This window comes from Salvelinus alpinus, chromosome 2 (genome assembly GCF_045679555.1).
Source record: "Salvelinus alpinus chromosome 2, SLU_Salpinus.1, whole genome shotgun sequence".
Classification (NCBI taxonomy): domain Eukaryota; kingdom Metazoa; phylum Chordata; class Actinopteri; order Salmoniformes; family Salmonidae; genus Salvelinus; species Salvelinus alpinus.
In genome coordinates this window covers 12,969,481-13,101,395 of record NC_092087.1, presented here as the reverse complement: position 1 = coordinate 13,101,395, position 131,915 = coordinate 12,969,481, and the positions used below count along the sequence as shown (strand labels likewise).

Sequence of the window (131,915 nt, the reverse complement as noted above, 5' to 3'; positions counted from 1 at the left end):
TTTGTGGTTACTACATGATTCCACTTGTGTTATTTCATAGTTTTGATGTCTTCACTATTATTCTACAATGTAGAAAATAGTAAAAAATTAAGAAAAACCCTTGAATGAGTATGTGTGTCCAAACTTTTGACCGGTACAGGAAGAGTGTCAATACAGGACTAATTTTGAATCCTACTACTCTAGATCACCTGTACTCCACACACAGAGACGCGTACAAAGCTCTCCCTCGCCCTGCATTTGGTAAATCCGACCACAACTCTATCCTCCTGATTCCTGCTTACAAGCAAAAAGTAAAGCAGGAAGCACCAGTGACTCGGTCTATAAATAAAGTGGTCAGATGAAGCAGATGCCAAACTACAGGACTGTTTTGCTATCACAGACTGGAACATGCTCTGGGATTCTTCCGATGGCATTGAGGAGTACACCACATCAGTCACTGGCTTTATCAATAAGTGCATCGAGGACGTCGGCCCTACAGTGACTGTACGTACATACCCCAACCAGAAGCCATGGATTACAGGCAACTTCCGCACTGAGTTAAAGGGTAGAGCTGCCGCTTTCAAGGTGTGGGATTCTAACCCGGAAGCTTATAAGAAATCCTGCTATGCCCTCCGACGAACCATCAAACAAGCAAAGCACCAATACAGGGCTAAGATTGAATCGTACTACACCGGCTCCGACGCTCGTCTTATGTGGCAGGACTTGCAAACTATTAGACTACAAAGGGAAGCACAGTCGCGAGCTGCCCAGTGACACGAGCCTACCAGACGAGCTAAACCACTTCTATGCTCGCTTCAAGGCAAGCAACACTGAGGCATGCATGAGAGCATCAGCTGTTTCGGACGACTGTGTGATCACGCTCTCCGTAGCCTACGTGAGTAAGACCTTTAAACAGGTCAACATACACAAGGCTGTGGGGCCAGACGGATTACCAGGACGTGTGCTCCAGACATGTGCTGACCAACTGGCAGGTGTCTTCACTGACATTTTCAACATGTCCCTGATTGAGTCTGTAATACCAAACATGTTTCAAGCAGACCACCATAGTCCCTGTGCACAAGAACACAAAGGCAACCTGCCTAAATGACTACAGACCCGCAGCACTCACATCCGTAGCCATGAAGTGCTTTGAAAGGTTGGTAATGGCTCACATCAACACCATTATCCCAGAAACCCTAGACCCACTGCAATTTGCATACCGCCTAAACAGATTCACAGATGATGCAATCTCTACTGCACTCCACACTGCCCTTTCCCACCATGAACAAAAGGAACACTTATGTGAGAACGCTATTCATTGACTAGGGTAGGGAGGGTAGGGTGAGGGTAGGGAACAAGACATCCGCCATGATGGAAGTGGGCCGGATCACCAACGACGATGAGACCGCCTATAGGGAGGAGGTCAGACACCTGGCAGTGTGGTGCCAGGACAACAACCTCTCCCTCAATGTCAGCAAGACAATGGAGCTTATCGTTGAACTACAGGAAACGGCGGGCCGAACATGCCGCCATTCACGTCGACTGGGCTGTTAGTGGAGTGGGTCGAGAGTATCCAGTTCCTTGGTGTCCACATCGCTAAAGACCTATCATGGTCCAAACACACCAACAGAGTCGTGAAGAGGCCATGACAACGCCTATTCCCCCTCAGGAGGCTGAAAAGATTTGGCATTGGCCCTCAGACCCTCAAAAAGTTCTACAGCTGCACAATTGAGAGCAACTTGACTGGCTGCATCACCGCTTGGTATGGCAACTGCTTGGTATCCGACCGCAAGGCAATACAGAGGGTAGTGCGTACGGCCCAGTACATCACTGGGGCCGAACTCCCTGCCATCCAGGACCTCTATACCTGGCAGTGTCAGACGAAGGCCCTAAAAACTGTCAGACTCCGGCCACCCAAGTCATACACTGTTATCTTTGCTACAGCACGGCAAGCGATACCAGAGCACTAAGTCTGGGACCAAAAGGCTCCTGAACAGCTTCTACCCCCAAGCCATAAGACTGTTAAATAGTTAACCAAATAGCTATCAGGACTATCTGCATTCACCATTTTTGCACTAACTCTTTTTGACTGTATGCACACACACTGGACTCTACCCACACACACATACTTACACCGACACTCCAACACGTACACACAGGCACACTGTCACCACACACACACTTACACACTCACACACTCACCACATATGCTGCTGCTACTGTCTATTTATTCTGTACGTACTCACTACTGTAAGTCGCTCTGGATCAGAGCATCTGCTAAATGACAAAAAAAGCTACAAAATATGTAAATCCTGTTGCCTTGTCACTTTACCCCTACCTATACTTTCATAGCTACCTCAGTTTTCCTCGTAGCGCTGCACATTGACTTGGTACTGGTACCTGATGTATATAGCCAAGTTATCACTGACTTGGTACTGGTACCCCATGTATATAGCCAAGCTATCATTGACTTGGTACTGGTACCTCATGTATATAGCCAAGCTATCATTGACTTGGTACTGGTACACCATGTATATAGCCAAGCTATCACTGACTTGGTACTGGTATCCCATGTATATAGCCAAGCTATCATTGACTTGGTACTGGTACCCCATGTATATAGCCAAGCTATCATTGACTTGGTACTGGTACCCCATGTATATAGCCAAGCTATCATTGACTTGGTACTGGTACCCCATGTATATAGCCAAGCTATCATTGACTTGGTACTGGTACCTCATGTATATAGCCAAGCTATCATTGACTTGGTACTGGTACCTCATGTATATAGCCAAGCTATCATTGACTTGGTACTGGTACCCCATGTATATAGCCAAGCTATCACTGACTTGGTACTGGTATCCCATGTATATAGCCAAGCTATCATTGACTTGGTACTGGTACCCCATGTATATAGCCAAGCTATCATTGACTTGGTACTGGTACCCCATGTATATAGCCAAGCTATCATTGACTTGGTACTGGTACCTCATGTATATAGCCAAGCTATCATTGACTTGGTACTGGTACCTCATGTATATAGCCAAGCTATCATTGACTTGGTACTGGTACCCCATGTATATAGCCAAGCTATCATTGACTTGGTACTGGTACCCCATGTATATAGCCAAGCTATCATTGACTTGGTACTGGTACCCCATGTATATAGCCAAGCTATCATTGACTTGGTACTGGTACCGCATGTATATAGCCAAGCTATCATTGACTTGGTACTGGTACCTCATGTATATAGCCAAGCTATCATTGACTTGGTACTGGTACCCCATGTATATAGCCAAGCTATCATTGACTTGGTACTGGTACCCCATGTATATAGCCAAGCTATCATTGACTTGGTACTGGTACCCCATGTATATAGCCAAGCTATCATTGCTTATTGTGTATTTATTCCTCGTGTTACTATTTTTGTTTCTAATAATATTATTTAATTTGTTATTGTATTTTGTGCAGAAGGGCCCGTATGTAAACATTTCACTTTTAGTGTACACCTGTTTTTTATTACAATTAAAATGTGATTTGATTTTGTTCCACCCCCACAAAAAAACCTAAAGAAACAAACCCCTGCTGACCTGCTGGATGCTGGTAGAGCTAAATCAAGCACACTTCAGTATTCAACATGTACTTTGGTCCAGTTTTGGTTCCACCTGCACAATCACCCAAACATTTTGTGTCAAGTGTAGTTAATTGCTATTGTCTCCAAGTGCTACCTGTTAGTGGCACGGCTTTCCTTTTTATTTATCCAGTGTTTCTCTGTGTCTAGCATATCTAATGTTTATGTGTAATGGTTGGTGTGCACTGGGAGGATGAGAGTGGCGACAGTGTGGCCTAGTCCAAATTCAGTGGAACAAGTTTGTGCCTGCCAATTTCCCTATAGATCCACTCTCCTTCTCGCTGGGTACGCTGTCGTCAATTTTTATTTTTTTATTTTTTTATTTTTTTATTTTACCGTTATTTTACCAGGTAAGTTGACTGAGAACACGTTCTCATTTGCAGCAACGACCTGGGGAATAGTTACAGGGGAGAGGAGGGGGATGAATGAGCCAATTGTACACAATTGTTTGTAATCCTTGATATTTATTGTAAAACTAACATTGAATATTATTATTGGATAGCTTATTGTATGAGCGACAGCACTGAAGATGATGTTTGATATGTGTTAAGGAATTTCTGTTTATGAATTTCTGACATTAATATAGGCAACCTTTTGCTAACTCACTACACTACTGACATGGTATGGCTGCAGTTTCACTGCCTATACACAGGAGGGAGCAAAAGCATGCCAATCAGTTCTCTCTCTCTCTCTTTCTCCCTCTCTCTCTCTAAAGTGAAATAAATCATCTCTCTCTCTTTCTCCCTCTCTCTCTCTCTCTCTCTCTCTCTTTCTAAAGTGAAATAGATCATCTCTCTCTCTCTCTCTCTCTCTCTCTCTCTCTCTCTCTCTCTAAAGTGAAATAAATCATCTCTCTCTCTCTCTCTCTCTTTCAATTTAATTGAAGGGCTTTATCTCTTTCTCTCTCAATTCAATTCAAGGGGCTTTATTGGCATGGGAAACATATGTAGCAAGTGAAATAGATAGTAAACCAAAGTGAAATAAACAATAAAGAAGGAACAGAAAACATTACACTCACAAAAGTTCAGAAAGAATAAAGACATTTCAAATGTCATATTATGTCTATATACAGTGTTGTAACGATTTTCAAATAGTTAAAGTACAAAAGTAAAAATAAATAAACATAAATATAGGTTGTATTTACATTGGTGTTTGTTCTTCACTCGTTGCCCTTTTCTTGTGGCATCAGGTCACAAGTCTTGCTGCTGTAGTTGCACACTGTAGTGTTTCACCCAATAGACATGGGAGTTGATCAAAATTGGATTTGTTTTCTAATTCCTTGTGGGTCTGTGTAATCTGCGGGAAATATGTGTCTCTAATATGTTCATTCATCTGGCAGGAGGTTAGGAAGTGCAGCTCAGTTTCCACCTCCTTTTGTGGGCAGTGTGCACATAGCCTGTCTTCTCTTGAGAGCCCGGTCTGCCTACGGCGACCTTTCTCAATAGCAAGGCTATGCTCACTGAGTCTGTACATAGTCAAAGCTTTCCTTAAGTTTGGGTCAGTCACAGTGGTCAGGTATTCTGCTACTGTGTACTCTCTGTTTATGGCCAAAAAGCAGTCTAGTTTGCTTAGTTTTTTTGTTAATTCTTTCCAATGTGCCAAGTAATAATCTTTATTTTCTCATGATTTGGTTGGGTCTAATTGTGTTGCTGTCCTGGGGATCTGTGTGGTCTGTTTGTGTTTGTGAACAGAGCCCCAGGACCAGCTTGCTCAGGGGACTTTCCTCCAGGTTCATCTCTCTGTAGGTGATGGCTTTGTTATGGAAGGTTTGGGAATCTCCTCCTTTTAGGTGGTTGTAGAATTTAATGGCTCTTTTCTGGATTTTGATCATTAGCGGGTAGCAGCCTAATTCTGCTCTGCATGCATTATTTGGTGTTTTACGTTGTACACGGAGGATATTTATGCAGAATTCTTCATGCAGAGTCTCAATTTGGTGTTTGTTCTATTTTGTGAATTCTTGGTTGATGAGCAGACCCCAGACCTCACAACCACAAAGGGTAATGGGTTCTATAACTGATTCAATTACTTTTAGCCAGATCCTAATGGGTATGTTGAAATTTATGTTCCTTTTGATGGCATAGAAGGCCCTTCTTGCCTTGTCTCTCAGATCGTTCACAGCTTTGTGAAAGTAACTTGTGATGCTGATGTTTAGGCCGAGGAATGTATCGTTTTTTGTGTGCTCTAGGGCAACGGTGTCTAGGTGGAATTTGTATCAATTCAATTACTATTTAAGGGCTTTATTGGCATGGGGAAACATATGTTTACCATGCCAAATAAAGTGAAATAGATCATATCTCTCTCTCTGTCTCTCTTTCTCCCTCTCTCTCTCTAAAGTGAAATAGATAATATCTCTCTCTCTCTCAATTCAATTCAATTCAATTCAAAGGGGCTCTCATTTCTACCCTTCACAATCTCTCTCTCTCTGTCTGTCACCTCTACCCTTCACACTCTCTCTCTGACTTCTACCCTTCACACACAGTCCAGTCTTTATCCTCCCAACTTGAAGGTTCCATAGGTATCCTCCTCCTATTCATTACAAAAAACAAAAAATAGCTTTTTGGTTTGAATTTAAGGTTAGAGTTAGGCATAAGGTTAGCAGTGGGGTTAGGTTTAAAATCAGATTTTAAGAAGCTAAATTGTAGAAATAGGTGGGATTTATGTATTTGTGGCTGTGTTAACTAGTGACAACCCAACTTGAACTCACCATCTGTATGCTACATTGATAAATTTAGATATTTTTTGCCACAAAGATTGCGAATTGATTTTGCCCACATGCAGGCTACTGGGCGGTTAGTGTGTGAAGTGTGCAAAAATGCTCAGCTTTCATGATGCAACAAAGAGGATTTTTTTTCATGATGACTTCAATGGAGACACCAGATCACCTGAAAGGGGAGATGGGTGTAACTGCACAGATACTGTCCCAAATGCATCACTTTCCCATAAGGTTCTGAGTCAATTCCCACTTTGATCTCCACATCATATTTCTATAGAAATCTGAGAAACTTGGTCAGTAGGAGAGCCACTTGTTTCTATGTTTTCTGTGTAACCTTAATTATGAAAAGAAAATACACATACTGGTATCCTACTTGAAAATGATGGATACTTAAACATTTTAGGTTTTAAACCATAGGAGTCAACATTTTGCCAGTGTTTGATACCCTTGCTTAAGAGCCTAGGGGCCCTCCAATACATATCATTACAGGATGAAAGGGGCAAATTCCTTGAGCTTATAAGCAGGTAACTTCACAGAAACTTTCTTGGAGATTTCTGAGAGTCCTGTGTGAAAGGGCTTATTCAGATGGACACACTTCATTTTAAACAATTCCAGAGTCAAAGAACAAGATCACATTTTGAGGTGGGTGGCAACAAAGTGACCAAATAGCAGGGCCGCTCCAGCCTTTTGGGGTCCCTAAGCGATATTTGGTTAGGGGGCCCCCCACCAAGAGGGCATTTTTTGTTGTTGTTATATCGAAGTCAACTTGGAGTCACACTATGATATGGTGTGTGGTCCTCCCACTACGACTCAGGAAACCATGCAGCTTATTAGGCTAAAGATGAAATTAGTTATGATGAACTTTACAGGGTGGTGAAAGTGTAACCGGTGTGAAATGGCTAGCTAGTTAGCGGGCTGCGCGCTAATAGCGTTTCAATCGGGGACGTCACTCACCCTGAGACCTTGAGGTAGTTGTTCCCCTTGCTCTGCAAGGGCTGCGGATTTTGTGGTGCGATGGGTAACGATGCTTCGTGGGAGGCAGTTGTTGATGTGTGCAGAGGGTCCCTGGTTCGGGGCGAGGAGAGGGACAGAAGCAAAAGTGCACAGTGATTTTGATGCTCCTTTCCAATAAATATCTAGGGTCTTATTCTAGTGGCATGATGATCGATGCTTGACTGCCGTTTGACAAATACAGATATTCTTGCTCTTAGGCTATCCATAATAATGTCATCATGTAGACTATCCTACCTGCACTGTATCTGTGAGCTATTGGCTAGAGCACACGTGCCAAGACCATAGCAGGCCATAACAGTTTTTGTGAAAAAAACGATCGGTATAGTTGAAAATGGGATGGAAACACATTGAACTTCCGATTTTTATGCGGTAGAAGAAAACTTAAGAGAAAAAATAAAAGTGTACACTACGATTTTTATCCAGAAGTCAGTTAGGTGGAAACACACCACTGGTGGGAAAATGCGCATATTTTCTTTCTGTGTTTTTTTAATGTTCCCATGAAAATCTGTCACCAATGGAAACCTAGCTAGTGACTGACAAAACAAAATAAAAACTGCTGATGCATAACCAAATTTGAACTTACAACTTGTGTATTCTACTATTCGAGCTCGGCAGTAAATTGAGTCCCCGTAAAAACTAATTCAGGGGGCCCTAAGCAACTGCTTATGTCACTTATGCATGTAGCCAGTGTTGTGTCGAAAATCTCCCCCCTGTCAGAATTCCCCCCCCCCCCCCTTCGCGTTCTTCATTGCTGCGACTTGCTTGCTAGTTGAGATTTCTGCTCTTCACTCTGTTGTCAGTTTAGCCTACATTTCACTGATCTTAGTAGCAGAAAACATTTTTGTCTGCAGTTTTCGGTTTGGCTATTTGTTTCAAGTGTATGTGGCGGTTCTAGCTTGCATGGCGCCCTGGGCGAGCCCCCTCTTCAGCCCTCGCGCACGCCCCAGCCCGCACCAGGTGGCGCCCGGTTCCGCCCCCGGCCCATGTCGCCTGTACCTACAGTTGAAGTCTGAAGTTTACATACACTTAGTTTGGAGACATTAAAACTCGTTTTTCAAACACTCCACAAATTTCTTGTTAACAAACTATAGTTTTGGCAAGTCGGTTAGGACATCTACTTTGTTCATGACACAAGTAATTTTTCCAACAATTGTTTACAGATAGATTATTTCACTTATAATTCACTGTATCACAATTCCAGTGGGTCAAAAGTTTACATACACTAAGTTGACTGTGCCTTTAAACAGCTTGAAAAATTCCAGAAAATTATGTAATGACTTTAGAAGCTTCTGATAGCCTAATTGACATAATTTGAGTCAATTGGAGGTGTACCTGTGGATGTATTTCAAGGCCTACCTTCAAACTCAGTGCCTCTTTGCTTGACATCATGGGAAAATCAGAATAAATCAGCCAAGACCTTAGAAAATAAATTGTAGACTTCCACAAGTCTGGTTCAAGCCTGAAGGTACCACGTTCATCTGTAAAAACAATAGTATGCAAGTATAAACACCATGGAACCACGCAGCCGTCATACCGCTCAGGAAGAAGACACGTTCTGTCTCCTAGAGATGAACATACTTTGGTGGGAAAAGTGCAAATCAATCCCAGAACAACAGCAAAGGACCTTGTGAAGATGCTGGAGGAAACAGGTACAAAAGTATCTATATCCACAATAAAACGAGTCCTATATCGACATAATCTGAAAGGCCGCTCAGCAAGGAAGAAGCCACTGCTCCAAAACTGCCATAAAAAAGCCAGACTACGGTTTGCAACTGCACATGGGGAAACAGATCATACTTGTTGTTCTTATGAAACAAAATTAGAACTGTTTGGCCATAATGACCATCGTTATGTTTGGAGGAAAAAGGGGGAGGCTTGAAAGCCGAAGAACACCATCCCAGCCGTGAAGCATGGGGGTGGCAGCATCATGTTGTGGTGGTGCTTTGCTGCAGGAGGAACTGGTGCTCTTCACAAAATAGATGGCATCATGAGGAGCGAAAATTATGTGGATATATTGAAGCAACATCTCAAGACATCAGTCAGGAAGTTAAAGCTTGGTCACAAATTGGTCTTCCAAATGGACAATGACAACAAGCATACTTCCAAAGTTGGGGCAAAATGGCTTAAGGACAACAAAGTCAAGGTATTGGAGTGGCCATCACAAAGCCCTGACCTCAATCCTATAGAAAATGTGTGGGCAGAACTGAAAAAGCGTGTGCGAGCAAGGAGGCCTACAAACCTGACTCAGTTACAACAGCTCTGTCAGCAGGAATGGGCCAATATTCACTATATTCAATATTGTGGGAAGCTTGTGGAAGGCTACCTGAAACGTTTGACCCAAGTTAAACAATTTAAAGGAAATGCTACCAAATATTAATTGAGTGTATGTAAACTTCTGACCCACTGGGAATGTGATGAAAGAAATAAAAGCTGAAATAAATCAGTCTCTCTACTATTATTCTGACATTTCACATTCTTAAAATAAAGTGGTGATCCTAACTGACCTAAAACCGAGAATGTTTACTAGGATTAAATGTCAGGAATTGTGAAACTGAGATTAAATGTATTTGGCTAAAGTGTATGTAAACTTCCAACTTCAACTGTAAATCCGCTACTGAATTTTTGTATTCGTCCATAAATAAATCTATTCATCATCTCGTCATCTCTCCCATCTCTTATTCGACTAGTATTTTTGTAAGGATAAAAATTCAGCCATAGTTGATCTGAAATGTTTATTGCTTGCCAACATTTTACTCCCTCTATGTTTAATAACACACATACATGAATTATTCATTTCGGTTGCCTATCCTGACGTGACGTTTGTTCTATAGAAAATATTTGACTCTCATGTGTGTCACAGAAAGTATTTGACTCTAGCCACAAAATTAAGGAAATTAGAAGGGGGGATAATTCTGGCAGAGGGAAAATTTTCGGCACAACACCGGACCTACCAAATAGCCTACTAACTTTTTGCCATCCAACTTCAGCAGTGGTCTCTCAATAGCTGTAGGTAGGCTGCTACGAGCCACAGCCCCACCTTGCAGGGAACACTACTCCGTCTCGGACTTCACAGATAACAACATTCTGAGACAGACGGCTCAACCTCCACAGTCTGAACAGATAGTCTTCATGGACTAGAGGGGATGGCTGCGCGACCGAGACTATTTTACCTACTCACAACTTTATTCCTGTTTTTGAACTACTACTCTGCATTACCGGCGACTGGCACCAAGAAAGGAAACTCTGATAAATGCAACTATAAGGTAAAAATCATCAAACGTAGCCTATCGTCGTGTCTTAGAAGTTATGTAAGTGCGTGTCAAGTCTTGTTCAACAGACTTGAGTTATTCTGACATACATTTTTGACGTTTTGTTTAACCTAGCTGTGGAAATGATAGCTATTTAGATATTTTTTTCTAAATAATTTGGGCGAATAAAAAAACGTAACAAGAAGATACTTCAAGAAGTCAGATATGTTTTTGGTTTAAATATGCAGTATTATTGTAGATTTGTGATATTTTATAATAAAGCCCATGACGGATCTACACACAACCATGTTACATTAATATGGAACGAATAGAACAAAATGTAGCCAGTACTAGACAGTTTGTACCACAACCGGAAACTGTTTTAGGTGAAACTTGTTGCAAGTGAGAAGTGGTGTGACAGGGTTTCCCAAACTCGGTCCGGTCCTGGGCGCGCGTTTTGGGTTTTGCCCTAACACTGCACAGCTAATTACAATAACCAAAGTACCATCAAGATTTGATTATTTGAATCAGCTGTGTAGTGCTAGGGCAAAAACCTAAACGCACACGGGGGCAGAACCGAGTTTGGGAAACCGTGGTCTTTCAGATACCCAGCAATGTGTTTGACCTGAGCACAGTCCCATTTCACTCGCCAATTGTCATTATAATGTTGTGAGAGTAGACATGGAATCAGTAGAGGAAGCTGATAAGAATTTAAAATGGATGAGTAAAATGACCCAATTGTATTATTTATCAAATGGGCTGAGTATCATCCCTTGCTTTTGTTTGTTATCTTTTCCTCAGCAGTGGCTGCTTCTTTGTTGTGTGATTGACTGATGTGCTATTGAGTGAGAGATTGACCCGTAATGCATTGTCTGTCTTGGGGGCCGGGTGGCCTTTGAAGTGATTTCCTATAGGAAGTCAGGTCACTGTTTGCTCAATTAAAATTTCTTGGCATTTCCTCTTTGCAAGCACAGGCCATCTCCCCTCAACAGCCGCTTCAAACAGCTCTTAGGATGCAAGTCCTCAATCAACAGTTGCTAAAAGAAACACTTGAAGTTTTAAATACACAAACCTACAGGTGTCAGGTAGTTTATACGAAGAGACTGTAAAAGTCTACATGTTTTATGCCAACATGATATAACACTCCTCCACTTGTAGTCTATTTTTGAGGAACCCACACTGGCTTTAGTTTTCATTATAATATGCATTTGAACTTTTCTTCCATTGATACAACATAAACCTCCACATGATTGTCTACTTAAAAGCTCAAACATTTGACATAATATTGGCAACAAAGTGTTTGGACATAGGAGCGTGTATAGCCTACACACAATATGAATTTTCAACACTGTTCCCTGTGATCCAGTCTGTATCACAACCGGCTGTGATTGGGAGTCCCATAGGACGGCGCACAATTGGCCCAGCGTCGTCCAGGATTGGCTGGTGAAGGCCGTCATTGTAAATAAGAATTTGTTCTTAACTGACTTGCCTAGTTAAATAAATAAATAAAATGAGGATCAGGCAGGATACTGTTATGTGGATGTTGAGGTTGGCGTAGTGTTTTAATTCAGTGGAGCTTGTCTCCCATTGAGAGGGCAGCAGAAGTCTGCTGGAGGTCCCATGGGACAGAGGTTGGCTCGGGATTAAAGTGCTTATCCTCCGGAACTCCGCTCCTTCCTTACCTCCCTCCATCCCTCACTCCCTGCCTCTCAGTGCTATTCTGTCACAGCCTCACCAAGGGGCTCGCTAAGAATGAAGATTACTCATTTATATTTTTTCAAAATGAGCCAAAATTTCCATACATCCCATTTCTCTCTGGAGGAGATTTGCTTGGATGTTTTTGTAATACACACTGCACTTCATTCATATTCCATATTTCTGTAATAACAAGAGAGAGGAAAAAGAGAACATCGACTCAAGCCAGGTTTCCTTATTGGATGGATATTACCAGCTGTGTAATCCTTTTAATCAAATGCCATTCGCCTACATCTGGTAAAGTTATGATTATAGTTTGTGGAGTTGTAGCCACTGTGATATCAGCCAAACTATGAAACATATTAGTTTGAAGGAGTGGTTGGAGATTGTAACTTCTTCTTAACAGATATATCTGGGAATTGCATCCTAGGTTTCAGAGGAAGTCTGGAGGACCAATGCAATCAATAAAGTTTATAACAGGTCTCTTGGACAAATTCTGAGACTGGTGTTGTGTGCCAAATAGCACCCTATTCCCTATATAGTGCACTACTTTTGACCAGATAAAGTAGTGCACTATAAACGGATTAGTGTTCCATTTGGGACGCACTCAGGTGAAATCACCCGTATTGGTTTCCCCTGGTGCTTACAACCACATAAAATTCCCTCCACCACCTGGGACAATGAGCTAGTTGTTTGCCTTGCCTCTATGGGCCGGTTAAAACGCTTCAAAATACAGCATAGAACATACACTTTACATGAACGTTTCTCAGAACTAAATGAAATAAGGAAAATAGGTTAGTCTATTTGAAGAGTAAGCGGTCTGCTCATGATAGATATGTTTAATTCTTTGGAATAACAAATAATAGTGTTCTGCTTGTGATTTGGTAGACTTTTATTATTGGTTTCAATGGTCTGCTGTATTTCCTAAAATGTGGATACTCATGCGATCAGAGGAAACAATAACATTGATAGCAGCACCCCTAATCACAGTACTACTCTGTTTTAAACCTCAGACATACCGGTAGGATTGTCAAACGTTTCCTTTCCGACGGTACTTAGCACCTCAATCTCTTTTGTGTTCACACAGCAAAGACCTTGGAAATTGTCAGCCACCCAGCCTTGTTAAAATACTCCAAACCAGAGGGTGGCAGTAGCATTGTTTGACACTGCATGTTTGTGTGTGTTGATTAGTTTATGGTCTAGATTCCAATGTAAGCTAGGTAGCTATCTGCGCTAATGTTGCTATTTTGTAGAAAGCCCTTGTTGATACTAGCCAGATGGCCACAGCTAGATAACTACCTAACAAGATGACGAAGAAACAATTTAATTCACTCTCCATAATACCATAGTGCCAGCCCATAGCCACATTTTTTGCTAGCTAGCGCAACATAGCTAACTAGCTAAGGACACTGCACTAACTTGGCAGCTAACACAGGCAGCTAACACAGGCAGCTGTTTCATGGAAATGAGCTAATCCATTGTGAGTTAATTGTAATGTTAATACTAGTGGTTAGCTTTCCAGGGGGAATTATTTAGTGTTGTGTGCATTGCGTCTGTGAACTTAGCTAGCTACCATCACATAGCTTACATTGCATATGAAGTGTGACTGCTTCATCCGTGGATGTGCGGAGAAAATGCCCTATTTTTTTTGGTGTTGGCTCCCCCACGAGGTGGTTCGTGCTCTCTGATTGGCTCAAAATCAAGTAAAATCAGTAGGTTTGTCACTACCGGGTCGGCACGCAGCAGGTACCGCTTTTGTTCTAGCAAGATTAGGAACGGCCTCCCACGGTGGTGGAACGCTACACGAGTGTGTTTTGCACCAACTGTCATTGTCCCAATGATTCCCAGTCATGCCTTGATATACATTGTCAAATGGATGGAAAGAAAAAAAAGAATGGACAGTGTTTTACAATGTCTCTAGACATACACAAACAGTGGCCTGGCCAAGTCTTTTATAGTGGTGGCCCTGGGATCCCTTACCAGCCCTGGCTTGACTGCACGTGTGGGACACCTTTTCCTTTCATCCACTTTGGCTTTAAGGTTACTCAAACTCAAAGGAAAGAAGCACCCTCTTGTTCACTCTTTCTTGTGGCTGTAACATCTGGCTGCAGATGAATGATATCAGGGATGGAGGTGCGCTTGTTTCGTAGTGTTGACAGTCTGTGAAGAGAGGGAGAAAGAAGAAAGAGAGAGTGTGTGTGTTCATTCTGTGAGTTTGTCTCTCTGTGTGTGTGTGTGTGTGTGTGTGTGTGTGTGTGTGTGTGTGTGTGCGCGCATGTGCACCATTCACGTGTGTGTGTGTGTGGGGGGGTGTGTAACAAGGTTTAGAGTTATTCCTGTCCACCTCTTTGAGGGAGCATTGAAAACCATCCAACCAGCTCGTAACCTTGTAGGCAGTTTTGTCTCTGTTCTGTGGGAAAGTCCCTGGTTGGCTAGCTTTGAATCGGGACAGAGCCGTCGCCCTGGAGCTTTTCTCAATGAGGCCGGGGTCTTTCAGATGCACGGCTGCCTGCCTTTGATTGTCAGGGAGGGAGGGAGTCCTGCTGCTAGGGAAGAATGGCTGTTTGGCCCTGATAAGCGGGAGGTATGTTAAAAGTGAATTAGAAGTCCAGAATGTCTGTTCACCTCCCCAGGGTACTGCACTGCAGTGTTGATCGGCCGGTCAGAGTCTAGCTGTTGTTGTGCTTGGTCTGGTCTTACGCAAGACATTTATAAATGAATTCTTATTCAATAAATAAATGAATGATTAAACGGTCAGACTTAGAAATACTGTAAGTTAGCTTCCGTGTGGAATTGTTTGGACACACATGCGCCGTCGCACACATATACAAACAAATACACACAGAACACACACACACACACACACAATTGTAAGGACTGTGTCTGACCGACAGACTGAAGTGATTACCATCAATTATCTACTCTTTTCTCTTTACCTCATCAGTGATCTGATGAGGGGAAAGTTCCTACTTCCTGCCAAAGACTCAGACCCCAGCGTGAGATTACACAGTGGTCTCTTCAAAGGCTCAAGAGTCAGATAGATGGTTACTAGAAGGTAGTCCCCTTCCTGTGTTTCAATGTGACCCGACTGACCAGTCATTTTATTATGACTACTACGACACCAAGGCTCAGAGCCCAGAGTGAGATTACACCAAGGTAGTTTGCTTTTTTGTGCTCATTGTCACTGTGTTCACTAAGCAGTTGGTGGCTCGATGGAGTTAGTGGCTCGATGTCTATTCTTATTTGGTTGAGTTAAACATTTAGGGTTACATATCGTTAGTTGATTGTAAGTAGGGAAGAGTTAAGATGTTTGTGTATTTGCATGCACATTAGTTACAATGTCAGCCCTGCCTTAGTCATTACAGCATCAATGCTAGGGTTTCCATGAAGAGAGGAGCAGCCGATGTCCCAGTCATTGTCCTGGATGCTGGATCCTGGTTTGGATAGAGGTCCCAGTCATTGTCCTGGATGCTGGATCCTGGTTTGGATAGAGGTCCCAGTCATTGTCCTGGATGCTGGATCCTGGTTTGGATAGAGGTCCCAGTCATTGTCCTGGATGCTGGATCCTGGTTTGGATAGAGGTCCCAGTCATTGTCCTGGATGCTGGATCCTGGTTTGGATAGAGGTCCCAGTCATTGTCCTGGATGCTGGATCCTGGTTTGGATAGAGGTCCCAGTCATTGTCCTGGATGCTGGATCCTGGTTTGGATAGAGGTCCCAGGGTAGTGCAGAGCATTCTTACAGCGTGAAACACAACACTGCATATCCCAACAAGCACTGTCCCTTACCATACAGACATTTACTTGCTCTGTCTCTGTCGGTGCGTGCGTGCGAGCGAGCGTGTGTCTGTAATGTGATCAGCTCTTTCTCAGCTAAACCTGGCTGGTCAGGACTAGAACAGACTGGAAGCCTTCAGCTCCTCAAATGGCTTCAGTTGGATCAGGATCATTTGGATGACTCAGTTGTCCCGCCTTTAGAAAAACACCTTCGGATGTATTTCTTACTACTGTTGTTCATTGTCTTAGGATCGGATATCTTTTAGCCCACCTTAAGGCTATATCTTCCAAGAGTCATTGAGTCCAAGAGTATAGTCTTCCAATAGTCTTCCATATAGTCCTGAAATTCCAAGACTTCACATATGATAAGGAAATGTGTCCTTCTTTTTCATCTATAAAAGGAAATTAATGTAGTTTTATTGTTGTGTAAAGTTGCCCTTTCTTTATGGCTTCCTCCCTTTGAAAGGCCTGTTTGAACTTGACACAGGTTCAAACTCTTTTATTGAATGGCAAATGCAAGTTGGTCAAAGCAATGTAAGAGTAGGAAATACATTATCATATTCATCAAATTCTTGGATGGAACATTGATGTTTTATTAAGGAAATAGCTGTAGTTTAGTGACGTAAAGCTGTTAAATCATTTGTAAATCCATTGTTAAATCATTTGTAAATCCATTGTTAAATCATTTGTAAATCCATGGTTAAATCATTTGTAAATCCATGGTTAAATCATTTGTAAATCCATGGTTAAATCCATTTGTAAATCCATTGGTAAATTTATTGTTAAATCATTTGTTAAATCCATTGCATTAATGGCTTTCTAATGGCTTTCTAACAGTGGATCAATGAGAGCCAGGTAATAAATTGTCCAGAATTTATACCATAGCAATTGATCTATACAGCAGCTGTATCCTTTTTATAAGTGAATTCTTACTCTGTCAGTCAAATCGAAACCATTATATGTCTATACAGCAGCTACAGTCATACATTTTTCTTCTCTCTCAACCTCAATCAAATATAAATCAACATTCTTAAATAGAGCAGAATACCGTAGTAAGTGAATGTCTTCCAGACATGAGGTTTCTCCCTCTCTGCTCCTTCTTGCCATGGCCAACAGCATAGATATCCCCCTGGGAGGATGTGTTCATTTGTCTCAGCCTCTGCCCTCTGCCCCTGTCTGCTGTGTATTCTAGAGGGTCAGCCCTGCTCTGCCCCTGTCTGCTGTGTATTCTAGAGGGTCAGCCCTGCTCTGCCCCTGTCTGCTGTGTATTCTAGAGGGTCAGCCCTGCTCTGCCCCTGTCTGCTGTGTATTCTAGAGGGTCAGCCCTGCTCTGCCCCTGTCTGCTGTGTATTCTAGAGGGTCAGCCCTGCTCTGCCCCTGTCTGCTGTGTATTCTAGAGGGTCAGCCCTGCTCTGCCCCTGTCTGCTGTGTATTCTAGAGGGTCAGCCCTGCTCTGCCCCTGTCTGCTGTGTATTCTAGAGGGTCAGCCCTGCTCTGCCCCTGTCTGCTGTGTATTCTAGAGGGTCAGCCCTGCTCTGCCCCTGTCTGCTGTGTATTCTAGAGGGTCAGCCCTGTCTGCCCCTGTCTGCTGTGTATTCTAGAGGGTCAGCCCTGCTCTGCCCCTGTCTGCTGTGTATTCTAGAGGGTCAGCCCTGCTCTGCCCCTGTCTGCTGTGTATTCTAGAGGGTCAGCCCTGTCTGCCCCTGTCTGCTGTGTATTCTAGAGGGTCAGCCCTGTCTGCCCCTGTCTGCTGTGTATTCTAGAGGGCCAGCCCTGCTCTGCCCCTGTCTGCTGTGTATTCTAGAGGGTCAGCCACCCTCTGTCCCCATCTGTGTATCTACCAGGGGGGTCAGCCACCCTCTGTCCCCGTCTGTGTATCTACCAGGGGGGTCAGCCACACCTCTGTCCCCGTCTGTGTATCTACCAGGGGGGTCAGCCACACCTCTGTCTCCGTCTGTGTATCTACAAGGGGGGTCAGACACCCTCTGTCCCTGTCTGTGTTTCTACTGGGGGGTCAGCCACACCTCTGTCCCTGTCTGTGTATCTACCAGGGGGGTCAGCCACACCTCTGTCCCCGTCTGTGTATCTACCAGGGGGGTCAGCCACACCTCTGTCCCCGTCTGTGTATCTACCAGGGGGGTCAGCCACACCTCTGTCCCTGTCTGTGTATCTACCAGGGGGGTCAGCCACACCTCTGTCCCTGTCTGTGTATCTACAAGGGGGGTCAGACACCCTCTGTCCCTGTCTGTGTTTCTACTGGGGGGTCAGACACCCTCTGTCCCTGTCTGTGTTTCTACTGGGGGGTCAGCCACCCTCTGTCCCTGTCTGTGTATCTACAAGGGGGGGTCAGCCACCCTCTGTCCCTGTCTGTGTATCTACAAGGGGGGTCAGCCACCCTCTGTCCCTGTCTGTGTATCTACTGGGGGGTCAGACACCCTCTGTCCCTGTCTGTGTGATGGACCAGGGGGTCCGGCAGCCATGCTCTGTCAGTGTGATGGACCAGGGTGTCCGGCAGCCATGCTCTGTCAGTGTGATGGACCAGGGGGTCCGGCAGCCATGCTCTGTCAGTGTGATGGACCAGGGGTCCGGCAGCCATGCTCTGTCAGTCTGCTCGGTAGGACTTTGGGTCAGCGACCGTCTGCCACGTGTGCTGTACTGTGACTGTGAAGGTCAACTGTGCAGGAGCTCCCTAAATCCATTTAACATGGAGGTGTGTGCTGTACTGTGACTGTGAAGGTCAACTGTGCAGGAGCTCCCTAAATCCATTTAACATGGAGGTGTGTGCTGTACTGTGACTGTGAAGGTCAACTGTGCAGGAGCTCTCTAAATCCATTTAACATGGAGGTGTGTGCTCTACTGTGACTGTGAAGGTCAACTGTGCAGGAGCTCCCTAAATCCATTCAACGTGTGTGTGTGTGAGGGAGAGAGAGCGGGGGGGGGGAGTGTGTGAGCGAGACAGTGTGTGAGGTTTACGTGAGGGAGAGGAGGGGAAGGTTTCAAAGCTGGAAAAGCCATCAGCTTTGCAGAGAAGCTCCAGCTTTCATGGAAAGATAGGACTGTGCCTTGTAAAGGCATGAGTGTTAAACGCATGTGTTCACTTGGCATCCCTCCTCCTGAGGGTAGGTAGGGAATTATTCACTGCCGCGGGGATTTGTCTTTCACTGACACCAAGGAGGCCCACATGTTGTGGGTGTACAGTGTGTCTGTGTTCTGTTCAGTGTGTGTGCTCATTCCTCCGTGTCTAAGCGCATGTTTTCTCCTGTGTGTTTGTGTGAGAAACCTGGCCTCCCCTCGGGTAAAAAACAGGCCCTCTGTTTACGAAAAAGATCCAATGAGTTTTTGCTCAGTAATGTCATAGCATATGGTAGTATTTCAGACTGAGAGGCAGGCAGGCAGGCCTGCGACAAATGGTGTGTGTCCCAAATGGCACCCTATTCCCAATATAGTGCACTACTTTTGACCAGGGCCTATAGTGCTCTGGTTAAAAGTAGTGCACTATGTAGGGAAAAGGGTGTCATTTGGGATAAAGGCATTGTGATGGGAGTGAAACGGGAAAGGCATTAAGGAAAACAAAGCTAGGGAAGGAGGAACGTCAAGCCGTACTTAGGCTACGTTCCAAATGGCACACTATTCTCTACATAGTGCACTACTTATAACCAGAGCACCATAGGCCCTGGTCAAAAGTAGTGCACTATATAGGGAATAGGGTGCCATTTGGGACTCAACCAGACTGCCTGGCCTGCAGCATTTGATCAATGGCTGTGGAGCAGAGGCCCCTCATCAGACTAGAGCTCTCTGTGTCCCCCACATACCTCCCATCATACCCCTCTGGGGTTTCTCTGTGTTCACACCGGTCACAGACTGGGGCACAAGTCACAAGAAAGTCCATGATCAGATAGATTTTACTCCTATATTCAAATAACTGAAATGAGAGTTGTGCAACGTTTACATAGTTTGGAGTGTATTACAGTTACTGAATGTTTATAGTTTAATTTAATACAGTATATTTGCCAAACATACAAGCCTCCTGTGATTTTTATGTTTTGCTTGTTTTTCTCTAATTACCGAAAACCGTCAGGAGTCATAGCTTGGTACTCAGTTTTTGTGTGTGTGTGTGTGTGCGCGCCCGCCCACCCGCCTACGCGTGTACATGACTTACGTGTGTGACAGAACTCCTCCACAAAGCGACCTTTTATAGTCCCAAACATGCATTAAACATCAACACTTCCTCTGTTTCCTCATCAGGCTGACTCAGAGGCTTTTTGATCTCTCTCTCTCATGTTTGAAAGGACGTCCACATTTTCAGGATGTTTCTAATTGCCTCCCTTCGCATTAAAACACTCGCTCCGGGAGAAGTATAATTGCACAAATTTGGGAAACTGATACCTGGATCATTGATTCCATGTGGGCACCTTAGGCTAGATGGGGCTGACTGGGGGACGAAACAGCAAATGAACAACTACATGACCAATCTATTGGAATATTACTTTTTTTATCTTCTATTATGAATATTAATGCTGGGCTCCAATGGAAATAGAACATACTGTAACTTTAAGGCAACTGTTCACTTATTCAACCTCCTCTTCTTCCTGAAAACCAGAGAGAAGTTAGTCTGGATTTCATGTGATAAATGCCTATTCATGTTCTTACACCATGTTGTGTGGATGAAATGAACAAAAAAGTAGAAAATTGGAATGTATCCTCTCAGAACATGAATGTGACGTTTAAGACCTCCATTAACTTGCCATTAAGGCTGGTCTGTCAGTGAGGGGAATGTATGGAGGTTTGACAGGGGTCTACGGAGCGGTTTCTTAAACCAGAGAAGCAAACTGGGCCTCCAGTGAAGCATATTCCGGGAGCGCACACGCATACAGTTGAAGTTGGAAGTTTACATACAATTTAGCCAAATACATTTAAAATCAGTTTCACAATTCTTGGACATTTAATCCTAGTAAAAATTCACTGTTTTAGGTAATTTAGGATCACCACTTGATTTTAAGAATGTGAAATGTCATAATAATAGTAGAGAGAATTATTTCATCACATTCCCAATGGGTCAGAAGTTTACAATTAGTATTTAGTAGCATTGCCTTTAAATTGTTTAACTTGGGTCAAACATTTTGGGAAGCCTTCCACAAGCTTCCCACAATAAGTTGGGTGAATATTGGCCCATTCCTCCTGACAGAGTTGGTGTAACTGCGTCAGGTTTGTTAGCCTCCTTGCTCGCACACACTTTTTCAGTTCTGCCCACACATTTTCTATAGGATTGAGGTCAGGGCTTTGTGATGGCCACTCCAATACCTTGACTTTGTTGTCCTTAAGCCATTTTGCCCCAACTTTGGAAGTATGCTTGGGGTCATTGTCCATTTGGAAGACCCATTTGCGACCAAGCTTTAACTTCCTGACTGATGTCTTGAGATGTTAATTTAATGTATATCCACATAATTTTCGCTCCTCATGATGCCATCTATTTTGTGAAGTGCACCAGTCCCTCCTGCAGCAAAGCACCCCCACACCATGATGCTGCCACCCCCATGCTTCACGGTTGGGATGGTGTTCTTCGGCTTGCAAGCCTCCCCCTTTTTCCTCCAAACATAACGATGGTCATTATGGCCAAACAGTTCTATTTTTGTTTCATCAGACCAGAGGACATTTCTCCAAAAAGTACGATCTTCGTCCCAATGTGCAGTTGCAAACCGTAGTCTGGCTTTTTTTCTGGCAGTTTTGGAGCTGTCGCTTCTTCCTTGCTGAGCGGCCTTTCAGGTTATGTCGACAGAGGACTCGTTGTACTGTGGATATACATGTAGATAGTTTTGTACCTGTTTCCTCCAGCATCTTCACAAGGTCCTTTGCTGTTGTTCTGGGATTGATTTGCACTTTTTGCACCAAAGTACGTTCATCTCTAGGAGACAGAATGCGTCTCCTTCCTGAGCGGAATTTTCTGGAATTTTCCAAGTTGTTTAAATGCACAGTCAACTTAATGTATGTAAACTTCTGACCTACTGGAATTGTGACACAGTGATTTATAAGTGAAATAGTTTGTAAACAATTGTTGGGAAAATGACTTGTTTCATGCACAAAGTAGATGTCCTAACCGACTTGCCAAAACTATAGTTTGTTAACAAGAAATTTGTGGAGTGGTTGAAAAACGAGTTTTAATGACTCCAACCTAAGTGTATGTAAACTTCCGACTTCAACTGTACGTATACATAAACACAATCACGCACGCATACACACACATACACAGCCTTGATTTGGTGGGACCAGAGAGAGAGAGAGAGAGAGAGAGAGAGAAGAGTGAGTTATGATGAATTAGCATTAATAGACCTTGATAAAGGACACAACGGCAATTGTCCCAGAACAAAAGGTTGGGAATGTGAAATGGGAGCCACATGTTGGGGTAATGAGAACCGCATGGTGGGTAGGTACTGGAGAGGAGAGCAGGGTACTGATTAGTACAGCCCTGCCCTGTTGGAGGAGATGACCTCATTTCCTTCTGCCCACAGCCTGGGCTGGGGCTGGGGTTAGAGAAAGAACCATGATGGTAGGATAGGGCTGGGGTTAGGGGAAGAACCATGATGGTAGGATAGGGCTGGGGTTAGGGGAAGAACCATGATGGTAGGATAGGGGTCGGACTGGGGTTAGGCGAAGAACCATGATGATAGGGTATGGGTCTGGGGTTAGAGGAAGAACAATGGCGAATAACAGACCACTAGGGTAGGGGTTGGTATGGGGCTAAAATATAGTCAAGGGAGGGTTAGGGGGAGCGCTGAAACCAGCATGTTCATCTATGGTAGGGGCTGGGTTAGGGGTTGTATGGGTAGAGTTAGTGGTGGAATCATCATACCAAGACATCTATGGTAGGGGCTGGGTTAGGGGTTGTATGGGTAGAGTTAGTGGTGGAATCATCATACCAAGACAGCCTGGGTAAATATCTGTTTGAAAGACTCTCAGTACCATAAGTATCTACAATGTGTGAACTGTCCACTATTCAGCTTTCAAGCCACATAATCCCAACTGCTCCTCTGGAACTCTTGTTAAGCATCCCATAAGAAGGACCCTTCATCCCCACCTACCCTCGGGCATAATCTTCTATGATTATGTATACTAAATAAACACACCGTTTAACCTTCCATTATTTAATCAAACAATCCAAGTGTGAGAGTAATCAAATGTTGCATGCTCTCGTTCTTTCTCCGTTTGTTGTTTTGATGTTCCCGGTGATTTGTTGGACAAACAGAGAGAAGTGGTGTGGGTTTGTTTGTTTTTCTATGACCAGTTCATTTCAGCCTCTCCCTCTGGGATAACAGTACCACAGTAACTGAGACTCTGATTTTTCACTTAAAATGTGTGCCAAACAAAAAACATTGATTTAAAAGTTTAACAAACCATACAACTCAGGGACTACTTTTAATAATTTACACTGACATTTTTACAAAAACAAATTTACTGGAAGAACTGTGCAGATGCGAAGTTTGGTAACAGAAGTTTGGTAAAATCTCCTAGAGTTTTTTTTTTTTGTGTCCACGTTTTCTTAAAACTGTTGCTGTAGATATCTGCTTGATTCAAAGGTTTCTGCAGAAAGAATGGGGTGTCAGCTATGACATCACAGTATAAATGCAATGTGTATAGTGTTGGTCCCACGTTTAATGAGCTGAAGTAAATGATCCCAGGAATGTTCCATATGCACAAAAAGCTTATTTCTCTCAAATATTTTGCGCAAATTAATATTTCTCCTTTGCCAAGATAATCCATCCACCTGATAGGTGTGGCATATCAAGAAGCTGATTTAAACAGCATGCTCATTACACAGGTGAACCTTGTGCTGGGGACAATAAAAGGCCACTCTAAAATGTGCAGTTTTGTCACACAACACAATGCCACAGACGAGGGAGCGTGCAATTGGCATGTTGACTGCAGGAATGTCCACCAGAGCTGTTGCCAGAGAACTGCATGTTTATTTCTATACCATAAGCCACCTCCAATGTCGTTTTAGAGAATTTGGCAGTACGTCCAACTTGGCCTTGGCAACCGCAGACCACATGTATGGCATCGTGTGGGCGAGCAGTTTGCTGATGTCAACGTTGTGAAAAGAGTGGTGGCGTTGTGGCATGGGCAGGAATAAGCTACAGACAACAAATACCATTTTATCGATGGCTGTTTGAATGCACAGAGATACCGTGACGAGATCCTCAGGCCCATTGTCGTGCCATTCATCCGCCACCATCATCTCATGTTGCAGCATGATAATGCACGGCCCCACGCCGCAAGGACCTGTACACAATTCCTGGAAGCTGTAAATGTCCCAGTTCTTCCATGGCCTGCATACTTACCAGACATGTCACACATTGAGCATGTTTGGGATGCTCTGGATGGATGTGTATGACAGCGTGTTCCAGTTCCAACCAATATACAGCAACTTCACACAGGTATTGAAGAGGAGTGGGACAACATTCCACAGGCCACAAGCAACAGCCTGATCAACTATATGTGAAGGAGATGTGTCACGCTGCATGAGGCAAACGGTGGTCACACCAGATAGTGACTGGTTTTCTGATCTACAGCCCTACCTTTTTTTAAGGTATGTGTGACCAACAGATGCATATCTGTATTCCCAGTCATGTGAAATCCATAGATCCGTGCCTAATGAATGTAATTTAGTAAAATCTTTGAAATTGTTGCATTTATTTTTGTTCACAATATTTTGGTTATTGAACTACAGTAAGTGAAGTGGGTTTACACCCGGTAACGGAATTGCACTAACATAATTTCATCATGGGTTTGTACTATACATAAATGCATAATTATGGATATGAATGGCATTCTCTTCATGGTGATGTTTCCTAAATAAGTACACAAAGATATAGATATGCAATATCCTCTTTTGCATATTTGGGTATTATTCTACACACTGGCTATTACAGTTCAGAAAGTATTCACTCCCTTTTACTTCTTCCACATTTTGTTATGCTACAGTCTGAATTTAAAATGGATTACATTGAGATTTGTGTCACTGATCTGCACACAATAACCCATCATGTCAAAGAGGAATTTTGTTTGTAGAACATTTTTGAAAGTAATAAATTGATAAATAAATAATACAAATTACACAACTGAATGCATTCAACCAAAATATGTCTTCCACATTTAACCCAACCCCTCTAAATCTGAGAGGAGCCTTAATTGACAGCAGTTGTTGTTGCTTAATTAACTTTCTTGCTCATGAGTAGAACAGCGGATTTTTACATTTTGCCAGCTTTGGGATTTGAACCAGTGACCTTTTGGTTACGGGCCCAACGCGCTTAACCGCTAGGCTACCTGCCTCCGAAAACTTGAAATGTCTTGAGTCAATAAGTATTCAACCCCTTCGTTATGGCAAGACTAAAGAAGTTCAGGAGTAAGAATGTGCTTAACAAATCACATAAATTGCATGGACTCACTCTGTGTTCAATAATAGTGGTTAACAGTTGTTATGACTACCCTGTCTCTGTACTGCACACATACAATTATCTGTAAGGTCCCTCAATCGAGCAGTGAACAAGGCATTACAACAAGTAACGCTCTTGAAAAAGAGATTTTAAATCTCAATGAGCCCTTCCTGGTTAAATAAAGGTTAAATAAAAAAGTAATATTGTGGCACAGAAATGAACTTTTTGTTCAGAATACAAAGGGCAAATCCAACACAACACATCACTGAGTTCCACTCTTCATGGTGGCTGCATCATTATATGGGTATGCTTGTCATCGACAAGGACTAGGGAGTTCTTTAGGATAAAAATAAACGGAATACAGCTAAGCACAGGCAAAATCTTAGAGGAAAACCTGGTTCAGTCTGCTTTCCAACAGACACTGGGATACAAATTCACCTTTCAGCTGGACAATAACCCAAAACACAAGGCCAAAATGGAGTTGCTTACCACGGCGAGTTTTCCTGAGTGACGTAGTTACAGTTTTGACTCAAATCGGTTTGAAAATCTATGGCAAAACATGAAAATGGCTTTCTAGCAATGATCAACAGCCAACTTGACAAAGCTTGAATAATTTCTTAAAGAATAATGAGCAAATATTGTACAACCCAGGTGTGCAAAACTCTTAGAGACTTACCCAAAAAGACTCACAGCTATAATCGTTGCCAAATGTGTTTCTAACATGTACTGTCCTTTGGGTGGTGAACAATTCTTGATACACACGGAAACTGCAGCGCTGCAGTTCTTGACACAAATCGGTGCACCTGGCACCGGCTACCATACCCCGTTCAAAGGCACTTACATTTTTTGTCTTGCCCATTTACCCTCTGAATGGCACACATACACAATCCATGTCTCAATTGTCTCAAGGCTTAAAAATCCTTCTTTAACCTGTCTCCTCCCCTTCATCTACACTGATTGAAGTGGATTTAACAAGTGACATCAATAAGGGATCACCTGGTCAGTCTATTTCATGGAAAGAGCAAGTGTTCTTAATGTTTTAAATACTCAGCGTATATAAGCCTTAATAAATATAATAAAAACTGTCTTTTAATTTGACACCCAATTTGACCTATGAACTATACACGTTGGTGCTCATGGGTCCTTTTGAATGGAAATGACATCTCTCTCAGCAGACGAATCAGATGATAACACTGAGCATCACAGCCAGGGTTACAGCCTCAGCTGGGCTGTCATTGCTTATGTTTTTTACCTCTAGTTCTTTTTAGAGTGACACAATTTATCATTTGAGAAACATAAATCTTTATTTTGTTTGTACCTACCAAATCTCTTTCGATATCCACAACTGTCTAATGCCATGTATAGAGATGTTGCTTTGACTGCATTCAAATATATGTTTGATAAGCGGTGTAATTGATATTTCACAGATGCTAAAAATGGAATTTTATTCACGTTCTTTAAAAATATTTTAAATCTCTTTTGATATGTGTGTTGTCTGTTTTTGTTTATGATAAACAACCATATGGCTCCCATCTGGAATGGGTCCACGAACAAGGTCTGTCCTGTCCCTTTTCAAAGGTGGGGGGATTCGTAGCTAAAGGTCGAAGGGGATTAGTTGAGCCTTACAACACATACTGTATGTCCAAAATGTTAGTGGTTAATTAAGAACAAGCCCCCCCCCCCCCCCCAACTACCTTTCCTATCTCCCTCCCTACCTCCTTTCTTCCTTCCCTCTCTCTCCTACCTACCCCCTCTCCTACTACCCTCCGTCATTCTCCTCCCTCTCCACACATCCCTCCCTAGGGGTAAGTTGTAATTAATCAGTGTTTGGGAAGTCTCAACGAGGTCTGCATTCTATTCACCAAATGACAGATGATGGTGTACATGTATTTCCCCCCCCCCCCCCCGAAAATGAAAAGGGTGGAAAATTCAGGAGAAGAGAGGGGTGGGGGTAAGGATGGGGGCCAAGGGGGTGTAGAGATGGGGGGGGCAGAGCAGAGGCGGAGGGGATCAAACAAATAGTTGCCTTTTTACAGATTTCTTTTAACATTTTTAGCTGGTTTGTGTGGAGTTGTCTCCATATGTTGGGCGGTTAATAGTCTATTTAAAGAGCACTACTTGTAACTCTGCTGGATCTGCTCTGTTCCTCTTCAACTAATTACACATGTTGTGAGGTTATAGGATGCCAGAAAGAAAAACAAGTCTTCTTTAATCATCCTGGCTCCTTTGAACACTTTGAGCAACTGTGACCAACCAACAAACAATGTATCTCTTGGCCATTAACTACACTATAATTTTGGCCAAATAAACTTCAGTCCTAGAGAGTGTATTTAGCATAGGGGCCTGTGTTTAATGAAATTCTATGAGGGTGAGAGACACACATGTTCCCCAAACCGAACAAGCAACTTGAAAGGTCTTTCTGTGCGGATGGGTTCGGGAAGAAGTCTGGTGTGTGTGTGAAGGGCTTCTCTTGCAGATTATATAATTATTGTTATTATTGAGAGAAGAGCAGGAAGGAACACCTGGTTCAGATATGTCTGGTTCAGGCAGTTGGGGAGGAGGACGCCCATAGCAGACCTGGGTTCAAATTGTATTTGAAATCATTTAAAATAGTTCAGCTGTGCTTGATTGAGCTTGCCTGTCGCAGTGGAACAAATAGAAACGTCTCAAAGCTGCAAACCCTGCCCACCTGCACACTCCAGGCAGGCTAAAGCAAATAGTATTTGAACCCAGGTCTGCCCCATAGATTGCAGGTCCTGCTCTCTGTCTATCTGCTGCTGAGACGCTGCACACTCCTTATCATTACGCCCTGTCCTGGACAAAGGCATACAAAGCTCTACTGCAGCCCAAATGTTGTCTGCATGGTGGTGCAGGTTGTGTGTAGCATATGTCAAATCAAGCTTTAATGGTCACGTACACAGGTTTACAGATGTTATCGCAGGTGCAGCTCAATGATTGTGTTTCCAGCTCCAACATTGCAGTAATACCTGGCAATAAGGGAGACACTAAAGTGTTTTAGTACTATATCTCTTGACACATTGATGAAAATAATCATGACCTCTAAACCTTCAAGCTGCATACTGGACCCTATTCCAACTAAATTACTGAAAGAGCTGCTTCCTGTGCTTGGCCCTCCTATGTTGAACATAATAGACGGCTCTCTATCCACCGGATGTGTACCAAACTCACTAAAAGTGGCAGTAATAAAGCCTCTCTTAAAAAAGCCAAACCTTGACCCAGAAAATATAAAAACTAGCGGCCTATATCGAATCTCCCATTCCTCTCAACAACAAAAAAAGCTGTTGCACAGCAACTCACTGCCTTCCTGAAGACAAACAATGTATACGAAACGCTTCAGTCTGGTTTTAGACCCCATCATAGCACCGAGACTGCACTTATGAAGTGGTAAATTAACTTTTAATGATTTCAGACCGAGGCTCTGCATCTGTCCTCGTGCTCCTAGACCTTAGTGCTGTTTTTGATACCATCGATCACCACATTCTTTTGGAGAGATTGGAAACCCAAATTGGTCTACACGGACAAGTTCTGGCCTGGTTTAGATCTTATCTGTCGGAAAGATATTAGTTTGTCTCTGTGGATGGCTTGGTCCTCTGACAAATCAACTGTAAATTTCGGTGTTTCTCAAGGCTCCGTTTTAGGACCACTATTGTTTTCACTATATATTTTACCTCTTGGTGATGTCATTCGGAAACATAATGTTAACTTTCACTGCTATGCAGACGACACACAGCTGTACATTTCGATGAAAAAATTGCCCTCCATGGAGCCTGTGTTTCAGACATAAGGAAGTGGATGGCGGCAAATGTTCTACTTTTAAACATCCTCTATGCACTTCCTGATGAACCAAGTCATAGAGTCACGTATACGTCGATACTATTCTCAGAGGTGACTCGAGAAATGTCCCAGTCCGCGTGATCAATACCATCTTGAAGCAAAGATTCTGATTGGTCAGACCAAAGTTGAACAGTCCTTACCACAGGAGCTTCCTGTTTTAAGTTTCTGCCTATACGTGGGGAGGAGCAGAATGGAGGTGGGATCTGATTTGCCGAAGGGAGGGCCTTACAGCTGTCCCGGAAGAGAGAGTAGCAATGATCCAGGGTCCGTGTTGCGCATGTAGCACAGAACATTTGTTTAGATTTCCTTTATTAAAGTCCCCAGCTACAATAAATGCTTCTTCAGGATATGTGGTTTCCAGTTTGCACATAGTCCAGTGAAGTTCCTTGAGCCATTGTGGTGTTGGCTTGGGGGAGAATATACACAGCAGTGACGATGACTGAAGAAAATGATCTCGGGAGATAATGCGGTTGGCATTTGATGGTAAGGTATTTCAGATCAGGAGAACAAAAGTACTCGAGTTACGTAAAACAGAGTATGTTACAGGCCCCGATGTCTCTCTGGAAGGAGATCCTTGCCCTGAGCTTGTCTACTTTATTGTTAGTTACTGAACGTTAGTGAGTAATACACTCAGAAAGAGTGGATGGGATGCACGCCGCCTGAGTCTGACTAGGCCCCAGTCCTTCTACCTCTTCTCCGGCATCAGCGTTTTGGTGCAGCCCCCGGGATGAATAGCGCTGCCTCGGGTAGTTCAAACAAAGGATCCAGGTCAGGGAAGTTGAATTTCTGCTCAAATTTCTGGTGATTTCTTCCTGGCTATAGGTAATAATACACTAAACATTCTGAGCGGATAATGTAAATACTGAAAAGCTGTCTTGGAGCTAGAAACATGGCTTTATTTGTTATTGGTGCAATAACATCACCTGCCTGTTTTCTCTCTTTTAACTCATCCAGTAGTATTTAGGAGTCCTCTTTAAGTGGATGACATGGGTCCCTCCCCTACACCATGTAAAGTAGTGGGTCCCTCCCCTACACCATGTAAAGTAGTGGGTCCCTCCCCTACACCATGTAAAGTAGTGGGTCCCTCCCCTACACCGTGTAAAGTAGTGGGTCCCTCCCCTACACCGTGTAAAGTAGTGGGTCCCTCCCCTACACCGTGTAAAGTAGTGGGTCCCTCCCCTACACCGTGTAAAGTAGTGGGTCCCTCCCCTACACCGTGTAAAGTAGTGGGTCCCTCCCCTACACCGTGTAAAGTAGTGGGTCCCTCCCCTACACCGTGTAAAGTAGTGGGTCCCTCCCCTACACCGTGTAAAGTAGTGGGTCCCTCCCCTACACCGTGTAAAGTAGTGGGTCCCTCCCCTACACCGTGTAAAGCATTTTAAGATTTGACACAAACTGGTGAATCCAGGTGAAAGCTATGATCCCTTATTGATGCTGCTTGTTAAATCCACTTCAGCCAGTGTAGATGAAGGGGAGGAGACAGGTTAAAGAAAGATTTTTAAGCCTTGAGAGAATTGAGACATGGATTGTGTATTTGTGCCATTCCAAGAAGCATTGGAGTTAACATAGACCAGCATCCCTGTGGAACATTTTCAACACCATGCCCCAACAAATTGAGGATGCTCTGAGGGCAAAAGGAAGGTGTTCCTAATGTTTTGTACACTCAGTGTATGAACATATTAATAATAATTTTTATTATGATCAGAACTATTTCAGTAGGAAGTGTAGGTAAACTTTACCAGTTGATCCAAGACGACCAAATAACCCCCTTTCCTTTCCTCTCCTCTCCATTCCTCTCCCTTTCTCTCCTTTCCTTCTTGTCCTCCTCCCCCTCCCAGCTCCAGAGAGTATGGTTAATAGGTTATTAGTCCTGTCCGGCCGAGCCCCCTGTGTCCTCTATAGCCCTATAATATTCAGGGAGCATTGTGACCGAGGCCTGACCCTCCGTCTACCTCATGCTCAGCCAACAACTCGACCCCCCGTTCATCTGCCACGTGGGATGCAGACAGTTATTGGCACCACACCACCACCACGCCAGCCCCTCTCAACCGAAACTGCATTTGAAGTTTTAAAGATGCCAGTTGACTCTTGAGGCCATTTGACACACGGGGAGAAGAGGGGGAGAGGAGAGGAGAGGGGGAGGACATCAGAAGGAAGGGAAGGAGTGCTGGAGTCTTCCCTCTCCCTGGCAGCCAGGCAGGCAGCACCAAACCAGCATCCTGTAGCAACAGGAACAAAGGCCTGGCCTGTATATGGGGGCTGTAAAAGGCCATTGTGTTGGGAGGGTGGGTGTCGTAGAACTTGTAGCAGGCTTATTAGGAGGTGTTATGTCAACCCCCCCTAAACACACACACACACACACACACACACACACACACACACACACACACACACACACACACACACACACACACACACCCCCCATGGCCTGTTCCAAAGGTGTGATACTGTGGTCAGGGGGCTTACAGCCTGCTGATTGGATACAGGTGTGGCGGGTGGTGAGGCCCTGTTGCAGGCATCTGTGTGTGTGTGTGTGTGTGTGACCAGCCTCCTGCTGAGAGCAGGGTGTTAACTCCAGGACGGCAGGCCCAGCAGCCCATTAGCTCAAGGCACCGCTCCGACACTTCATTCCCCTGCTAAATGAGAGATTGGGGAGATACCGCCTTCCTCTCTGTAGCAGTAAACATTTAGTTTAGTTCGTAGCCAGCTAGGTAGCTTCCTCAGAAAATGTGCCCTTTAACACTTTGAAAATGCCTTGAGCAACGTTCGTTTGACCCCAAATAATGTCAGGTTTTTGCTCCCTGTAAGAGTAAGACTGAGGGTGTGTCTTTAGCCCAAAGTGTTAGACAGAGACACGGAAAGGAATAGAGTGTGTTGAAATATGGGAGAACCTGTTTAAGAGAGGAAGACCGTGTTGTATGACCTTTAGGATATCGTGTGATGAATAGGTAATGTTTGGGTTGAAAGCACAGGGAAGTGAGTGATGAGGACGGTGGACACCTCTGCTGATGGCTCCTCCTGTTCAGCCATGGTGGTCTAGTCTCTAGCCGCTCTCCCTCTTTCTGCTTCACTTCAAGCACAAACATCTGGAGGTGCAGGTCGGCGACTCGGGCAGGGAGAGGTGGGAGTTTGTGTGTGTGTGTGTTGATGGGAGTGTGTTGGGGGGAGTGGGGTTTGAACTGGTTGGGGGCCTCATCAATACACATCCTGAGAGGGGGAGAGAAACAGGAATATTTCACATAAATCACATCCTGTGAGGGGGAGAGAAACAGGCAGATTTCAAGACTTTCACATAAATCATGCTTTGAAGTCAATGGAAGATTTGAGCAAAAATTCAAGTTGCACATGTTGATATCCAGTTAGGACTCAGGTCTTTGTCAATTTGATAGGTGAATAAATAAACCAATGCAAATTCTGCACCATTAAATGTAGTGACACACGCACGGCAAGTGGTACCGGAGCGCCAAGTCGAGGTCCAAAAGGCTTCTTAACAGCTTCTACCCCAAAGCCATAAGACTCCTGAACAGCTTATCAGAGGGCTACCCAGACAATTTGCATTGCCCCCCCCCCCCCCCCCGCCCCCTTCTTTTACGCTGCTGCTTCTCTCTATTTATTATCTATGCATAGGCGCTTTACCTTCATGTACATATTACCTCAATTACCCTGACTAACCGGTACATTGACTCTGTACCGGTACCCCCTGTATATAGCCTCGCTATTGTTATTTACTGCTGCTCTTTAATTATTTCTTACTTTTATTTCTTATTTTTTACCTAACACGTTGGTTATGGGCTTGTAAGTAAGCATTTCACTGTAAGTTCTACACCTGTTGTATTCGGCGCATGTGACTAAAACCATTTGATTTGAACTCACTCACACACATATACGCATCTAGCACTGCGATGCGGTCTAAGCCACTGCACCGCAGTGCTAGAGGCGTCACTACAGTCCCGGGTTCGATCCCGCGCTGTACAGTATCACAACCGGCCGTGATCGGGAGTCACATTTGGCCCTGCATCGTCCGGGCTAGGGGAGAGTTTGGCATTTACAAGTAGGCCGTCATTGTAAATAAGATTTTCTTCTTAACTGACTTGCCTAGTTAAATATAGGTGAAATAAATCAAATAAAAATTCAATTGAACTACCATAGGCCTCACAGTAACAGGGCTTAATGGTCTGTGTTATAGTTTCCCAGACTTTGTCTGAGTCATTTTCCCTAGTTGGGGTTCATTTTGTGGCATCTTGTCTCAGAGATGAGGGCTTTTCTTACATAGCATGATGGAAATAAGAAGATATCTGATATGCAAGGCTGCCAGTGCCAGCCAGCTATACAGTCAGCCAGCTAATCAGTCAGCCAGCTATACAGTCAGCCAGCTATACAGTCAGCCAGCTATACAGTCAGCCAGCTATACAGTCAGCCAGCTACACAGCCAGCCAGCTAATCAGTCAGCCAGCCAGCTATACAGCCAGTCAGCCAGCTATACAGCCAGTCAGCCAGCTATACAGCCAGTCAGCCAGCTATACAGCCAGTCAGCCAGCTATACAGCCAGCCAGCCAGCTATCCAGTCAGCCAGCTATCCAGTCAGCCAGCTATACAGTCAGCCAGCTATACAGTCAGCCAGCTACACAGCCAGCCAGCTAATCAGTCAGCCAGCCAGCTATACAGCCAGTCAGCCAGCTATACAGCCAGCCAGCCAGCTATCTAGTCAGCCAGCTATCTAGTCAGCCAGCTATACAGCCAGCCAGCTATACACCCAGCCAGCTATCCAGTCACAGCTTTACAGCCAGCCAGCCAGCTTCCAGTCAGCCAGCTATACAGCCAGCCAGCCAGCTATCCAGTCAGCCAGCTATACGACCAACTATCCAGTCAGCCAGCTATACGACCAACTATCCAGCCAGTCAGCTTTACACCCAGTCAGTCAGCTTTACACCCAGTCAGTCAGCTATACACCCAGTCAGCCAGCTATACACCCAGTCAGCCAGCTATACACCCAGCCAGCCAGCCAGCTGTACACCCAGCCAGCCAGCTATCCAGTCAGCCAGCTATCCAGTCAGCCAGCTATCTAGTCAGCCAGCCAGCTATACAGTCAGCCAGCCAGTTGTACACCCAGCCAGCCAGTTGTACACCCAGCCAGCCAGCTATCCAGTCAGCCAGCTATCCAGCCGGCCAGCTATACACCCAGCCAGCCAGCTATACACCCAGTCAGCTATACAGTCAGCCAGCTATACACACAGCCAGCCAGCTATCCAGTCAGTCAGCCAGCTATACACCCAGCCAGCTATCCACCCAGCCAGCCAGCTATACACCCAGCCAGCCAGTCAGCCAGCCAGCTATACACACAGCCAGCCAGTCAGCCAGCCAGCCATACACACAGCCAGCCAGCTATCCAGCCAGCTATCCAGCCAGCTATCCAGCCAGCCAGCCAGCTATACACACAGCCAGCCAGCTATACAGCCAGCCAGCTATACACCCAGCCAGCCAGCTATACACCCAGCCAGCCAGCTATCCACACAGCCAGCCAGCTATACACCCAGCCAGCCAGCTATACACCCAGCCAGCCAGCTATCCAGTTAGCCAGCCCATCCCCCATCCCTCAACTGGAGCATCTACTGTCCTGCTCAACTTAGTGTAGTAGTGTCCCACAGCTGGGCTCATTTTAATTATTTATTTTATTTTTGCTGTTAAACAGTATTCCAACTAGTGGGTTATTTTATACATCCAATCATTCATATAAGCATGTAATTCTATAGGTTATTGTTCATTCAAGCTTGCTCTTCAGTAAGACAGCAGATTGTCTGAGTGTTGGCAACGTGGTTGTGATGTATTGATATGTGTCACTGTCTGCCAGTTGTTCTTGTGGTCTTACCATCCATCCATTCCCCTCTTTCTCTCTCTCTCTCTCTCTGCAGGGGCTCCAGGTTCAGTCAAGTTCTGACGAGAATGGTCGGAAGCTCGGGGTCACATTCCGAACAGACAGTGAGTCTTTCTCACAGTGAAGCCTTGTTTAAATGTTATCTCCACATTTATACAATTATAGAATTGTAACTGTTTACTATTTAACATGAAAACTGACTTCCATTCCATCCTAAAGTTGCCACTTCTCAGAGTCCCATTCCTGACCAAACTTCTCCCCCCCCCCCCCCCCCCCAAGTTAATTACTCCAGAAGTCAAAGTTTTCTCTCTTGTAGCAAATCCGGATTTTCTCAGCAGTCGGCTACTATTGTCCTTGACTGTCAGAGGGGAACAGCTTTTCTGAAAAGCGTCTCTGTGGTTTAGCATCACAATCGACTGCAGCTCAGAGCCAGGGGGCGTGTGTGACACAGCCCACTGCTCCTCTTCCTCTACCTGAGAGAGAAGAGAGGACATAGGGATCATTAACAAAAGAGATGGGAGCGGAGAGGAGGGGAGCAGAGAGGAGGAGGGGAGGGGATGGGAGCAGAGGGGACAGCTCCTTGCATGGCTGCACATTCTCTTCCCCAGGCTTGGCTCAGAGAGAATCTCACCCACCCACCTGTCCATCAGTCCCACCCAGCCGTTCCCGTCCATCAGTCCCGTCCATCAGCCTTCACCCAGGGAGCCCTGTTCTGTTCTGAACTCTCCATCTTAACCATACTCTCTGTTCTGAGCTCTCTGATCCATCCTCGTTCTTCTCTTCTCTCTCTGTTGTGTTGTGGTGTGAGGTGGGTTATCTGTGTGGTAGATGAGGTCGGGAGGGCTTCTGCTTCTGCTAGTAAAGGTTGTTTTGAAATTGAAAATAGTTTTTATCTGTGTTCATCAACCTTCTCTCCTCTCTGTCTTTTAACATAGTCTAATTGTGATACGTCCTCTTTCTTCTCTCCTCTCTGTCTTTTAACATAGTCTAATTGTGATACGTCCTCTTTCTTCTCTCCTCTCTGTCTTTTAACATAGTCTAATTGTGATACGTCCTCTTTCTTCTCTCCTCTCTGTCTTTTAACATAGTCTAATTGTGATACGTCCTCTTTCTTCTCTCCTCTCTGTCTTTTAACATAGTCTAATTGTGATACGTCCTCTTTCTTCCCCCCTCTGTTCTTCTCCGCCAGATTGCTCTGTGAACTGGAGCCCATTGGGGAAGCATGCCATCTATGAGGTGAACAATGTGACGTTCAGCCACCTCTCCTGTGACAGCCAGGCTGCTGTGGTGGTCCACTGGATGAGCAGCCCTCTGGGTATGTAACCAAGCCATCTACACCTGCACTGTCTATGGAATTAGAACGTTCACCATGATGAAATAAAGTAGATGCCCAGGACCTCTGGGTATGAGGTATGTACTAGAGGTCGACCGATTATGATTTTTCAACGCCGATACCGATTATTGGACGACCAAAAAAAGCCGCTACCGATTAATCGGCCGTTTTTTAATTAATTTATTTGTAATAATGACAATTACAACAATACTGAATGAACACTTATTTTAACTTAATATAATACATCAATAAAATCAATTGAGCCTCAAATAAATAATGAAACATGTTCAATTTGGTTTAAATAATGCAAAAATAAAGTGTTGGAGAAGAAAGTAAAAGTGCAATATGTGCCATGTAAGAAAGTTAATGTTTAAGTTCCTTGCTCAGAAAATGAGAACATATGAAAGCTGGTGGTTCCTTTTAACAGGAGTCTTCAATATTCCCAGGTAAGCAGTTTTAGGTTGTAGTTATTATAAATATTATAGGACTATTTCTCTCTATACGATTTCATATACCTTTGACTATTGGATGTTCTTATAGGCACTTTAGTATTGCCAGTGTAACAGTATAGCTTCCGTCCCTCTCCTCGCTCCTACCTGGGCTCAAACCAGGAACACATCGACAACAGCCACCCTCGAAGCAGCGTTACTCATGCAGAGCAAGGGGAACAACTACTCCAAGTCTCAGAGCGAGTGACGTTTGAAACGCTATTAGCGCGCACCCCGCTAACTAGCTAGCCATTTCACATCGGTTACACCAGCCTAATCTCAGGAGTTGATAGGCTTGAAGTCATAAACAGCGCAATGCTTGAAGCATTGCGAAGAGCTGCTGGCAAAACGCACGAAAGTGCTGTTTGAATGAATGCTTACGAGCCTGCTGGTGCCTACCATCGCTCAGTCAGACTGTTCTATCAAATCATAGACTTAATTATAACATAATAACACACAGAAATACGAGACTTAGGTCATTAATATGGTAGAATTCGGAAACTATCATCTCGAAAACAAAACGTTTATTCTTTCAGTGAAATACGGAACCATTCCGTATTTTATCTAACGGGTGGCATCCCGTCTAAATATTCCTGTTACATTGCACAACCTTCAATGTTATGTCATAATTACGTAAAATTCTGGCAAATAAGTTCGCAATGAGCCAGGCGGCCCAAACTGTTGCATATACTCTGACTCTGCGTGCAATGAACGCAAGAGAAGTGACACAATTTCACCTGGTTAATATTGCCTGCTAACCTGGATTTATTTTAGCTAAATATGCAGGTTTAAAAATATATACTTCTGTGTATTGATTTTAATAAAGGCATTGATGTTTATGGTTAGGTACACGTTGGAGCGAATGCGCACTGCATCGATTATATGCAACGCAGGACACGCTAGATAAACTATTAATATAATCAACCATGTGTAGTTATAACTAGTGATTTTGATTGATTGATTGATTGATTTTTTTTTAATAAGTTTAATGCTAGCTAGCAACTTACCTTGGCTTCTTACTGCATTCGCGTAACAGGCGTTGGACTAGTTAACCGTAAGGTTGCAAGATTGAATCCCTGAGCTGACAAGGTAAAAATCTGTTGTTCTGCCCCTGAACAAGGCAGTTAACCCACCATTCCTAGGCCGTCATTGAAAATAAGAATGTGTTCTTAACTGACTTGCCTAGTTAAATAAAGGTGTAAAAAAATATATATATGTAAAATTGTAAAAATCGGCAAAATCGGCGTCCAAAATTACCAATTTCCGATTGTTATGAAAACTTGAAATCGGCCCTAATTAATCGGCCATTCCGATTTAATCGGTCGACCTCTAGTATGTACAGCTATGCTCACTGGCGTACTACACACCGCAGCATCCCCCGGCATGAGATTAGCTATAAACCTGCACATTTTTCTCTTTGTTCTATGGGAAAATGTGTGGAATTGTATGAAGTTAGCTGTTTTCTAGAGTAGTTATGGACTGGAGATGAAAAAAGTTCCTCTGTGATTAGATATGAGCAGTCATTCATAGGGAGGGAAAAATTGTGTTACTGTTAAATTGTTTTCGATAGATCACATTACATTTGGGAGACACCATAACATTTTAAAACCTTGGTATGTGCACGTGTGTGTTTGCTTTCTACGCCTGGTGACACACAGGAGTGGTTTATGTTTATCTTCAGTATTTCAGGGCAGGCTGGGTTGAAGGGAGTAGAGTTTGTAGAGGAAAGCGGTTTGGGGAGAGGAGAGGAGAGGAGAGGAGAGGAGAGGATAATCTTCAAAGCCCTGTGTTGTTGGTCCTGATCAAAGACCCAGGTTACCTCCCCCAGCCCTGTGTTGTCGTGTTGGGCTTGTCCTGATCACAGACCCAGTTTACCTCCCCCAGCCCTGTGTTGTCGTGTTGGGCTTGTCCTGATCACAGACCCAGTTTACCTCCCCCAGCCCTTTGTTGTTGGTCCTGATCAAAGACCCAGTTTACCTCCCCCAGCCCTTTGTTGTTGGTCCTGATCAAAGACCCAGTTTACCTCCCCCAGCCCTTTGTTGTTGGTCATGATCAAAGACCCAGTTTACCTCCCCCAGCCCTTTGTTGTTGGTCCTGATCAAAGACCCAGGTTACCTCCCCCAGCCCTGTGTTGTTGGTCCTGATCACAGACCCAGGTTACCTCCCCCAGCCCTTTGTTGTTGGTCCTGATCAAAGACCCAGGTTACCTCCCCCAGCCCTGTGTTGATGGTCCTGATCACAGACCCAGGTTACCTCCCCCAGCCCTGTGTTGTTGGTCCTGATCACAGACACAGTTTACCTCCCCCAGCCCTTTGTTGTTGGTCCTGATCAAAGACCCAGTTTACCTCCCCCAGCCCTTTGTTGTTGGTCCTGATCACAGACCCAGGTTACCTCCCCCAGCCCTTTGTTGTTGGTCCTGATCAAAGACCCAGGTTACCTCCCCCAGCCCTGTGTTGTTGGTCCTGATCACAGACCCAGGTTACCTCCCCCAGCCCTTTGTTGTTGGTCCTGATCACAGACCCAGGTTACCTCCCCCAGCCCTGTGTTGATGGTCCTGATCAAAGACCCAGGTTACTTCCCCAGCAGGCCCCTGACAGGGAAGAGATCCATACCTTACACAACAAAGCTGTGATTTGTCTGTGAAGGAATGTGTGTGTGTTTGTCTTGACTGTCTCTGTTTGCACGCGATCTGTGCCTGTGTGACAGAGAGAGAGCAAGACTAAGAGAAAGGGAGGCCTCCTCTGCTTCCGTCTGCTGAGGCGCTATTGAACTTGGTAAAGTGAAGCCTTGGCTGATCCTCAGGACAATGCAGCTTGTTGTTCTCCGGGGGTTAATCCCTGGGACACTGCTCAGGTAGAGGGTTTCACATAGATGGAGGAAAATAAAAGGATAAGAGAGAAAGAAAGGGGGGGGAGAGGAGGGAGGGAGCTGAAGCTTCCGGCCCCAGGACAAAAACATGCCTGGAGACAGACAACCTAACCAGTCCGACAGCTTTTTCTTCCCAGTTTTCTCTCTCTCTTCTCTCGTCTCTCGTCTCTCTTCTCTCTCTCTCTGTGTGCGTGTTGACGGTGAGACTGATGGTATCTGTGTGGAGGTAGAGGAGAGGAGGAGGTGTGTAGTTACAGCCACCACAAAGAGGAGGCTCTTTCAGCTCCTCAGCTTGAACACACATACACGGAGCCTCCGCTCCCCACCGAGGTAACAGGAGCCACAGGGAATGTGTGTTTTCTGCCTCTGCTGTTGCCTCGGACTGATAAAGCAGAAACATAATTAACAGGGAGGTACGCTGGCACACTTTGAAGGGCACGGGAATGCTCCCTTGGCACGCAGACACCCTCCCTCCTGTCCTCTGCAAACATGGGTTCAAATGCTATTTCAAATCTATTTATAAAGCGTAGCTGTGCTTGCTTAAGCTTGCCTGTTGCTATGAATCAATCGAGAAGTGCTAAAAGTGCAAATCCTGCCCACCTGGCACTCCAGACAGGCTAAGACGCACCTGCTCGCTCACTCAGACACTGACACATCCCCCTTTCCCTTCTCTTTGTTTAAGTTTCTGTTTCCTGTTGTTAGTCTGGCGTTGTTCTGTTTTTTCATCTCTGTCTCTTCCTGTTGTTAATCTGGCGTTGTTCTGTTTTTTCATCTCTGTCTCTTCCTGTTGTTAGTCTGGCGTTGTTCTGTTTTTTCATCTCTGTCTCTTCCTGTTGTTAATCTGGCGTTGTTCTGTTTTTTCATCTCTGTCTCTTCCTGTTGTTAATCTGGCGTTGTTCTGTTTTTTCATCTCTGTCTCTTCCTGTTGTTAGTCTGGCGTTGTTCTGTTTTTTCATCTCTGTCTCTTCCTGTTGTTAATCTGGCGTTGTTCTGTTTTTTCATCTCTGTCTCTTCCTGTTGTTAGTCTGGCGTTGTTCTGTTTTTTCATCTCTGTCTTCCTGTTGTTAGTCTGGCGTTGTTCTGTTTTTTCATCTCTGTCTCTTCCTGTTGTTAATCTGGCGTTGTTCTGTTTTTTCATCTCTGTGTCTTCCTGTTGTTAGTCTGGCGTTGTTCTGTTTTTTCATCTCTGTCTCTTCCTGTTGTTAATCTGGCGTTGTTCTGTTTTTTCATCTCTGTCTCTTCCTGTTGTTAGTCTGGCGTTGTTCTGTTTTTTCATCTCTGTCTTCCTGTTGTTAGTCTGGCGTTGTTCTGTTTTTTCATCTCTGTCTCTTCCTGTTGTTAATCTGGCGTTGTTCTGTTTTTTCATCTCTGTTTTCCTGTTGTTAATCTGGCGTTGTTCTGTTTTTTCATCTCTGTCTCTTCCTGTTGTTAATCTGGCGTTGTTCTGTTTTTTCATCTCTGTCTCTTCCTGTTGTTAATCTGGCGTTGTTCTGTTTTTTCATCTCTGTCTCTTCCTGTTGTTAATCTGGCGTTGTTCTGTTTTTTCATCTCTGTGTCTTCCTGTTGTTAATCTGGCGTTGTTCTGTTTTTTCATCTCTGTCTCTTCCTGTTGTTAATCTGGCGTTGTTCTGTTTTTTCATCTCTGTCTCTTCCTGTTGTTAGTCTGGCGTTGTTCTGTTTTTTCATCTCTGTCTCTTCCTGTTGTTAGTCTGGCGTTGTTCTGTTTTTTCATCTCTGTCTCTTCCTGTTGTTAGTCTGGCGTTGTTCTGTTTTTTCATCTCTGTCTTCCTGTTGTTAATCTGGCGTTGTTCTGTTTTTCCATCTCTGTCTCTTCCTGTTGTTAGTCTGGCGTTGTTCTGTTTTTTCATCTCTGTCTCTTCCTGTTGTTAGTCTGGCGTTGTTCTGTTTTTTCATCTCTGTCTCTTCCTGTTGTTAGTCTGGCGTTGTTCTGTTTTTTCATCTCTGTCTCTTCCTGTTGTTAATCTGGCGTTGTTCTGTTTTTTCATCTCTGTCTTCCTGTTGTTAATCTGGCGTTGTTCTGTTTTTTCATCTCTGTCTCTTCCTGTTGTTAGTCTGGCGTTGTTCTGTTTTTTCATCTCTGTCTCTTCCTGTTGTTAGTCTGGCGTTGTTCTGTTTTTTCATCTCTGTCTCTTCCTGTTGTTAATCTGGCGTTGTTCTGTTTTTTCATCTCTGTCTTCCTGTTGTTAATCTGGCGTTGTTCTGTTTTTTCATCTCTGTCTCTTCCTGTTGTTAGTCTGGCGTTGTTCTGTTTTTTCATCTCTGTCTCTTCCTGTTGTTAGTCTGGCGTTGTTCTGTTTTTTCATCTCTGTCTCTTCCTGTTGTTAGTCTGGCGTTGTTCTGTTTTTTCATCTCTGTCTTCCTGTTGTTAATCTGGCGTTGTTCTGTTTTTTCATCTCTGTCTTCCTGTTGTTAGTCTGGCGTTGTTCTGTTTTTTTGTTTGTTTAGTTTCTACAATTGTAAAGCTACTTTGGGTCCTTGCAAAGCGCTATATAAATCACATATAGTATTATTATTATTAAAACAAATACTCAAAAGTAATTGAAAGATTGCAAATAGTATTTGAACCCATGTCAAGTACTCTGCCAGGGCACAGCCTCTTTCTCCTGCTGGTTCATATTATGGTCTCTCATAAAAAGGAAGAAAAAAGGTCTCGAAATGTGTTTGATGCCTGCCCTGACCTCGAGCTTGTGTGTGTGTGTGTGTGTGTGTGTGTGTGTGTGTGTGTGTGTGTGTGTGTGTGTGTGTGTGTGTGTGTGTGTGTGTGTGTGTGTGTGTGTGTGTGTGTGTGTGTGTGTGTGTGTGTGTGTGTTACTATTCTCGTGGGTTCCGGAAATCACCAAATGTCCCCACAAGGATAGTAAAACAAGGAAAATTCTACCAAGAGGGGATTTCTCCCATATCCCCACGAAGACAAAAGCTATTTTAGGGTTACAGTTAGGGTTATGCTTAGGGGTTAGGGTTCGTGTCACAATTAGTAGTTAGGGTTAGAAGTTAGGGTTATGCTTAGTAGTTAGGGTTAGGATTAATAGTCAGGGTTAGGGGTTAGTAGTTAGGGTTAGTAGTAAGGTTTAGGGGTTAGTAGTTAGTGTTAGGGGTTAGTAGTTAGGGTTAGGGGTTAGTAGTTAGGGAAATAGGATTTTGAATTAAAATAAATGTTAAGACCCCACAAGGATCGTAAAATGTGTTTATCTTTACATGGTTCTTCACTTTATTTGTGCCTTTATCATGTTTTGGCCCAAAACCCTCGCTCATCAGTCAGGTCTGACTGACCTGTACTACAGACGAGGAGGAGGAATGTAGAATCCATCCTGTCTGTCTGACCTGTACTACAGACAAGGAGGAGGAATGTAGAATCCATCCTGTCTGTCTGACCTGTACTACAGACAAGGAGGAGGAATGTAGAATCCATCCTGTCTGTCTGACCTGTACTACAGACGAGGAGGAGGAATGTAGAATCCATCCTGTCTATCTGACCTGTACAACAGACTACTTGTGAGGAAGGTAGAATCCATCCTGTCTGTCTGTGCCCAGCCCCTACACTATGAGTTCCATCCTGTATGACCGTGCCCAGCCCCTAAACTATGAGTTCAATCCTGTCTCACTGTGCCCAGCCCCTAAACTATGAGTTCAATCCTGTCTCACTGTGCCCAGCCCCTAAACTATGAGTTCCATCCTGTCTGACTGTGCCCCTACATCATGAGTTCCATCCTGTCTGACTGTGCCCAGCCCCTACAGCATGAGTTCCATCCTGTCTGACTGTGCCCCTACAGCATGAGTGCCATCCTGTCTGACTGTGCCCCTACAGCATGAGTTCCATCCTGTCTGACTGTGCCCCTACAGCATGAGTTCCATCCTGTCTGACTGTGCCCCTACAGCATGAGTTCCATCCTGTCTGACTGTCTGATGATGGTAATATGTTGTTGATGTTGATGAGGAGGATGATGGTAATATGTTGTTGATGAGGTTGATGGTAATATGTTGTTGATGATGTTGAGGAGGATGATGGTAATATGTTGCTGATGAGGAGGATGATGGTAATATGTTGTTGAGGAGGATGATGGTAATATGTTGTTGATGCTGATGAGGAGGATGATGGTAATATGTTGTTGATGATGTTGAGGAGGATGATGGTAATATGTTGTTGATGCTGATGAGGAGGATGATGGTAATATGTTGTTGATGCTGATGACGAGGATGATGGTAATATGTTGTTGATGTTGTTGAGGAGGATGATGGTAATATGTTGTTGATGCTGATGAGGAGGATGATGGTAATATGTTGTTGATGCTGATGAGGAGGATGATGGTAATATGTTGTTGATGCTGATGAGGAGGATGATGGTAATATGTTGTTGATGATGTTGAGGAGGATGATGGTAATATGTTGTTGATGCTGATGAGGAGGATGATGGTAATATGTTGTTGATGAGGAGGATGATGGTAATATGTTGTTGATGAGGAGGATGATGGTAATATGTTGTTGATGCTGATGAGGAGGATGATGGTAATATGTTGTTGATGCTGATGAGGAGGATGATGGTAATATGTTGTTGATGCTGATGAGGAGGATGATGGTAATATGTTGTTGATGCTGATGAGGAGGATGATGGTAATATGTTGTTGATGTTGATGAGGAGGATGATGGTAATATGTTGTTGATGATGTTGAGGAGGATGATGGTAATATGTTGTTGATGCTGATGAGGAGGATGATGGTAATATGTTGTTGATGCTGATGAGGAGGATGATGGTAATATGTTGTTGATGCTGATGAGGAGGATGATGGTAATATGTTGTTGATGTTGATGAGGAGGATGATGGTAATATGTTGGTGATTATGTTGAGGAGGATGATGGTAATATGTTGGTGATGCTGATGAGGAGGATGATGGTAATATGTTGTTGATGCTGATGAGGAGGATGATGGTAATATGTTGTTGATACTGATGAGGAGGATGATGGTAATATGTTGTTGATGCTGATGAGGAGGATGATGGTAATATGTTGTTGATGTTGATGAGGAGGATGATGGTGATATGTTGTTGATTATGTTGAGGAGGATGATGGTAATATGTTGTTGATTATGTTGAGGAGGATGATGGTAATATGTTGGTGATGCTGATGAGGAGGATGATGGTAATATGTTGTTGATGCTGATGAGGAGGATGATGGTAATATGTTGTTGATGATGTTGAGGACGATGATGGTAATATGTTGTTCATGCTGATGAGGAGGATGATGGTAATATGTTGTTGATTATGTTGAGGAGGATGATGGTAATATGTTGTTGATGCTGATGAGGAGGATGATGGTAATATGTTGTTGATGTTGATGAGGAGGATGATGGTAATATGTTGTTGATGATGTTGAGGAGGATGATGGTAATATGTTGTTGATGCTGATGAGGAGGATGATGGTAATATGTTGTTGATGCTGATGAGGAGGATGATGGTAATATGTTGTTGATGCTGATGAGGAGGATGATGGTAATATGTTGTTGATGCTGATGAGGAGGATGATTGTAATATGTTGTTGATGTTGATGAGGAGGATGATGGTAATATGTTGGTGATTATGTTGAGGAGGATGATGGTAATATGTTGTTGATGCTGATGAGGAGGATGATGGTAATATGTTGTTGATGTTGATGAGGAGGATGATGGTAATATGTTGTTGATGATGTTGAGGAGGATGATGGTAATATGTTGTTGATGCTGATGAGGAGGATGATGGTAATATGTTGTTGATGCTGATGAGGAGGATGATTGTAATATGTTGTTGATGTTGATGAGGAGGATGATGGTAATATGTTGGTGATTATGTTGAGGAGGATGATGGTAATATGTTGTTGATGCTGATGAGGAGGATGATGGTAATATGTTGTTGATGCTGATGAGGAGGATGATGGTAATATGTTGTTGATACTGATGAGGAGGATGATGGTAATATGTTGTTGATGCTGATGAGGAGGATGATGGTAATATGTTGTTGATGAGGAGGATGATGGTGATATGTTGTTTATTATGTTGAGGAGGATGATGGTAATATGTTGTTGATTATGTTGAGGAGGATGATGGTAATATGTTGGTGATGCTGATGAGGAGGATGATGGTAATATGTTGTTGATGATGTTGAGGAGGATGATGGTAATATGTTGTTGATGCTGATGAGGAGGATGATGGTAATATGTTGTTGATGCTGATGAGGAGGATGATGGTAATATGTTGTTGATGCTGATGAGGAGGATGATGGTAATATGTTGGTGATGCTGATGAGGAGGATGATGGTAATATGTTGTTGATGCTGATGAGGAGGATGATGGTAATATCTTGGTGATGCTGATGAGGAGGATGATGGTAATATGTTGTTGATGCTGATGAGGAGGATGATGGTAATATGTTGTTGATGAGGAGGATGATGGTAATATGTTGTTGATGCTGATGAGGAGGATGATGGTAATATGTTGTTGATGAGGAGGATGATGGTAATATGTTGTTGATGCTGATGAGGAGGATGATGGTAATATGTTGTTGATGATGTTGAGGAGGATGATGGTAATATGTTGTTGATGAGGAGGATGATGGTAATATGTTGTTGATGTTGATGAGGAGGAGGATGATGGTAATATGTTGTTGATGATGTTGAGGAGGATGATGGTAATATGTTGTTGATGCTGATGAGGAGGATGATGGTAATATGTTGTTGATGCTGATGAGGAGGATGATGGTAATATGTTGTTGATGATGAGGATGATGGTAATATGTTGTTGATGAGGAGGATGATGGTAATATGTTGTTGATGCTGATGATGTTTTTTGTTGCACATTGTTGATATGTTGTTGACAAGATACAGAGCACTTGACTTATTAGACAACTGTGGCTTGCTTAGTGCTGCCTCTAAAGTGGACCACTAGTAGGCCTACTGTGTAGAGTAGTATTGATGGCTGTCAGCCCTAGGACTTGATGGACTAGCTCATTGTATTCACTAGGACTTGATGGACTAGCTCATTGTATTCACTAGGACTTGATGGACTAGCTCATTGAATTCCACTAGCACTTGATGGACTAGCTCATTGAATTCCACTAGGACTTGATGGACTAGCTCATTGTATTCACTAGGACTTGGACTAGCTCATTGAATTCCACTAGGACTTGATGGACTAGCTCATTGAATTCCACTAGGACTTGATGGACTAGCTCATTGAATTCCACTAGGACTTGATGGACTAGCTCATTGTATTCACTAGGACTTGATGGACTAGCTCATTGAATTCCACTAGCACTTGATGGACTAGCTCATTGAATTCCACTAGGACTTGATGGACTAGCTCATTGTATTCACTAGGACTTGGACTAGCTCATTGAATTCCACTAGGACTTGATGGACTAGCTCATTGAATTCCACTAGGACTTGATGGACTAGCTCATTGAATTCCACTAGGACTTGATGGACTAGCTCATTGTATTCCACTAGGACTTGATGGACTAGCTCATTGTATTCACTAGGACTTGATGGACTAGCTTATTGTATTCCACTAGGACTTGATGGACTAGCTCATTGTATTCCACTAGGACTTGATGGACTAGCTCATTGTATTCACTAGGACTTGATGGACTAGCTCATTGTATTCTATTCACTAGGACTTTATGGACTAGCTCATTGAATTCCACTAGGACTTGATGGACTAGCTCATTGTATTCCACTAGGACTTGATGGACTAGCTCATTGTATTCACTAGGACTTGATGGACTAGCTTATTGTATTCCACTAGGACTTGATGGACTAGCTCATTGTATTCCACTAGGACTTGATGGACTAGCTCATTGTATTCACTAGGACTTGATGGACTAGCTTATTGTATTCCACTAGGACTTGATGGACTAGCTCATTGTATTCCACTAGGACTTGATGGACTAGCTCATTGTATTCACTAGGACTTGATGGACTAGCTCATTGTATTCACTAGGACTTGATGGACTAGCTCATTGTATTCACTAGGACTTGATGGACTAGCTCATTGTATTCACTAGGACTTGATGGACTAGCTTATTGTATTCCACTAGGACTTGATGGACTAGCTCATTGAATTCACTAGGCCTAATTTACTAGCTCATTGTATTCACTAGGACTTGATGGACTAGCTCATTGTATTCACTATGACTTGGACTAGCTCATTGTATTCCACTAGGACTTGATGGACTAGCTCATTGTATTCCACTAGGACTTGATGGACTAGCTCATTGTAGTCCACTAGGACTTGATGGACAAGCTCATTGTATTCACTAGGACTTGATGGACTAGCTCATTGTATTCCACTAGGACTTGATGGACTAGCTCATTGTAGTCCACTAGGACTTGATGGACTAGCTTATTGTATTCCACTAGGACTTGATGGACTAGCTCATTGTATTCACTAGGACTTGATGGACTAGCTCATTGTAGTCCACTAGGACTTGATGGACAAGCTCATTGTATTCACTAGGACTTGATGGACTAGCTCATTGTATTCCACTAGGACTTGATGGACTAGCTCATTGTAGTCCACTAGGACTTGATGGACTAGCTTATTGTATTCCACTAGGACTTGATGGACTAGCTCATTGTATTCACTAGGACTTGATGGACTAGCTCATTGTATTCACTAGGACTTGATGGACTAGCTCATTGTAGTCCACTAGGACTTGATGGACAAGCTCATTGTATTCACTAGGACTTGATGGACTAGCTCATTGTATTCCACTAGGACTTGATGGACTAGCTCATTGTAGTCCACTAGGACTTGATGGACAAGCTCATTGTATTCACTAGGACTTGATGGACTAACTCATTGTATTCCACTAGGACTTGATGGACTAGCTCATTGTAGTCCACTAGGACTTGATGGACAAGCTCATTGTATTCACTAGGACTTGATGGACTAGCTCATTGTATTCCACTAGGACTTGATGGACTAGCTCATTGTAGTCCACTAGGACTTGATGGACTAGCTTATTGTATTCCACTAGGACTTGATGGACTAGCTCATTGTATTCACTAGGACTTGATGGACTAGCTCATTGTATTCACTAGGACTTGATGGACTAGCTCATTGTATTCACTAGGACTTGATGGACTAGCTCATTGTATTCACTAGGACTTGATGGACTAGCTCATTGTATTCACTAGGACTTGATGGACTAGCTCATTGTATTCACTAGGACTTGATGGACTAGCTCATTGTATTCACTAGGACTTGATGGACTAGCTCATTGTATTCACTAGGACTTGATGGACTAGCTCATTGTATTCACTAGGACTGTGCGTTGTGATCCATGTGTATTTTATGTTTTTTTTATGGTCCTTTCCTGCGAAACCAATTCTGGGTCAAATAAAGTTGAACTTGTTGTTGCATCCAGGTATTGAAGGTGTATATTATTGTGTCTAGGTATAGAGCATGTGAAGGGCTTCAGAGTTTACCTGGAGGACAAGGACCCAGAGGGGAAGCAGTGTCAGCACATGATCCTCAAAGACCCACGACAGCTCAACTTTTCTTACAGCAATGTGGTAAGTCACAGCACAGACTCAGCCAACAGGGTTTATTTTCTTCGTGCACCTGGAAGGTGTGTGAACTAGCTTGGTATAATATAACATGCATAATAACTCAAGCTCAACTTTCCAAGTGATGTAAGTAAGTATTTGGGTGCTGTAGCCCTTACAAGACTTGATGACCGAAGCACGTCCATTTTGACTGCTGATAATAAATCGAAGTAATCGTTTATTTGTAAGTGCTGGCTGACTGAGGTATTGTTATTTCCTGATAGAAGATGAACTCTCAGCCCTTCCCTGGCCTGGCCTTTGAGATGGACTACATGGTTCGGATTGTTCCTTTCCCCACCTTCATGAATGACAGCTTCTTCCCTCCGTCCTTCCTGCGCACCAACTGTAAGAGAAACACTCCTCGAACTGCATGCCCTAGACCGTAAACACAGTTTAATCACTACAGGCAACTTTAGGTGGAATCAAGACAGGAGTGCCAGTGGTTTTACTTGGCCACATAACCTGACTGAGGCAAATCTTCAGGCCCTCATTTTGGAAAAACTCCTAGCCCTAGTGATGATCTTGTGAATTGGTATAGTCGTGTAACAGTCGTGTAACAGTAGTGTAACTGTCATGCAAGAGTAGTGTAACAGTCGTAACTACTGCAATAGTTGTGCGGCAGTCGTGCAACATTAGTTTAACTGTTGATGAAGACTCCTGTTGTAATTTATTGTTTTTGTTGTGTGTTTGTTCTCAGCCTGTGAAGTGCTTCTGGGACCCGACAACCTCGTCTGCAAACCATGTGAGTTCCCATTGTACATCTACTTGCTCTTATACCTGTGTAATGCTGTAATCATGCTATTAACAACACTTTATTAACACATCAACAACATACTATTAACATATTTTACATAGTAAATAGCCTACTAATGTCCTTATAATTGCATAGTAATGGAGTTGAGTGTAAGGCATTGTGATTAATTGCAAAGCGATAGACATTCCTCTATTTTCTCATATACATACTTTTCTCTCTGTCTGGTGGTTGTGATCAGTCTGGAAGCCCAAGACCCTCAACATCTCTCAGCGGGGCACCAACCTCCATGTTGTCTTTGACCACGCCCCTTCCACCTTCGGCTTCACCGTTTACTACCTGTACTACAAACTACGACAGGAGGGACCCTTCAGGCTCAAACGCTGCAAACCGGTAAGGAAGGAAATTATGTTATGAGTATGCTCCAGAGCCTCAAGGCTTTTCCTGGTTAGATCGTGTGGTCAGGAAAATCTCAGGGCATTTCTTATGAGCAGTATCTTAGCCTGCATTTATCAAGCTCATCAGAGTAGAAGTGCTGATGATCTAGGATCAGTTTTGCCTTATGCCTACCCTAAAAAACATTTTTATATTTTACAATTTTAACCTTTATTTAACTAGGCAAGTCAGTTAAGAACAAATTCTTATTTACAATGACGGCCTACCCCGGCCAAAGCCGGACGACGCTGGGCCAATTGTGCGCCGCCCTATGGTACTCCCAATCACGGCCGGATGTGATACAGCCTGGATACAGGAAATGGAAATGGGAGGACCTGGTCATAGATCAGCACTCCTACTCTAAGACTCTTTTTATGAATACTGCTGCTAATGTGTTTCCCAGACACTGAGGAGGATGTAGTATGGTTACGGTGTGTTGACGTGTCTGCTGCCTTGGGCTCCTCTACCAGGCCTCTGCCTGCTGGGCCTCTCGCTCTCTGACAATCTATGGCCTCCTGGGAGACATCCATCGACTTATCATACTTTCCGCTCTCGCTCTCTATCTATCTATCTCTCTCTCTCACTCGCTCTCTCTATCTCTCTGTCTCTCTCTTTATTTTTCTTTCTCTCTGTCAATGACAGGAAGAACAACTCTGAGGCAGACCTGTATTCAAATAGCATTTGACATTTATTTAAAATAATTTGAGCATATGCTTTAACCTGTTGGAGTGCCAGGTCTGGTCAGAGCCACTCTGAGGTCCTGAAGACTTTCCCAGTAGCAGAACAGATTGTCATTATCCAAGGCCGGAGGAGAGCTGGAGGAGAGATGGAGGAGAGTAGAGTCTTTCTCTCTCATGTTGCCAGAACAGGTTGCATTGTTTTAGTTGGAGAGAGAAAGATAAAACCTATAATCTCCCCCCTTCTTCTTCCAGTCAAGTCCTCTCTCAGCCCTACAGTTGTTCTGCCTGTGAACAATGACGAAAGCAGAAAAGCCAAAGCCCCCCCCTAGCTAGTTCTATCAAGTCCCTTCTCTCACTGTGGTTTGAAACAGGATCTGCTTATATCATCAACAATGGGATTATTTGGACATGAGGTGGAAAGAAACGATCTTCATGTCAGTATTCTAAAGCCCCAGTCATAGATGCACAAAACTCCTCGGCTATGTTATTCAACGTGAAGATATTATCACCACAGAAACAGCAGTTGATTTAGTCGGTAACATGTACACACATCCCTTCAGGAGGACAATGTAGCTACTGTTGAAAATGGTTGATCATTGATAATCATGCACTTCTTTATTCTCTTTTTGTACAGGAGTTAAATCTGCCCAAAACAACATGTGTTCTTCAAGATGTGATACCAGGAACCTATGCGATTGAGGTAAGGATTCTCACCTCCCACTACTGCAGTATTCTCTCCTGGTTGTGACTATGGCATATTATGATTATTATACAATCACACTTAAGAAAGCTTGTGGATATACTATTCTAAACCATAAAGAACCCCTGTAGCTCATATTTACCGACATCTTTTGTCCTGCAGCTGCGAGATGACACCAACACCACCAGGAGACAGGCCCAGTACCATGTGAGCCAAGGTGAGCTACCTTGCCTCTGGACTGACACATTAGATACCATCATAGCCTCACACTTCTCTGTGGACCAATAACTTTTTACTAGACTCTCATTACATTGCATAAGCACGGATGACGTTCTTCTACACCTGCATTGCTTGCTGTTTGGGGTTTTAGGCTGCTTGCTGTTTGGGGTTTTATGTCACTTTGTGACATCAGCTGATATAAGAAGGGCTTTATAAATACATTTGATTGATTGATTGATGACTGGAGGACATTATTATCACCTAAGAGTGTTCTCTGAAAGTATTCAAGTATTGTGTACACTTTGTAGAATTGAAAACAAGCACTAAGTGGGATTGATGAGATGTATTCTAATTTATTTATTCTAATTTCTACCATAATGTCCAGCCCATTCCCCGTGGGCAGGTCCTATCAGATTCATGAGATGTATTCTAATTCATTTATTCTAATTTCTACCATAATGTCCAGCCCACTCCCCGTGGGCAGGTCCTATTAGATTCATGAGATGTATTCTAATTTATTTATTCTAATTTCTAGCCAGCAGCATACCACCCTGCATACCACTGCTGGCTTGCTTCTGAAGCTAAGCGGGGTTGGTCCTGGTCAGTCCCTGGATGGGAGACCAGATGCTGCTGGAAGTGGTGTTGGAGGGCCAGTAGGAAGCACTCTTTCCTCTGGTCTAAAAAATATCCCAATGCCCCAGGGTAGTGATTGGGGACACTGCCCTGTGTAGAGTGCTGTCTTTCGGCTGGGACGTTAAACGGGTGTCCTGACTCTCTGAGGTCATTAAAGATCCCATGGCACTTATTGTAAGAGTAGGGGTGTTAACCCCGGTGTCCTGGCTAAATTCCCAATCTGGCCCTCAAACCATCATGGTCACCTAATAATCCCCAGTTTACAATTGGCTCATTCATCCCCCTCCTCTACCCTGTAACTATTCCCCAGGTCGTTGCTGTAAATGGGAACGTGTTATCAGTCAACTTACCTGGTAAAATAACATATAAAAAAGAATGTCCAGCCCACTCCATGTGGGCAGGTCCTATCAGATTCATGAGATGTATTCTAATTTGTTTATTCTAATTTCTACCATAATGTCCAGCCCACTCCCCGTGGGCAGGTCCTATCAGAGCCATGGCCATCACTGTTCCTCTGGTCATAATTTCTGCCTTTGCTACACTCTTCACCGTCATGTGCCGCAAGAAACAACAAGGTACGTTCCTTTTATCATTGATTTCATATAACTACACTTCATTTTACATTCAGTCTCCATTCTGTCTGTTTACCAAGTCTAAATTTTAAAGTATTCCAACATTTTCTTACATTATGAGACATTTAGTAGGCCAGTGCTACTGTGTCAATGCATTTCCTTTCCCTCTTTTATATGGAATTAATATTTTATTAATATGCCATCTATCCATCCATCCATTCAGAGAACATCTACTCCCATCTGGACGAGGAGAGCTCTGAGTCATCGTCTCACACCACAGCTCTGAATGCAGACAGGCCCTGGCCCCGGACCAAGGTGTTTGTCTGCTATTCCACTAAGGACTGCCCCAAACACCTCGCTGTCATACAGAGCTTCGCCTTCTTCCTCCAGGACTTCTGTGGCTGTGAGGTAGGCACTAAGCTTCAGAAATAATGCTCATTGGAGCACAAGACCCCTTATCTAGATTATAGCTCCTTAGTTTAGCTCTATTAAGGGTTAACTAAGGGTTGGCTCAGGCCAGGGAATTGAATGTGAACTGACTACATGGCAGAAGCTTGAAAGTCTGGAATGTGGGTTGTGTGCCACCTGCTGGCTAGTAGTCGAATTACTACTAGTAGTAGAGGAATACCTCAGTACATACTCAAGAATAGTTTATTATTCTGCAGTAATAATCCATAATAATGATAATAATATGAATATGCAATCGTTGCCTGACTATTGCTGTCTGTGGTTTAATTATTCCTAGAGGGGATGTTATTACACCTGTTATAACACCTCATACCTCTTTGATCCTCTGTATTGTGTCTTAGGTGACTCTGGACCTATGGGAGCACCTGCAGATCTGTAAGGAGGGCCAGATGTCCTGGCTGAGCCGGCAGATAGATGAGGCTCACTACATCATCACTGTCTGCTCCAAGGGCCTCAAGTACTACGTAGAGAAGAAAAACCGCAGAGGGAAATCACCAGCCAGAACTTGCCCTGGAGGTGTTTGATTGATTGATTGATTTCATTTATTTGACAGTTGAACAAAAAATAATATATAGCCGGTTCATACATTTCATTGCAAGTTGTGGTTGTTTTAGGGAAAGGGCATACCTAGTCAGTTGCTCAACTGAATGCATTCAACCGAAATGTGTCTTCTGCATTTAACCCAACCCCTCTGAATCAGAGAGGTGCGGGGGGATGCCTTGTGCCACGTCATCGGCGCCCAGGGACCAGTTGTTGTTGAGGGTTAACTATCTTGCTCAAAAGTGTTCACCTTGCAGGCTCAGGGATTCGCTCTTAACCGCTCTTAACAAGCTAGGCCACCTGGCTCTACCTGTTTTACATACCTTAGTTAAATGCCCTGAATGTAAATCGCTCTGGATCAGTGTTGGGGAATGTTACTTTTATGGAAAGTAACTTATTACATTACTTTTGCGTTACCAAATACAAAAAACCCTCTGAAGATACCTCGCGCGTGTTGGTCATTCATTTTTATGCCCAGTAGAGGGCGCACACCACCTTAAATGGGCTGCATTATAGTTTACTGCCAGTAGCCTATTCTAACTCTGGGCTATACCAACTCAAGTAATAATGACATATTCAATATATCCTTTACAATACTTAATATAAATTATTTTGTTGAATTATGTACACATGAGTAAATACATATATAACCACCTGGCCCAGTAAAAAGAGAGCTCAAATACAACTGGCCACCAATCTGTTTTACACACAGATACAAACTGGCCAGAGAGATCTAAAACTATACGATCACATTGTGTAATTGTAGTGCCCCTTTATATTTATCGTGAAGACGGAGCTGGAGAAATGTCCGTTCTTATCAACTGTGGATAACTTGATCACCTAACTAAGGTGTTATTATTACCAGACAGTAATTGGGGCACTCACCTGAACCCGACGATCCTGTGTTTACGTGTGAATCCTGCAAGTATCGTCAGTCAAGTAACATCTGTCCTTTTCTTCTACCAATTCAAAGTAATGTGAATACTTCCACAATAAAGGCTACTGTCTCTGTCATCTCGCTAGCTATCTACCAGCTACCATGCCAGCTACCCGCCACAATGTTCATGCTGTAACGGGAAGCGTGTGACGAATGTAGCCTAGGATGGAGGAATTTTAATTTTTAATTTGCGTCAACAAAGAAAAAGGGAAATAATATTGTTAAAGTAACTGATTTCTTAAATTGACAAACTAATGTATTAGGTTACTCGTTACCACAAAAAAGTTATCTGAAGCCTCTAACGGGTTATATGTACCGCATTACCCCCAAAAATGCTCTAGAGAAGAACTCCTGCTAAATTACCAAAATGTAAGGATACCACAAAGTCACTGACTTATGTCCTTTGGGTTTGTTTTGGAGCAGATGGTGGAGCAGCAGGTGGTGGAGCAGCAGCTGCAGCAGCGAATGGAGCAGAGCTCTTCATCGTTGCCGTGGCAATGATCGCAGAGAAGCTTCGCGAGGGGTGCCAGAAAGACCAGGACCTGTCTCGTTTCATGGCCATCTACTTCGACTACTCCCACGAGAGCGATGTCCCCACCATGCTGAGCCTGGCTCCCAAGTTCAAGCTCATGGATCAGCTCCCTCAGATGTTCAGCCTCCTCCACTCTCGACAGCTCAGTTTACCAGAGCGTGAACAGCAGCCTCTCAACATCAGCAAGAGGAACTACTTCCGGAGCAAGTCGGGGCGGTCTCTATACGTAGCCATCTGTAACATGCACCAGCACATTTCTCTGGAGCCTGATTGGTTCGAGAGGCAGCTGATGCCTGCCCCCCCAGCCCCGCCTCCGAAGCAGCGTGATGCCGCCGGAACGTCTTCGTCATCATCACCTCACATGGGGAAGTTTGACTCTGGGCTGGTGCTCAATGAGGTTCTGTTTAAGTTGCCATCAGAAAGTGAGGGTACTCTGAAGAGGAATGTGCTGCTCACGTCTCTCCCACCCAACCTCAGTCTGGCCCACTGCTCCCTGGACAGACCTGTGGGGCCTGGGCCCGGCTCCAGCCTCTCTCAGGGGGAGATCGGGGGGCTGTCTGGGGCCTCATCTGGTCTGGGGTCTCTGAGGCCTGTGGTCCCTCCCCAGGCTGGGGACGGCTCGGCCAGTCCTCCAGAGATGCCCAGGGACTCGGGGATCTATGATTCATCAGTGCCTTCCTCTGAGCTGTCCATCCCCCTCATGGAGGGCCTGTCACCTGACCAGGCTGACTCCTCCTCTCTGGCCGAAAGCGAATCATCTTCTTCCGGACTGGGTAAGACGAAAAGACTAAAAGACCAAAGACTAAAAAGGCCTAAAAGGATGTTGTATGACATTTTCACATACAAATAGTCATGAACCATAACTTCCATATGTGGTCATGAATCATAAATCAGATTGTGAATGAGTCAGATTTAAGGCCCATTGCCTAAAAATGCCTAAAATGATGTTGTATGACATTTTCACATTCAAATACAGCAGGACTGATAATGAACCATGGGTCAGATTGACAATGAGTCATGTAATTTGAATCAGAGATGATTCAGTCTTATGAGTCATGAGTAAGTCAGACTGACATCATAACAGAGTTTCTCAATCCACTCCTGAGGGACTCCTGGTCGTTTCACAGAATTGTTTTATACACCGTGTCCATATTCATAAGAATCAGTTCCTCCCTCCCACGCCCACAAATTGGGGAAAACAAACATTCTTTCCCATTGACCCCCATTGTAAAAGATCCAACTTCTTTGTCGATTTTATTATTATTTTATTTTTTTATATTAAAGAAAAAACAAAAGATGCTGAAAAGCTGCTGTGCTGTTCAGTGTATATGTAACCAGGTCAAAACTCCTGACCTACGGTTCGCATCGCTCCCAAGTAGGGAAATGGCGCCTCACTCACTCACGTGGCTGCTAGCACCGTCATGAAAAGGGGCAATATTATGTTTTTATAAGTAGTGAGAACACTCGGGAGCAGGCAGTGTTGAAAAGTAATCTTTTGACATGTTGGACTTTTCTTAAATATAGTTTTGTAATTGACTGAAACAAGAAGACAACAAAAAAAGTGTGTTTGAAAAAAAGTTTTTGCTGTGAGCCAATGGAGTAACCTAGGTAACCACAGGTTGTTTTCCCCACAGGCGGGTGGAGGCCGTGACGTTCTATCTAATACCGACTAGGAGTATTCAGGGGTGGAAATGGAAAAAAGTCACTAATTCCCACCCCTTTCTCTGTTCCTCTAGTACACCTGAATCAACATGTTCAACTAATCATCAAGCCCTTGATTAGTTGAAACAGCTGTGCTACTAATAAATAGTATTTTAAAGTACTGTATTTTACATCTGGCCCATGGCCTGTTGCTAAAGTGACGTCATTTGTGTTGAATTATGTTTGTTGTGCCTCCAGAAGTTGCTGAATATCTCTTCATCTTGTGTGTCTCCAGGTGATGAGGAGCCACCTGCTGTCAGCTCTCTGCGCTGCGCCATGGCAACCATCTGTAAAGCTGAGCTCCACCAACAACATCTAAAGCAGTCTGAAGGACTGGGGCTCCCTCCTGTTCCTGTTCCTCCCTTGTAGTGAACGGAACAACAACTTTACATTACCTGGACACGCATAAAGACACTTTACTGCCTTCAATGACACTGCCTTGATACAGACCATCATCCTGAGTTGTACTAGCTATCTAAAACATTGGATCCCAAATGAACAGTGTACGGTAACCAAGCCCATGGATGTCAGTGATGTCATCCGCTTTGGAATCTCTGTGGACTTGTGGCTGATAGAACACTGAGGAATGATGATGTCATTGTTTTAGAACACAGAGGGTTTTGTGAATGTTCTAAGTTGTGTGAAGGCAAGGCGTTATTTAATCAAATGGTTGTATGTTGTTTTGCAACGCTGTCCTGTATTTGTTAGTGGTCTAAAGGTGTTTATTTTAGACTAGGCCAGATCTTCCCTTTAAAACATCCCATACCAGGTTACTAGTTCACTAACACATCTGCTTCAACTCCTCTAATAATCATCAACCCTTGATTACTTGAATTAGGTGTGTTAGTGCTTGGCTTGAACAAAAAATCTGCGACTTCAACACCAGATGTAGTGTGTTTCTAACTGGGACAATTCCAGTGGTGATGACCATGCTCTTTTGCGTGAGAGAACGTTGGTTTGTTACTTATTTATTGAAAATTATGAAATATGAAATTACTTTTTAAGGATACAAGGTGCTGAAATTGTGTGTCAAAACACTTTTACATGTTTTTTTACTGTAGTTTTCACACCAATTTGTTTTACTAATAGAAAAGGTTTGACAACTCTTGTATAAGAGATCAGATAAATTGGGAGTACCTAGGGCTGTGGTGGTCATGACATTTCGTCAGCCAGTGTTTGTCAAGCAAATAACTGTCGGTCTCACAGTAATTGACCGTCAATTAACATAAACACATTTAGCATCTCCTGGTTTCCACACACAGCCTACAAGCCACTGGTGCAGACCTTTGGAACATCTACATTTTAAAAAGTCTAATAAATCCATGTAATAAAGCCTACACCTTCACAATAAATCCATTATTTATTTTAGACAGGTCTAAAGAAACATGATATGAAGAAAATGTAGTCTATTTCAGAAGAACTGAAGAGCATATTCTGAGTTGTCCTTATGTTAGGTCCTGATCTGGCTATGCAAAACGGCTGTGGGCTACAATAGTTAATTTAGCAGACAAAATTTGGTTAGAATTCCGTGGCATTATTTTATATTATGAAGAATACAATTGAACAAAGCTGAATAAAATAGAAAGGATTTTTTCTCCAAACGATTTGAGGGAGTGAACACGTGCTATTGTGTTTTGAGCGGTTAACAAACAAATAGGTACTCCTATATGCTTCATTTAGAGTTGTTAATGTAACTTTAGTTGTTATACAAACGTTGGGCTATATGTTTTGATTTTTAATACATTGTAAGGCTGCATGATGAGACTAATGATGATTTGAAAAAAGGTACTTGAAAGGCATGTGCTCTGCTTTGGGTTTTTTTTGCGCAGGCTGTAGCCTACACACTTCATCAGTCTCTCATTCACAATTTGACAAGCGCTTGACAATGCCTTGAATTTCCCAGGGGCATCCCCTTTGTGTGGCCGATGCACCCTAAAAAAATGTTTGTGCGTTTTGCGGCCAGTACCCGTTGTTCCTTTCTCCCTGATTGCTACATGCTTTGAAGCACCCCTCACTCACATGGCTCAGGTCTTTCTCACAGGCTACAAGTGAAGACAGACACATCGGGAATGCAACTGCGCGCGTCCTTATCCAATTCAGAGGTACATATTGAACATATTGGAAGAACGTTCCACATTTACTTTTTGTCAACAAACAATATGAGTAGGCCTAAAGAACATCAAAAGCACTAGCCTATGTCAATCTACTATCCCCCATAGTACAACAGTTGACTTATTCTATTCTGTGTGAGAAATAAATATTCCAAACATAGTCTGGGACAGTTGTGGGATGCGATAGATCCCAAATTAATACAACCACTAGCATCAAAAAAGCTTTTTTCACGCGATGAGACTGATGCAACAGATCAGAACGTTTAGCTTAAAATGTGATAAACTATTAGGCTATTTCTTCACATTATAAGTGCAGCAATTCGCACATGGCAGTAGGCTATAAGCGGAATGTTCCATTAGCGAGAAAACACCATTATCAAAAGTGACTTTCAAATGCTATTATGCATGTAATGATTTTATTATAAAGGTGCATTTTTATGCTGAAAATGTTCTTCCCCGAACTTGAAACTCGGGCTGCTTATGTATGCCAGTTAGGCTTTACACCTCTTGTAAAGCAGATTAATGTGCTTCATTTTAAGAAATTATTTGGCAACTTTAGATGTGATACAAACCTTATCAAAACATATAGACCTATGGGCTAGGCTACATGAGGTGTGTAACTATGATTAGAAAAAGTCACAAAAAAAAGGGATTGTTTCCTGCAATATTAGCCTATCAATATTAGTGATAGGCTAATATTGTCACCCATCAGACTATCCTTGATTTAATATTGTCTTTACATATACTAAATAATATATGTGTGAAATTTGTTTTGATTTAGAATGGATCATTATCATGCACCTGTCTCGAAACAGGGTCAGCAGGGGAAAAATACATGTCATCTATGCACTTAAATAGCGAATGGAGGACGCTTTTCCCCGTGTGGTTTATTTTCATGCCAGCCAGGTAGATTATACTCCTGTTGTAAAGATAAGCAAAATAAATGATAATGAGAAATAAATATAGTAGTCCTAGCCTATAGAAAGCTGATGGGATCCTCCTCTGTTTTCTCTCGCAATTGCATAGCCTATAGAAATGTTGCGCAACAGGAGCTCATGGGCTCTCATGAAGTGTTTGATTAGATTTTTGATAACATTTGCATTGATGTCAGAGTGATTAGATGGACAATAGAGTGCGGAGTACCAGGCAGTTAGCTATCTTGGTAGACTACTAATGACCATCAGCAGCATCAGAGCTTGGAGAAAGCCGGGGTTGCGGTAATATGGTCACCGCCCCAGGAGTATCCACACTCTTTGATCATATATTTGACACCAGCAGTTCTGCATTTTTTTTTTGTCTCAATCAGAGGAGTGGACAGGGGTGTCCATTTTAGGAGCAATTTCATAAAATAAATGCCTTTATTTGAAACTTGGAAAATATACTGTTATTCAACTCTTAAAGAGAAAAATCGAATTCAGCCTTATGGGGTCTTCAGTATACAGCGCATTCGGAAAGTATTCAGACCCCTTGACTTTTTCCCCATTTTGTTAACGTTACAGCCGTATTCTAAAATAGATTAAATTAACAAATGTGGTCATCAATCTACACACAATACCCCGTAATGACAAAGTGAAAACAGGTTTTTAGACATGTACAGAAAATGTACAGTAAATAAAAAACAGAAATACCTTATTTACATAAGTATTCAGCCCCTTTGCTATAAGATTTGAAATTGAGCTGAGGTGCATCCTGTTTCCATTAATCATCCTTGAGATGTTTCTACAACTTCATTGGAGTCCACCTGTGGTAAATTCAATTGCTTGGACATGATGTGGAAAGGCACACACCTGTCTATATAAGGTCCCACAGTTGACAGTGCATGTCAGAGATAAAACAAAGCCATGAGGTCGAAGGAATTGTCCATAGAGCTCTGAGACAGGATTGTGTCAAGGCACAGACCTGGGGAAGTATTGAAGGTCCCCAAGAACACAGTGACCTCCATCATTCTTAAATGGAAGCAGTTTGGAACCGCCAAGAGACTTCTTAGAGCTGGCTGCCTGGCCAAACTGAGCAATCGGGGGAGATTGGCCTTGGTCAGGGAGGTGACCAAGAACCCAATGGTCACTCTGACAGAGCTCCAGAGTTAATCTGTGGAGATGGGAGAAATTTACAGAAGGACAACCTTATCTGCAGCACTGATCGAACATCTCTGGAGAGACCTGAAAATACCTGTGCAGCGACACTCCCCATCCAACCTGACAGGGCTTGAGAGGATCTGCAGAGAAGAATGGGAGAAACTCCCCAAATACAGGTGTGCCAAGCTTGTAGCGTCATACCCAAGAAGACTCGAGGCTGTAATCGCTGACAAATGTGCTTCAACAAAGTACTGAGTAAAGGTTCTGAATACCTACATAAATGTGATATTTCAAAAAATATATATATATACATTTGGACCATTTTCTAAAAAACTATTTTTGCTTTTGCATTATGGGGTATTGTGTGTAGATTTTATGAGGGGGAAAAAACTATTTAATCAATTTTAGAATAAGGCTGTAACATAACAAAACGTGTAAACGGTCAAGGGTTTTAGTGCCAGTCATTTTTAGAGCTTTGTAAATATGCAAAAGTAGTTACATAAAATCTATTTTATTCCAGTTTTGTATAGTTTTTAGATTCTTCGTTTTTTTCTACATTATATACATACAGTGTACTGTTTTATAGTACTCTAATGTAGGAAATAAACATACATTGAAATAAAGTTTTTTTTTCTTCTATTATTGAAAACTTTGATTCTAGCCTCGGACAACCAGGTCAAGAAGATGGGACTTGGAATGATGGCTCCACAAAACTAAATGTTTTTTGCTGCTCAAAAACTAAACATGAAGAACACAATCTGTTACAATATCATTTACACTCTTTATTTGGAAACAGAGACGTATATTTGATATGTTCCCAGTTGAAGTGGTAGACTAATTGAGTGAGCAACTGATTTCCCTGTACAATACATATAAGCTTAGGTAGCAGACGTTAAAGAAACGGCTGAAACTAGATCCCCTAAATCAGGGTTCCCCAACTGGCAGCACGCTGTGGTTTCATTTGGCACTTCAAGTTTTCTGAGCAATAAATATATACGTATATTAAACTGAGTGTAGAAAACATTAGTGTGTGTGTGTATGTATGTGTGTGTATATATATATATATATATGTGTGTATGTATTATTTATAATTTTTTTATTTGAAAAATGTCAGCACGGTTTGAAATATTTTTGGGCGTCAAATATTACATATGTTTGGTCCTCTTGCGGTCAATTTGCAGTCTACATATTATTTATAATTATCTTCCGGCTCCCCGACAATCGGCGCAAGAAAAAATCGTCCGGTGGCTGAATGTAGTTGATGATCCCTACCCTACATACCGGTCTTGAAAAGATGAAAAACAACTGTCAGTGGAGGTTATTTCTTCTGCACTGTTCAACCAAACCAGTAAATGTGGAGGAGGAGTTCAGATGGATATTCCCTTTGTTAAAGCCGGGACTCGGCAGAGGTGACTGTAGCTCTGGGCCAAGTACACTTGCACGTGTATTGTAAATCCAAGGTCCAGGTCAAGATACACACCGGCAGTTATGATACAATGCATCCTATTATTGCATGTTTCAGTAACTGTCACATGTGGTGTCATAATGTTTGGGATAGAAGTAAACCTTTGTAAAAGCTATGCATAGTTATATTTCCTCCAACCTACAAATTAAGTCACATGTTTGTCTATTATAAACATGATGGCTTTCATTAGGACTGACAGTCACGCTTAAATTCAGTAGCAATATGGAAAGTGTATTAACCGTTAATAATCTTATTTTTTAGATGGTGTAGATTAGCTTCCAGTGGTGAATATAATGTACTATTCAAAAGAGACAATTGGTTTTAAGAGCGGATTAGAAATCACACCGATGACTACACTTCCTGTAGGCTTTTATTTACGAATGTAATTTTCCATGGTGTGCACTGTACTGTAATATCTCACTGTAAAAAAAAAAAAAACAACACTTCGGTCACACACACAAACATACACTGTTTATGGGCGGTGCTTGGAGCCGCGATACAACTCCACCGTGGACCATAATCTGTGTTCCGTGAGGCATCAATGCGTGAAACAACCGTAGGCACAGAAAAAAAGAAGCGTAACAGTTGATGGTTAAAAACAAAGCTAGACTATTTCAAGGGCGATACGTTATGTATGTAAATATTGGTGATTCAAAGTGAAAGTTTGTCATTGACGACCTGTTTTATTATACGCGGAAAAAGTAGTTTATTCTTTTTTAATCGGGACTGTTTGGAGTTGAGTCTATGTATGACGAGACGATTATATATTACTTGTTTCCTCGTTCGAAAAACGTTGTAGTTTTTTTGGAATACATTACAGTGGAAGAACTCTAATCACATGCAAACAAGCGATGGAAACAAAGACGTTTCAGGGTAAGATGTCTTTCGATTATAACTCAAACTCAACCAATCAGACTTGCCATAATTTCCATAAATGCAGTCAACACCAACTACAAACATGTTGTGATTTATTTGTTATATTTCTTGGGCTACATTGTATGGGATACACTATATGGGGTAGAATGTAGGCTAAATAAACTGTTAACAGGATCTAAATCAGGAACTTTATGATGTAAACCTGAACCTGAGTGACATTGCGTAATAATCTTCTTTGCATGACATTGTAGAGTATAGTCAGTAGGTAATTCCTATGACCAACTGTAGCCTATATTTTAACTCAGTTTGTGTGGTGGTGGTGGATAGGGGTGAAGATGATGATGATGATGATGATGATGAAGTTTATAATTTTGCAACCTTTATCCCACATAAACATAGCTTCATTTGTCAATTCAGGAAAGCATTGCCAAGACAATTTTGTCCTTTTTATATTCAATCTCTCACATATTGACCCGAGTGATGTCAGAATGGGCTCATAATGAGGTCACTAAGAGTTCAAATGGCCAACTGTAGGAGCCTACTTCTAATTCTACTGTAGCTGATGGCTCAAGTTTCCCAAGTTGTCTGTGATTTACTGTGTGTGCCTTTCTGTCTACCAGCAGAGTCAGTCCTCAGGGTCAGACACTGGTGGCCTCTGGTACTTGTAATGTTTTGTCACATCTTTGGCCTCCCATTCATGGTCTTTAGGAGAGCAAACATCATCAAGGTGTCGGAATGCTGCTGTCTCTTTGTGGCCGGTATTGTCGCAACTTTCAGGAATCCCAGCTACTGCCTGGCAGTTTGGATTCTTCTTCTTCTTCTTCACAGTTTCATTTGTTCCACTTCTTAGTATTGTTGTTTCTGTTCTATTCTCTCTCACCCATGTACATAGGACTATTGTCACATGTCGACAGAAAGGAGCTATAAAGGAACTGTTTGAGTGTTCTCATCCATCTCGGCCATACATACAAGATGTTGTTTTTGATTGAGAAATAGGAATATTTCACTGGCTACGTTCAGTTGGTATTATAAACATCTACATTTCAACATTCAGTCAAAAGCCATGATGACAGACGAGGCGGACGGCTTTCATTTTCACATGTCGCATCTTTTTAATCAGCAGGTGTTAAGGACTCAACTATTGAGGCCTCAGTTGAGTTGTAGTAGTACCCTGGTTGTCTACACAGTGTCTCAGGCTTGTGCATACCAGGATTTGTGTGGTATGTGGGTGCTGGCAAATCAGGTTTTTGTCTGTGAACACATGGATTGAACTGAACAGGTCAGAGTTTTGAATGTGAACACAGAAGTGGGTGAACCCAAGCATGTGTACCAATTGGCACACTATTCCCTACTGTACATAGTGCACTACTTTTGATGAGGGAGAGAGGGCAAGGGAGAGTACCAGAGGACCAGCATGCTCACCCCTAATCCCCAACCTAATCCCCTTTCAATGTGGCAGAATAAATCATCTTTTGACATGGACTGACGGCCGCATTGCTCCTCTGAGGTTGGGGCTATCTCTACCCTCTCTCCACGTCCTCTTTCTCTCTCTTTCTATTCATCATCTATCTCTCTCTCTCTCACTCCCTCTCTCTCTCTCTGTTTCTCTTTCTATCTATCATCTCACTATCTCTCTATATCCCTCTCTATCTGTCTCTCTTTCTCTCTCTATCCCTCTCTATCTGTCCCTCTCTCTCTTTTTCTCCCTTTCACACGTTCATGGCCAACGAGAGCCCTTCCCTGTGTTTTCTGCCTATGTTAGTAGTTTCTCACTGTCAGGCTTCCCTCAGTTCAGTCAGTCACTACCTACTGTATATGGTTTTTCTCTATATTTGTCTATTTGCCACAGTGTCGATTAGAAAGTTTCCTATCTCTTCCTCACACACATGAGTTCACACACTCACTGAGTTCAGCATGGCCAGTGAGGTAATGGTAGATTTTGTGCAGGCCTGATTGCAGAGTGGCGGTGGGAATCACAGACAGAGTGCTGCTGGAAAGCTCCTCCAGAGGACTGGAAAGTTGTTGGAAGCTTCCAGCTTTCATGGTTACCACTCCCAACCATTTCCCTGCCTCCGACTCTACCCTTTCTCCCTCCCTCTCTACCCTCCCTCTCTCCCTCCCTATCTCCCTCCCTATCTACCGTCTCTCCCTTTCTCCCTGCCTCTCTACCCTCTCTCCCGCTCTCTCTACCCCCTCTCTCTCCCTCTCTACCCCCTCTCCCGCTCTCTCTCAGGGCAGAGGGTAGCAGTGTATTTAGTAGCGTGGGAACTTTATCCCTCCTAATAACGTTTTGTAATATTCCACTCTACTCTTCTCTTTACAATCAATCTCTATATATTTATTAATTTCCCCCCCAAAAGTCAAATTTTTTTCTAGTGGACAAAGCTTTTCTTCAGGGGAAAGACGGGGAGATTATTTTTACGGTTACTGTTACAGCTCTTCTTCTCTAGTTGAGGTTTAGATGGTAGTGAAAGTTCTAACAGTCAAAGAGGCAAGGTTATATTACGCCCTATAGTCTTAAATGAGGAAGAGACAGTGATGTAAAGTAACTACGTAAAAATACTTTAAAGTACTACTTAAGTCGTTTTTTGGGATATCTGTACTTTGCTATTTATATTTTTGGCAGCTTTTACTTTTACTCCTCTACATTCCTAAGGAAAATATATACTTTTTACTCCTTACATTTTCCTGGACGCCCAAAAGTACATTTAGAATGCTTAGCAGGACAGGAAAATTGTCAAATTCACGCACTTATCAAGAGAGCATTTTTATTTTATTTAACTAGGTAAGTCAGTTAAGAACAAATTCTAATTTTACAATGACGGCCTAACCTGGCCAAACCCTCCCTTAACCCGGACGACGCTGGGCAAATTGTGCGCCGCCCTATGGGACTCCCGATCACAGCCGGTTGTGATACAGCCCGGGATCAAACGAGGGTCTGTCATGACGCCTCTAGCACTGAAATGCAGTGCCTTAGACCACTGTGCCACTCGGGCCTCTGATCTGGTGGTCTCACTAAACACGAATGCTCCATTTGTAAATGATGTCAGTGTTGGAGTGTGCCCAAGGCTATCTGTATTTATGGTTTGCTTAATAAGGAATTTGAAATGATTTATAGCATTTACTTTTTACTTTTGATATTTTAACTATGTTTTAAACCAGATTTTAGACTTTTACTCAAGTAGTATTTTACTGGGTGAATTTCATTTTTACTTGAATCATTTTCTATTAACATATCTTTACTTTTACACAAGTATGAAAATTGGGTACTTTTTCCACCACTGGTAAGAGATTCATTCTGCCCATAAAAAGGACAGCTAGTACACAGCATGTTGTATACTATGCATTTCTTCAGTTGATAAGTGTCTTGTTTACTATGTATTACTATGGTATTGATATATTATTATATCACTATGTGTTAGCTCTTTCGAATTGGGGTTGTCCTTTGGGCTTGAACCATATGTGAGTCAATACTGTGTTCCCATAGGAAAATGGAGGCAGAGGGAGTTCTGAGAAAACATTGTGGTGCTTCAATGATATATCATGAGCTGGCCCTCCTAGCAGTTAAAGAGGGGAGCTGTGGGCAGTGTGAATCTGTCCCTCCCTGCCCACTATGGTACATTACTACAGTACATGTGCTGTCACCATGTTGAATACAGATGTCTCCATATCTGCCTTTGCCCTGCAGTGTCCATATCTGTGAGAACTCTCTCTCCTGCAACTAGAAAGTTATATTATTAATTTAATGAGCAACTGCCCCTAAAAACCAACGGCTAATTTAGAAAACAGTCTATATGGCATCGATATGAGTCAGAAACATTTATCTACTGTTAAAATTGACTACAAAGTGTAAATAGGATCATTTCAGTCAGAAAGTCAGTCTCATCCAACACTGAGTTTTGTGAGACTTGTGGTCGTGACTACATCACAACATAAATTCATGTTGGGTTTGTTTCAATCCTTCCCACATGCCGGCAGTTGACAGCACACAAGTAATCGTCAATTTGTAGTGCAGCTGCACGTGACACAATCATAATGCTGTGTTAGATTTAGGTTGACATTGGATATCCATATAGGGCTAGTTAGGGACCATCTGTAATTTACACAATGTACATGGAACAATATAGTACAATTCCTGTAGCTCCAAATGTCATTGACTTAAAAACCTCAAACCAGCTATAAATTGTAGAAATTAATTTACAAATATTGAAAACATTTAATGAGAGAACTAAAAGGTGTGCATCATAAAAATATTGTCTCATTTACATTGTGCAATTTATTGACAGTCCCTAACTATTTTATTTTATTTATTTTATTTCACCTTTATTTAACCAGGTAAGCCAGTTGAGAAAAAGTTCTCATTTACAACTGCGACCTGGCCAAGATAAAGCAAAGCAGTGTGACAAAAACAACAACACAGAGTTACACATAAACAAACGTACAGTCAATAACACAAAAGAAAATAAAAATTGAAAAATCTATGTACAGTGTGTGCAAATGTGGAAGAGTAGGGAGGTAGGCAATAAATAGGCCCTAGAGGTGAAAATAATTCCAATATAGCATTAATACTGGAGTGATAGATGTGCAGATGATGATGTGCAAGTAGAGATACTGGGGTGCAAAAGAGCAAGAGTGTAAGTAATAATATGGGGATGAGGTAGTTGGGTGTACTATTTACAGATTGGCTGTGTACAGGTACAGTGATTGGTAAACTGCTCTGACAGCTGATGCCTAATTAGAGAGGGAGATATAAGACTCCAGCTTCAGAGATTTTTGCAATTCGTTACAATCATTGGCAGCAGAGAACTGGAAGGAAAGGCGGGTGAAGGAAATGTTGGCTTTGGGGATGACCAGTGCAATATACCTGCTGGAGCGCATGCTACGGGTGGGTGTTGCTATGGTGACCAGTGAGCTGAGATAAGGCGGGCTTTACCTAGCAAAGACTTATAGATGACCTGAAGCCAGTGGGTTTGGTGATGGATATGTAGTGAGGGCCAGCCAACGAGAGCATACAGGTTGCAGTGGTGGGTAGTATATGGGGCTTTGGTGACAAAACGGATTGCACTGTGATTGACTGCATCCAATTTGCTGAGTAGAGTGTTGGAGGCTAATTTGTAAATGACATTGCCGAAGTCAAGGATCGGTAGGATAGTCAGTTTTATGAGGGTAAGTTTGGCAGCATGAGTGAAGGAGGCTTTGTTGCATAATACATTTCGCAAACAAAAATATATTTAAATACATTTTTCCAAGGTCGCACACCAGCCGGCTAAAGCTAATTGTCAAAATAATTTGTCTAACTCAACCCACCGTTGAACACAAACAAGAGACACCAACATCAAGCTACACCCCAAAACCAACTCACGTTTGAATTCATTCGTGGCCGCAAACATTTTAGTGATGAACCAAATCTAAAACCAGGCCAAATCAGGAAGTGCAGTCACTCTTTAACCTTTATATGTATTTAATAGACTATGAACTTGAAGCTGTGTTATCTGTGCTTCCTTGTGTGTTTGCTTGTCTCCTTGGTTAACACGCTGGTAAACAGCTGTGTGTGTATTCACTCAACTGGATCACGTTTTGAGACGATTATTTGAGTTTAATAGGCTCTGCCAAAGCAGTAATATAGTTTATTTTATAGTATATAGTAATATAGTATATGATATAGTATTATAGTAATATAGTAATATAGTATATTATATAGTGCTATGGTAATATAGTATATTATATAGAACTATAGTGATATAGTGTATTATATAGTACTATAGCAATATATTATATTATATTATAAGGTACTATAGTAATATAGTATATTATATGGTACTCTAGTAATATAGTATATAGTAATATCTACATATCATGGTTGATGATGGGGGTAGTTGGGTACAGTAGTTGACTACAGAGAACTGACCTGGTTAACATCATGTATTTACCATCCACTCACAGTGATGCTGTAATGCTGTAAAGTCTCAGCCAGCCTACTGATAGGATATGGTGTGTGTGAGAAAGTTGTGCACACACAGCAGTAGTTACTAGGTGCTAGGAGAGGAGACAACAGCTGTTATCAGAGAGTGAGAGATAAGGACTTACTGTTTCAGGTAGTGTGTGTGCACGTGTTAATTCTTTCCAGCTCCGCATTGCACTCTCCTCTGGTTGTTACTCTCTGTTCTCTCATGGTATTGGTGGGCAGACCGGGCACCACCCATTGTGAACCACTCAAACTCCACCGCAGGGGATTGATTACATGTCACCTGAGTGTCCAGTTCCTCTGCCAGACCTTTATCACTAGTTGATAAGTTGGACCTCTACAGTTGATAGGGATGAATAAAATGAAGGTGTGGTTGATACAGGGTGATCCGATGTAGGCCTATACAGAATAGCCATTTAAATAGACACAGGGTGATCCGATGTGGGCCTATACAGAATAGCCATTTAAATAGATACAAGGTGATCCGATGTGGGCCTATACAGAATAGCCATTTAAATAGATACAGGGTGATCCGATGTGGGCCTATACAGAATAGCCATTTAAATAGATACAAGGTGATCCGATGTGGGCCTATACAGAATAGCCATTTAAATAGATACAGGGTGATCCGATGTGGGCCTATACAGAATAGCCATTTAAATAGACACAGGGTGATCCGATGTGGGCCTATACAGAATAGCCATTTAAATAGATACAGGGTGATCCGATGTGGGCCTATACAGAATAGCCATTTATATATACTGAACAAAAATATGAACACGATGTGCAACAATTTTATTGAGCTACAGTTCATATAAGAAAATCAGTCAATTTAAATAAATTCATTAGGCCCTAATCTATGGATTTCACATGACTGGGCAAGGGTGATGTCATGGGTGGGCCCCTGAGGGCGTAAGCCCACCCACTTGGGAGCCAAGCCCACTCACTAGGGATCCAGGCCCAGCCAATCAGAATTTGTTTTTCCCCACAAAAGAGCTTTATTACAGACAGAAATACTCCTCAGTTTCATCAGCTGTCCGGGTGGCTGGTCTCAGCCGATCCCGCAGGTGAAGAAGCCGGATGTGGAGGTCCTGGGCTGGTGTGGTAACACGTGGTCTGTGGTTGTGAGGCCGGTTGGACATACTGCCAAATTCTCTAAAACAACGTTGGAGGTGGCTTATGGTAGAGAAATTAACATTCAATTCTCTGGCAACAGCTCTGGACATTCCTGCAGTCAGCATGACAATTGCACGCTCCCTCAAAGCTTGAGACATTGTGTTGTGACAAAACTGCACATTTTAGAGTGGCATTTTATTGTCCCCAGCACAAGGTGCACCTTTGTAAGGATCGTGCTGTTTAATCAGCTTCTTGATATGCCACACCCGTCAGGTGGATGGATTATCTTGGCAAAGGAGAAATGCTCACTAACAGGGAGGTAAACTTCAACATTTGAGAGAAATAAGCATTTTGTGCGTATGGAACATTTCTGTGATCTTTTATTTCAGCTCATAAAACATGGGACCAACACTTTACATGTTGCTTTTATATTTTTGTTCAGTGTAGATACAGAACAGCCATTTAAATAGATACAGGGTGATCCGATGTGGGCTTACGGGTTACAGAATTGCCATTTAAATAGATACAGGCAGAGTATATGATCTTAGTGTAATATCTAGATTGAAGATGATAGCCTGGTTCTAGATGTGTTTATGATTAGCCCCTCTGACTATCATTGTGGAAGTTTGCTAAACATAAGCACATGCTACAGACCTGAGTTCAGTGCTGACTACCCAGCTAACAATTCCAGGGAGAGAGAATGTTTTTGTAATGTTACCGTAATGTTCCCCTAATGCTTGAGTGTCCAGTTTTCCATTAGTTAGGGGAACGTTCTATGTTAGTAAAAACCTTTGGAGAACCTTTTTAGCGTGTTTTGGTGTTAACATTCCCTTAATGTCAAATGGAACTTATCTAGACTATACAACATTAATGTTCTAGAAGTGTTTTATGGGACGTTGCACCTGTCCAGTTTTCTGTGGGTTAGGAGAATATTCCATCAACATCCCACCAAACATACACAGGACATGGTTGCCATGTTCTCAGAACATAAGATATGAACGTTCTAGACATGTTTCATGAGAACGTTGCAAAAACATTTGTATGTCCAAAGAAAAATTCCTTACTCATCACGTCTTGTGACTGTTGCCAATGTCGAACGTCCTAACCACTGTCTCAATAAGGGATATCTCTAGGCAGGGGCGCAAGTTTCACTGGGGACGGTGGGGGCATGCCCCTCCCCACATTCTGAAATTGCATTTTTGTCCCCCACAGTTTTATCATTGAAATGTGATACAAAACGAGGCAACGGTGTGCTTACGGACCATGTGAACGCCTCAGAGCATAGGGTAGGCTGTTTGGAGTGTTTATTTTTTTTTATATAACAAATGATGTCCCCCCACTTCTAAAACCAAAGTTGCACCCCTGTCTCTAGGGCATGTTCTTATTGGGTCAGTATAGTTAGGCCCTGTCCAGAGGAAACCTAACCCCTCCTACCTAGGCACGTGTGTAGATCATAAATAACGTGATAGGTGTATGTGTAACCTTTATTTAACTAGGCAAGTCAGTTAAGGACAAATTCTTATTTACAATGACAGCCTACACCAGCCAACCCCAGACAACAATGGGCCAACTGTGCACTGCCCTATGGGACTCCCAATCACAGCCAGTTGTGCTACAGCCAGGATTTGAACCAGAATGTCTGTAGTGACACCTCAAGCACTTAAGACCACTGCGCCACTTGGGAGCAACAAGTAAATCTCACTTCTGTTATTAAAAGTACACACATAGTGATTCATGAGTAAAAATTGTTAATATGCCCCACCAAAATTAGACAACTATACAGAAAGCTCTTAAACATTGTTGAACTAAGTAAATCAAATCAATGATGAGAGGAAAGTCAAATTAATTGATAACTGACACAGCCATTGTGGCGTATCAGGAAGAGCAGAATGCCATGAACCAAGAGGTCGTGAGTTTAAATCCCAGGTGAAAACTTTTTGAATAATAATTACTGTATGAATGAACATGCACAATGTAATCATGTTTGTCAAATATGCAAGTTAAAAGCACTGTGTGTGAGTATCCCTTGCCAACAGACAAAAAGAGCCTTGGCAACAGTAACAAGGCGTGATGTGTGTTAGCATTTTTTGGGGGAGGGAGAACAATTCTTTGGAACCAACAGGCGACGTCCTGACAACTGATGCACAGAAATGTTCTTGTAACGTTCTCATGAAACGTGTCTAGAATATTAATATCTTACATTCTGAGAACAACCATGTCCTGTGCACGCTTGGTGGGACGTTGATGGAATATTCTCCTAACCTTCAGAAAACTGGACACCGGAATGTTCTTGCAACGTACCCAGTGCGCAGGAAACAGATGTGCGTGGGGGGGTTAGCAGGCTTTCCTTTCCAGTTCCAGGTACAGTGAGAGAGGTCAGGAAACAGAGGATTGTCTCACAGTGCCCCTCCCTCTCTCTCTCTCTCTCTCTCTCTCTCTCTCTCTCTCTCTCTCTCTCTCTATTTCTCTCCCCACTAATCTCTACCTCTATTTATGTGTATCTTTCTCTTAGTAACATCCTTCATCAGGGTGGTGTTCAAATTAAACTTTCAAATGTTCCCTATAGCCTCATTTTCCCACACCATCTTTTAAAATTACAGCAGTACTCAGCAGACAGATATATATGTCTCCTTCAACAACGCTGACACAAAGGACTCTCAACTGCTAACTCCTGGCAATGGAAGCTTTTAGCAGTTTTTAAATCAGACAGAAGTGATAAAGCCAAGTTGACAGTTGCTCCTAGATAGTTTCCTCAGGGCCTGATGGCCAGGTGATGGAGTTCCAGTTTAGAGAGCGAGAGAGAGTTAGGGAAGTCCCCCGAAACGTAGCACCTCCAAGTTCATGTCCAACACAGAGGATAGAGGAAAAACAGTTTTCTATGTTGAATTTATGATGTTTTCGATGTCCAATATACAGATTCAGAGGACGGAGAGTTTCAATCTGCATGAGAATCTTTAGACTGAAACACAAGTCTTCTAGTCTGTTCTCTCTCCAGCAGTTGCCTGAGGTTGCACGTTTTCAAGTCTTAGGTAAGACGAGCATGGTTCACCGAACCACCTCTGTTTTAGTCATGTGGTAATCTGGAAATGCAGACCCTCCTGCGTGTGCTGACCTTGTCATGTGGTAGTATTTACAGGGTGTTTACAGTGGGCTCATAGGTTTTTTTTTACATGATGAAACCTTGTAATTAAAATATGCCGGTTAATGTTCTCAGTAATTAGTCTACACACAGATTCGCATCACGTTCCCATCTAATCATAGTTTTCATGCCGTATATCTCCCAAAAATGAGGATGGTTCAATCATAGTAAACATATCACCTAAAATCTAAGAAGTATGTTTTCCTAGATTGGCGTTTGAAACCTGACAGTCACTTGTGCCTTGTGGGTTAGTTTTGTTTTATAGTGAACATTCAGCTCTCGACATATGCTTTTACTGGGCATGGGGAGTTCTTCCAAGTCTGGTCACCTGTTGAGGAAAAAACTCCTGCGCCCAGTTTTTCTAAAGTTATCTGATCGGATTTTGGTTAACAGATAGGGCTCTTTAGTGGTGCAGTGGTCTAAGGCACTGCATCTCCGTGAAAGAGGTGTCACTACAGTCCCTGGTATGAATCCAAGCTGAATCACATCCGGCTGTGATTAGGAGTCCCATGGGGCGGTGCACAATTGGCCCAGAATTGTCCGGGTTTGGCAGCGGTAGGCCTTCATTGTAAATAAGAACTTGTTCTTAACTGATTTGCCTCGTTTATTAAAACATTTAAAAATGGATAGATATAGAATGGGTGTCCCCATTCAAGTCAATGATATGCCGATTCTCATATCCTATGCATTTAATCCAATCAGACAACTTTTGAAAAACTGGGCCGTGATGAACAGGGAAAACTCCTGACCCTACTAAATCACAACTGCATTACCTTTCAGTGTAGACTAGACAATGGTTGATGTTGTGCACCTTTTGACCACCAGATGGCCCCAGAGGTTTGTTTTGACCATAGAGGCTCAACCATTATACTGTAGGGAACATGGCTGTATCATCTGCTCTTTCTAAACAGATGGAAACTGTCACCCTATTCTCATCAGGCTCCTGGCCATCCATTTCCAGGACTCATTGTACTTTCATCATTTTATCTAAAAGCCTTTTTAAATGTCATTATTTTGCATACTGAAGTGCTGTTTTGGCAAACACTCAGATTTTGCCTGACATTTGCTCATCTTTAGTTATGGAGCTTTCCTTTATTTTGCTTTTAAAGGATTACATATAGCACATTTATTTGTGTAATATAAACTAGAGGTCGACCGATTATGATTTTTCAACGCCGATACCGATACCGATTATTGGAGGACAAAAAAAGCCAATACCGATTAAATTTTTATTTTATTTTTATATATATATATATATATATATATATATATATCATACACACACACACATTTTCGTAATAATTACAATTGCAACAATACTGAATGAACAATGAACACTTTTATTTTAACTTAATATAATACATAAATAAAATAAATTTAGTCTCAAATAACATGAGAACATATGTTAAAACAACCCACTAGCTTTCATGGGTCTTCAATATTCCCAGTTAAGAAGTTTTAGGTTGTAGTGCAGAAAGCAGAGCTTGTCTGCATGGTCCCCTGTCAGTCTGCTCCTCCGCGAAACACAGACCTTATTTGAAGTAGATCAAGACATTCTCTATGGAAGACATGAACGGTAAAATTACGAAGGAACCCCTTTTCAAGTTCAGCCGCAAGTTATTACAGGAATTATAACGCGTCGACTATTTCTCTCTAAACCATATACCTTTGACTAATCCGGAAACTATCACCTCGAAAACAAAACGTTTATTCCGTTCCGTATTTTATCTAACGGGTGGCATCCATGAGTCTAAATATTCCTGTTACATTGCACAACCTTCAATGTTATGTCATAATTACGTAAAATTCTGGCAAATTAGTTCGCAAAGAGCCAGGCGGCCCAAACTGTTGCATATACCCTGACTCTGCGTGCAATGAACGCAAGAGAAATGACACAATTTCACCTGGTTAATATTGCCTGCTAACCTGGATTTCTTTTAGCTAAATATGCAGGTTTAAAAATATATACTTGTGTATTGATTTTAAGAAAGGCATTGATGTTTATTGTTAAGTACACATTGGAGCAATGACAGTCATTGATTGATTGTTTTTTATAAGATAAGTTTAATACTAGCTAGCAACTTACCTTAGCTTACTGCATTCGCGTAACAGGCAGGCTCCTCGTGGAGTGCAATGTAATCAGGTGTTAGAGCATTGGACTAGTTAACTGTAAGGTTGCAAGATTAGATCCCCCGAGCTGACAAGGTTAAAAATCTGTCGTTCTGCAGAACGTTCCTAGGCCGTCATTGAAAATAAGAATGTGTTCTTAACTGACTTGCCTAGTTAAATAAAGATTAAATAAAGGCGTATTTTTTTTTTTTTTACCCATTTCCGATTGTTATGAAAACTTGAAATCGGCCCTAATTAATCGGCCCTTCCGATTAATCGGTCGACCTCTAATATAAACCTAGGGGAGTACAGTAGTGTACATTTAAGAGGACTATGGGAGTACAGTAGGGTATATGGAAGAGTAGTAGGGGAGTACAGTAGTGTGCATGGAAAGGGTGTACAGTAGTGTGCATGGAGGGGACTAGGGGAGTACAGTAGGGTACATGGAAGGGGAGTACAGGAGGGGACATGGAAGGGGACTAGGGGAGTATGGAAGGGGCCTATGGGAGTTCAGTAGGGTGCATGGAAGTGAAGTACAGTAGGGTGCATGGAAGGGGAGTACAGTAGGGTGCATGGAACGGGAGTACAGTAGTGTACATGGAAGGGGACTAGGGGAGTGCAGTAGTGTGCATGGAAGGGGACTAGGGGAGTGCAGGAGTGTGCATGGAAGGGGACTATGGGAGTGCATGGAAGGGGAGTACAGTAGGGTAGGGGAGTGCAGTAGGGTGCATGGAAGGGGACTATGGGAGTACAGTAGGGTGCATGGAAGGGGACTATGGGAGTACAGTAGGGTGCATGGAAGGGGAGTGCAGTAGGGTGCATGGAAGGGGACTGTGTGAGTACAGTAGGGTGTATGGAAGGGGACTATGGGAGTGCAGTAGGGTGCATGGAAGGGGACTATGGGAGTACAGTAGGGTGCATGGAAGGGGAGTGCAGTAGGGTGCATGGAAGGGGACTATGGGAGTACAGTAGGGTGCATGGACGAGGAGTGCAGTAGGGTGCATGGAAGGGGACTATTGGTGTACAGTAGGGTGCATGGAAGGGGACTATGGGAGTACAGTAGGGTGCATGGAAGGGGAGTGCAGTAGGGTGCATGGAAGGGGACTATGGGAGTACAGTCGGGTGCATGAAAGGGGAGTGCAGTAGGGTGCATGGAAGGGGACTATGGGAGTACAGTAGGGTGCATGGAAGAGCAGTGCAGTAGGGTGCATGGAAGGAGACTATTGGAGTACAGTAGGGTGCATGGAAGGGGACTATGGGAGTACAGTAGGGTGCATGGAAGGGGAGTGCAGTAGGGTGCATGGAAGGGGACTATGGGAGTACAGTCGGGTGCATGAAAGGGGAGTGCAGTAGGGTGCATGGAAGGGGACTATGGGAGTGCAGTAGGGTGCATGGAAGGGGACTATTGGAGTACAGTAGGGTGCATGGAAGGGGGGTGCAGTAGGGTGCATGGAAGGGGACTATGGGAGTGCTGTAGGGTGCATGGAAGGGGACTATGGGAGTACAGTAGGGTGCATGGAAGGGGACTATGGAAGTACAGTAGGGTGCATGGAAGGGGAGTACAGTAGGGTGCATGGAAGGGGAGTACAGTAGGGTGCATGGAAGCATAATTCTAGAACTGTCCTAAGAGAGAATAGTGAGTCACAGATAGAGCCTGTTGAGTTGGCAGTGGGCTCATTAGACCCCAGGCCATTTATGGTAATTTCCTGCTCAGTTGCTAGCTCAGCTGTCTCCTAGGGGACTGAGAGGGGTCTATTGCAGTACACTAGCACATCAGGAGGACCATGACTCCAAGCTCAGATGCCTTGTATTGTTTCATGATATCTTTATTGTATTTTTATTGTGTATGGATGCCAATTTGGCAGGAATTAGAGAGATGTTTTTCAACCTGTTGCTTCCCTACTAAAGGAAATGTGGGCGGCGATCTTATCCTGCAAGGGCCTGTGTGGGTGCAGGCCTTTTTGTCCAGCTAGTCAAAGCAGTTACGTGCAACGAGTAGGAATGGACAAGGGCAGGTCTTTTCTCTGTCTAAAGCGGAAACACACCTGATTCAGCAAATAAAGTTATCATTGAAAACTGTGTTTGGTTGACCTGACATTTGCTCATCTTTAGTTATGGAGCTTTCCTTTATTTTGCTTTTAAAGGATTACATATAGCACATTTATTTGTGTAATATAAACCCAGGGGACTAGGGGAGTACAGTAGTGTACATTTAAGGGGACTATGGGAGTACAGTAGGGTATATGGAAGAGGACTAGGGGAGTACAGTAGTGTGCATGGAAGGGGACTAGGGGAGTACAGTAGGGTACATGGAAGGGGAGTACAGGAGGGTACATGGAAGGGGACTAGGGGAGTACAGTAGAGTGTATGGAAGGGGCCTATGGGAGTACAGTAGGGTGCATGGAAGGGGACTAGGGGAGTACAGTAGGGTACATGGAAGGGGAGTACAGGAGGGTACATGGAAGGGGACTAGGGGAGTACAGTAGGGTGTATGGAAGGGGCCTATGGGAGTACAGTAGGGTGCATGGAAGGGGCGTACAGTAGGGTGCATGTAAGGGGAGTACAGTAGGGTGCATGGAAGGGGTGTACAGTAGGGTGCATGTAAGGGGAGTACAGTAGGGTGCATGGAAGGGGTGTACAGTAAGGTATATGGAACAGGACTAGGGGAGTACAGTAGGGTGTATGGAAGGGGCCTATGGGAGTACAGTAGGGTGCATGGAAGGGGAGTACAGTAGGGTACATGGAAGGGGAGTACAGGAGGGTACATGGAAGGGGACTAGGGGAGTACAGTAGGGTGTATGGAAGGGGCCTATGGGAGTACAGTAGGGTGCATGGAAGGGGCGTACAGTAGGGTGCATGTAAGGGGAGTACAGTAGGGTGCATGGAAGGGGTGTACAGTAGGGTGCATGAACAAGGACTAGGAGAGTATGGTAGGGTGCATGGAAGAGGACTAGGAGAGTACAGTAGGGTGCATGGAAGGGGTGTACAGTAGGGTGCATGGACGGGGAGTACAGTAGGGTGCATGGAAGGGGGCTATGGGAGTACAGTAGGGTGTGTATGGATGATGGGAGTAGGGTGTGTTTGGTTGATTAGCTGAATCAGGTGTGTTTCCGCTTTAGACAGAGAAAAGACCTGCCCTCTCAACGGCCCGTTGTTGATAAGATTGTCCATTCCTACTCGTTGCACCAAGGAGATCACATTAATGGGCTGTAGTATTTTTATATAATGGATAAAGAAAATCCACACTCATCATCTCTCCTGCTGTATGTATTTTTTAGGTTGGCATTAATCAGTGTGTTCTGGGTCATTGATCAGTGTGTTCTGGGTCATTAATCAGTGTGTTCTGGGTCATTGATCAGTGTGTTCTGGGTCATTAATCAGTGTGTTCTGGGTCATTGATCAGTGTGTTCTGGGTCATTGATCAGTGTGTTCTGGGTCATTGATCAGTGTGTTCTGGGTCATTGATCAGTGTGGTCTGGGTCATTAATCAGTGTGTTCTGGGTCATTGATCAGTGTGGGCTGGGTCATTGATCAGTGTGTTCTGGGTCATTGATCAGTGTGTTCTGGGTCATTGATCAGTGTGTTCTGGGTCATTGATCAGTGTGGTCTGGGTCATTGATCAGTGTGTTCTGGGTCATTGATCAGTGTGGTCTGGGTCATTGATCAGTGTGGTCTGGGTCATTGATCAGTGTGTTCTGGGTCATTGATCAGTGTGTTCTGGGTCATTGATCAGTGTGTTCTGGGTCATTGATCAGTGTGGTCTGGGTCATTGATCAGTGTGTTCTGGGTCATTGATCAGTGTGTTCTGGGTCATTGATCAGTGTGTTCTGGGTCATTGATCAGTGTGTTCTGGGTCATTGATCAGTGTGGGCTGGGTCATTGATCAGTGTGGGCTGGGTCATTAATCAGTGTGGGCTGGGTCATTGATCAGTGTGGGCTGGGTCATTGATCAGTGTGGGCTGGGTCATTGCCTGAGGGTATTTCAGCCTGACTGCGATGATGGGTGACGGGGCATCTCCTGTCTCACTATCAGCGAGAGGATGTGATTTATCATCAATACCTGGTGTCAGAGAGCCTGTCTGGTCTGTGATCTCAGGTTAGAGTGGTCTTATCATAGCTCCTCTGCTATAACCTCGGACCTCTAGAACTGTGGGAAAAGAACTCAGCGGATAAGACAGGACAAGAGTCCCACATGAAAAAATACTATAGTATACTATGGTATAAATACTACAGTATTCACTGTAGTGATTTTGCGGACTTTACTGTAATATTCACTCTATTGTTTTTGTGGACTAAAGTGAATACTGTAGTATTTACTGTAGTTTACTGTAGTATTTACAGTTAACTATACTATAAATACTGTAGTAAAGAACCGTAGTATATACTGTAGTATTTATAGTGGTGTTTTTGCAGACATTATTGTAGTATTCTCACCTATAGGTGGCACAAATTGGCATATGGGGGTGGGGAATGGATAGGGAATACGCACAAATACTGTAGTTAAAGTGTAGTATGTTTTTGCAGATATTACACAGTGTTTTTTTAGTGGACAATACTGTAGTATTTACTATAGTATTCTACAGTATATTACAAAATTATGTAGTAACTACTACACAAGATCGAGGTATACTAAAGTGTGTAGTATAGTATTATACAGTGTACTACAGTTTACTACAAAATTCTATAGTAAGTACTGTAGTATTCTATAGTAAACTTGTCACGCCCTGGCCTTAGTATTCTTTGTTTTCTTAATTATTTTGGTTAGGTCAGGGTGTGACATGGGGAATGTATGTGGTTTTTGTAGTGTCTAGGGTGGTTGTAAGGTTTAGGGGGTTTATTAGAGTAGTTGGGTTTATGTTTAGTATAGTAGTCTAGCTGTGTCTATGGTTGAGTGTAGGTATCTAGGAAAGTCTATGGTTGCCTGAATTGGGTCTCAATTAGAGACAGCTGGTTATTGTTGTCTCTGATTGGGAGCCATATTTAAGGCAACCATAGGCTTTAGCTGGTTGTGGGGAATTGTCTATGTTGAACGTTTGTAGCATGTGTGTGTGTGCACTACGTTTATAGCTTCACGGTCGTTTGTTGTTTTTGTATAGTTTGTAATAGTGTTTCGTTTCATGTTCATCTTCGTAGTAAAAAATAAAAGAAGATGGCTTATTTTCCACATGCTGCGTTTTGGTCCGTCTCTCCTCCACACGATCGTGACAAAACTGTAGTATTTTTTCATGTGGGGTGGAACACATCTGATCATGTTTAGTTTAGGCTGTGGGAACATCTCTCCACAGGGGTTTGTGTCTTGGTTTTCATGTTCAGAAAAGAGAGACTGTAACAGAAAGAATTACAATTCGTATTATAAATGATAAATTTGCAAAACGTACAAAATGATATGAAATTTGAACATTTTTAGCTAGCTAATAGTACCCGCAAAACACCAGTCACAACGTCAACAGTGAAGAGGCGACTCTGGGATGCTGGCCTTATAGGTAGAGTTCCTCTGTCCAGTGTCTGTGTTCTTTTGCCCATCTTAATCTTTTCATTTTATTGGCCAGTCTGAGATATGGCTTTTTCTTTGCAACTCTGCCTAGAAGGCCAGCATCCAGGAAACGCCTCTTCACTGTTGATGTTGAGACTGGTGTTTTGCGGGTACTATTTAATGAAGCTGCAAGTTGAGGACTTGTGAGACGTCTGTTTCTCAAACTAGACACTCTAATGTACTTGTTCTCTTGCTCAGTTGTGCACTGGGGCCTCCCAATCCTCTTTCTATTCTGGTTAGAGCCAGTTTGTGCTGTTCTGTGAAGGGAGTAGTACACAGCGTACGAGATCTTCAGTTTCTTGGCAATTTCTCGCATGAAATAGCCTTAATTTCTCAGAACAAGAATAGACTGACAAGTTTCAGATGAAAGTACTTTGTTTCTTGACATTTTGAGCCTGTAATTAAACCCACAAATGCTGATGCTTCAGATACTCAACTAGTCTAAAGAAGGCCAGTTTTATTGCTTCTTTAATCAGAACAACAGATTTCAGCTGTGCTAACATAATTGCAAAATGGTTTTCTAATGATCAATTAGCCTTTTAAAATGATAAACTTGGATTAGATAACACAACGTGCCATTGGAACACAGGAGTGAGGGTTGCTGATAATGGGCCTCTGTACGCCTATGTAGATATTCCATACAAAATCAGCCGTTTCCAGCTACAATAGTCATTTACAACATTAACAATGTCTACACTGTATTTCTGATCAATTTGATGTTATTTTAATGGACAATTTTTTTTAGATTTTCTTTCAAAAACAAGGACATTTCTAAGTGACCCCAAACGTTTGAATGGTAGTGTATATTTAACCTTTATTTAACTAGGCAAGTCAGTTAAGAACAAATTCTTATTTTCAATGACGGCCTATCAAAAGGCCTCCTGCTGGCCCTGGAGAAGAAGACTGACGTTTTACATGTTCCTATCCAATTATGTTTTTTTGTTTGTTTCTTTGCGTTGTTTGTAACTTGTTCTTTAACTTATTTTTGTACATGATGTTAATGCTACCGTCTCTTATGACAGAAAATATCTTCTGGACATCAGAACTGCGATTGCTTACCACGAACTGGCAGCATACTTTTTTTTCCTTTAAGGAGTCCGACGAACCCGACGTGAATGACGTACTGCTTTCCTGGGAACAGGCCCAGATCACCGTCATTTGCGTGAAGAGAAGGCGAAGAAAAAGGGGCCTTTTGAGAATTCGTAGGCGATCAAATAAACCCCCACTGCCTTCCATTCTGCTAGCAAACGTGCAATCTTTGGAAAATAAAATCGATGACTTAGGCGGAAGATTAAACTACCAACGGGACATAAAAAAATGTAATATGCTTCACAGAGTCGTGGCTGAACGACGACATTATCAACATACAGCTGGCTGGTTATATGCTGTATCGGCAGGATAGAACAGCGGCGTCTGGTAAGATAATGGGCGGGGGACAACATATTTTTGTAAATAACAGCTGGTGCACGATATCTAAGGAAGTCTCGAGGTTTTGCTCGCCTGAAGTAGAGTATCTCATAAAAAGCTGTGGACCACACTATCTACCTAGAGAGTGTACATCTGTATTTTTCATAGCTGTCTACATACCACCACAGACTGATGCTGGCACTAAGACCGCACTAAATGAGCTGTGTTCCGCCATAGGCAAACAGGAAAATGCTCACCCAGAGCATTTTGGCCGGGGATTTTAATGCAGGGAAACTTAAATCGGTCTTACCTAATTTCTATCAGCATGTTAAATGTGCAACCAGAGGGAAACAAACTCAGGACCACCTTCACTCCACACACAGAGACACATACAAAGCTCTCCCTCGCCCTCCATTTGGTAAATCTGACCATAATTCTATCCTCCTGATTCCTGCTTACAAGCAAAAATGAAAGCAGGAAGCACCAGTGACTCGATCAATAAAAAAGTGGTCAGATGAAGCAGATGCTAAGCTACAGGACTGTTTTGCTAGCACAGACTGGAATATGTTCCAGGATTCCTCTGATGTCATTGAGGAGTACACCACATCAGTCATTGGCTTCATCAATAAGTGCATCGATGACGTCGTCCCCACAGTGACCGTACGTACATACCAGAAGCCATAGATTACAGGCAACATCCGCACTGAGCTAAAGGTTAGAGCTGCCGCTTTCAAGGAGCGGGACTCTAACCCGGAAGTTTATAAGAAATCGCACTATTCCCTCCGATGAACCATCAAACAGGCAAGCATCAATACAGGACTAAGATCGAATCGTACTACACTGGCTCTGACGCTCGTCGGATGTGGCAGGGCTTGCAAACCATTACAGACTACAAAGGGAAGCACAGCCGAGAGCTGCCCAGTGACACGAGCCTACCAGATGAGCTAAACTACTTCTATCCTCGCTTCGAGGCAAATTACACTGAAACATGCATGAGAGCACCAGCTGTTCAGGAAGACTGTGTGATCACGCTCTCCGCAGGCGATGTGAGTAAGACCTTTAAGTTAACCTCTTCAGGCTGCAAGCCCGACGCCGGTACACTTATGACAACAGCCAGCTCAAGTGCAGGGCGCGAAATTCAAAATATATTTTTTAGAAATAATTAACTTTCACACATTAACAAGTCCAATACAGCATTTGAAAGATAAACATCTTGCGAATCCAGCCAACATGTCCGATTTTTAAAATGTTTTACAGCGAAAACACCACGTTTATTTATGTTAGCTCACCACCAAATACAAAAAAGGACAGACATTTTTCACAGCACAGGTAGCATGCACAAAGCCAACCTAACTAACCAAGATCCAACCAAACTAACCAAGAAACAACTTCATCAGATGACAGTCCTATAACATGTTACACAATAAATCTATGTTTTGTTCGAAAAATGTGCATATTTGAGGTATAAATCAGTTTTACATTGCAGCTACCATCACAGCTACCGTCAGAAATAGCACCGAAGCAGCCAGAGTAATTACAGACACCAACGTCAAATACCTAAATACTCATCATAAAACATTTCTGAAAAATACATGGTGTACAGCAAATGAAAGACAGGCATCTTGTGATTCCAGCCAATATTTCCGATTTATTAAGTGTTTTACAGCGAAAACACAATATAGCATTATATTAGCTTACCACAATAGCCAGAAACACAAGCCATTTCCAAGCAGCAAAAGTTAGCGATCGTAACAAACCAGCAAAAGATATATAATTTTTGACTAACCTTGATAAACTTCATCAGATGACAGTCCTATAACATCAGGTTATACATACACTTATGTTTTGTTCGAAAATGTGCATATTTAGAGCTGAAATCAGTGGTTATACATTGTGCTAACGTAGCATCTTTTTCCCACAACGTCCGGATATTTATCTGACACTCACATATTCTGACCAAATAACTATTTATGAACATGACTAAAAAATACATGTTGTATAGGAAATGATAGATACACTAGTTCTTAATGCAATCGCAGTGTTAGAATTCTAAAAATAACTTCATATAGACATAAGGCTTACGTTATGGCGAGATAGTGCCCAAAACCTGGGCGCAAAACTAATAGTACACAGTTCGACAGATATATGAAATAGCATCATAAAATGGGTCCTACTTTTGATGAGCTTCCATCAGAATGTTGTACAAGGGGTCCTTTGTCCAGAACAGTCGTTGTTTGGTTTTAGAACGTCCTTTGTCCCTCTTGAATTAGCAAGCACACTAGCCAAGTGGCGCGAAGCTCTCCTTCCTGAACATACGCAGACAAAGCAACACGCCTAACGTCCCGAAAAAATTTCAATAATCTAATAAAACTATATTGAAAAAACATACTTTACGATGATATTGTGACATGTATCAAATAAAATCAAAGCCGGAGATAGTAGTCGCCTATAACGACAGCTTTCCAGAAGGCAATTCCAGGTCCATCCTCGCGCTTTCCAGAAAACAGGAAATGGGTCACATGTCATTCCAAGAGGATTTATTCCACCTCAGACCAAGATAATCACCCCATTTCTTCTCTCACTGCCTCTTGACATCTAGTGGAAGGTGTATGACGTGCATGTATACTAATACGTATCATGCCCATTTATAGGCAGGCCCTAGAACAGAGACCTCGATTTCAGAAATCTCACTTCCTGACAGGAAGTGTGCTGCAGAATGAGTTCTGTTTCACTCAGAGAAATAATTCAAACGGTTTTAGAAACTAGAGAGTGTGTTCTATCCAATAGTAATAATAATATGCATATTGTACGAGCAAGAATTGAGTACGAGGCCGTTTGAAATGGGCACCTTTATCCAAGTTACTCAATACTGCCCCTGCAACCGTAAGAAGTTAAACAGATCATCATTCACAAGGCCGCAGGGCCAGACGGATTACCAGGATGTGTACTGCGATTATGCGCTGACCAACTGGCAAGTGTCTTCACTGACATTTTCAGCCTCTCCCTGTCCGAGTCTGTAATATTAACATGTTTTAAGCAGACCACCATAGTCCCTGTGCCCAAGAACACTAAGGCAACCTGCCTAAATGACTACCGACCCGTAGCACTCACTTCTGTAGCCATGAAGTGCTTTGAAAGGCTGGTCATGGCTCACATCAACATCATTATCCCATAAACCCACTCCAATATGCATACCGCCCTAACATATACACAGATGATGCAATCTCTATTGCACTCCACACTGCCCTTTCCCACCTGGACAAAAGGAACACCTATGTGAGAATGCTATTCATTGACTACAGCATAGTGCCCTCAAAGCTCATCAATAAGCTAAGGACCCTGGGACTAAACACCTCCCTCTGCAACTGGATCCTGGACTTCCTGACGGGCCGCCCCCAGGGGGTAATGGTAGGTAGCAACACATTCGCAATGCTGATCCTCAACACAGGGGCCCCTCAGGGGTGCGTGCTCAGTCCCCTCCTGTACTCCCTGTTCGCTCATGACTGCACGTCCAGGCACGACTCCAACACCATCATTAAGTTTGCCGATGCCACAACAGTGGTAGGCCTGATCACCGACAACGACGAGACAGCCTATAGGGAGGAGGTCAGAGACCTGTCCGTGAGATTCCAAGACAACAACCTCTCCCTCAACGTGACCAATACAAAGGGGATGATTGTGGACTACAAGAAAAAGAGGATTGAGCACGCCCCCATTTTCATTGACGGGGCTGTAGTGGACCAGGTTGAGAGCTTCAAGTTCCTTGGCGTCTATATCACCAACAAACTAATATGGTCCAAACACACCAAGACAGTCGTGAAGAGGGCACGACAAAACCTATTCCCCCTCAGGGGACTGAAAACATTTGGTATGGGTCCTCAGATCCTCATAAGGTTCTACAGCTGCACCATCGAGAGCATCCTGACTGGTTGCATCACTGCCTGGTATGGCAACTGCTCAGCCTCCGACTGCAAGCTTCCTGCCATCCAGGACCTCTATACCAGGCGGTGTCAGAGGAAGGCCCTAAAACCGTACCGGAGCGCCAAGTCTAGGTCCAAGAGGCTTCTAAACAGCTTCTACCCCCAAGCCATAAGACTCCTGAACATCTAATCAAATGGCTACCAGACTATTTTCATTGTCCCCCCCCCCTCCTTTTACACCGCTGCTACTCTCTGTTGTTATCATCCATCTATAGTCACTTTACTAACTCTACCTACATGTACATATTACCTCAATTACCTCAACTAACCGGTGCCCCCCCCGCACATTGACTCTGTACCGGTACCCCACTCTATATAGTCTTGCTATTGTTATTTTACTGCTGCTCTTTAATTACTTGTTACTTTTATTTCTTATTCGTATTTTTTAAAACTGCGTTGTTGGTTAAGGGCTTGTAAGTAAGCATTTCACTGTAAGGTCTACTACACCTGTTGTATTTGGTGCATGTGACTAATAAAATTCGATTTGATTTGCTAAATTATTATTTAATTTTATAATATAGGACAAAACACCCAACACAACAAGAGAGAAACAACACAACACTACATAAAGAGAGACCTAAAACAACAACATAGCAAGGCAGCAACACATGACAACACAGCATGGTAGCAACACAAAATGGCAGCACCACAACATGGTAGCAGCACAAAACATGGTACAAACATTATTGGGCACAGACAACTTTTAGTTATTTATTTTTATTTCACCTTTATTTAACCAGATAGGCCAGTTGAGAACAAGTTCTCATTTACAACAACACAAAGGGCAAGAAGGTAGAGACAACAATACATCGCACAAAGCAGCCACAACTGCCAGTAAGAGTGTCCATGATTGAGTGTCCACTATGTTACGTCTAGTCTATGAGACCAGGCTGGCTATCCACATAGCCTACTTTAAACTTCCTTCCCAGACATCAAGGCCTGCTGTAACCCTGTAGCACTAAACCACGCTGTCTCTCAGTCATTCCTACCGCCTGTGACTCAAACATGGCTTTGCAGCTTTGAACTCTTTAGTGCACTTTAAACACACCATCACCAGATCCATGTAGATACATGGCTCTGACCACCACCATCGTCAGGCTTTGAAGTGTCCTGAATCACCAGTGAACCGTTGCCCATCTTCAAACTCTCCGGACAACACCACTTCTCCCCCCTCCATTAGCCATTAAGGCCATAAAGGCTTTAGAGTGTTTGTGTTTATGGATCTGGGTGTAAGTCACTGTCTGTCTGTGAGTTTGTGTCTGTGCATGCGTGAGTGTGTGTGTGTGCATGTGTGTGTGCGTGTATTCATGCTTGCGTGCGTGCCTGTGTATGTGCATGCATGCTTGTGTGTGTTTAGGATCCATCAGCTGCTTCTGGAAGTTCAAAGGGTCACACCACCACAACCAGGTTCATCCCCATTAATATTAACTGTGGGGTGATGTCATCTGTCTGGTCTCTGAGTGCCTGACTAGATGTGATTAGAGGCTAGCTGGGCCAGAGCTTCTTTAGTGTCTTTTTTTAACCTATATGTGGTTTAATGGACTGACATTTACACTGCTTGTCTTTGTTGTCCTCTCCCTCTCCTCCTCTCCTCCTCTCCTCTCCTCTCTTCAACTCCTCCTCTCCTCGCCGCTCCTCTCTTCATCTTCTCCTCTCCTCTCCTCCTCCTCTCCTCTCTTCATCTCCTCCTCTCCTCTCCTCCTCTCCTCGCCTCTCCTCTCCTCTCTTCATCTCCTCCTCTCCTCGCCTCTCCTCTCCTCTCTTCATCTCCTCCTCCTCCTCTCCTCTCCTCTCTTTATCTCCTCTCCTCTTCTCCTCTCCTCTCTTCATCCCCTCTCCTCCTCTCCTTCTCCTCCTCTCCTCTCTTCCTCTCTCTCTCTCCCTCTCCTCCTCCCCTCCCATCCCCTCCTCTCCTCCTCTCCATCCCCTCCTCCCCTCCTCTCCATCTCCTCCTCTCCCCTCTTCCATCAGGCCGACGCTGCAAAAAAAGAGCTGCTTCTCTCTGCTTCCCTCACCTGACAGCTGGATGTTCAGAGGGGTAAGTGGTTTACAATGTTATGTCTATTGTTAGTCAGCATCCGAATAGGGCTGTGTGTGTGTGTGTGTGCGTGCGTGTGCGTGTGTTAACACTGCCATATTCATACTCCTCTGTATTGATTACGATCATTCTGATTACAATGGATCTCTGATCCCTCCTCAGGAAATGAAAACCACATTTTTGTTTGTTTATTTTCAATTAAGGAAAATGGCATTTTCACATGCAGATCTTTACCCAGGATGTCCTGTTTGTCTCTCCCCTCTATGCTTGTCTGGAGCTAGGCTGAAAGACTAGCTCTGCCTGCCCATAGGGGCTCTCTGCAAAAGTAGTGCCCTATCTGGGGAATAGGGTGTTGTTTTGGACACAGCCAGAGAACGTGTTACACATTTTACTTTCACTATGGTCTCACTTAACAATCCAGTTTGCTTGAACATACTGGATTTGATTCATGTTTGATGAGTTTGATGGCTGATTGTATTTCATAGCAAACCTGCCACTGGATGGCAGAGGAATGAACAACTAGCTGTTTGGTTTTTGAGTGTCTTGAATTTGTTGCAGCTACAGGTACCTACAGGTACCTTGAGGCAGGGAGAAAACAAAGACGTGTGACAAAATGAACGTAAAGTTTCAGAACACAATGTCCTGATATCAGAGCAGTTATTGCATGGTAAGATATGGTAGACAGGACCAGAGCCTTCTAGTTGGAATATATTCAAAGCCTTATATATTTGGAATATATTTGGAATATTATAATTTTAGCCTCTTTGGATGTGACTTCAGCTTTACCATGTTCACGCTGTGGCTGTAGATCAGTTAGCTCAGGTCAGAGAGCCTGTCTATTTGAGGTCCTAGTAGCTGGAGGACTCCTGTCAATCAATGTAAACAGATCCTGTTCTGTGCTGCCTATCCTGTCCATGACTTTTGGCCTCAGCTCAGTTCCCCCTCCTGCACATTGCTCTGACGCTAACGCTGTGACAGAGACAGGGTCGGTTGGGCGAGCAGACAGTGAGTCTGGTGGTTGGAACAGCCAACACAAACAAGGCCAGGGGCTGGCACCTCGCTGGCATCTCACACCCAGAGATGAGCACTGGAATCCTGGACTGATTCAGTTGCTGGAGAGGAAAACAGAGCCCTGGCCTGACTTCCTTTCTTAGGTTAGATCACAACACTGTCAGTCTACTCTGCTGCATCAGAATTTTGTTGAAGATGAAAGTTTGTTTGAAATACAGTATTTTATTGTAAAACCAACACGTTTTGGCAAATGCCTTTATTTGGGTCTGAAGCGTCTGAATGTTGTGGTGCACTTCAAGACTTTAAAGTTGTATATATTCCAGATATTTCAGCTGGAGCCAAGGCAACTCCAGATATAGATATCAAACACAAGTTATTACTTATTTTCTTCAGTAATTACTGACTTCTTACGTGTTTCTTAATATATCATTCATGTAACATGAAAAGAACACAACCCTGCTGGTGTCAAGTGGACCTATAACATTCTGGGGTCCTTTGGAATGGCTTCCAAGCACAGACCGGCACGCTGCTTTAGCTGTAATTCCTTGCGGTTACTTTTGATTGCATGACGTTTTTATTTGTGTTTGTGTGATTAAAACTGTCACAATAGTGACTGGTTTACATTGCTTGATGGTATCAGTTTGAAACCTTATTGTCAGTGGTTGTGCCAGGAAAGCACAGTGTCTTGTAAGGATAGAAGGTTGGTTTGTCTGGGAATGGGAGCGTGTGTTGCGGAGGAGGCAGAATACGAACAGGTTTCCAAAAAAGGAGTTTGCCCAAATACAATGCTTTAGACACACACAGCCAGACCATTTACAGCAACCAATCTATCGTCTGCACTCTGGAGAATGTTCCAAAACAACTGCTTCTGGCTTTTTCTTCTGTCAAAATGTGCTGTTTGTTTCTAAAGAATTAAAGGTATTAATATAGGAAACATCTAGCTAGTTACATTTAACAAGAATATGAATGCAACATGCAACAATTTAAAAGATTTTACTGAGTCACAGTTCATATAAGGAAATCAGTCAATTTACATGGTCAACAGTGGCCGAGAGTTGCTATTTCTAACATCGATTTCACATGACTGGGAATACAGATATGCATCTGTTGGTCACAGATACCATTAAAAAAAGGTAGGGGCGTGGATCAGAAAACCAGTCAGTATCTGGTGTGACCTCCTTTTGCCTCATCTCCTTCGCATAGAGTTGATAAGGCTGTTGATTGTGGAATGTTGTCCCACTCCTCTTTAATGGTTGTGCGAAGTTGCTGGATATTGGCGGGAACTGGAATAAGCTGTTGTACACATCGATCCAGAGCATCTCAAACATGCTCAATGGGTGACATGTCTGGTGAGTATGCAGGCCATGGAAGAAATGGGACATTTACAGCTTCCAGGAATTGTGTACAGATCCTTGCAACATGGGGCCTTACATTATCATGCTGAAACATGAGGAATTGTGTACAGATCCTTGCAACATGGGGCCTTACATTATCATGCTGAAACATGAGGAATTGTGTACAGATCCTTGCAACATGGGGCCTTACATTATCATGCTGAAACATGAGGAATTGTGTACAGATCCTTGCAACATGGGGCCTTACATTATCATGCTGAAACATGAGGAATTGTGTACAGATCCTTGCAACATGGGGCCTTACATTATCATGCTGAAACATGAGATCCTGAGGCAATGGGCCTCAGGATCTCATCACGGTATCTCTGTGCATTCAAATTGCCATTGATAAAATGCAATTCTGTTCGTTGTCCGTAGCTTATGCCTGCCCATACCATAACACCACCACCACCATGGGGGACACTGTTCTCAACATTGACATCAGCAAACCACTCGCCCACACAACGCCATACACGCTGTCTGCCATCTGCCAGGTACAGTTGAAACCGGGATTCATCCATGAAGAGTACACTTCTCCAGCGTGTCAGTGGTCATCGAAGGTGAGCAGTAACCCATTGCAGTTGGTTACGACGCCAAACTGCATTCAGGTCAAGACCCTGGTGTGAACGATGAGCACGCAGATGGGCATCCCTGAGACGGTTTCTGACAGTTTGTGCAGAAATTCTTCAGTTGTGCAAACCCACAGTTTCATCAGCTGTCCGGGTGGCTGGTCTCAGATGATCCCGCAGGTGAAGAAGCCAGATTTGGAGGTCCTGGGCTGGCGTGGTTACACGTGGTCTGTGATTGTGAGGGTATTGGGCATACTGCTAAATTCTCTAAAATGACATTGTAGGCGGCTTATGGTAGAGAAATGAAAATTAAATTCTCAGCTCTGGTGGATATTCCTGCAGTCAGCATGCCAATTGCACGCTCCCTCAAAACTTCAGACGTCTGTGGCATTGTGTTGTGTGACAAAACTGCACAAGAGTGGCCTTTTATTGTCCCCAGCACAAGGTGCACCTGTGTAATGATCATGTTGATTAATCAGCTTCTTGATATGCCACCACTGTCGAGGATCTTAGCAAAGGAGAAATGCTCACCAACAGGGATGTAAACAAATTTGTGGCAAAAATGTGAGAGAAATAAGCTTTTTTTGTGCGTATGGAACATTTCTGGGAATTTTTATTTCAGCTCATGAAACATGGGACCAACACTTAACATGTTGGGTTTATATTTTTGTCTCAGTGTAGTTAGCACATGGGCATATGGAGCACATTCCAAATGATTGATCAGAAGGCATTTACCCTCGCCTTATGCTAGCTAGCATATAGTTCTTTGGCATTACTATTCACTGACAATATTTTTTTGGAACCAACAACAAAACACTTTATCAACTGAACTGAAAAGGGCTTGGTTTCCCTTTTGCTTGTCATTGTGTAATTTCAACAGGGCAGGCCACCCCTATGTCTGTGTGTGTGTGTGTGTGTGTGTGTGTGTGTGTGTGTGTGTGTGTGTGTGTGTGTGTGTGTGTGTGTGTGTGTGTGTGTGTGTGTGTGTGTGTGTGTGTGTGTGTGTGTGTGTGTGTGTGTGTGTGTGTGTGTGTGTGTGAGCGTGTGTGTGTGTGTGAGCGTGCATGCGTGCATGAACCTGGACCTGCTGCAGAGGTTGTTTCCGTCAGCTCCTAACGGGCAGCACAACGTCAACATCTCCCCATCAAAACCTTTGTCTTCAGCACACACACGCGAAAACACACACACACACATCAAGCTGACCAATTTGTCGTTGTGTTTTTCCTCGCTCGAGGCTGGCTGCGCGAGTTGAGTGTGAATTGAATACAAAAGCATTAGCCACTACTCTGAGCAATGCTGTATCTATCTCGAGCAAAAGTCCTGACGAGAGATTACGATAAGGTATCCTGTCTAAAACACTGTCACAGGAACAGCTGCTTTCCTTCTGCCAGCAGTAGTTAGCTATATAGCTGTTTAAATAAGCTGAATCATAGTGGAGGAATGAGCTTCTCTGTCTGGTCTGGTCTGGTTCTTCATGATGCCAGTGACTCTCACTACAGACTCTCAAAACCTCCTTTGTAATAATTATCCACTACTTACTTTGATTTACATGTTTCGAGTGTCTCGGATTTACGTTTACTATGTTACGTTTGAGTCTATGAGACCAGGCTGGCCACCCACATAGTATACTTTTTTTGATGCTATTTTCATAAGTATGTGGTGAATTTTCAAAACTCTTAGTACAAAAGTCCAAACTGGTAACACTTGTAACATGTATATTTTATTGTGCATTCATTTTGTTTGGAGACATCTTTCACCACACAACACTTTATCCAAAATATACATGTACTGTGAAATACCATGAGAACAGTGATCACCAAAACACAACATACTGATATCTTCTCAAAGTCGTTGTTGAGGCAACCAGTTCATCCAATAGCAAAACATGCAAGATACATGTTTCAACATTGCCCTTTCAATGTATGCTAAAATACTGCAAATTACAGAACATTGTATTGTTTTCAAATCAGGCAATACACTTGCACAACTCATCAAAATTGACCCATCAAAAATGTTTATGTCTATCCCATTTGTGATCAAAGGTGTGATCATTGAAGACATCTTTCCAATTATTGATGCAAAAAATAAATGTATTGTTTAGATATATTTACAACATACGGTTGGTGTATTGTAATCAAAAGAAACGAATGAAATGAATGACAGAAACACAATGTTCAGCAGACGCTAGTTAGCATCGAGCCTGGCTTGAGAATTTGGCCATTGGGTCTCATCAATATGGCAGTAAATGTCCTCATTTTTCATGTCCCCTTAGTGAAAAACCTTTTGGCATGGAGAATCCAAGCCTGACTTTGGTCTGGATTGATGTCATTGCATGCCTCATCCATGGCCTGAAGGAGAGTGGTACACTCATGGGGATGACGATCCTGTACCTTCCGCCTGTATTTTCATCATGTATTGTAATTTACAGTATTGTATTGTAATTATGTATTGTAGTTGTCCTGTGTGGCTACGTTATTAAGAGCATGGAACTAGCAACACCAGAGTGGTGGGTTCTATTCTCACCGGGGTAATATACAAAAATACTGTATGTGGACTCACTGTTGCCACTTTGGACAAAAACACCTGCTACGTAAATGGCATATATTATGCTATTACAGTACTGTATTGGCCAATGCAACTCTAGTGAAGCAGTGTGACCCCCCCCCCCCATCAGAAAGACCAGAGCAACTTCATGTTTGATACATGTTTACTGTATAGCGGATGCATTACATTCCGATCTCGTCAATATCAGATACAAAAACAAGTCATAATAGTCCTAGTAGTACATACAGTATCATATCATACTTTATATGTTTATCATTTACAAACATACATTTTCATTATGTAGTTCTCAAAATCTGTAGTAGACAAAACCAGTTTAAAATCCAGAGGTTTACCAAATGGTTATGTGATTATAAATTAAGAGCAGTCGGATTAAGTAATAGTCAAATGTATTTAACAAATGAGAAGAAAATCATAACCAAAGTAATGTGAGCATTACAATGTGAAAAGCAGTTAGTGGTGAAAAGGGGAATGGATGCTTGTGTGTGTTGTACTTAGTCAATAGAAAATGTGCTTTGAGTTTTGAAACAACTGCCTTTTTGATGATCTGTTTGGAGCTTTGTACTAAGCGTTGGAAAATGTAACACATACTTGAGTAAATTGCACCTAAGCGATAGAAAAAAACTGTATTAGCAATTTTAAGCTAGTAAAATCTTTCACTTTGACGGTGAACATTTGTGGGGGAGGGGGAGGCTTTGGAGGACAGTTAATTGACATTGTTTTTTTTCTTTAAAAACCAACTTCTTTCGGCGTATAGCCCCCATTGGTGTACTTTTTGATAATTAAATGTCCTGTTCACTCTCACAGTACCATTAACCCCTACAATGTCTCGTGATCTGAAGGAGATACATCATCATGGTATACAGTAAGTATCCTCACTTGAAGACACAGGGTGGGATGAAGACAGCTGTGTAAGTGGTTGACTATGTACCTCCATAGAGACTGGCTGACAGGGTATGTTTTATTTCAGTCTTTCCTGGCTCCTGGTACAGAACAGCACAGCACATGGGAGTAGTCCTCCCTACCTCCCTGTCTCCTACCTCCCTCTTTCTCCCTGTTATTTCATAGCAGGGAGAGTTGGAGGGAAGATGATGCCGTTTTCCACTCATCAACTCACTCTGACTTGTTTTCCGATTTGTTAGCCACATAACACATTTCCATCCAAATGTATTAGTAGTACATAGTTCATACACTAAATACAAATGACTATTCATGATTATTCATAATACAATGAGTTACAATAAATCATTATGAAAGTGTTGCTATCTTCTTTGTCCCAACACATGACTGTATCAAGTTTCAAGGTTTATTAATCATATGTATTTATCTCCAGGCTATGAACGTTCTGTTCCTTCAACCTGGAGATCAGGTTTAGAGGCTACGACTGCGGTCCCAAATGGCACCCTTATTCCCTACATAGTGCACTAGAGAATAGGGTGCCATTTGTGTTCACTGCTGTACTCACCAACTCTCTCCTCCACCATTTAAACTGACACTGAGTTCTAAAGAAACCTGTTCTGGCTAAAGGTTGCACCATTTCCGCATAAATTGCTGAGTTTGTACAATTTGTTACATTTTTCCTCTCATCTTAGTGTTATCGGAACTTTGTTCGTCTGACACATTGGTTTCCCCTGTTCCTATGAGTGTAATAAAGACTATCGAATTGTCACGCCCTGACCATAGATTGCTTTGTATGTTTCTATGTTTTGGTTGGTCAGGGTGTGATGTGGGTGGGCATTCTATGTTGTATGTCTAGGTTGTCTATTTCTGTGTTTGGCCTAGTATGGTTCCCAATCAGAGGCAGGTGTCAGTCATTGTCTCTGATTGGGAGCCATATTTAGGTAGCCTGTTTTCCTCTGTGTTTTGTGGGTGGTTGTATCCTGTGTTAGTGTTTTCACCATACGGGACTGTTTCGGGTTGTTTGTACTTTTGTTTTTTTCGTTCAGTGTTCGTTTTGATTTATGAAATTATCATTATGGACACTTACCACGCTGCACATTGGTCCTCCGATCCTTCCTACTACTCCTCGTCAGACGAAGAGGACGAAACCCGTTACATGAATGCTATCATAAACAGTCAAAAGTTTGGACATGCCTACTCATTCAAGGGCTTTTCCTTATTTTTACTCATTTCTACATTGTAGAATAATAGTGAGGATATCTAAACTATGAAATAACACATATGGAATCATGTAGTAACCAAACATTTTTAACAAATCTAAATATTTTACATTTGAGATTCTTCAAAGTAGCCATCCTTTGCCTTGATGACAGCTTTGCACACTCTTGGCATTCTCTCAACCAGCATGAGGTAGTCACCTGGAATGCATTTCAATTAACAGGTGTGCCTGGTTAAAAGTTAATTTTAGGAATTTCTTTCCTTCTTAATGCGTTTGAGCCAATCAGTTGTGTTGTGACAAGGTAGGGGTGGTATACAGAAGATAGCTCTATTCGGTAAAAGACCAAGTCCATATTATGGCAAGAACAGCTCAAATAAACAAAGAGAAATTACAGTCCATCATTACTTGAAGACATGAAGGTCAGTCATTCTGGAAAATATCAAGAACTTTGAAAGTTTCTTAAAGTGCAGTCGCAAAAACCATCAAGCGCTATGATGAAACTGTCTCTCATGAGGACTGCCACAAGAAAGAAAGACCCAAATCAAATTTTATTGGTCACATACACATGGTTAGCAGATGTTATTGCGAGTGTAGTGAAATGCTGAAGGACCCAGAGTTACCTCTGCTGCAGAGGATAAGTTTATTAGAGTTACCAGCCTCAGAAATTGCAGCCCAAATAAATGCTTCACAGAGTTCAAGTAACAGACACATCTCAACATCAACTGTTCAGAGGAGACTGCGTGAATCAGGCCTTCATGGTCAAATTGCTGCAAAGAAACCACTACTAAAGGACACCAATAAGAAGAAGAAACTTGGTTGGGCCAAGAAACACGAGCAATGGACATTAGACCGGTGGAAATCTATACTTTGGTTTGATGAGTCCAAATTAGTGATTTTTGGTAGCAACCGCCGTGTCTTTGTGAGACACAGAGTAGGTGAACGTATGATCTCCGCATGTGTGGTTCTCACCGTGAAACATGGAGGAGGAGGTGTGATGGTGTGGGGCTGCTTTGCTGGTGACACTGTCTGTGATTTATTTAGAATTCAAGCCACACTTATCCAGCATGGCTACCACAGCATTCTGCAGCGATACAGTTGGGACTGTCATTGGTTTTTCAACAGGACAATGACCCAAAACACACCTCCAGGCTGTGTAAGGGCTATTTGCCCAAGAAGGAGAGTGATGGAGTGTTGGATCAGAAGACCTGGCCTCCACAATCACCCAAGCTCAACCCAATTGAGATGGTTTGGGATGAGTTGGACCGCAGAGTGAAGGAAAAGCAGTCAACAAGTGCCAAGGGTGTGCAAAGCTGTCATCAAGACAAAGGGTGGCTACTTTGAAGACTCTCAAATATAATCTATATTTTGATTTGTTTAACACTTGTTTTGTTACTACATGATTCCATATATGTTATTTCATAGTTTTGATGTCTTCACTATTATTCTACAACGCAGAAAATAGCACAAATTAAGAAAAAACCCTGAATGAGTAGGTGTGTCCAAACTTTTGACTGGTACTGTACATCATTGCAACGTTTCAACCGGAGTTAACTGGGTGCAGTGATCTATTTTTCTCTGAGGATTTCTTTCCCCATGTGGAATTCCACCTGGGCGACGTGTTCAGTCTGGAGTTGGCAGCCACTAGTCAAGAGTCAGACTCTACCTGGCACTTTCTGAAATCCTTTGCACCCTGTACCTGGATAATTACTAGCTGTGTGTGTGTGTGTGTGTGTGTGTGTGTGTGTGTGTGTGTGTGTGTGTGTGTGTGTGTGTGTGTGTGTGTGTGTGTGTGTGTGTGTGTGTGTGTGTGTGTGTGTGTGTGTGTGTGTGTGTGTGTGTGTGTGTGTGTGTGTGTGTGTGTGTGTATTCACTACAGTTGAACTGTGTGGACCTGTTGTTTGTCCTTCTCCTAACCTTTAGAGTAACTTGCGGCAAATCTCGAAAGTATTCTTGTAATCTCGGACCACAAGACTAGGACAACATGATAACATGTCGTTTCCAGTGAGGTTATCTAATGTTGTGGTCTAGCCTATACACTTTGTCGGCTATAGCATTAGCTCAAAAATCTACAAAATCTCATATTGATCAGCAAACACCTTGATTGAGGTTTTCAGACAGGAATGGGATATGAAGCATTTAAAATATATATATATAAATCTAATTCTAATGAATGCAGAATTTCGATCAACACAAGAACGTTTTCAACTTATGAAACATAAAACAAATTAATTAAATAAAACATTTTGGATTGAAGCATAAAGTAACAGTAAGTCAATGCGGCGACATCATTAATGCTAATTACAGATGAGGTTATTTAAATAGAACTTGTACTGCAGTTCGTAAAACACTTCAAAGTGGTTGAAACTGCACCTTCAGGGGCATATTTCAGACATGTATTTTATAACATGAGTTATTGTCAGATGATTACTATTGAACTTGATGCGTAGTGTCACCCTTAATGTATCTGGCTGCAGCAAGCAGGTATTTTGAGGAAGTCACTCTTTACTGCTACAAACTGTAGGCTATAAATCAGCTGTACATGTTCTTGTTTTATCTTGTCTCAAGACGGTTTTTGTAATCCACACGTACTTAAGTAATACACAGTTACACAGGAGCATGTTTTGCGGACATACTTTCTTTATTAAGGTTAAAGGTATAGTCCCAACCACTGTTGTCTTGAGGACTTCAGTCTTAGCTATCTGTTATGGTCCCCCCCCCCCCCCCCCACCTCGCATTCAGGAAATACAGGAAATGCTTCCAGGAAGATGTGACTCACTGTAGCGTCTTAGATTCCTGTTAGTTTCCTGTTAGCTTCCTGTTCTCACAAGCACCACTCTGTTAGGTGAACAACATCCTGTCATACACCTACTGTATTGTAGGCAGTTAACTAAATACTTTACCATCCACTGCACAGTTGTTTCTTTCCCAAATATGGGCAATGTTGTTATCAGGTTATCTGTGTCACCAGGGCTGGAATGACGAGTGATTGAATAAAACATTTATTGATTCCCATAGGGGAAATACATTGGATTTGATATGGAGTAAGATGATCACATTGAATGTGATGGTAAACATTGGTTAACACAGTATGTGATGGTTAACACAGTATTTCACACTGTCACACATTTCCAACAGCATGGATTTTTTTCATTGGAAATAAAGCTTTTAAGGCATGTAGTACTGCCAGTTCTTTATTGACCTCAGTAATGGGTGTGAGAAGTGGGCCACAGAACCTAATGGTCATGAAGAGAGTGCAATAGCACTGCACCCCTAATATTGCTCTCTTTATCTGTGGCCAGAGACTGCATTGTCTGCCAGGCCGAGAGGTAGCAGGGCAGGAGGGTGGTGTGTGGTCTGTGATCTGTCGGCCTTTGTGACTCGTCAGGCCCGATATAGCATCAGCTCAGTTACTCCTCTCGCTACATCCTGTTGTGAAGCAGCGCGACTCGGCCTCGTCTGGCTGTCGCTCACGCATGGGGCTCTCTCTCTATCACACACTCAAACAGACACAGGCACATACACACCTCTGTGGACCCTGTGTGTGAAGAGCAATCTGGATGTGAGACCCTTGTTTCCTGGGCTAGCAGAGGAGCAGACTAGATCTGAGTCTGTGTAACCTGGGCTATCTGAAGAACGGGCTGGATCTGGGCTAGCAGTGGCCCTCGGTGGGAAAGGAAACCGTTAACGTGACTCTGGGGAGCAAACCGGCTCAGGGGTCCCTCATGATGGGGTGTTGTCTGTTTGTGCATCAGAAGGTGAGTAAGAGGAGAGGTCTTATAGGTACCAACCCTGCTCTGGAGGATAGTTATAATGAGAGTCCTACCAGCGCTGCTCTGGAGGATAGTTATAGTGAGAGAGTCCTACCAGCGCTGCTCTGGAGGACAGTTATAGTGAGAGTCCTACCAGCGCTGCTCTGGAGGACAGTTATAGTGAGAGTCCTACCAGCGCTGCTCTGGAGGATAGTTATAATGAGAGTCCTACCAGCGCTGCTCTGGAGGATAGTTATAATGAGAGTCCTACCAGCGCTGCTCTGGAGGATAGTTATAGTGAGAGAGTCCTATCAACCCTGCTCTGGAGGATAGTTATAATGAGAGTCCTACCAGCGCTGCTCTGGAGGATAGTTATAGTGAGAGAGTCCTACCAACCCTGCTCTGGAGGATAGTTATAGTGAGAGTCCTACCAACCCTGAAATTACCATGTCTTTTATATTTTTCTGTTTCAGCCTGCATTACAAGTTAAGCGATAGTTGAATTGCATAACTGTTGGAAGCCAATAATCAGGCAATGTTACTAGTACTTGATCCTGCTTAGCTAAGGGAATGCATAAACTGCCAAAATAATTATTGTCTAATAACGTGTAATATTCTTTATTCAATGTTGAACATCATCTGTAATGTTCTATTAGTAGGTTATGCAAAACAAAATGTGAATTGTCCAATCACACACTACGTACTACCTTTTAGGACAGACCTGTCACATATTAGTGAGATGAACAGGTCTTCACAACATCCTCTGGTCTGGAGGAAACAGAGGTAGTTTCACTGTATAGTCAAACAGAGAGCTAGTCACCATCTGTTGTGTCCCCATGCACTCAATGATCTGTATGATAAGGTGTGTGCGTGTGGGGGGGGGGGGGGAGACTCGTCACCTGTCACTCTTTACACAAAGTGTTACGTGTTCCCTGGACCGGCTCCACCTGCTGTGCCTCTAGAGCAAAGACGTGCCTTAATGTGAACTAGGCTGAGTGAATATAAACTAGTGAAACGTTTTGACACTAAGCTAACACGTTCTTTATGTATGATTCTTTCTACGGGAATAATTTTTTACAATTTTTACCTGGTGTTGGTTTACGAGATGGGGGCTGGGGGTTATAGGGCTTGGGAAGTTGCACTGGAAAAGGGAAGGGGTGATGGAGAAGGGAAGGGGGTTGGTGATGGAGAAGGGAAGGGAGTGATGGAGAAGGGAAGGGGGTTGGTGATGGATAAGGGAAAGGGGTTGGTGATGGAGAAGGGCAGGGAGTGGGTGATGGAGAAGGGAAGGGGGTTGGTGATGGAGAAGAGAAAGGGGTTGGTGATAGAGAAGGGAAGGGGGTTGGTGATAGAGAAGGGAAGGGGGTTGGTGATAGAGAAGGGAAGGGGGTTGGTGATAGAGAAGGGAAGGGGGTTGGTGATGGAGAAGGGAAGGGGGTTGGTGATGGAGAAGGGAAGGGGGTTGGTGATGGAGAAGGGAAGGGGGTTGGTGATAGAGAAGGGAAGGGGGTTGGTGATGGAGAAGGGAAGGGGGTTGGTGATGGAGAAGGGAAGGGGGTTGGTGATAGAGAAGGGAAGGGGGTTGGTGATAGAGAATGGAAGGGGGTTGGTGATGGAGAAGGGAAGGGGGTTGGTGATGGAGAAGGGAAGGGGGTTGGTGATAGAGAAGGGAAGGGGGTTGGTGATGGAGAAGGGAAGGGGGTTGGTGATGGAGAAGGGAAGTGGGTTGGTGATGGAGAAGGGCAGGGGGTGGTGATGGAGAAGGATGTGGGTTGGTGATGGAGAAGGGCAGGGGGTGGTGATGGAGAAGGGAAGGGGGTGGTGATGGAGAAGGGAAGGGGGTTGGTGATAGAGAAGAGAAGGGGGTTGGTGATAGAGAAGGGAAGGGGGTTGGTGATGGAGAAGGGAAGGGGGTTGGTGATAGAGAAGGGAAGTGGGGTGGTGATGGAGAAGGGAAGGGGGTGGTGATGGAGAAGGATGTGGGTTGGTGATGGAGAAGGGCAGGGGGTGGTGATGGAGAAGGGAAGGGGGTGGTGATGGAGAAGGATGTGGGTTGGTGATGGAGAAGGGCAGGGGGTGGTGATGGAGAAGGATGTGGGTTGGTGATGGAGAAGGGCAGGGGGTGGTGATGGAGAAGGGAAGGGGGTGGTGATGGAGAAGGAAAGGGGGTGGTGATGGAGAAGGGAAGGGGGTGGTGATGGAGAAGGGAAGGGGGTGGTGATGGAGAAGGGAAGGGGTTGGTGATAGAGAAGGGAAGGGGGTTGGTGATGGAGAAGGGAAGTGGGTTGGTGATGGAGAAGGGAAGTGGGGTGGTGATGGAGAAGGGAAGGGGGTGGTGATGGAGAAGGATGTGGGTTGGTGATGGAGAAGGGCAGGGGGTGGTGATGGAGAAGGATGTGGGTTGGTGATGGAGAAGGGCAGGGGGTGGTGATGGAGAAGGATGTGGGTTGGTGATGGAGAAGGGAAGGGGGTGGTGATGGAGAAGGGAAGGGGGTGGTGATGGAGAAGGGAAGGGGGTTGGTGATAGAGAAGGGAAGGGGGTTGGTGATAGAGAAGGGAAGGGGGTTGGTGATGGAGAAGGGAAGGGGGTTGGTGATAGAGAAGGGAAGTGGGGTGGTGATGGAGAAGGGAAGGGGGTGGTGATGGAGAAGGATGTGGGTTGGTGATGGAGAAGGGCAGGGGGTGGTGATGGAGAAGGGATGTGGGTTGGTGATGGAGAAGGGCAGGGGGTTGGTGATGGAGAAGGGAAGGGGGTGGTGATGGAGAAGGATGTGGGTTGGTGATGGAGAAGGGCAGGGGGTGGTGATGGAGAAGGGAAGGGGGTGGTGATGGAGAAGGGAAGGGGGTGGTGATGGAGAAGGGAAGGGGGTGGTGATGGAGAAGGATGTGGGTTGGTGATGGAGAATGGCAGGGGGTGGTGATGGAGAAGGGAAGGGGGTGGTGATGGAGAAGGGAAGGGGGTGGTGATGGAGAAGGGAAGGGGGTGGTGATGGAGAAGGGAAGGGGTTGGTGATAGAGAAGGGAAGGGGGTTGGTGATGGAGAAGGGAAGTGGGTTGGTGATGGAGAAGGGAAGTGGGGTGGTGATGGAGAAGGGAAGGGGGTGGTGATGGAGAAGGATGTGGGTTGGTGATGGAGAAGGGCAGGGGGTGGTGATGGAGAAGGATGTGGGTTGGTGATGGAGAAGGGCAGGGGGTGGTGATGGAGAAGGATGTGGGTTGGTGATGGAGAAGGGAAGGGGGTGGTGATGGAGAAGGATGTGGGTTGGTGATGGAGAATGGCAGGGGGTGGTGATGGAGAAGGGAAGTGGGTTGGTGATGGAGAAGGCCAGGGGGTTGGTGATGGAGAAGGGAAGGGGGTTGGTGATAGAGAAGGGAAGGGGGTTGGTGATGGAGAAGGGCAGGGGGTGGTGATAGAGAAGGGCAGGGGGTTAGTGATGGAGAAGGGAAGGGGGGTGGTGATGGAGAAGGGCAGGGGGTGGTGATAGAGAAGGGCAGGGGGTTGGTGATAGAGAAGGGAAGTGGGTTGGTGATAGAGAAGGGAAGGGGTTGGTGATGGAGAAGGGCAGGGGGTTGGTGATAGAGAAGGGAAGTGGGTTGGTGATAGAGAAGGGGAGGGGTTGGTGATGGAGAAGGGCAGGGGGTTGGTGATGGAAATGGTGACAAGGGGTGATGCTGCGGAGTTGTTGACTCCAGGCTTCATCATAATATCCATGTCAGAATGTCTCTGTAAACTAACTGTATACATACCAATATCTTCAATATAGATCTGTCACTCAAATGTTAATGAAGAAATGTTAATTGTAAGATAAAGCTCTCTGTAAAGTTTCACTATTAATTGGAGGTGAATCTTTCAGTTCCATGAACTATGACTGGTTTCCTTTCAGTCGAACCAGTTGTGTTTCTCTGAACGCTTAATAAGATTTAAAATAATGATGACCTAGAGTAGTCAGTTTACCGGAAGACGTTTTCTCCACAAACTACGGTAGAACTAAGGGCGCCAGTCATTTCCTGTTAAGAAAAGGTTTTTCATCATGTGTAACATACATTCTCACTCATCATTATTCACGATCCATTCAGGACTATCCGTAATCATGGTAGCATCCACATTAATGTAGAAGTGTTTAGAAACATATTCTATTGTTATTTACAATAAAAGTGACTCCAAAATTAAATCCATTTCTATTGGGCACAAAATAATCTGAAACACAACCAAAACAAACAACAAATGCATCCAACAAGTTTGTAGAGTCACAAGCTTAATGTAGTCATTGCGCGCTTGGAATATGGGACCAAATGCTACATTTTGACTACTTTAATACACATGAAATTGTCCCAATACTTTTGGTCCCCTAAAATGGGGGACTACGTACAAAAAGTGCTGTAATTTTTTACTGAACTAACCTCATAGTCATTGTATCATTTCAAATCCAAAGTGCTGGAGTACAGAGCCAAAACAACAACAAAATGATCACGATCCCAATACTTTTGTAGCCCACTGTAAAGTGTTCAGATACGTCTGTGCTACCAAGACTATTTGCATAAGGCTTCCATACAGTATGTAACACGCTCCAAACAACACACCTGTCTGCGTTGTGCTCCATGTTCCCCATTGTTCAGCTCGAGAAGATCCGTTGGAGTGTGTTGTGATGTTCTGTTTAAAGTAGGAAGGATGTGTCATTAGTGTGTTCAGCTCAGCTCCAGGCAATGTGTGTGCGTCTGTGGAGACGTTGTGGAGACAATACACAAGCTTTGTGGAGAGATTTTTGTGCAGACAAACTCCGTTGTTTCAGGCCAAATATACATCAGTTGTACAACCTGAGTGTGTACCGTGTTGTACTGAGTTCACATACATAATTCATCTTTCTCTCTGTGCTTCCTGTGTTCCATTACATACATTGTTCAACTGCTCTCCCTGACCTCAGAGAAGCCCTGGAAAACCAAGCTGGAGAACACTTGTTGTCATGGAAATTAAACTGTTATAGGGCAACAATAATAACACACTACAGCCTGTGAAGAATACAATGCCAAGTAGAAGGAAACAGCGGATGGAATCCATGTAGACTAACTGCTGCTAGGCCTGTAAATATAGCAGCCTAGTTTATCTACTAAAATGCTTGGGGTAGAGACAACTATTAAGTGCACCAGTGATTGGCTTACTGTATGCTGGATTTCTGTTAGCCTTAGGCACATGCATGTTTCATTCCTATCGAAACTCTGAATCGGAGTATGAAAAATATAGGAAGAGGCTGTACCTCTTCTTCTCACTGGCCTCATAGCCTCCATATAGAAAGAGGCTGTACCTCTTCTTCTCACTGGCCTCATAGCCTCCATATAGAAAGAGGCTGTACCTCTTCTTCTCACTGGCCTCATAGCCTCCATATAGAAAGAGGCTGTACCTCTTCTTCTCACTGGCCTCATAGCCTCCATATAGAAAGAGGCTGTACCTCTTCTTCTCACTGGCCTCATAGCCTCCATATAGAAAAAGGCTGTACATCTTCTTCTCACTGGCCTCATAGCCTCCATATAGAAAGAGGCTGTACCTCTTCTTCTCACTGGCCTCATAGCCTCCATATAGAAAGAGGCTGTACCTCTTCTTCTCACTGGTCTCATAGCCTCCATATAGAAAGAGGCTATACCTCTTCTTCTCACTGGCCTCATAGCCTCCATATAGAAAGAGGCTGTACCTCTTCTTCTCACTGGCCTCATAGCCTCCATACCTTCATTTAACCTTTATCAATCATGAAAGACCCTAAAGGTTAGAAACCTCTTTTGGTTTTCACAGGTCAACCTGTAGCTTAGCAACCGTGTGAGGTAGTAAATTACTTTAATTCAGTTACTTAACTTCAATCTTCTCCCTAACACTCACCCTTTGTGTTGTTATTGTGTGTTTACAGAAGAAGAGGAAACAGATGAGGGATGTGGACTCTCTCAGCCTGTGCAGCCTGGACATCAACGTGAGTACAGATTCATCTTAGAACACTGGCTTTGTCTTCACCCCTCCTTTCCACTCTATCGCTATCTCTCTGACATGAACTTGTTAGGACCATCTTAACCACCATCTTTGACTTATGGTCCCTCAGTTCTTTCCTTTGTACGGTAGCTCCCCAGCTCCCGTCTCTCCTCCCCCTACCGATAAGTGATATTCTAAATTGGTGATAATGGGTGATTGAACAACACTGTTCAGGAGGGAGAACTCTCTGTCTCTCCCCCAACCCCCCCTCTCTTTCTCTCTCTCCCTCTCTCTCTCTCTTTCTCTCTCCCTCTCTCTTTTTCTCTATGATCTGTGTGATGCAGACAACAACTTGCTTTTCTCTCTGGTCATTACGAGACTCTCTGCTTCCCTAAAGGTCAGGCCATTTCCAGGCCTATTTCTATCTCCTAAGGTCCGTGCTACCTAGACCCTTTAGGGAATACAGAAGTAATAGCTGGGTATTTATAAAAACCGACTGTCAACATTTTGTTCTCCTTGGTTGGGCCAATGCTAAAATGCTGAAGTACCGTACAATGCTATTGGCGCTTTGGCTGTTTTGACATGGACATTAATTGGCAGCCAAGTCCAAATTCTTAGCTAACAGCATACAACCACAACAACAACGTCAATTGCTCCAGAGCTGTACTTTCAAAGACAAGACTGAAGAAACCTTGACCCTCCAGACAGTGTGTAGCTCAGTCAAAGAACAAAATAGTTTTGGGTGGTGTCAGGAAAAAATGCTTCACGGTATCAGTGATAAGTTACAGTACAGTATATGCCTTGAACTTGTGTTGGCTGTTGGCTGTTTCCACAGAATACATTGAGCGTGTCCGAACACAAAACCAACCATGTGGAATCTGCTTCAACGTGTGTTTCTACTTAGCTCCTCTTTAAAGTGTAGAGGCAGCAGATCTGGGTGATAATGGAAGCTGTGAGTGTATCTGGGTGATAATGGAAGCTGTGAGTGTATCTGGGTGATAATGGAAGCTGTGAGTGTATCTGGGTGATAATGGAAGCTGTGAGTGTATCTGGGTGATAATGGAAGCTGTGAGTGTATCTGGGTGATAATGGAAGCTGTGAGTGTATCTGGGTGGGGTGTCAGTTGATTGACAGGTCCAGAACTGGCGAAGACAGATGGATGAGGTCAGATGTGAGGTGGAACTGATGTGTTTGAATGCAGAGCATTGTGATTTTACTGTCTTTGTCCGACCATTGTTTTTAAAACAGCACTCCTCCCTTTACCGTTTTAAAATGATATAACTCAGGTTGTAAAGTCAGACAGAAATAGGAAACATTTCTCCATGGAATGAATTGTTTATTTTTAGATACAAACGGTTTCTAATAGATCCAATCTATTTTTGGATTATCTTGTAAACACTTCATTGTGTTATTATCTTTAGCTATAGACAGTCAAACTTGTTTTCAGTATTCTAGTCAACACATTCCTTACCTACAGTACCTACTATTATTAAGGTTTTATTTTTGAATTCATACATTTTTATTCAAGAGCACATCAATGATAAGTACTAAACTATTATTGTAGGAGTTACGGCCAGGCCATGTCCTGTGTAATGTCATCTAGCCCCGTGTTAGTTTGACTGGAGTCCATGGCAAGCAGAGTGCAGGACCGGGCAGGACCGGGCAAGACCGGGCAGGACCAGAGCTTGAGCCAGGGCAGGGCTAGATCTAGGACCAGTACTACAGCCAGGGGTAGGGGGAGGGAGGTGATGTGGTGCCACGTGCCTGTTTGGCCTGTGTTCAGCAGTGTGACTGACTGACTGGCCTGGTCGGCTCACACAATGGCCCGGTCTCGTATCGACAAGGCTCCGCTGGCAGGGGACCACTGGGAAAGGAGGCCAACTATTGTTTCTCACTGCTGTTCCTTCTGCTGAGGAACCTATTGATCGCTATCAGGCGACTCAACGGTAAATCTACAATAACAACAACATGCTGTGGATTGTCGTAATAGGCTGTACACTCGTTAACGATAGCAGGGCCAGATGGGATGTGTGCACTGCTGGAGCTAGGAACACAAGCATTTCACTACACCCGCAATAACATCTGCTAAATATGTGTAATACAATTTGATTTGATGCTTCTAAACCAAAGCGACGTGTATTCCACATAGGATGCTCCTCTCTATTTATAGGAGTCTATATATTGTAACAAAAAATGATGTTGATTAAATGGATAAGCTTGATGCTTCCCCGAATTGATGCTTCCCCGAATTGATACAACAGGTAGATCTTTGCTACAAACTTTATTTGCAGGGTTCAACAACAGCACATGTCAGTGATCTTGTTCTGTAGATCTGTGTATTCCAGATCATAGCTAGATATGTGAAAGGTATTCAACCACTCTTTGAGGAAAATGGCAAATGTCTTAGTTGTTGATTTGACCCTAATCTTGTTTTGCCACACTACCAAGTCTGGTTTTCACTCGGCTATTGGAATGAACGTGAGACAGCCAGAAATCAAGGTTAATCTGGGGGCCACCTGTAGTAACAACTCAGCACAATTTAGTATTCTGTCTAAATCTGTCTAATCCAGCATGAGAATAGTTTCATCTGGATTTGAGGACTAATACATTAATGGCATTGATTCTTGGAACTGGCTGCCCACTCACCACAGGACACAACCACACAACAAGACTAATGAGACGATTAAAGTATTCAATCAGGACCAAATACAATCCCTTTATTCTGAGCTAAACATGGCATCTTAAAGGGAAACGTCATATTCATCATCTCCAGCACCACAACATCAACATACAGTATGTGAAAATGGCGTGTTTATGTGTTCTGTAGTAAAAAAGATAGAGGACGATAAGTGTTTCCAATGACATCGTCAACCAATTAGTAGTCAATTAGTAGTCAATTAGTAGTCAATTAGTAGGCATTGCCTCCTCATAAATGCTTAAAATCACATGAGGCACACAGATGATGTCATTGGAAACACATCTCCCTCTATCTTCTTTACTACAAAATATATAAACGCGCCATTTTCACATACACTACATGACCAAAAGTATATGGACACACGAACATCTCATTCCAAAATCCTGGGCATTAATATGGAGTTGGTGCCCCCTTTGCTGCTATAACAGCCTCCACTCTTCTGGGAAGGCTTTCCACTAGATGTTGGAACATTGCTGCAGGGACTTTCTTCCATTCATCCACAAGAGCATTAGTGAGGTAGGGCACTGATGTTGACCGATTAGGCCTGGGGTTGAGGTATTGGTAAGGGCTTTGTGCAGGCCAGTCAAGTTCTGCCACACCGATCTCAACAAACCATTTCTGTATGGACCTTGCTTTGTGCATGGGGGCATTGTCATGCTGAAACAGGAAAGGGCCTTTCACAAACTATTACCACAAAGTTTGAAGCACAGAATTGTCTAGAATGTCATTGGAACTAAGGAGCCTAGTTCGAACCATGAAAAACAACCCCAGACCATTATTCCACTATTCATTGGGACAGGTAGCGTTCGCCTGGCATCCGCCAAACCCATACACGTCCGTCAGACTGCCAGATGGTGAAGCGTAATTCATCACTCCAGAGAACGCGTTTCCGCTGCTCCAGAGTCCAATGGCGGTGCGCTTTACACCACTCCAGTCGACGGTTGGGATTGCGCATGGTGATCTTAGGCTTGTGTGCGGCTGCTCGGCCATGGAAACCCATTTCATGAAGCTCCCAATGAACAGTTATTGTGCTGACGTTGCTTCCAGAGGCAGTTTGGAACTAGGTAGTGAGTGTTGCAACCGAGGACAGACGACTTTTACTCACTTCAGCACTCGGCGGGCCCGTTCTGTGAGCTTGTGTGGCCTACCACTTCGTGGCTGAGCCGTTGTTGCTCTTAGATGTTTCCACTTCACAATAACAGCACTTACAGTTGACCAGGGCAGCTCTAGCAGAGCAGAAATTTGACGAACTGACTTCTTGGAAAGGTGGCATCCTATGACGGTGCCACGTTGAAAGTCACTGATCTCTTCAGTAAGGCCATTCTACTGCCAATGTTTGTTTATGGAGATTGCATGGCTGTGTGCTCGATTTTATGTCAGCAACGGGTGTGGCTGAAATAGCCCGAATCCACTAATTTGAAGGGGTGTCCACATACCTTAGTATATATAGTGTATGTTGATGTTGGGGTGGTGTTGGAGATTAATATGAAGTTGAACCTTTTAGAAATGTTGCTTTAAGAGTAATTGGTTTCATGTGAGAAAGTTGTTCTGGGCTGTAAATCAAGTTTATTTATCTACCCCTGTGTGGTGTGGTGTGGTGTGGTGTGGTGTGGTGTGGTGTGGTGTGGTGTGGTGTGGTGTGGTGTGTGTGTGTGTGTGTGTGTGTGTGTGTGTGTGTGTGTGTGTGTGTGTGTGTGTGTGTGTGCGTGTGTGCGTGCGTGCGTGCGTGCGTGCGTGCGTGCGTGCGTGTATTGGGCTGGATACAGGAGTGCAGAGAGTGGAATATTTAACAGGACAGAGAGGAATAAACAAACCACAACAGCCTTCAACTGTCGAGACCATTTTACACTAACACTCTCTGTCATCAACTGTCTAGACCATTTTACACTAACACTCACTGTCATCAACTGTCTAGACCATTTTACACTAACACTCTCTGTCATTAACTGTCTAGACCATTTTACACTAACACTCTCTGTCATTAACTGTCTAGACCATTTTACACTAACACTCTCTGTCATTAACTGTCTAGACCATTTTACACTAACACTCTCTGTCATTAACTGTCTAGACCATTTTACACTAACACTCTCTGTCATTAACTGTCTAGAACATTTTACACTAACACTCTCTGTCATTAACTGTCTAGACCATTTTACACTAACACTCTCGGTCATTAACTGTCTAGACCATTTTACACTAACACTCTCTGTCATTAACTGTCTAGACCATTTTACACTAACACTCTCTGCCATTAACTGTGCCATAGTGTATACTCTATCCAAGTTGGCCCAAGCCCTCTGTAACAGACTCCCTTGGTATCACGTAAAATTACACAACACCTCACTAAATGTAAACAAAACTTCAGCCCAACAAGTGGCAGAGCACAGACATGATCTCCTACTTGGATTAAATAGAGATTTGTATGCAATATTTTGGTTCCAGGTAAAACCCTTTTCGGTTCCAAGTAGAACCGTTTTGAGTTCCATATACTGTAGAACCCTCTCCAAAAGGGTTGTACCTGGAACCAAAAGGGTTGTACCTGGAACCAAAAAGGGTTCTTCAAAGGGTTATCTTATGGGGACAGCCAAATAACTCTATTAGCTCCAAATAACTCTAATAATAATAATTTTAAAAAGGGAACAAAACATCAGAGAACATTGCTCATCTCCATATGTGCTGTTAGAACCAGAGTCAGTAATAAACATTACAGTACAACAGCTTTCAGTTTTCGCTGACTAACACTCTCACATCACTGTCACTACAGCAGTGTGTCGGAATATTATTTTACAATGATGTGACACGTCACTGTCACTGTAGCAAGGGCCTTTCTAGAGAGAAGGCAGGAAAAGGTAGTCATTATTATGCATTGCAGTCCCCCAGTATGTTTGTCATGTTTTTATCGGACAGACAACAATTGGCATCTGTTGTCTCCTGTCTAGTCATGTTTGTTTGAATTCAATATGAGCTCGATTGGTTTTTCATTTTGCATTTGCGTCAGCAGCTTCAATTGTATGGGATGAGCCATTCACTCTTGTGAGAAAATAGACGGCCTCTGATAGACGGCCTCTGCAGCTTTGTAATACAGAAGATGCCTTGATTATTTATTCATTCATTCTTCTATCCATTAACCCATTCAGTCAGTCAGTCAGTCAGTCAGTCAGTCAGTCAGTCAGTCAGTCAGTCAGTCAGTCAGTCAGTCAGTCAGTCAGTCAGTCAGTCAGTCAGTCAGTCAGTCAGTCAGTCAGTCTGTCTGTCTGTCTGTCTGTCTGTCTGTCTGTCTGTCTGTCTGTCTGTCTCTGTCTCTGTCTCTGTCTCTGTCTCTGTCTGTCTCTGTCTGTCTCTGTCTGTCTCTGTCTGTCTGTCTGTCTGTCTGTCTGTCTGTCTGTCTGTCTGTCTGTCTGTCTGTCTCTGTCTGTCTCTGTCTGTCTGTCTGTCTGTCTGTCTGTCTCTGTCTGTCTGTCTGTCTGTCTGTCTGTCTGTCTGTCTGTCTGTCTGTCTGTCTGTCTGTCTGTCTGTCTGTCTGTCTGTCTGTCTGTCTGTCTGTCGCAGTAGTTGTGGATATGATACAGACAAACAGAAACAAACACCAGAACACAGACATGCATTCTGATCCCATAACATATGATTGTGTCAGAGCTATGGGTAACTGAGTAGTGGTCAACTGGACCAACCAGGTTTATGGCTAACAGGTCACATCCTCAGTCTCTCATGAAGAGCTAAGCTTTGATCATATCCTGCATATTGTTCAGTGGAAGATGTGTCAGATCTGTATCTGATGTTTGTGGTGGGGTCAGAGGACTCAGAACCGTCTCTGTGGTGATGATCCCACATGGGGCACTATTTCCTCTGAACTAACTCAGATAGATACAGCAGGCAAATAGTCAACATTTCCCAGGTTTCTCTTGGTCAAACAGACCAGGTTCTTTCTGAACCCTGGCAAAGCGAGGCTAATAAACATTGTTCAGAGATTTTTAAAAACAAACAAGTGAAAACTGTGAACAATGTGCTTGCGTCTGTGAGCTGGGGATAAAATATATCCATGTCAATTCCTTTTTGCCTGGAAATGCCTCTTGAAAATTATGTAACAGACTGAAGTAAAAACAACAAGCCAAAACAATGGCCTTAAAACCAACTCAGTGGAGACTTGAGGATGGACCCCTTAAGACAACACATCGGTCCGTGTTTTTCCCCAGCAACGTCCTGCCGGGACTGACAAGTGAAGTGATCTGTCTGTCTGTCTGTCTGTCTGTCTGTCTGTCTGTCTGTCTGTCTGTCTGTCTGTCTGTCTGTCTGTGTCTGTCTGTCTGTCTGTCTGTCTGTCTGTCTGTCTGTCTGTCTGTCTGTCTGTCTGTCTGTCTGTCTGTCTGTCTGTCTGTCTGTCTGTCTGTCTGTCTGTCTGTCTGTCTGTCTGTCTGTCTGTCTGTCTGTCTGTCTGTTTGTTTATTAATTATAGGCCAGTGTTAGGGCTGTAGCCTGTTTGTCAGAGGGTCACCAGTATATTTCAGGACAGGTGAGTCAGGGGTTTACCTTCCTGTGTTCCGCGGGCCAGAGAATAGAGACCACTGCTCTATCCTGGCGGACAGGAAGCCTGACATCAGTTGGCATTGTATAAATAACCTTGCCATGGGCTCTACCCCCTTCTCTTCCTACAATGCAGCCTAATATAGTCCTGAAGACATGGTTCAGGCAGGTTTGTAGTATTGCAGGTCCTCCTTAGGTACATAACACTGAGCTGCAGTGAACCAAATAATTTGTCAATTAGATGTAGTTCATGTCTAGCATGGATATTATTCACAATATGCACCCAATAAAAAAACACAGCACATGGACAGTGGGATTATTACGTGGTCATTGGATAGTTGTTCTATGTAGAGAATTTGTTGATATATTCACATAACCATCAGCAGTCCTAGAGGACACAGTTATCAGTTGTCCTAGAGGACACAGTTATCAGTAGTCCTAGAGGACACAGTTATCAGTAGTCCTAGAGGACACAGTTATCAGTAGTTCTAGAGGACACAGTTATCAGTAGTCCTAGAGGACACAGTTATCAGTAGTCCTAGAGGACACAATTATCAGTAGTCCTAGAGGACACAGTTATCAGTAGTCCTAGAGGACACAGTTATCAGTAGTCCTAGAGGACACAGTTATCAGTAGTTCTAGAGGACACAGTTATCAGTAGTCCTAGAAGACACAGTTATCAGTAGTTCTAGAGGACACAGTTATCAATAGTCCTAGAGGACACAGTTATCAGTAGTCCTAGAGGACACAGTTATCAGTAGTCCTAGAGGACACAGTTATCAGTAGTCTTATAAGACACAGTTATCAGTAGTTCTAGAGGACACAGTTATCAGTAGTCCTAGAGGACACAGTTATCAGTAGTCCTAGAGGACACAGTTATCAGTAGTCCTAGAAGACACAGTTATCAGTAGTTCTAGAGGACACAGTTATCAGTAGTCCTAGAGGACACAGTTATCAGTAGTCCTAGAGGACACAGTTATCAGTAGTCCTAGAGGACACAGTTATCAGTAGTTCTAGAGGACACAGTTATCAGTAGTTCTAGAGGACACAGTTATCAGTAGTCCTAGAGGACACAGTTATCAGTAGTCCTAGAGGACACAATTATCAGTAGTCCTAGAGGACACAGTTATCAGTAGTCCTAGAGGACACAGTTATCAGTAGTCCTAGAGGACACAGTTATCAGTAGTTCTAGAGGACACAGTTATCAGTAGTCCTAGAAGACACAGTTATCAGTAGTTCTAGAGGACACAGTTATCAATAGTCCTAGAGGACACAGTTATCAGTAGTCCTAGAGGACACAGTTATCAGTAGTCCTAGAGGACACAGTTATCAGTAGTCTTATAAGACACAGTTATCAGTAGTTCTAGAGGACACAGTTATCAGTAGTCCTAGAGGACACAGTTATCAGTAGTCCTAGAGGACACAGTTATCAGTAGTCCTAGAAGACACAGTTATCAGTAGTTCTAGAGGACACAGTTATCAGTAGTCCTAGAGGACACAGTTATCAGTAGTCCTAGAGGACACAGTTATCAGTAGTCCTAGAGGACACAGTTATCAGTAGTTCTAGAGGACACAGTTATCAGTAGTCCTAGAGGACACAGTTATCAGTAGTGCTAGAGGACACAGTTATCAGTAGTCTTATAAGACACAGTTATCAGTAGTTCTAGAGGACACAGTTATCAGTAGTCCTAGAGGACACCGTTATCAGTAGTGCTAGAGGACACAGTTATCAGTAGTCCTAGAGGACACAGTTATCAGTAGTCCTAGAGGACACAGTTATCAGTTGTCCTAGAGGACACAGTTATCAGTAGTCCTAGAGGACACAGTTATCAGTAGTCCTAGAGGACACAGTTATCAGTAGTCCTAGAATACACAGTTATCAGTAGTCCTAGAAGACACAGTTATCAGTTGTCCTAGAGGACACAGTTATCAGTAGTCCTATAGGACACAGTTATCAGTAGTCCTAGAGGACACAGTTATCAGTAGTCCTAGAGGACACAGTTATCAGTAGTTCTAGAGGACACAGTTATCAGTAGTCCTAGAAGACACAGTTATCAGTAGTCCTAGAGGACACAGTTATCAGTTGTCCTACAGGACACAGTTATCAGCAGTCCTAGAGGACACAGTTATCAGTAGTCCTAGAGGACAAAGTTATCAGTAGTCCTAGAGGACACAGTTATCAGTACTCCTAGAGGACACAGTTATCAGTAGTCCTATAGGACACAGTTATCAGTTGTCCTAGAGGACACAGTTATCAGTAGTCCTAGAGGACACAGTTATCAGTAGTTCTAGAGGACACAGTTATCAGTAGTCCTAGAGGACACAGTTATCAGTAGTCTTATAAGACACAGTTATCAGTTGTCCTAGAGGACACAGTTATCAGTAGTCCTAGAGGACACAGTTATCAGTAGTCCTAGAGGACACAGTTATCAGTTGTCCTAGAGGACACAGTTATCAGTAGTTCTAGAGGACACAGTTATCAGTAGTCCTAGAATACACAGTTATCAGTTGTCCTAGAGGACACAGTTATCAGTAGTCCTAGAGGACACAGTTATCAGTAGTCCTAGAGGACACCGTTATCAGTAGTCCTAGAGGACACAGTTATCAGTTGTCCTAGAGGACACAGTTATCAGCAGTCCTAGAGGACACAGTTATCAGCAGTCCTAGAGGACACAGTTATCAGTAGTCCTAGAGGACACAGTTATCAGTACTCCTAGAGGACACAGTTATCAGTTGTCCTAGAGGACACAGTTATCAGTAGTCCTAGAAGACACAGTTATCAGTTGTCCTAGAGGACACAGTTATCAGTAGTTCTATAGGACACAGTTATCAGTTGTCCTAGAGGACACAGTTATCAGTAGTCTTATAAGACACAGTTATCAGTAGTCTTATAAGACACAGTTATCAGTAGTCCTAGAAGACACAGTTATCAGTAGTCCTAGAGGACACAGTTATCGGTAGTCCTAGAATACACAGTTATCAGTAGTCCTAGAAGACAGTTATCAGTAGTCCTAGAAGACAGTTATCAGTAGTCCTAGAAGACACAGTTATCAGTAGTCCTAGAAGACAGTTATCAGTAGTCCTAGAAGACAGTTATCAGTAGTCCTAGAAGACAGTTATCAGTAGTCCTAGAGGACACAGTTATCAGTAGTCCTAGAGGACACAGTTATCAGTAGTTCTATAGGACACAGTTATCAGTTGTCCTAGAGGACACAGTTATCAGTAGTCTTATAAGACACAGTTATCAGTAGTCTTATAAGACACAGTTATCAGTAGTCCTAGAAGACACAGTTATCAGTAGTCCTAGAGGACACAGTTATCGGTAGTCCTAGAATACACAGTTATCAGTAGTCCTAGAAGACAGTTATCAGTAGTCCTAGAAGACAGTTATCAGTAGTCCTAGAAGACACAGTTATCAGTAGTCCTAGAAGACAGTTATCAGTAGTCCTAGAAGACAGTTATCAGTAGTCCTAGAAGACAGTTATCAGTAGTCCTAGAGGACACAGTTATCAGTAGTCCTAGAGGACACAGTTATCAGTAGTTCTATAGGACACAGTTATCAGTTGTCCTAGAGGACACAGTTATCAGTAGTCTTATAAGACACAGTTATCAGTAGTCTTATAAGACACAGTTATCAGTAGTCCTAGAAGACACAGTTATCAGTAGTCCTAGAGGACACAGTTATCGGTAGTCCTAGAATACACAGTTATCAGTAGTCCTAGAAGACAGTTATCAGTAGTCCTAGAAGACAGTTATCAGTAGTCCTAGAAGACACAGTTATCAGTAGTCCTAGAAGACAGTTATCAGTAGTCCTAGAAGACAGTTATCAGTAGTCCTAGAAGACAGTTATCAGTAGTCCTAGAAGACACAGTTATCAGTAGTCCTAGAGGACACAGTTATCAGTAGTCCTAGAAGACAGTTATCAGTAGTCCTAGAAAACAGTTATCAGTAGTCCTAGAGGACACAGTTATCAGTAGTCCTGGAAGACACAGTTATCAGTAGTCCTAGAAGACAGTTATCAGTAGTCCTAGAAGACAGTTATCAGTTGTCCCAGAGGACACAGTTATCAGTAGTCCTAGAGGACACAGTTATCAGTAGTCCTGGAAGACACAGTTATCAGTAGTCCTAGAAGACAGTTATCAGTAGTCCTAGAAGACAGTTATCAGTTGTCCCAGAGGACACAGTTATCAGTAGTTCTAGAGGACACAGTTATCAGTAGTCCTAGAAGACACAGTTATCAGTAGTCTTATAAGACACAGTTATCAGTAGTCCTAGAAGACAGTTATCAGTAGTCCTAGAGGACACAGTTATCAGTAGTCCTAGAAGACAGTTATCAGTAGTCCTAGAAGACACAGTTATCAGTAGTCTTATAAGACACAGTTATCAGTAGTCCTAGAAGACAGTTATCAGTAGTCCTAGAGGACACAGTTATCAGTAGTCCTAGAAGACAGTTATCAGTAGTCCTAGAAGACAGTTATCAGTAGTCCTATAAGACACTGTTATCAGTAGTCCTAGAAGGCAGTTATCAGTAGTCCTAGAAGACAGTTATCAGTAGTCCTAGAAGACAGTTATCAGTAGTCCTAGAAGACAGTTATCAGTAGTCCTAGAAGACAGTTATCAGTAGTCCTAGAAGACAGTTATCAGTAGTCCTAGAAGACAGTTATCAGTAGTCCTAGAAGACAGTTATCAGTAGTCCTAGAAGACAGTTATCAGTTGTCCCAGAGGACACAGTTATCAGTAGTCCTAGAAGACAGTTATCAGTAGTCCTAGAGGACACAACTAGCAATAGCTGGGGCCTCTTTCCTGTTGACTGTCTGTATGGGGGGTCCTGTTAAGGGAACTCCTCAGTGAGGGCGAGAGACCCGAGAGGGAGAGAGATAGAGAGGGGGAAGAGAGAGAGGGGAGGGAGGTGAGGGGGTCTGTAGGTACTCAGGTCATGTACAGAGTTGTGTGCTGTAGCTACAACATGGAAGAAAACTGAGCAAAACGGGGAGTGATCACCTGAACTGTTCCCGTCAAACAAATTATGAATTAAGAAATGTTCCATTGCTATTGTGTAACACAACCTGGTATGATCTGTCAGCCAGCTGTGTGTTTAGCTCAACCCTGGGTTAGCTGGCTAACTAGCTGTTTCGGGGGAGGCCAGCTGTGCGTTTAGGTCAACCCTGGGTTAGCTGGCTAACTAGCTGTTTCAGGGGAGGCCAGCTGTGCGTTTAGCTCAACCCTGGGTTAGCTGGTTAACTAGCTGTTTCAGGGGAGGCAAGCTGTGCGTTTAGCTCAACCCTGGGTTAGCTGGCTAACTAGCTGTTTCGGGGGAGGCCAGCTGTGCGTTTAGCTCAACCCTGGGTTAGCTGGCTAACTAGCTGTTTCGGGGGAGGCCAGCTGTGCGTTTAGGTCAACCCTGGGTTAGCTGGCTAACTAGCTGTTTCGGGGGAGGCAAGCTGTGCGTTTAGGTCAACCCTGGGTTAGCTGGCTAACTAGCTGCTTCAGGGGAGACCAGCTGTATGCTTCTACCTATCTGGTCTCTGGTGATTTGCCGGGAAATTGAAGGTTATAAAAGCAGAGTGCCAGGCAAACAGCATTCCTGGGCCTGCATAGCGTGCGAGAACTGTGTGTGTGTGTTGCTCATCTTGCCCCAGGGGATCAGACTGCTAGTTCTCCACAGTGAAAACACTGACTGAGGCCTGTTACAGCAGGAGGTTGTTCCCAGTCATCATAAAGTACTCATACACACACACTCACACACACACACACACACACACGCACACACACACACACACACACACACACACACACACACACACACACACACACACACACACACACACACACACACACACACACACACACACACACACACACACTTATTTCAGACAGAAAAATAATTGGCAATGCTTATTTGACCCCCTTTCAAACAGCCCCTTGTTTAAAATACCATGTTCTTTACTTGGATATGCCTCTTGAAAATAATGTAACAGACTGACGTAAAAACAAGCCAAAACAAGGTACATTTGTGGGATTTTTGTCTGTATTTGTTAGTGACTAATCACACGTTCCCTCAGACCCGTCTGACCAGTGGAACAGCATGATGGACAGTGTGGTCTTTTGGTCAACAGTCCAGTTTTATCTGAAATCACTTCCTGTTAATGTACTACTCAGATTCCTCAGTGGCAGCTCTGTGTTTGTGGTAGCTGGTTAGCTGCCTCTCTTTCTTTCTTTCTTTCTTTCTTTCTTTCCCTCTCTGTCTGTCATCTAGACAAACTATAAGCTGATATACTGTGTGAGTGCTTTTAGTATCATTTTCAGATGTTTGAGCTTTCAAGAGTCTGTGTTATCTACCCTGGTGCAACAGGTTGTCAAACTCGGTTTGAGTTCTAACTTCTAAAATAATTTGAGACATTATTTATCAGCTTTGGTTCTGATAGTGGATTATTTATCAGCTATGGTTCTGATAGTGGATTATTTATCAGCTATGGTTCTGATAGTGGATTATTTATCAGCTATGGTTCTGATAGTGGATTATTTATCAGCTTTGGTTCTGATAGTGGATTATTTATCAGCTATGGTTCTGATAGTGGATTATTTATCAGCTATGGTTCTGATAGTGGATTATTTATCAGCTATGGTTCTGAGAGTGGATTATTTATCAGCTATGGTTCTGATAGTGGATTATTTATCAGCTATGGTTCTGATAGTGGATTATTTATCAGCTATGGTTTTGATAGTGGATTCTTTATCAGCTATGGTTCTGATAGTGGATTCTTTCTCAGCTATGGTTCTGATAGTGGATTCTTTATCAGCTATGGTTCTGATAGTGGATTATTTATCAGTTTTGGTTCTGATAGTGGATTATTTATCAGCTATGGTTCCGATAGTGGATTCTGCCTTGTACCCTACTGCCTGTACCCTACTGCCTAGTACTCTACTGCCTAGTACTATACTGCCTAGTACTCTACTGCCTAGTACCCTACTGCCTTGTACCCTACTGCCTAGTACTCTACTGCCTAGTACCCTACTGCCTAGTACTCTACTGCCTAATACCCTACTGCCTTGTACCCTACTGCCTAGTACTCTACTGCCTAGTACTCTACTGCCTAGTACTCTACTGCCTAGTACCCTACTGCCTAGTACCCTACTGCCTAGTATCCTACTGCCTAGTATCCTACTGCCTAGTACTCTACTGCCTAGTACTCTACTGCCTAGTATCCTACTGCCTAGTACTCTACTGCCTAGTACTCTACTGCCTAATACTCTACTGCCTAGTACCCTACTGCCTAGTACTCTACTGCCTAATACTCTACTGCCTAATACTCTACTGCCTAGTACCCTACTGCCTAGTACTCTACTGCCTAGTACCCTACTGCCTAGTACTCTACTGCCTAGTATTCTACTGCCTAATACTCTACTGCCTAGTACTCTACTGCCTAGTACTCTACTGCCTAGTACTCTACTGCCTAGTACTCTACTGCCTGATAACGCCACCATCTCCTGACCCAAATTCTGACAGGTTGTTTGATACCTCACCACAGCAAAGGGAGAACTGGCTTTTATACGGAATCTGTGACGCCACTTTACTGAGCTGAGCTGCTGAGCTATATCAACAAGCAACTCTGTCCTTCACCTATATATCTTCTGAAGAGCTAATTCATTCATTCCTTTGCTTAGAGTCACTACAGATGCCGTATCTTAATTTGGTCATCCTGATGTTGCAGGAATGTTCCTGCGCAGCAGGAAATGCAAACTTGTAGTGTATTCAAGGTTTTAGTGTAATTTCCACTTTAAAATGTCAGACTTGATTATCCCTAACGAAAAATGTATTAACCCCTACAAAAAATGTCCATTCATTATAATTTCACATAATAATTCACATTTCCTGTTGCTGCAGGACAATTTTCCTGCTGAAGCAAACTGGCTCGAAGTAAGATCCAACATCTCTATCCATCTCTCTTCTCCAGTATGCAGAGATGGTTACAGAGCACTATTACAATTGTCAAAATGATAACAACATATGTATTGTATCTAACCAGTGACAAACAGCAGAGTTGATATAGGACTGATACCTGTACTATTTAGATTTGCCTTTTTTTATTCACTAATATTGTACACCTCCAAAGGTAGCTTATTTCAACTTGTTGAAAGTGACATTTGGGTTCACAGAGGGCATAGCTTATTTAAATTAGGTCAGACTGACAAAACAGAAATGCCCTGTTATGATTCATCAAGTTTTCTTTCTCGTTGTCATAAATGTTCCTTTTCACATTTCCTCTCTGAAATTGTCAGTGTTCCATTGTTAGTAAAATGTCACAGAGACCTTTACGGTTAGTTGATGAAAACGGGGCTTGTGCGATCCCATTAATTCAAAATGATATTCACAGATTGTCGCAACATTAGAAATTAGACACTGTTATTCTGTTCTCTCTGTCTGTGTGGAGGTTGGTGGGTTAGTAAGCCCAGGCAATAGCGTTTCAATTTATACCCAGCATGGCCCACTTTCTTTCCACGGAGGGAAATTGACGTTCAAGGGAACATTGAACACTTAAATAACACAAACATAGATTTCCAGTGCTGAGGTAGAAAGAGGCCTCCCTCCTCTGTAGTGTAGATCTGAGGCTTAATATGTATGAAGTGTCACGGTTACGTTTCATTTCTAACATCAAAGAAATGTTTTGCCTTTTTTTTATGGCCATTTAAAGACACATAGTACCTAATACGTTTCGTCATCTGGAAAGGGAGGTTGGGGTGGCTGCAACAGCTTAGTCAACCAAACGGTTTCAAGCCCCATGGAAGCAAAGGTGTGCTGTCACTCAAGCTCATTTTGTCATTTATATTCTGTTGGCAACAAGATATTGCACATGGCATGTGTTACGATGTGGTCTGAGAATGAACACTTCTAATTTCTGTTATTTTTCATGAGAGATCATCGATTTGCTCTAGGAAAATCTGGAATGAAAGAATTACTGTGTGTGGTCTCTACCCCTGAGCCAAATGCCCAGTCTTACCTTCCACAGTAGCGTTCAGAAAATAGCCTATAATTGTGTAAGTATGTTCCCACTTCAAACCTTGAGAGCCTGGCTCACAGTAGCCTATAATCAGGGCTGGATTAATGCAGGGGTTTACTGGGGCTGAAGCCCCAGGCCTGTGGCGGGCCCCAGGAGGCAGCAAAAAAATATATATACAGTATATATATACAGTACCAGTCAAAAGTGTGGACACCTACTCATTCCAGGGTTTTTCTTCGTTTTTATTATTTTCTACATTGTAGAATAATAGTGAACACATCAAAACCATGAAATAACACATAACTAAAAAATTGTTCATCAAATAAAAATATATTTTATATTTGAGATTCTTCAAAGTAGCCACCTTTTGCCTTGATGAGAGCTTTGCACACTCTTGTCATTATCTCAACCAGCTTCATGGAGTAATCACCTGGAATTAATTTAAGTGAACCATTAACCTCTACTACTTTCTCCCTTCCTGATAAATAGGACTTTACCCAGCCTAGAGGGATACTGCTTAACCTCAGTGCCTCCAGTTTGGAGATTAGGAGACAGTGGTTAACTGTATCAAAGGCCATCTGTAGGTCAAGCAGTACCATTCCACAGAGATTTCCCTCATCAATCTCTTTCGTGATGAAGTCAGTCAAGTAAAGTAGACATGAATCAGTGGAGTAAATACGCATGTGCACAGTGATTAACACACGGGACGAGACCCGTAATCATCTGCGCAATCCACAAGGGCACGAAAGCGAAAACACACAGCACAGGTACTCACACGCACTAATGGACAATGGAACAATAATTGACAGCCCAATGGAAACCAACGGGCACACTTATACAAGTACTAATCAGTGGGAACAGGGGACAGGTGTGCGTAATGAAAGTTCTGGAGGGGTCCGTGACCCCCCCCCCCCCTGACACGCTGCACTAGCAGCGCAATGACACCGGCCTCGAGGACGATCACAGGAATGCAGTGCGGGTCGATCAGGACCCGATGCAGCTGCCAATGTTGCGTCGTCATCGGACGGGCCAGTTGCCGCTGCCAAAGTTGCGGCAGCATCGGACGGACCAGTAGCAGTGGCGTCGGACGGACCGGTTGTGGCGGTGTCGGACGGGCCAGTTGTGATGACATCGGACGGCCCAGTCGCAGTTGCCGAAGTTGCGGTGGCGCACGGACCAGTCGCAGCATCGTCGGACGGGCCATTCCCGCTGTCTCCCTTAATGTTAGATTATTCTGTCACGCTGGTATAAATGGGTTGAGAGACAGGCGCAGGAATGCGTAATAGGGATTTTTATTAAACTCAAATTACGGCGTGCCGCGTAGAGGCACGGGGACGAAGACCAAACAAACACATAACTTAACACAGGGTAGAAACCCAAAACAAAAGAGCGAGGAGTACCTCGAATAAATAACACACGCGCACAATGATTAACACATGGGACGAGATCATCTGCGCAATCGACAAGGGCACGAAAGCTCAAAACACACAGCACAGGTACTCACAGGCTGTGATTATCTGTCTTGAGCAGAACAGTATGTGAAATGTGAAACACAGCTGGTTTGAGGAACTTGTTTATCCACACACACACACACTGCCTTCCTGTCCTCAGCTCACACACAGTTTGGTATTCCTTCACACATAACATTAAGGATCTCTTAAGGATCGGACCCGTTAGGTCCACCGTCCCACGGGTGGGACACCGGTTCCATAGAGGTTAACAAATATCATGCCCTAGATGGGCTATAGAGAAGCAAATATGTACACGGCTACAACGCTGAAGGGATGTTGACTTAATGAAAGGGTCAAAATTAAACTGTTACAGAGCGACAGCAATCACCCAAGCATAATGATGACTTCTGTGATGAGAGGGTGTCAGCAGGGTGGGCATTGTACAGTAGTAATTTAGTGGTATTGTATTGAATTGAAGTCATATGCCACATGGATAGTAAAATAGCAGGCTGTTAGACAAGGACAGACAGAACAGAGAGAATGCCCAGTCAGCCAGTCAGTCAGCCAGTCAGTCAGTCAGTCAGTCAGTCAGTCAGTCCTGTCATTTGCACTACGGTAAATAAACACACTGGATGAAACTGACTGTAATTTGATAGTCTGACAGATAGCTGCTCTCCTGGTGTAAGTCTTGTTTGTATAACACCAAGCCTACCTACACACACACACACACACACACACACACACACACACACACACACACACACACACACACACACACACACACACACACACACATGCATGTACGCATACACACACACACATGCACGCACACACACACACACACACATATGGCAATACGTTGCCTCTAATTAAATGAATGGAGAATGAAACATCCTTTATATCAGTGGCCACCAACCTTTTCTGAGTCAAGATTACTTTCTGAGTCAAGATTACTTTCTGAGTCAAGATTACTTTCTGAGTCAAGATTACTTTCTGAGTCAAGATTACTTTCTGAGTCAAGATTACTTTCTGAGTCAAGATTACTTTCTGAGTCAATTTCAATTTTGGTCTAAACGTAAGCCGAGATCTTCTACTCTATTTTCTTTTACTTAAACATGATACCACGAAAATTGGGGAGAAAAGGGGATAAAATTTAAAAAATAAAAATAAAAATAACATAAGCCTATGCAACATTAACCAATTAAAAACAGTTCTGTAGCAATGAGGTTTGTGCAGTAGGCTATAGGCCCAATACATTGTCACTGCATATTGGCTATGCTTGAATTGCCCTGCCTATGGTGTTCTTCTCAGACCATTTTGAAATTATATTTAAAAAATGTAGGTATAATCACACTGGTAATAGATCATTTGTTGTGAGCATAATGATTTGCTTTTTTTTCATTTTACTGGACTGATGGCCTGCATCTGATGATCAGTCTGAAGGGAGGGAGGCAGAGAGCAGCGGTGAGGCTGCCTCAACCAACTCACCATCCCTCCGCTGAGAGAAGGGGACACAGTCTTTTCTCCAGCTGATGGCAAAACTCAAGTCACACTGCATTATTTCTGCCTCATGCAGCAATTCATATTGTTACTCTTTTGGCCAGAAAAAGTGAAATATTCTTCGATGTAAAACCCCCCCCACAAACCTCTAATAATATCAACACAAGCTTATGGAAACACTTTGCTACTCATTCATTACATCTGCAGTGCTGGTTGTAGCGTTAGTGGAAGTAGGGAGAACACACATTTTATAACTTATAAAAGTGTTGGACAAAGTATTTACAGTGATGAATAACAACTTAAACAGAAACATACTTATAAAAATAGCAGTTCTTTGCTGTATTCATTGAGTCTCTCTCTAGTCATGGTTTTAAAAGTTTTGAAATCTCAGTATCAACTTTGCTGTGCACTCAAGGCTTCTTTTTACAGTCTATGGTGTGAGGAATCTGTGCAGACACGGTGATCTGCGCTATCTGATTGGCCAGCGGTAGGCCTATACGTGAACTTGATTTGCTCTCTGTGCCTGCTGGGTATACAGAGTTCTACTTTCAGACACATGAAATGGTTCCGAATGTGAGCACTTTGGCTTCCCTGCGCTAGGGCTGCTAAATCAAAAAATATATATAAAAGGAACACAAGGCTTTATCTTTGTTGTTTTTTACAGAAATGTTTGGTGATCGACTACGAATGCCTTTGAGATCGATTTGTTGGTGACCACTGCTTTATATGGTTAAATTAGTCTTCCTGTCACCCCCAATAACACCCACACAGTGCCATCTAAATATACCTTCACCAGGCTAACACCATTATTCAGCCTGCCAGACAAACTCTTCACCAGGCTAACACCATTACTCAGCCTGCCAGACAACTCTTCACCAGGCTAACACCATTACTCAGCCTGCCCGACAAACTCTTCACCAGGCTAACACCATTACTCAGCCTGCCAGACAAACTCTTCACCAGGCTAACACCATTACTCAGCCTGCCAGACAAACTCTTCACCAGGCTAACACCATTACTCAGCCTGCCCGACAAACTCTTCACCAGGCTAACACCATTACTCAGCCTGCCAGACAAACTCTTCACCAGGCTAACACCATTACTCAGCCTGCCCGACAAACTCTTCACCAGGCTAACACCATTACTCAGCCTGCCAGACAAACTCTTCATCAGGCTAACACCATTATTCAGCCTGGCAGACAAACTTTTCATCAGGCTAACACCATTATTTAGCCTGCCAGACAAACTCCTCACCAGGCTAACACCATTACTCAGCCTGCCAGAGAAACTCTTCATCAGGCTAACACCATTACTCAGCCTGCCAGACGAACTCTTCATCAGGCTAACACCATTACTCAGCCTGCCAGACAAACTATTCACCAGGCTAACACCATTACTCAGCCTGCCAGACAAACTATTCAACAGGCTAACACCATTACTCAGCCTGCCAGAGTAACTCTTCATCAGGCTAACACCGTTATTCAGCCATGCCAGACAAACTCTTCAACAGGCTAACACCATTACTCAGCCTGCCAGACTAACTCTTCATCAGGCTAACACTATTACTCAGCCTGCCAGACAAACTATTCACCAGGCTAACACCATTACTCAGTCTGCCAGACAAACTCTTCACCAGGCTAACACCATTACTCAGCCTGCCAGACAAACTCTTCACCAGGCTAACACCATTACTCAGCCTGCCAGACAAACTCTTCACCAGGCTAACACCATTACTCAGCCTGCCCGACAAACTCTTCACCAGGCTAACACCATTACGCAGCCTGCCCGACAAACCCTTCACCAGGCTAACACCATTACTCAGCCTGCCAGACAACTCTTCACCAGGCTAACACCATTACTCAGCCTGCCCGACAAACTCTTCACCAGGCTAACACCATTACTCAGCCTGCCAGACAAACTCTTCACCAGGCTAACACCATTACTCAGCCTGCCAGACAAACTCTTCACCAGGCTAACACCATTACTCAGCCTGCCAGACAAACTATTCACCAGGCTAACACCATTATTCATCCTGCCAGACTAACTCTTCATCAGGCTACACCATTACTCAGCCTGCCAGAGAAACTCTTCACCAGGCTAACACCATTACTCAGCCTGCCAGACAAACTCTTCACCAGGCTAACACCATTACTCAGCCTGCCCGACAAACTCTTCACCAGGCTAACACCATTACTCAGCCTGCCAGACAAACTCTTCATCAGGCTAACACCATTATTCAGCCTGGCAGACAAACTTTTCATCAGGCTAACACCATTATTTAGCCTGCCAGACAAACTCCTCACCAGGCTAACACCATTACTCAGCCTGCCAGAGAAACTCTTCATCAGGCTAACACCATTACTCAGCCTGCCAGACTAACTCTTCATCAGGCTAACACCATTACTCAGCCTGCCAGACAAACTATTCACCAGGCTAACACCATTACTCAGCCTGCCAGACAAACTATTCAACAGGCTAACACCATTACTCAGCCTGCCAGAGTAACTCTTCATCAGGCTAACACCGTTATTCAGCCATGCCAGACAAACTCTTCAACAGGCTAACACCATTACTCAGCCTGCCAGACTAACTCTTCATCAGGCTAACACTATTACTCAGCCTGCCAGACAAACTATTCACCAGGCTAACACCATTACTCAGCCTGCCAGAGAAACTCTTCATCAGGCTAACACCGTTATTCAGCCATGCCAGACAAACTCTTCAACAGGCTAACACCATTACTCAGCCTGCCAGACTAACTCTTCATCAGGCTAACACTATTACTCAGCCTGCCAGACAAACTATTCACCAGGCTAACACCATTACTCAGTCTGCCAGACAAACTCTTCACCAGGCTAACACCATTACTCAGCCTGCCAGACAAACTCTTCACCAGGCTAACACCATTACTCAGCCTGCCAGACAAACTCTTCACCAGGCTAACACCATTACTCAGCCTGCCCGACAAACTCTTCACCAGGCTAACACCATTACTCAGCCTGCCAGACAAACCCTTCACCAGGCTAACACCATTATTCAGCCTGCCAGACAAACTCTTCATCAGGCTAACACCATTATTCAGCCTGGCAGACAAACTTTTCATCAGGCTAACACCATTATTTAGCCTGCCAGACAAACTCTTCACCAGGCTAACACCATTACTCAGCCTGCCAGAGAAACTCTTCATCAGGCTAACACCATTACTCAGCCATGTCAGACAAACTCTTCATCAGGCTAACACCGTTATTCAGCCATGCCAGACAAACTCTTCAACAGGCTAACACCATTACTCAGCCTGCCAGACTAACTCTTCATCAGGCTAACACCATTACTCAGCCTGCCAGACAAACTATTCACCAGGCTAACACCATTACTCAGCCTGCCAGACAAACTATTCACCAGGCTAACACCATTACTCAGCCTGCCAGACAAACTCTTCACCAGGCTAACACCATTACTCAGCCTGCCAGACAAACTCTTCACCAGGCTAACACCATTACTCAGCCTGCCAGACAAACTCTTCACCAGGCTAACACCATTACTCAGCCTGGCAGACAAACTATTCACCAGGCTAACACCATTATTCAGCCTGCCAGACTAACTCTTCATCAGGCTACACCATTACTCAGCCTGCCAGAGAAACTCTTCACCAGGCTAACACCATTACTCAGCCTGCCCGACAAACTCTTCACCAGGCTAACACCATTACTCAGCCTGCCAGACAAACTCTTCACCAGGCTAACACCATTACTCAGCCTGCCCGACAAACTCTTCATCAGGCTAACACCATTACTCAGCCTGCCAGACTAACTCTTCATCAGGCTAACACCATTACTCAGCCTGCCAGACAAACTATTCACCAGGCTAACACCATTACTCAGCCTGCCAGACAAACTATTCAACAGGCTAACACCATTACTCAGCCTGCCAGAGTAACTCTTCATCAGGCTAACACCGTTATTCAGCCATGCCAGACAAACTCTTCAACAGGCTAACACCATTACTCAGCCTGCCAGACTAACTCTTCATCAGGCTAACACTATTACTCAGCCTGCCAGACAAACTATTCACCAGGCTAACACCATTACTCAGTCTGCCAGACAAACTCTTCACCAGGCTAACACCATTACTCAGCCTGCCAGACAAACTCTTCACCAGGCTAACACCATTACTCAGCCTGCCAGACAAACTCTTCACCAGGCTAACACCATTACTTAGCCTGCCCGACAAACTCTTCACCAGGCTAACACCATTACGCAGCCTGCCCGACAAACCCTTCACCAGGCTAACACCATTACTCAGCCTGCCAGACAACTCTTCACCAGGCTAACACCATTACTCAGCCTGCCCGACAAACTCTTCACCAGGCTAACACCATTACTCAGCCTGCCAGACAAACTCTTCACCAGGCTAACACCATTACTCAGCCTGCCAGACAAACTCTTCACCAGGCTAACACCATTACTCAGCCTGCCAGACAAACTATTCACCAGGCTAACACCATTATTCAGCCTGCCAGACTAACTCTTCATCAGGCTACACCATTACTCAGCCTGCCAGAGAAACTCTTCACCAGGCTAACACCATTACTCAGCCTGCCCGACAAACTCTTCACCAGGCTAACACCATTACTCAGCCTGCCAGACAAACTCTTCACCAGGCTAACACCATTACTCAGCCTGCCCGACAAACTCTTCACCAGGCTAACACCATTACTCAGCCTGCCAGACAAACTCTTCATCAGGCTAACACCATTATTCAGCCTGGCAGACAAACTTTTCATCAGGCTAACACCATTATTTAGCCTGCCAGACAAACTCTTCACCAGGCTAACACCATTACTCAGCCTGCCAGAGAAACTCTTCATCAGGCTAACACCATTACTCAGCCTGCCAGACTAACTCTTCATCAGGCTAACACCATTACTCAGCCTGCCAGACAAACTATTCACCAGGCTAACACCATTACTCAGCCTGCCAGACAAACTATTCAACAGGCTAACACCATTACTCAGCCTGCCAGAGAAACTCTTCATCAGGCTAACACCGTTATTCAGCCATGCCAGACAAACTCTTCAACAGGCTAACACCATTACTCAGCCTGCCAGACTAACTCTTCATCAGGCTAACACTATTACTCAGCCTGCCAGACAAACTATTCACCAGGCTAACACCATTACTCAGCCTGCCAGACAAACTCTTCACCAGGCTAACACCATTACTCAGCCTGCCAGACAAACTATTCACCAGGCTAACACCATTACTCAGCCTGCCAGACAAACTCTTCACCAGGCTAACACCATTACTCAGCCTGCCCGACAAACTCTTCACCAGGCTAACACCATTACTCAGCCTGCCCGACAAACCCTTCACCAGGCTAACACCATTATTCAGCCTGCCAGACAAACTCTTCATCAGGCTAACACCATTATTCAGCCTGGCAGACAAACTTTTCATCAGGCTAACACCATTATTTAGCCTGCCAGACAAACTCTTCACCAGGCTAACACCATTACTCAGCCTGCCAGAGAAACTCTTCATCAGGCTAACACCATTACTCAGCCATGTCAGACAAACTCTTCATCAGGCTAACACCGTTATTCAGCCATGCCAGACAAACTCTTCAACAGGCTAACACCATTACTCAGCCTGCCAGACTAACTCTTCATCAGGCTAACACCATTACTCAGCCTGCCAGACAAACTATTCACCAGGCTAACAACATTACTCAGCCTGCCAGACAAACTATTCACCAGGCTAACACCATTACTCAGCCTGCCAGACAAACTCTTCACCAGGCTAACACCATTACTCAGCCTGCCAGACAAACTCTTCACCAGGCTAACACCATTACTCAGCCTGCCAGACAAACTCTTCACCAGGCTAACACCATTACTCAGCCTGCCAGACAAACTAT

General features: G+C 43.4%; 2 protein-coding genes across 4 annotated transcripts in view; both read left to right on the top strand.

Moving 5' to 3' along the window:
• The first annotated feature begins 10,361 nt into the window (after window positions 1–10,361).
• LOC139554210 (interleukin-17 receptor D-like) lies at window positions 10,362–59,028 on the top strand. 2 transcript variants are annotated; one of them, XM_071366994.1, is made up of 14 exons: window positions 10,362–10,600; window positions 35,248–35,314; window positions 36,400–36,525; window positions 49,341–49,459; window positions 49,720–49,837; window positions 50,190–50,234; window positions 50,485–50,636; window positions 51,993–52,058; window positions 52,221–52,275; window positions 53,375–53,485; window positions 53,706–53,890; window positions 54,292–54,466; window positions 55,851–56,732; window positions 57,896–59,028. In XM_071366994.1, exons 1-14 carry the CDS (start codon window positions 10,481–10,483, stop codon window positions 58,027–58,029), a joined length of 2,355 nt encoding a protein of 784 aa, XP_071223095.1. In that variant the 5' UTR covers window positions 10,362–10,480; the 3' UTR covers window positions 58,030–59,028. The 2 variants fall into 2 exon arrangements, with proteins under 2 accessions (XP_071223095.1, XP_071223094.1); XM_071366993.1 differs by having other exon boundaries at window positions 10,363–10,600; window positions 49,717–49,837.
• Window positions 59,029–89,404: 30,376 nt separating this feature from the next.
• Window positions 89,405–131,915, top strand: part of LOC139554154 (rho guanine nucleotide exchange factor 3-like) — a 95,754-nt gene continuing 53,243 nt past the window's right edge. The window contains exons 1-2 of one of the 2 annotated variants that reach the window (XM_071366990.1): window positions 89,405–89,474; window positions 106,772–106,831. In XM_071366990.1, the coding sequence (XP_071223091.1) occupies window positions 89,463–89,474; window positions 106,772–106,831 (72 nt within the window). In that variant the 5' untranslated portion in view covers window positions 89,405–89,462. Of the gene's footprint in view, window positions 89,475–100,577; window positions 100,885–106,771; window positions 106,832–131,915 lie in introns of those variants that run through there. The other variant, XM_071366989.1, reaches the window with a different exon arrangement.

Excerpts from the sequence above, each read along its gene's own strand:
- LOC139554210 (XM_071366993.1), top strand. The coding sequence starts at position 10,481 with ATGGCTGCGCGACCGAGACTATTTTACCTACTCACAACTTTATTCCTG. Across the intron at positions 36,526-49,340 it reads CTGGATGAGCAGCCCTCTGG|GTATAGAGCATGTGAAGGGC; the intron begins GTATGTAACCAA and ends TATTGTGTCTAG. Across the intron at positions 53,486-53,705 it reads GTGCCGCAAGAAACAACAAG|AGAACATCTACTCCCATCTG; the intron begins GTACGTTCCTTT and ends CCATCCATTCAG.